At 41.2% G+C, this 144179-nt stretch overlaps 2 long non-coding RNA genes across 2 annotated transcripts; one reads left to right on the forward strand and one right to left on the reverse strand.

Moving 5' to 3' along the window:
* Positions 1–5095: 5095 nt before the first annotated feature.
* LOC310678228 lies at positions 5096–100909 on the forward strand. The gene is made up of 3 exons (XR_014511706.1): positions 5096–5195; positions 7392–7479; positions 100805–100909. It is a non-coding gene; the product is annotated as an uncharacterized lncRNA (long non-coding RNA).
* Positions 100559–104794, reverse strand: LOC310678226. Its single transcript, XR_014511704.1, has 2 exons — positions 104534–104794; positions 100559–100978 (listed from the first exon to the last, which is right to left on the reverse strand). It is a non-coding gene; the product is annotated as an uncharacterized lncRNA (long non-coding RNA).
* Between the last annotated feature and the right edge of the window lie 39385 nt (positions 104795–144179).

Below are 144179 nucleotides of genomic sequence, written 5' to 3' on the forward strand. Positions count from 1 at the left end.
TTACAAAATAAACTGCTATCCTATGTGGAATGTAGTTTTTATGATTTTCAGACTAGACTGTCCTTGGTATATTTATATGTCCGCACTTAGGAGAGTATTCAACTCCGTTTTTCCACTAGTGCTAGGATTGTTAGTGCATGTGCCCCGTGATATCCCCAAATCTGCTCTGGTTGGGGGAATCTGATAATGGATTTAGGAGGTATGCAGAAGAAGAAGAGGTAATTCTATTGTGCAAGGAGAAATCCTGGTGCTGAACAGACAATCTGCTTAGCACTACATTGAATTAACCCTTATTGTACAACTTCAGCTTTGATACCAAACAGTTGGCATCATGTACATAGAAATAGTCCTGATGACTCTGAAAGGTGCTTCACACAGTACAAGATCCTGGCATGTGGGTTTTTACATCATTTTTGTGGTGAAGTTCTTGAGCAGGCTTGGGGAACCATTTGGCTCCATGAGCTGGAGGCAGGAGGGGCACTGAAGGTCAAATCTGACAAGTGGGTGGGGCCAGCCACCAGACAATCTCCTGATTTCATAAGGACATAAGGTTCAAGTTGTTTTGAAGTCCCAGAAATGGGACTTCAAAGCACTTTCCAAGGTGCTGATCAAATGAAAATTATTTTCCTTTATTTTATCAGTTTTTGATGCAAACTCCTCCTTGCTAAAACAGAGGAAAACAACACTTTGAAGCATCGGCCGAAGCTGTGGAGAAGCAGCAGTCACACTACTCCAGAAATGGATGAATGAGCCTTCTGACTTTAGTGCACAAATTGGGTATTACTGTCTGGAGGGTGATTTTGTCCTCATGTCATGCTTGTGGACTTTCCATTGGCATCTGGTTAGCCATTGTGTAAACAGAGTGCTTGACTAGATGGGACTTTGGTAGGGATTGCTCTACATGTGTATGGAAATGAACACAATCACCCAAGTGGAGATATACGTTATAATGTCTCTGAGAAGTTCATAAAAATGAATTACCATAGCTGAGAATCGGGAAAATCCAGTGCACTAATATTCTTTGGAAAGACTTCCTCATACTTCAAGCAAAGCAGAATGAATTATCTTTTCTCGTAGATAGGCACTCGATGCAGTCATTCTTTCAGCAAAATGTTAAATAGGCTTGTTGTAGGAAACGCTACTTGCCTTGAACAGATTTGATTTATAATATTCTTACCCGGCATATAAATTTCATTAAGCAAGACAATGTTTACTGAAGGTGCATTCCAAACGAAAGAGGAGCAGTAACCATTCTGCTTGCCATTTTTATGAATGCAGGAGATTGAGCAATCACAATGCCTGAATAATTAAGTGTTGTTTATGCCTTTATTTTCTCCCATCTTGTTGCCTTAGAATAAATCTTGGTATCAAGATCCCCCTGCAGGCACTTGGCCTCAACATACTTGATGAGAGAATGCAAAACAAACAAATAAGCTTTTCTGATTATACCTATCCTGAATTAGCAGATAAATTTACGTGCTGCATTATTTTGTACTCTTGCATGTCACTGAGTTACCCATCCTCCATAATATCATGGTATCCGAGGCTGGATAAATCCATGAAAGTTAACCACCAAGCCCTGGTTCAAGCATTAGGTGACTGGCCTGCCTGCTCTCTAGATGTCTTCCAATGTAGGTGGCATACCATACTGAAATCTGAGTAGCTACTCACTTTACAAAATCCTTCAAAAAGAGTTGAGATAATGTAAACTGGGTACCTGAATGACTAGGCTGAAGGAAGGAGCACAAAATTATGTTCTCTACCACTGAGGAACAGTTCCTTCTGACTCCCAGTGCCATAGGTAAAAAGCAGTTCTTTTCACCAGCTTAGTCTGGTATTCCAGTTGAAGCTCTATCTTCTCTTGCAGGAAAGCCACTGTCGCTTTTGCTATGTGACACAATGGATCCCCTTAGGATCTCCTCCTCCCCTTCCAAAATGTTAAAGGTGTCCAGTACAGAAGCTCCTGGGCCAGTTTGTCACTTTATCCACTCTGGAGGGATTACCATGCCTATAAACTTCATCCAGTTTGTCAAAAGGGGGAGGGAGCTGTTTTTTATTTTGCCATAGTAAATGAGGTGTGTGCCTGCGTGCACACGTTGCTTTGTTTTCCCAAAAGTGATTCAGTCTCACACCCCAAACTGAATTGGCCAGCCTCTGAAGTGCTTTGTATCGAGGATGGCTGTTTTCCAAATCACTGGACCAGAGGCTGAACTGAACCTTGCGGTCAGTGCACATCCCTTGTGGTTATTTCCCATTGCATTGCAAGCCTCTGACTTAGAGTGAGTCTAGAGTGGGAAGTTACTGGTATGATATAGGAGGTAGCCATACCCCAATAGCTCCTGTGCTGTTCAGTTAACATACCAACTAGAACTTGATCTACTTCCTGCACGTGTGTTTTTCTTGCCTGGGTCATTCCTACCCAATTAAACGTTTCTTCTCAGCAGCAAAGATACTGTTTTTATTACATTGGTTGTGACTGGACTGTCTGCTTTTAAATGTAATTCATTGTGCACCATCCAAAGAGCTGGCAGTCCGGGAAGAGTTCTCTCTAAATGTCTCTTGATAATGTGGCCATGATGGATTTTCCAGACTGCAAAACGAATCACACAATTACAGTAACAAGCTCTTGAACATGCCACATCATTTGCTGTGATGGGAAGATAATGGGATGTGGTTTTGTTGTAATAATTCTTAATTCCATTTGCAGTTGTCCACAGAGTGGGAATAGGAAACTAATGCCAAGGGGGCTCAATCCAGACCCCACAGGTTTCCCATGCAGTCCTAAGTACAGCCCTTAATCCTCCCCCCAAATCACTCAGCAGTTCACTTCCATTTTCATACCTTTCATATACAGAAGAGAGCAGTTGAAGTGCATATGGGGAAAGCTCTTGTCAAAGTCACTGGAACAATTATTGTGTCTTCATGTAGTGATTTAAAAAGTACTATCTTTTAGTATATGTGCTGCCAAAGCGAGCACTTTAAAAGTACTGTCTCAGTGTTTCAGAGAGCCTGAGATGGCAAATGAAGAGAGTACCTATCCAAAGTCCCTTTCTGTTTGGTAGGGAAGGGGAGGAGGATAAAGAATCCTTTCACCATCTCAGCATGTGAGGGAATGAGTGCTTAGATATAATTAATGTTTTTATTTATTAGAGGATCCTGCTTTTCATTATCTGACCCCAAAGAAGTTTCAGAATTAAACAAACAGCAGCAACACAAAACATAACAAAGAATAAAATTACTTGCTGAGAATATATAATCATGACCAGAAAAATAAGGATTCTTATCCAACATGAAATTGAGTTTTGTGTACAGACACTTTGGCCTGGCAATGAGATTAAGTGCTTTCTACTTTTCAGAAGAACCCCTCCCTCCTGCTCAGAGAGGGGTGGGTGGTGGTGGTGGTGGAGGAGTGATTCTGATTCTTTATGCCTCATAGTCTTTAATTAGTGCTTTTTGTTATCCTTGAATGGGTCTGGTCAGGTTTTGGTATGTGTGAATTCAATATATATGGAGCATTTACAGATTACAATGTTGATTACCGTAACTCTGACGCCTCAGGAAGAAACAGTCTTTGTCCAATATCTATTGATCTTGCTGTGAATGAACACAACAATGTTCTCTAAATGCCTCTATGTTGGATCATCTGGACCCTATTTCCTGACATGAAAGCATTCAATCACACCTGCTTTCCTGCATATTTATGATATTACCAGGAAGTCTAACTCCTGTCAAACTGAGGTATATTTTAATTGCTAGGACTCTAAAGTCAAGCTGTGGCAACTTTCTCCCCATGCATATATCAGTGTCACTAATATTTCAGCTAGGATTGAAGGCCTATCACTTTTCTCCGTGTGGAACCCTCTGCATTAGTCTAGAATGTCACTGGCTGCATTAACATACCACCCAACTTTACCCAACCCAAAACCAGGACATGTTCCCCGGCAAGTCACATGACCTGCACCTCAGTCTTGTCCCAATAAAAAAAGTGTGGGATCTTTTTGCCACACGAGATCGCAGTCCTGAAAAAAGCACTTGGGGGGGGGGGGGAGAGCACAGTGTGAGAGCATGGCACCCAAAATGTTCAGAGGTCTCACATGAAAAAATGGAATGTCCTGTTTTTTCCAGGGCACTTGGAAGGTATGTGATCCAGACTACACTTCATTCTACCTTCATAACATTTCCTTACCTGTTCATTTTCTTATTTGATGTGATCTTTCACAACACAGTGGAATTTAGCAAAAGTTTAGTGCTCATATCTGTGTTAACTGCTTCCAGAATTCCCCCCATGCCCTTTACTTGGAAAATTGTGGGAATGTATTAATTTGCAATCATTGATGCTACTGGTTTAATAGGTTTGAGTTATCAACTGTTAACTGTAAATAACACAATTGTTCATGTGATCTGTAAATTCATCTTTAGGTACACACAGGAGTTGTTTTCTGATACGGCTTAGGAAGGTTTAAGGTGTCATTGTTAGATGATAAGAATTAACTTGTCTTAGTGCATTTCTGTCTAAATGTTATTTTCAATGTCTTTGTTGAATCATCTCTCTTTCTAATATTAGTTCCTGGAAGATGTTTCTCTGTTCCTGAAATTTATGCAACACCCCTATGCAAATGGATGGAGCTGTTGAATCCCTTTTATTTTTCCTCCTTAGTAATATCCAGGGTATCATGGATGGTTGTTGTTAGACATAACAATTAGAAAGCCTACCTTGGTAATAGATTACATGGAAGTTTACAGTAGAACATTTTGAAAGACATGCAACCTAACTAAAGTGAAGAAGACTGAAATTGCAGACACTGCGTCACATTGATATATATTGATACTGGCAAAGTAAAAAAACCAGACCGATTTCTAGAGGTGTGATTGTGCTAGTATCTTGCACCAAAATCAATGAAGTCTCATGTGAAACCTTGAAGACTGACCCACCAGTTATGACTATGAATCTATGATTCTATGCCACAACAATAGTAGTAGTAGTAATACTAGCATAGTAGTAATACTATGCTATTACTTCCATAATAATGTAATAGTAATAGTACTACTACTACTACAATAGTAGTAGTAGTAATACTAGCACTAACAGCTGAAACACCTGGGAGGCTGGGAGAACAGATGTACCATTATGTATAATGACATGTCATGGGGATGCTCAAATGGACTCCCTTGTCCAGCACCCATTCACAGAACAGGTGAGGCAGGTTATATGGACACTCCTCATGACATGGGACAAGTGAAACTACAACTTAGTGGTGAAGAAGTTGACAGTGCTTCCATTAGGGTGGGTCCCAGGTATGGTCTGAAAGCAGCAGACACCACCACCTTGGTGCAGCTAAGTAGGTTTGGAATTGGTTAATGCCTGCATGGGAGACTTTGTGGGAACCAGATGATGTCCCCTTGAGTTCCATGCTAGAAGAAAAGTGGTATATCATTATAGGAAAATAATAAGTTATAAATAATACATTTTTGGTGGCAACTCTGTGTCTCCCGTAACATCTAACACCAACCAAATTTGTTTAAAGATAAATATCTTTTGTTTAAAGATGGAAGCTCTGGGCGTGTGTGCAAAGTCCTAGCTATGCTATCATTTTAAACACTGCAGCTTTCTTTCGCTGCTTTAAACATAATTAAATGTTCTTAGGACCATAGCCACATTTGGAGACATCATTGAAAACAAGATGCTGCATCTCAAGAGCTTATCTCAGCACCCACATCCTAGCGAATTAATCTTTTCAATTGCTTTTTCTCGCCTGTCAACTTTTTATGCCCGTGTTCTCTCTAAATGAGGTGTTTATATGCATCACCCTTCAGTTAGCTTTAAGCAGATGTAAAAGCTGTGTGACATTCTTTCTTCTTTTTTAAGAGACTTTGCCGGTTTGGCATCTCCATAGGAGGAGAAAGGTTTAAAATAGTGCTCCCGACAGGAGAAATGATTAATGGCAGGATCTGGAAATTGTGTTGATGTGGTTCACATCAACTGTACCATTGTGTTTACAGTGGCTATGTTAATGAGGCATCAGAAAGGTGCAGCTTGTAAAAATGTTCTACACAGTAAAAAGAAAGGAGGAGGGGGCTTTTCAAACTTCTAGACTATGGAAGCTACAAGTTTCAATGCAAATGAGATAGCAAAATCCCATGTTTCATTTTCTTTCTATCAGTCCTGTAGTAAAGCATCTATGCACTGTGGCTCATCACCATCCAGCTCTATTAGTACACTGTGGGCATTCCATGGGTAGGAGCCAACTAAAGAGGCATTGCACAGATTTTCCCTGAAATTGACTCTGGGGAGGGGGGTTGCGAGAACCCCCAGAGGGGGAATTGTTCCACCTGGGAAGCTTAAAAGCTTATCCTGAATGAATCATCAGGATGGTGCAACACTGAATTTCACTCCTTATGTTTACAATGATTCCTGAAGATTTTTTTTGAAGAGTCTATCCAAAGGAACTGTGGGATCAAAGAAGCTCATTAAGTTGTAAAATGGATATGAATAAGTTTAAGATTGTCACTGTTGACATTTGCATCTCTTATATAGGCCCCACTATGCCCTTCTGTCCTATTATCTGTGATTTGGTTTATCTGTTTTAAGTGGATTTATTTTTGTATACTGCTTTAAAAGTGGTGCAGAAATATTATTGTTACCACCACCATTATTATATGCTATATTTGGGTTCTGGGCATAATCTTCCCTCTGGTGAGACCATGTGGGAAATCAGTATTTTTTGAATTTATTTTATTATAGGGCTGCCATATTTCAAGAAAATTGAAATATGGCAACCCTATTGGCATCAAAGTTCTTGAGATTTTTGAGGGAAATTACCCTTTTCAGAATTCACCCAGAAAAGGCAAAGTGTGATACTCAAACACACACTTCTTGGTTCTGTTGGCAAAAACCCAGACATTTTGCCAATTTTTCAAAATTCCCTCCAGGTGCTAATTTAGCCATTGGGATCCCAGACATGGAAACCCTATTTTATCAAATCTCTGCTATTTGCTTGTGGAGGATTATGTGCATTAGGTTGTAAAGTTGGGTAGGAGTAGGTGAGCAAAATAAATCAGGGATTTTTAGTGGTTTCAACCATTTGTTAGACTTAATAGAACATTATTATGAAATTACAACATTATGGCATTTGAAGCCCAAATTGCACAATCTTAACAATCCTAGATCTGGTCAGGCAGGTGGATCTTGATAGGGTCTTAAGTTAAGTTACTAAGCCTGTTGCATTTGACCTCACACCTTTTTTGTTAGGGAGAAAACAGCCTTTTGAATAATCTTATAAATGGCACTATGTTGTTTCAAATATGATGTTGGCACAAGTCTGGGGGACAAAACTCCAATAGCTGTGAAGGTCAGTGTCACTTGTAATTACATAGCTTGTTACCCATTTCAGGTCAACCTGACCCTATTGTTTATGCCACTATCTGAAAGGCTTGGTGAAGCTGCCAGACAGCTGTTTGGGAAGTGAAACTAACATGCAGGTATGTTCCAAAGTGCCACTAGAAAAGAATTTAAGCTTCTACTCTATGTGTGTGTGTGTGTGTGTGTGTGTGTGTATGCAGATGGCATGGGAACTGCCAGTTAGAAGGGACTGTATTATAATCTGAATGATTTTTGAAGGTAGAGGGTGAGTACCTGCACATTCAACATTTACACTGGTTTACACACACACAATCACACATGAAACAATCACACATTCTTTTTCCTATTTATCCCTGCCTCCCCTTCCTATGCTTTCCATGTCCAATTTTAGTCTGCAGCCTTCTTGGAGCAGGGATGTGTTCTTACACTCTGTAATGTCACACATCCTGATGGTGATATAGCAGTAGCAGTCATATTAAGAGAGGATATTTGTCACATTAAAGTCAGTATATCAATGGTCCCCCTCAACCGAGGTGATAAATAGCCCACCATTGCTGACAGTCATGTAGATAAAATCTGGGCCACTTCAGGATTAAATTGGTTCCCAGTTTCACTTGGCACGTTGTTTCCATTCTGTCCATAACTGTGTGTTTTATCTTTGCTGCATAAATACTGTAACTCAAACCAACAATTTGTTACAACGCCAGTTTGCTTTGTATTGGTTATTTTATGTACCTCAGATTTCCCCAGCAATTAGTTGAGGCCGGGGAAAATTTCCGTAACCTCTCATTAAAAGAGTGCAAACAAGTTAAATATTTAATTATGATGAGCACTGCTCCAAATGGCTGTGCAGTTCTTGAAATGGTTGAGTGGACACATTTTGGGATGCTGCCTAGTTGGCAAATAGTTTCTGCCTCCATGAACAAAGGGGACAGGATGCAGTGGACATCTGATATATTAAAATTGATTTACAGGAAAGTGTCCTATCTGGGACTGTAGGTAAGCTTTGATTTGGCAATATGCAACTCATTAAGCTACATGCTCCAGGTTGCATTACTGAGTATGTGTGAATCTAGCACAATGAATGATGCGATACCACCATTAAAATAAAGCACCTCATTCAAATACTTTTTGATATACTCATTTGGCTTCCTCTCTGCTAGTCTTCTCCATCTCCTGCCTCCTCCAGACTTACCAAAAAATGTGTTAATTTCCCTTGAATATTATCTTTGTACTCGCTATGTCTATTTGTGTAATGGACCACACATCTGAGTTTTCTGAGCTCTAGTATTTTGTCTCATTGTTAATCCCGCCTACTGAAAATATGGTTTCTGCCATGGTACAGCAAGACTCTAGGGTAGAGATTCCAACATTCAGGTGTACAGGTGTATTACTATAAATATGTTCACAAGGACATGTGATGCTAACAAAAGGCAATGAAATGGGTCCCCACTCTACTTCAGATGTCTAAATGCATGGGCCTTCTTTCTCCACAGAGAACCAATCAGTTATTGATATGCATTGTTTCTGAAGGTTGTATGGTTGAGAAGTACTAATACTAATGATAATAAACCATTAATAGAATCCAGCTGAACCCTAATAAATTCAAAGAGGAAGAGACCACTGATATTGAAATGGCAGAAGGCCAGTTTCACTTCATGCTGTTATATTGAGCAAACAGAAGACTATGTATGCTAAGCTATAAACCTCGAGTACATGGGCATCTTTCTAATACGTAATTTATATTGTAGGGCAAAAGAAAGTCAAACAAGTTTTGTGCCTTTTAACAAGCTATGTAACATCAAGCACAGCTAGTAAGTAGTTTGACATCTGCCATAACATTTTGTCCTATGAACTGCCCAAGGTTGTTTGCTCCATGCTTTATCAAGGCAACACGTTTGGGGATTTCTGTGCTGACTTTTAATGTTAAGTGCCTGAAGGAGTTATCCATACAAAGATTTTTAAATCACGTAAGTTGAAGAGATCCAATCTGGCAAACTTTTAAGAAGACCCTGACACAATAGAATTATGATTTTTCTACCTTATTTTCTTTTCTACCTTATTTTATGACCTTTATTTGAGGGTTTTTTTTGGGAAAATGGGAGGCTATGAACTTGAAACTCATAAGCATATTGACAAGACTGGTCATCATTCAGAGGTCCTCTAAAAAAGTTTCCTGTGATTTTATCAGTGTAACACATTTTCCAGTTTTTAAGGACTTTGCCCATTCTCTAAAGATTGTTCAGTCTGCTTCCCTTGCAAAGCTGTTTAGCACTGCTTACAAAAGGTTGTTGTTGTTGTTGTTGTTGTTATTGATTAAATTTGTATTCTGTCCTTCATACGAAGATGAAGCAGGGAGGTTCTCAATATAAAAATACAAAATGAGAACATGTTGTAGTGCAACATTACTTTAAAAACAGCCTGAGTGTGGACTATGAGACTGGAGAGGCAGCTGGGCAATAGAAATGGAGAAATCCTCTTTTTGCTTTTTGGCATTACTTTCTAAGTAACTGTGCCCACTTCTCATGCCTTTTTTTTTTTAACACAATTTTCTGCCGCAGAAAGTCATGTTAAGATCTTAAAAGGCCATTTGGGCTACACAGTTAAGAAGAAAGGATATCTGAAATGCAATTTACACCCAGAAGGCTATGGAGTTTGCAAGATGCCAACAAGTTACTATGTGGTTAAGTGTAATCTGCTGCTGCCTCCCGTTTCTGGACCTGGTCCTTTCACCTGTGCCCTGGAGCTTGAATTGCAGCCTAGGTATCATCTTGCCAAGGCTTATCTTCTAGTACTGATCTTGTAAAAGTTTCAAACACCCTGACAACCTCTCAAAGGCTGCCCCTACCAAAATTCCCTTTAGCAAGACAAAAACAAAAGCCCTTCCTTTTTTCCACAGACTGTGGGTGTCCTCCCCCGTTTGACATTCTACAAGACCATTCCTCCCAATTACATGACATTTTTTATGGCAACATCTCTAGTTATTGAGAAAGATTTCGTCTTATTTCTTTGTATGTGAAGGTTGGATTTTGATTGCCTGATTTATTCTTGCTTATGATTCCTAAATGGATTTTCAGAACACCATTTATGTTCATTTTTGAGCACATATATATAAAAAATATCTATGGTAAGAAACGTTAATGGTATGTTTATGTGGAATAGAGAAGAGAAATGGCTTTGTAATATAAGTCTGCTGTCAAAGTGCCACCTGATGACAAATAACTGGTCGATAGTGGGCTGTAACTTCTTTGATCTTGTCATAATTCTGGTGACATCCTGCCTATTCCATATCTTTGCTTTGAATTTTTAGATATTCGTAAGTCAGCTGTGTGTTGAAAATAGAAACTTCTGGTGGTGATAAAGAACACATATATTCAAAAGCACTTGCTGTACTTTTCCATTCTCTAGACCTAAAAAACCTTAAGAGGAAGCACAGAGTAGTGCTGAAATTAATATTCAGAAATATTCAAAATATGGTAAAGTTTCCAAATTCACTCTACAAACTTTGTGCAGCACATTCTGAATTTGCATTTTTCAAAAGTTATTTCATTTTGTTACACATAGCAATACAGGTGTTTTAGAGTCACAGAAAGAAGGCTTGCATGTTTGACATCATATGGTCCACAAGTTAATAAGGAAAATGATGCAGAGCAGAAAAATGGTTATTGCAGGAATCTAGAAATAATACTACAATGAATAAGATAATGATTCAATGGAAGCACAATGGAGCGGTTAATAAAAAGTCATGGGATACAAACAAATCCAGATAAAAACATACTTTTCAGGAACTTGCCAGACCTAAATTTGTCTTGTGACATAAAAAATGAATGACCAATATGTAGCTGCATAGTCTGTAGGTTTGTCTTTACCCCTGGAAACTCATAAAGAACGAGTATGTTTTTTCAGATATTGTGATAAACGAAGCCTCTTTAAACCAAGTAAAAAGGGAAAACGCCAAGTTAGTCCTCCATCCCTGAATAATGGTTAGTCAAGCGGTGACAGGCATTGCATTTTGCTTGACTTTATCCTCCCAAATTTTGAATAAGTAAGACTGACTTACTGTCATCCCTTGATCATTTTGATTTTGACAGGCTTGAAATACAGGGTCTCATAAGCTGTCAGTTCCTGAAATACTGTCAAATACTCTATGGGGTTGGAACAAACTACCCATGGATGGGGCTTTACCCATGGGATGCTCTGCTGGAGGAAGGGAGGAGCAACCATTTTTGTTGACCCTCTACCCCCCTGAAATCCCCCGTGCCCACCAAAAACATGTGGGGCAAACCCCGCCCTCTCAGTGATGCTGCATATGCAAGGCACAGTCCCTGACCAATACGTGATTAGCCTTGGTCTTAAAAAAGTCTGACTTGCTCAAAGACAGGGGCAGGAACTCTGACCAGGCGTCCTTTCCCCATTTTGGAAATGCTGTGTGTGAGTAAGGCCTATCATGTATGCCTTGTGTGCCTGGTTCATGTAGCATGATTGAAGGGTGGAGCTTATGCCACACATTCGCACTTGCCCTTTTGTGTGTTCAGACTGAAAACCAGTAGAGGACTAGAGTTACAAACTTGTAATACTAAAGGAACACAACTCACATGTCACAGAAGTGGTTAACTGACTGTCAGCTCATACTCCCTCACACAGTTGTTATGAGGATAAAACAGGATAAAAATGTACTTTTACTTGCCCCAAGCCCTTGGAATAGAGTGAAAAGCTTTGAAAAGAAATGTGTGCATTCACTCCTTTAGTAGTTACGACTTATTAATATTTTGTGCAATCTACTGTAAATTCACTTAAATTAAAAGTGAGCCAACTTGACCAATCCATTTCCAATTCAAGGTTGCTTGCTACAATTGAATGTATATTTTAAGAGAAATGCTACCAAACCATGATACAAAACTGGTATCATTTGTAAGATTATCACAGCAATTTCAGGAGGGGGGAAATCAGCGAAGTACCTTGAAGACATGATATTGGCACAAAAGATGTAAGATCTGAGGGAGATGATTGGTGGCCTCATGTACAAGGGATTCGTTCTTCAAAAGAAACATCTGTAAGTGGTACTCCCTGTTGCCTGGATGGCCGATCAATGAACATTTGCATTCCAATAGCCAGCTCTTGTGAAAATAAATTGAATAGCATTTTAAGAGGCTGGAACAATGTATTATGTAAAGGATCTTTTGTTCTCTAAGTTCAGCAAGATCAAATATGCGGTGATAATAAATCTTTTAAAAATGGAGGTGGAGGGAGAACAGGGAAACGTCAGTTTTGATTAACCACTATTTTATTCAAAGTGATTTTAAGTGAAGTCTCAAGTAGATGCATTTATTTTATTATGTACCCCAGAAAATCGGCATCTTGAGATAGGCATTTTATGGTTTGTAAAGCCTTCTGCCCAAATGTACAGTGGTACCTTGCATTACATATGCTTCAGGTTACACACTCCGCTAACCTAGAAATAGTGATTCAGGTTAAGAACTTTGCTTCAGGATAAGGAGAGAAATCGGGCCTTGGCGGCGCGGCGGTGGCAGGAGGCCCCATTAGCTAAAGTGGTGCTTCAGGTTAAGAACAGTTTCAGGTTAAGTACGGACCTCTGGAACAAATTAAGTACTTAACCCGAGGTACCACTGTTCAAGGATGCAATTCCTTGTAAATCAGCTTCTAGAGGAGGTGTGGGGAAAACAATGGCCACCCAGATGTTGCAGAGCTACAATACCCAGCATATCGGATCATTGGCCATGCATGTTAAAGCTGAATAGAGTTGTACAGTAGTTCAGCAACATTTGGAGTGCCAAAGGTTCCCCACCCTTGTTCTCTAGGAAGGTGCCTCCTCCCTTCCTCCCCTCCCTTGCATCCCTATCTTTCTGGTAGAAGAAATCCTGGCATTCATCTCTTGATCACACTGGATTGACAGTCTTTCCAATGCCTTTCTTTCCAATCATTTGCCCCTCCAGGTAACGGTCCATTCAATTTCCCCCACCCAGCTTTGGAGCACTCATTCTCCAAGTCTGCAGTAGGAAAGACTGTGAAGTTTGGGTCAAAACGCACCTGAGACATTTGTGATCCCACTGTTTAAGGGTATGGGTATGATCTTGGCTTCCATCTAAACAAGCTTCTCATCTGAAGCTCTTTTATTTTCCCTTTTAGTTCTTGTAATAAACTTTACTGCATATAGCCAAAGAGCTTTGAAAACCTCTCATCCTCATCCATTCACGGGACCGATGAATAGTTTGCAAAATGACATGTACATTGGCAAAGTACACAAAAACGAAAACCTATGCACTGTATTTACTGCACATAAAACACAGGTCAGTTAGTAAGTTAGAATCATTAGCAAAACTCAGCTGGTCAAATAAAGTAATATAAAGCTGGTTATCTAATAACTGGCACATCATCTTGAGCTGTTTTATCCAGGTACTATAAAATAATGCTAGGTAATGAATTTCCCTTGGGTCAGCATATAGTGGGCAGAGTAATAAAAAAAGTGAGTTATATCTTCAATATGATTACATCCAAAAGCACATTTTCTGTCCTGCTGTGGGATGCTTTTATTCTTCTCTTCAAGATAAGCAGATGGCATTACTTGGCATCTAAGTTTTATAAAGGCCCATGTAACTGGGGGAAAGTCAATGTTTGAAATGAATGTACCCCACTAAGATCTTTTTTGATCATAGCATCCCATTGGGAGAAGTGCAGATGATTAATGATAGCACAATCTTTCTGTGCATCATAACCAAAGAAACAATCCCTCAGGGCACAATGGCAGTCTAAGGCCAAGGAGCATTTTGGCAGCATTTAACTTGCCAAAATTTTTTTTAACACCCCTTTACCTTACCTCTGAGCCTTAATTGTTCCATCCAGCACAGTTTAGTAGGACTAGTAACTTACATGTCATTTAATCTGAACCAGTATCTCAAATAAATCAGGTCAGCTCTAGCTATTATAGATGGTAACCTGAGCCTAGCTGTAAGAAGATCCATTGCTGTACCTGTGGAAAATTCTGGGATGATGCTTAGGTTTTTATTCCCTGAAGAATTTCTCCTATAGAAGTCAATGAAACCTGTTTACTAGAACAGGAGAAAGTAATTACAGCTTGTACTACTAGCATAGGAAACATGGTAGAGTAGTATCAGTGGCAAGCTTTTCCTTTCAGTGATATGAAAACAACAATGCTGGAATTAATGGAGTCAAAGCTCCCCGGTGTTAAGAAAATAAACCGACTACAGTGTTACCTTGGGTTAAAAATTTAATTCATTCTGGAGGTCTGTTCGTAACCTGAAACTGTTCTTAATCTGAGGTACCACTTTAGCCAAAGGGGCCTCCTGCTGCTACCGCACCACTGCTGCACGATTTCTGTTGTCATCCTGAAGCAAAGTTCTTAACCTGAGGTACTATTTCTGGGTTAGTGGAGTCTGTAACCTGAAGTGCCTGTAACCTGAGGTACCACTGTAGTTCATTTTTCATAAAGTGAAGACGAAATATAAATATTGCTAATAGAAATGGCAATGCTGGTTGAGAAGCCCAATGCTATGGATTAACTTCAACATACACCACTTCTTGAGGGTCACCAAACCTCCCAGAAGGGCCTCAGAAACCTCTCTGTTCTCTTAGGAGTAAATAGGCTGGCACTCTCTTTCAAACCCAAAGTGGGAAATCAAGAGACTTTGGCCAAATGTAGGGGAAACATTATGAGAACAAGGAGACGATGCAACTGGATATGTAGATTACATCTATTTCTGTTAGGCCAGAATCTAATATATTACTTTATACTCAAAGTGAGCTCTGCAAAATTAGGACAGCCATGGCATTCTGTCACTCTGTGGCCCTTCTACAGCACTACAAAACCTCTCTACATCACTTCCAAATTGCCCCTTTCTGTTTGTCTAGCAGAAAATAAATTGTGCCTTAGAGTTATCTTCAGTTGCCAAATGTCTCCTTGGTGCCAGAGGCACCTCTATCTAATTTGGAATGCTCAAATCAAGCTGCTCCATTTTTCTCCAAGGGGATGGTCATGCTCTGGGTTAACTTCACATGACACACTATTTCAAAGGAGCAACTGTTTTATCATGCAGCTCTGGGCAAGCAAACTGCTTCAAGGGGGCAGAAGAAGGTGGCCAAACGGCATGCCTCAGCTATCTCTCAAGAAGTGCACATATATTAACTTCTAATTAGGCAGCTTGCTGCAACTCAGCTGTCACATCGTTATTCCCAAGTATCTTAAGGATTTCAGAGGGGAAAATTTTGGCACTCAGTTGTATAGGATCCGGGGGGGGGGGGAATGGTTACAATACAATAAAACAGTAAACCAATAGTCCAATAAAACCAGTTTAGCACAACTTCTAAAGCAGATAAAAATACAACATATCCTTAAAACTCCGATAAATCCACAACCTGGGCTTTCCACTTGCATCAATGCAAGCCATGTGAGCTGGAAACTTGTAGAATTTTTTGGCAGACAAACTTCCACAATCAGAGGAACTTCATAATGTGCACACTATAAGCAGTTTGTTGTTCACTATGTGAAATTTATTTTTCTGTATGTGTTTATTTTCTTTGTTATGGACTTGTGTTTGAAGTACTGAAAATGTCTACAGGTTTTTTTTTGTAGAGTATACCATTTTTGTGTGTGTAATACAACACCCCCATGCCATGCACTGTACTATGAACCTTTCAGAAGTGGGTGGAAAGTGTTTGTGTAATTTTGAAGAAAATATTTTCTAAATGCTTTACATGAGATTGAAGTAAGTAAATACTCAGAGAAGATGCACTGAAATCAATGGAGCTACTCTGTGTAGACTCCACTTGGAGTAGTGTGTCCAGTTCTGAGCACCACAGTTTTAAAAGAATATTGACAAGTTCGAACATGTTCAGAAGAGGGTGACCAAGAAGATAAAAAGTCTGGAAACCAAGGCTTCATGTGAGGGCAACCAAGTACATGTGAGGGAGTTGGGAATGTTTAGCCCGGAGAAGAGGTGATATGAAAGCAATCTTCAAGTATCTGAAGGGCTGTCACATGAAAGATGGAGCTACCTTGTTTTCTGCTGCTGCAGAGAGTAGGAGCTGAACCAATTGATTCAAATTGCAAGAAAGAAGATTCTGATTAGACATTAGGAAGAACTTTCTGATGGTAAGAACTGTTTGACAGTGGAATGGACCACCTCAGAACATGGTAGACTCTCCTTCTCTGGAAGCTGAATGACCATTTATCAGGATTCTTTACCTGTAATTTCTGAATTGTAGGGGGTTGGACAATATGTCCCTTCCAACTCTATGCTTCTATGAGTATGACTTACTTGGATCTCAATGTTTTTCTATCCAGAAGCTTTTCACAAAGGCTTCCATGGTGAATATCATAGATTTTCTTGCTATCATGCCCTCAGTATTAAACAAATGCAAACTGTATTGAGGTTGAACTGATGTCAGAAGGTCAGAGTTCTTTCATGGGAATGTACCTTATCACTTCTCTTTCCCAATGTCTGCACAACAAGGTTGATTGTTTGCAGCTTTATCTGAGAAAAAAGAAAAGTTCGATAATATCAACCGAGGAAGAAATAAAATTCTTTTTTCCCCAATAGAAAATCCTTGCTGTATTTGATTTCTGTGTCCTGGAACCAATTTAGTTGTGGAAAGCCAAGGTAATGGAAACTATCTTAAAAATGGCAAATGCATCCAAGTTTAACTTCCTGTCTGCATGAATATCATTCTTATGGCTGTTCAGTCGTCCCCCCGCCCCAAACCTCTCTTGTTATCTCTGAACATAACTGTGATCTATACAATTCTCCCAGCACAAAAGGTGATATGTTTGAGATATGCATTGTGTATGGTAGGCATTGTTCAGTAGAGTAACAAGAAATAACTGGTTTATTTGATAGCGGACACAAACAGTATCAAACTAATAGAAAGCATTCTGCTTTTTTGAATGTTTCCTGTTAGAAATCTAACAGGACAAAAATTTTAAAGCCTTTAAATCCCAGCAGCTTCTTCGGAAGTGGCCCAGCTTAATGGAGTGTGTTCCATTGCCCTACCTGCTGCTCATGCCAACCTGGGTGGAAGGCGAGGGAGCAGGCAAATCGTAGCACCAATCTGAAACTGGAGTTATTGGACCCAGATTAGGCCTGGTGTCATTAAATGACAGTGGGAGTCTGACTCAAGATCCGGGGAATCCCAGGCTGGATCAGACCTTCCTCCTCTTTCCCCCTGGAATGGCTGCCTGCGTGCATCTACCCCCTCTCCCCAATGAAAGCCTAGGCAAGGCTTCCAATTGGCTTTGGGGCCCAGATTCCGGTTGGTTTGGTTGCTGGTCCAATCAGGCCTGCTCCAAAGTGCTGAATCAGGAGCCACATCAGATCTGTAGGATAGAGTGCGAGGAGTACAATCCTTGTTTAAGACCCTTATTTTTGTTTTACATGTTGTGTATGGGCTCTGTGGGTTAAACCACAGAGCCTAGGACTTGCCGATCAGAAGCTTGGCGGTTTGAATCCCCGCGACGGGGTGAGCTCCCATTGCTTGGTGCCAGCTCCTGCCCACCTAGCAGTTCGAAAGCACATCAAAGTGCAAGTAGATAAATAGGTACTGCTCCGGTGGGAAGGTAAACGGCGTTTCTGTGCGCTGTTCTGGTTCGCCAGAAGTGGCTTAGTCATGCTGGCCACATGACCCAGAAGCTGTACACCAGCTCCCTTGCCCAATAAAGTGAGATCAGTGCCGCAACCCCAGAGTTGGCCACGATTGGACCTAATGGTCAGGGGTCCCTTTACCTTTAAGAACATGGAGTTGCAGATCTAAGGAAAAAAAACACTGTTGCAGGCAATCCAAACTTCCTTTTTGCCAAGCTGAAAAATGGTGGGGGGTGGAGGTGTTTCCCCATTCAGCCCTGCCAGCCTCTAGTGCCTGCAGAGTGATGCCAGGGCCATTTCATCAGCAAATATATCCCTATCCTCAGTGTGTGTGTGTTTTTCTGGGGACAGCAGATGGTAACAGAATAACATGGAAGAAAGGACTTCTTCATATAAGCCAGAGACCCGTGTCATGTAAGAGTCATCTGTTAAAACTAGCACTTTCAATTGATCCTGGAAACAAACTGGAAGCTAGTGAAGATGTTTCAACACAAGCAAGATGTGATCCATTATGATGTCTGAACCAGTGGCAATTTCTGAACTGCTTTCATAGACATTGCTAAGGCATGGCTAGCAGTAGGCAAGTTATTTATATTGACTTGAGTAGCGAAATAGTCTGGATTAGGTTTTGCTGAATTAGTTTTTCTGTGTTGTTTTCATTTGTTCCTATGGTTAATTGCTCAATCTGCTTTGAAATTAGCTTTCTTCTAATAATATATTTACAATAGCAGTTTCAATTGCTGCCTTTCCCAAAACTGCTAGTAAAAGCTAAAATTATTTTCTTTTGTCTTTGCTATTCACTCCATGCTCAAATTATTCACAACACTATTCACACTATGGAGGTTGAAAAACTGTTTATGGGAGTCAGCCTGGAAATAAAGATGCCTTCTGAGAACCAAAGGAGGAGAGGCTAGGTTTGCAGGTCTGCTCCTCATGGACCACATTGACCTACACTATTTCATCATCATCTTTTTTTTGCTTCTTGTACAAACAGATACTAACAGTAAGTCACCATTTGTCTATTGACAATTGAGACAAATGGTTCTACCCAACCCAACAGATACTACAAATGGAAAGAGCACATGCTGACACAGGAAGATGTATGCTTAAAATCATTGCCAGATAGTGAGCATCAGTCTTAGTCTATGGGAGCTCTTGCATAATGTATAAATAGGCTAAGTCTTGCAATCTAGAGCACAGCATGCTACAAAATCAGATAGAGGCAGAAGTGTGCTCGAGCAGCAAGTAGCTCTAGATCGCTCAGTTGAACCAGGCAGTACACCACAGGTAAATTGAAAACAGCTGTGATAGAAATATTCCAGCAATCACTGGGATACACCAGAAATAGTTGAAGGGAACCAGTGTGGTGTCCTGGTTACATTGTTAAACGAGGATCTTGTAGACCAGGGTTCAAATCTCCACTTAGCCCTGCAGCTCACTGGAGAACTGTGGGCCAGGCGCTGTCTCAAAGCCTAACCTACCTCACAGGCTTGTGAGGATAAATTATAGACCACAACTAACTCCTTGGAGAAAAGGTAGCATATACATGTAAACAATGTCGTAAAGCTGCACAAATATGCTTTGAAAGGAAAGAATTTGCAATTCGGCCTTGATGCTGAAAGCTCTGAGGACTGGGTTTTCAGGATTCTTAGCTCTGACTGAACATCTACTAAGCACTACAAACAAAAGAAATGAAAAGCAGATGAGTTTTGAAATACAAAATATCTCTGGGGTTTGGAGTTTAATTTTTTTCATCATGATCTTGTTTATAACTTGTAGAAACCGTGAAACCAATTCTAGGAGTTCTCAGTGTTCAGCTGATTCAAGAATGTCTGAAAGAACTCAGGAAGAGCAATCTAACCCGTCCCCCCTTACACTGGGTTGGGGGAGTTGGGTTAGGCAGAGGTGTCCCTCTGCCCAAATCTTCCAGCTGAGCTGAACTTACCGCTGTCTTGCGACTGTGTCAGATTCACTCACCCTGCCCCACCACTTTCCACTACAGCAACTGTAAGCAGAAGGATTACCATTGTAGTGGTGGACTTGCCACTCTGCAAAGTCCCACCAGTGGGAGCAGGGAGCTTATATATATATTGTGAAATCTTGCCACCATCCCTCCAACATAAGGATGTTGAAACATAGCAGTACCCATGAGGTGGGAGGCAGTAAAGATTGAGTCTTTACTGTGGGGTCTGGCTGTTGTTTAGAACTATCCCTTGCTCTGGGTAGATTGCATAGGTTCATTTTGTGGCCAAAGACAGAACCAGTGAATTTCACTTGGAGATGGAGGCATAATCAAGTGACAGTTGGACTTTGTACATTCAGGAAATGGATGATCGTGAGTCTGCTTCCAGTCCCAGCAGACTGGATGTGTCCTGAGGATTGTTGGCATCCCGTAGAGCAGGCTTCCTCAACCTCAGCCCTCCAGATGTTTTGGCCTATAACTCCCATGATCCCTAAGTAGCAGGACCAGTGGTCAGGGATGATGGGAATTGTAGTCTCAAAAGATCTGGAGGGCCGAGGTTGAGGAAGCCTGTGGTAGAGGCTAATTGCATGATATCTGCCACAGGCTAATTCCATTTTGCCTGTCTCTTCAAGGACCACATATGGCTATGTATGCTCTCACTCTCATCTCTTGTTATGCTTAACATTAATGGAGGATTCTGAAGAACTCAAAAGTTGTCTCACTGATTTGCAACATCTTGGTTGGTCCTAATAAAGAGATCACCCTACTGGGTGATTCTTCTTGGTAGCTCAAGGAGATCACAGCTCACCTCACACATCCTTCATGACTTTTCCTCCCCCTTTTATTTTTGTCAGAGCAATAATTTAAATCCTGCTGTTCTTTATGTGCATGCGCACAAACTCTCACACACACAGCACAAATATTTTGCTTTCCGTTAAGGTTTATCTTCCAGCTTGGAAATGTTTGTTATCTCAAAGATGTTCTAGACATTCTGTGCCATCTTGCATGGAATGCAGACAACTCAAGCACTAAAACATCCCCCAGGACATTTCTACAATGATATTTTGTGTAGAAAAAACATGTGTGAAGCTTTCACAGGGCTGCTGCTTCCATGAATCATTCTGATTACTCAAACTAATGGTGAATAACATGCAATTAATTCTAAATGACTGCCATTTGTGCATATTTTCTTCTCCTTTTTTCTTTTCTTTTTTTGGTGCTGCCATGCCAGAGTTCCATCAATCCTGACAAAACCTGTCCACTGTTTGGATCAAATGGATGACTAATAAAAATCTAAAATTACGAATAAAAATAGCAGGGCTGCTGGTAATGCACTGTATTTTTTTCCTCAGGTGGCATTATCATTTAAATAAAGCCATCCAGCCAAGCTGACAAAAACCTGGACAGAGGTTGAAATAAACTCCTGATATGATATTGGAACAACATGTAAAAGAAATTCCCAGGGAGTAACAGCTGTAGCATTCACATAAATGTTGCCACTGTGTGATGTTTCATAAATGATAATGGTCCAGTTATGGGCTATGTTCTGGCAATTTTGTTAGGCTTGCTCTCTGCCAAGACATGCCATTGAATAAGAATGCCTCCTTAGCAGTTCTGGCAAGCAGTAAATCTGTGCCATCATGTTTGGAATAGACACAGTCATAACAAAGGGCTTCAGAATAATTTATTTCCTAGCATGCTATCTCTCTGGGCTTCTCACACATCCTACAGGTTTTATTTGGAATAATAGCAACAATGAGGTTCAGCTGCCTGGGGAAAACTATCAATTGAATCACCTGAAAGTTGTTTTATTGATTGATTGATTGATTGATTGCAAGCAGCTACCAAACTTTCCTTTGTCCCCTCAAAAGGACTGACCAACCCAGAACAAAGCTATTTGGATACAAAGCAAAAATAATGAAATCAAAATGTTAGGCAGGTATCTCAGCAGGATATTACTAACCATTAATCTAGTCCAACTAATTGGCACTTGCAGAGGGCAGGATTTTTCAGCTACCCTACCTTTTGAGTTTAAAAAGAAAGGAAAGCGATGTTTTAACAGCTTGCCACTGTGGTCTGGCCACAGTGCAACGTATAGTGAGTTTGTCATGCTTCCAGCTTTAAAAAGAAAAAGAAAAAAGAAAATCTGGGAATGTGAGAGCATATTTCATATGAATTGCCTTGTAAAACCTTCCCATGCAAATTGTAATAATGTCACAAATCACAGTGGGGCTTGTTAGCAGCCTTTGGGACTTTTGTCTGAGAATTGGGTGGTAAAGGGGAAAAACACTATATACATATGGGGCTTTAAAGAAATGGGTATGTAGAGGTTTATTTAATATGAGTCAAGCATCAGTGTAGGACCCATTTTCCACGTTGAGGTATATGTATTATTAATAATATGAAGAAAGTACAACTGATTTGTGTGCAAAATGCTGCTTCTTTTTTTAAAGCTCTCTAACATCAAGTTGTGGTGCCAGGTCCAAACCCGGAAGTAGCATTGTAGATATAATAGTTTAGAGGTGCTGCCTTCTTTGCCAGGACTTGAATTATCCACATTGCCAGACTTTTATCCTACCTGCTTGAACACAGAGCAATGAAAAGCCCAGTGAAGAGTTACATTCATGTATATGGAAATAAAATGGTAGCAAAGGTGGGGAAATAAAGGGGAGTTCTGGGCAAACATCAGTTGAGGTATGGTGGGATGCTACAGCTTCACCCCTGCCTGAGAAAACTTGGATGCAACAATGTGTCTGAATACAATAAGCTGAAGAAAGATGGAGGTTATATTTATTTTGTCATGACTAAAGCATGGGTAGGCAAACTAAGGCCCAATCGCCTTCTAAATCCGGCTCGCGGACGGTCCGGCCAGCAGCATGTTTTTACATGAGTAGAATATGTCCTTTTATTTAAAATGCATCTCTGGGTTATTTGTGGGGCCTGCCTGGTGTTTTTACATGAGTAGAATGTATGCTTTTATTTAAAATACATCTCTGGGTTATTTGTGGGGACTAGGAATTTGTTCACCCCCCAAAAAAAATAGTCTGGCCCCCCCACAGGCTCTGAGGAACACTGGAACAGCCCCCTGCTGAAAAAGCTTGCTGACCCCTGCCTTAGAATAAATCTTGGTATCAAGATCCCCCTGCAGGCACTTTGCCTCAACATACTTGATGAGAGAATGCAAAACAAGCTTTTCTGATTATACCTATCCTGAATTAGCAGATAAATTTACGTGCTGCATTATTTTGTACTCTTGCATGTCACTGAGTTACCCATCCTCCATAATATCATGGTATCAGAGGCTGGATAAATCCATGAAAGTTAACCACCAAGCCCTGGTTGATACATTAGCTGACTGGTCTGCCTGCTCTCCAGACGTCTTCCAATGTAGGTGACATACCATACTAAAAGAAGCAGATTCAAGATACCTTGATTTTCCATGATGTCCCCTGCTCCCTTAGAGACCCAAGTGTGTGTTTTATGAAACAAAGAATCCTCTTCCATCTCTGCTTCTCAATAAACAAGTGACCACAGCCCTTTTAAATGTGGGTGTTTGTCCTGCAAATATTTGTTTGTTAGACAAGACTTTAACACATGCTTTTAACTTTCACTCCAGTCTCAGCCTCACCTAGCTGGATGATAAACTAACACAACACTATTTTTTTTTTTGCCATCTTCTCATATACAGTCAGTTTGGGGGCTGTTTCAGTTTAATATCTGCCGAGCCTTTATGCCACAGATGTTTCACAGCAGTAGTAGGAATGATTAAAACAGATCAATAAAAGCACAGGAAGGAAGCTGGCGAGTAGCACTCCAATTAAATACCACCCAACTGTCAAAGGTCCCATCCCAGCAACAGAGAGTAAACTCATCCATCTGCAAGTGAGTCAACTGTTTGCAGCCAACAAAAATGGCTGTTGCTTGTTACTGCATCTGCGGACAGGACTACAAAATGGCAAAAGTCAAAAGCTTGACTATGTTATTCTTGAATTAAGTTACTCACTTGCAGTTCCTCTGCCCCCCCCCCCCCCGAAATCAAGGTCAACTGCTTTTGTACATCTCCTACATAGAATGAATAAGAGCGAAGTGCTATAATCATGCTTTTTACTCCTGTCTCAGCAGATAAGGCCAATTCTATATTTGCTCTTCCTTTTATTAGCTTGTTGGAGTGACGTAAGATAAAAAGCATGTGGTGTCTAGATGCTTTATTCCAGTACCCTCAAGATTATCAGTTTCAAAAGAAGCAAGCAAGCAAGCAAACAAACAAACAAACTGGTGAAATTGCTGGGGGGGGGGATGATGTGGTTCATACATTTGACTTTGTTTCAGAAAACTAGACATGGTTTTTCAGGGTGTAATGTGGACTCCTATGGTTGTTTTGCTGTGAAGTCCCCAACATCCAACTAACTCTTGGAAGATACACTTCTTCAGCAAAAACTATAGTCTCAAGCTGGAATATGTCACAGCAAGAAAATACAGTCATACCTCAGAAGTAGAATGGAATCTGTTCCGGAAGTCCCTTTGACTTCCGAAACATTTGGAAACCAAAGTGTGGCTTTTGATAGACTGCAGGAAGCTCCTGAAGCCAATTGGAAGCCCCGTCAGACATTCGGCTTCCAAAAGAACAAATGAAAACTGGAACACTCACTTCCAGTTTTTGATTGTTCAGGAGCCGAAACGTTTGACTCCCAAGGCATTCGGGAGCTGAGGTACGACTGTAACAGATTTTGCAACATGTTTATTATACATACAAGGTAGCCATTATTATATATAATAATAGATACTTTGTAAGGTAAGCAAGTCTTATTTATCTCCATCTTAGACTGTGAAACATTGGTTTGCTGTGGCCAGCTAGTGAGTTCAGACAGGTCCTTGGGTTGTATGCCACTGGGAATTATTTTTTAATGTTTCCTCTTTTCATATACAGTACTCAGATATTAATATTTGCATGGTGTGTTTTTTTAAATTGTAATGTTTTATCCTATAATTGTTGCACTTTATACAGTATGTGTACTTGGTGGACTTTTCAACTTTTGGCTGAAATGTGGTTATAACTCTGCAAACAAATGAATAAAGCAATGTTACCCGAATCTCCCTACCACATTTTGCACTTAACTGTCAGCCTCCAGCATGTGGCTAAATAAACTATGTGCAGCAGACTTTAAATCAAATTTGAACACACCAGTGCCCAACCGTTCTTCTTTAAGTATTTAATTATAAAAGACATGCTTGTGCTTGGATCGGCTTTACCATTAAACAAGATTTGAGATGTAATCGTTTGATTTGCAAAGCCTAAAATAAATGACCACTTTTTCTTAATGTGAAAACAGTGTTGCAGTGCAAACAAATGTCAGCAGTAAATTTTGAATGAGTAGGAATTTATGGAGATGGCAATAATGATGAATATATAAATACGCATTTAGTTCCAACAGGCTACTAGGTGCTTTATTAGATATATGACAATCGGGCCCAGAGCCAGCAAGCTAACAGTTTCTACACACATTTCATATTGACTCATGTGCATGGAGGCATCTTTATGAAGACAGACCACTACAACCAGTGAACTGTATCAAGCTCCTTATAAGGTGATCCCATGGCCCTGCTTCCTTAGGCTAATGTCTGCATGTAACCACAGCTGGTTTGACATCCCTGTCACAGGAGAGATAAGCAGAGTTTCTCTCAGTTCACCATTCATTGTGTACACTAGTCAAAGGCCACGGTGAAAGAGAAAGAACAACGGATTCATAATGAATTAATCAAACCATCAAAAGAGCAATGGTTTTAGTTTGAAATTATTTATATTTTCATTGTAAAAATATGTTTGCAATATTAAGATTTTATAACGCAACACAGGGCATTTCCCCACAATGTACAGCACTCTACTCACCTCCAAACAAATGTACACAGAAGTCATCCACAGGCCTTCCCTATATGATATGGGGTGATCAGGGATCCACCAGCAGAAAGATGCACACAAAGATGTCAGGGCCCATGCCTCTTTGTCCCTGTTCACACCTTGACTGTTTGCATGTTTAGGAAAATGCCTGTGCAAGCTGGTAGCTGCAGTCCTGTTCTCAACTGGCAGCTGAAGCAATGAGCTGTAGAAACAGCCACCTCATAATAACCTTGCTGCCACCATAGAGTTGAAGGCATCTAGTCCATTCCCTTGCTCAGTGCAGGACCTACAGTGTAGGATGGGACAATAGCACTGCAGACAGAAGGTTGTTCAGCCTTTGCTTAAGTCCTTATAGGAAAGAACTGGCCACCACTATCTCCTGATAAGATTTGTTTAACTATTATTCAGCTCTTATGGTTAAGAAGCTTCATTCAATATTTAGCCCAAATCTGCTTCTCTGAGATTGCCACCCATTGGTTCTTGTCCTGCCATCCAGGCCAACACAAAGCTGCTCCATCTTCTGCATGGCAGTCCTTCAGATACTTGGAGTTTGCTATCATGCCTCTCCTTAATTTTCTCTTCTCCAGGCAGGAACTAAATGTGAGCAGGAACTAAAATGATTAAGAAATGGTTATATGTTGGGGAATCAGCTCTGGGTGTGACCAGCAGGGACAAGAAGCTAAGGAACCTACTAGTTTCATTTTTGTGCATGGTTTGGTAGCAGGCAGTGGTGGAGGAAGTCACACAGAGCCAGTGTGGTGTAGTGGTTAAGAGCAGTAGTCTCGTAATCTGCTGAACCGGGTTCGCGTCTCCACTCCTCTACATGCAGCTGCTGGGTGACCTTGGGCTAGTCACACTTCTTTGAAGTATCTCAGCCCCACTCACCTCACAGAGTGTTTGTTGTGGGGGAGGAAGGGAAAGGAGAATGTTAGCCACTTTGAGACTCCTTAGGGTAGTGATAAAGCAGGATATCAAACTCCTCTTCTTCTCTTCTAGGGCACCTGGGGCGGTGCGCCCAGGGGTGGGGTGAACTGCCCATAGGGGCGAGGCACACGGTGCCCTTAGGGAAAGATGAGACAGGGTGCGTGGCACCCTTAGAGAAGGATGGGGTGTGCAGTGCCCAGAGGGCAGGCCAGGGTGTGTGGCACCCATAGGGAAGGGGCACGCCATGGGGGCTGGGGCCTCATCCGCCCTACAGCTGGGGGGAGGCATTGGGCGGACATTGTGGAGCCTGCGGGTGCCCAAGACGTGTGGCTCGGGCACACTGCAGGCCCCGCGGTGAGTGCCGCCCGCCATTTTGTCACCCCATTCAGTGGGGGCACCTGGGGCAGATTGCACCTACCGCACGGTCCGCACCCTCTGGTAGCAGGATTCCTTCTAATTCAGTATCTTTGTAGCAGGATTCCTTCTAATTCAGTATCTGTGAATCATTTGTAATCTTGCAAATACTACAGAACTCATTTCTCTTTTTCAACTGTTGCTTGTCAACCCCCACAATTAGCCATGAAAAGACAGCAGAAATGCAGGTCCAATATGCAGGGCTTTCAGAAAGTTATAACGTTCTAAATAAAAATGGAATGACAAATAGATCTATCTTCCCACAAGCAAAACATCTAGTAGTAATTATGCACATTTCCTATGCATCTCCATATGTTGCTGTGTATCTGTGAAGAAAACATTTTTGTAATGAAAATATAAATAATTTCAAACTGAAACTTACTCTTTTTATGGTTTGAGTAATGCACTCAGCAAGGAATCAGCTGTTCTTTCCCTTTTCCCATGGCCTTTGACTGGTGTACACAATAAGCTTGTGAAGTACAAGAAGCTCTGCTCCTGTGTCCGGGAAGTCAAGCCAACTGTTGTGCCCTAAACACACACATATTGAGATCTTCTGTTTAACAATGATCTGGAATTTGGAGGACAGAAGAAAATGCATTTCCTGGGATCCACAAATATTGTCATGACATGCTGTCTGAGCACTGTAGCATCTGGAACAAGTGAATGCTGGAAACTTGAGGCTAAGGATAACTCTAGATTATTTCTATAAAGTTATGTCACTTAAATATTCCAGGAGTGACACAGCAGTATGATAGTTAGTGAAATCCAATAACTACATTTGAACTCAACATTTTGTTAAATCACAAATGAAATCACAATAGTATTTCTGGTGTCCCACCACAGCCTGCTTTGTAAAACTGAGACTAGGTTCCATTACTTCCAGAGTGCTTGTTTCCTTTAAAACTGTTACTACCCAGAACTACTTAGCAGACCAGTCAGTCTCCTAAGAATGGTATTCCAACTCCAATGCTCACTCCTAATTGAGTGATAATGATGGTGTGTGGGGGGTCATACACTTCAGCTTGTTCTTCTTCCATGTATTAATAAATCAAGGAGGAGATTAGGTGCCATTTTCTTCCACTTTTCTACCTATAAAATGCTATTAGCAAATTATAGCCTTAGCATATCAATTACCTCTTGACTGTAAAAAGTAGATTTATGGATGACCAGGGACTTTGGCCAATTTCATCATTAGCATATTCAAGATATAGAAAAAGATTTTGAGAAGTTAGAGTACAGACATTTCAAATCAATCATTGAATGCCAGTGCTTTGAATTTGCTAAAGATGAAAAAGACCAAAGTCATTTCTCAGCCATAAATCTGCTTTAAATTATTTATTTATTCTATCCTCTTCTCAAAATTTTTCCAACAACTGACATTAATTTAAAAAAATCAAATGAAGTGGGTTCCCAGGAAGGGCTGAATCAGCTATATGATTAGGGCTATAGCCCTTTTCAAGTATTCAGCTGAACATAGGAGGGTTAAACCTTTGTAGAATAGTGAGTGGCATGCATGGGCTCTTCTCTGCATTCAGATCTCAAGGGGGCTTCTGAGCATTGTTAAGTATTATTGTTTAATTGTACATTGAAATGTACGGTACAATTTCGAGAGCCAGTGTGGTGTAGTGGTTAAGAGAGGTAGTCTCGTAATCTGGGGAACCGGGTTCGCGTCTCCGCTCCTCCACATGCAGCTGCTGGGTGACCTTGGGCCAGTCACATTTCTTTGAAGTCTCTCAGCCCCACTCACCTCACAGAGTGTTTGTTGTGGGGGAGGAAGGGAAAGGAGAATGTTAGCCGCTTTGAGACTCCTGAAGGGGAGTGAAAGGCGGGATATCAAATCCAAACTCTTCTTCTTCCAAAATAACTCTATGAGTTTTGCTAAAGATTTAACATTGTAAAATTCCATTGAGCTAAACTAAAGCTCTCAGAGAGCCTAACAGTTAAAAAATAACCAAGAATGGATCTCTGCTGCCTCTTCAGGAGGTATTTAACTTAGATGATATGGGGCATTCCATTGCAGATCTCCATTTTGGATGTGTGAGTTAGTCTTTGTTTTCAAGCCACCAAAGAGGATGGTGTGCTAATGACTCTCTTTCCAGAAGCAAACAGCCTCCAGGCTAATGGAATCTGTGTGGAGAGAAAGAGCTTTGTTTTTAGTTCTGGATACAATAATTTCATATGTCTAAGATATTGTACCTATGCTAGGCTCAGCACATTATATTATGCAATTATCTCGATGTAACATTTTATGTCTGTTTTTGGAACAAGTTCTGTTAGTAAAGATTCTATGCACAACCTCAAAACTCACAAATAGAAAAGTATCCATAGAAATGGGACAAGAAGATGGTGAAGGTACCTTTAATGGAGCTATGCTCAGTGCATTCATGATCCAAATATATAAGAATTATTTAATCATCAATGTGTCTCATGAACTAATCAGAGAAGCCAGTCAAGGAATCCTCTACCGCGCTGCAGGATATAGCTGACCATGCACAAATCAACTCTGATGCTGCAGAGGTTGGAAGTCACACAAAGCCTAAACCCTTTTAGATAGTCCTACAACACCATCATTCTGACCAGCAAAACACATCAATCCTGTTTCAGACCTGCCAGGCGAGTAAAATGAAGCAGACCCACATAACCTGAATTTACATGCAGCCTGCCTGAAGTGCTCCAGGGAGACAAGAAAATCTGTTGAATCAGCATTTAATTCACTGTCCAAGATGTCTGTCAAAGGGGGTTGGAAGATGGGCTCAAGCTGCAGCAAAAAACAAAACAAAACAAAACAAAACAAAACAAAAACCCTCCACAGGAGGTTCTGATTTATACAGATGTCTGCATGTAGCCTAATACACCAGTGCTCACCTAGCCAAGGCTACCTGTGAAACTTCCTGCAGTCAGAGAATTAGACAACTGGAGCAATAGTAAGGAGGGAATTGTGTGGATATTTTTTTTAAATGGATGTTTTAACATCTGAGGTGTATTTGTATGAATGTTTGTGAATAAGAAAGGAAGCTCTGAAAGCTATTTAGATTATAGGGCTCTCCCCCCCCCCCCAGCACACACCTTAGATGGTGATATGTGGCATGTAAACTTTCTTTCAGAAGCTACCTCACAGTCTTGGAGGGTGATGAGACCAAAAGCAGTAAGAAACAGTTGTATTTCTGTCAGGCATCTCCAGACTGTCAGTGTTTAGCAGGAGAGATTCAGGCACATATTGGAAAATTTAGGTTTATGCAATCAAAGTGGACTCAAGCACTCTTGTCACTTTGATGCCACAAAATCACATTGAGCAACAGCAACAACACAACCCTGGCTTGCCGTGGAAAGGAAAGTGATGGGGAAATGCTTTGAAAAGTGTAGAAAGATTCACTGGAAGATAAACCAAGCAAGTCAGGATACATTCCGGACAAATGCTCTTTGTTGAATAACCTCCCTACAAACAAATCATAACAACCACTCCTAGATGAAAAACAGATTCTCTCCCTGCCCCCACCCCCAGTTCATGGACTGAGCCAAAGTGCAGTTACCTATGTGAAGCAGGCAAGGGCAGAAGCATCTTCCTAGCTCTTATCGTAACACGTTGCCTGTCAAGTTAATGAAGTTACCCAGGCTGCTAATTGTTTGCAGATCCTTGTTCTTAATAAAGAAGTGGTTATTAGTCTAATACCTGCCTATGTCCTTGTTCCAGGTTGTATGAACACCACATGGGAAAGGAAAGGAGGGAAAGGAGGAAAGTACTTCATTGCACAGTGCATAGCTAAACTATGGAATCATTGACGGGAGTCAATGATTGCTAGCAATGTGAATGACTTTAAAAGAGGATTAGATAAATTCATGGGCACTAAGACTATCAATGGTTACTAACCATAATGACTAGGCTCTACTTCCACTGTTGGAGGCAGCATGCTTCTGAATACCAGTTGCCAGAAACAGCAAGAGGAGTAAGTGCTGTTGCTCTTGAATCCTGCTTGCGGGTTCCTCCTGGGCATATCGTTGGCCACAGGATGTTGGACTAGGTTGACTCTTTTTAGGCAATCTGCACTTCTGAAGATACTGCACTTCAACAAATATTATTTGCATATTTGTTCCTAGGTCCGTTTCTAAAACAGCATGTGTCAATATGTCATTTAGCCTCTCCTGGAATATATTTTGTAAGCAGAAGAGCGGGGGATGAAACATTAAACAGCGTTTTGTAGGTTTTTACCCCTCGGGTAGATAAGTAGTGAAAATAATTGCTCATAGCTTGTGAGATGTTGATTGTTTCCAGGAACATTGCAAACAAAGGTGATCGGCTCCCTTATGCAAATATTTACTTGGTTTCTGTTACTTGCCATGCCCTCCTTCTTCCAAGGAAAATGCTTTCCTAGCCCAGAAGTCAAATAGTCTCTATGTTTACACTTTTACAGTTGGCACCATGTCAGCTATTGCTGCTTAAGTTAGCAACCATTGGATACGTAGAGTAGTGGTGTTAAAACAGACCATGAGCACTTGTAAGAACACAATGTAAGAATATATATTGATGGTACTAGGGGAAAATGAGCATGGGAGAACAGGTTTGCAACCTGGCATCTAAGCACAGCTTAAAATTAGTGCTGCTGTTTAGATATACTGTTTGAAAAGCCTATTTACAAAGGCATTATATGATCAGACCTCAGCTCAGGATTTCATACAAGTGAATTCATTGAATATTGATCCAGGTTATGTTTCTGTTGGTTTATTATTCATTCAGTTTTGTCATGAATGTTTAAACTTCAATGCTTCAAACCTACATAAGAGGACCCTTTTGGGTAAGATCAAATGCCAGCATCCAGCTTCCCCCAGTGGCCAACCAGATGCCTATGGCAAGCCCAGAAGGATAACATGTGCTCATCAGCTGTCCTATGACTTTCAGTCACCTGATATCAAATTTTGAGAGGCAACATGCTTCTGAATGGCAAATGCAGAAGGGAGTGGGCTGGTGACAATGCACCCTACTTGGGAGCTTCCTTAAGGAAACTGGCTATTTCAACATTGCTGAAAGCAGGATGCTTGAGTAAACGAACCTTTACATCAATCAGGCATTGATATTGGGCACATTGTGCTACTTCAACGTTATGCCTCATCTAAGGCTTGTGAGCCCATGATAGGATATGGGTGGGGAGGGAGGGAAGCAGCCACTAGCATTGTGAAGCAAGGAAAGTCTGCTCAACTGCTTGTGCAGCCAGCTGCTTAACTCAAAAGATGTGCAGGCTTTTGAACAAGGGCATTCTCATTTTTGAGTATGCCTTTTCAAAGGCTCGCAACTTTTCTAGACTGCCTCTTCCCAGTTCACCACCCAGTGCTGCCACTGTGCTTCAGGTAGAGATAACTTAGATCAGGGTTCAGGAACCTTGAGCCTGGGGGACAAATATAGCCCTCCAGGCCGAACACTGCATGAAATTGGGTTGATAGCCATCTGCGGCCACAGATTGACCACCCCTGCTGTAGAATATGAGATGTTTTGAAAACAGCTTGAAAGCAGCCTTTAATGGCATGAACATGTGGTTTGTGAAAGAAAATAAAGATGGTCTAGTTCGCAAGCAGCTTGAAATGCTATATTTAACTTTCACTTCAGAAGACAGATAATAATTAAATGAGCTGAACTGTACAGAGCAGGTTATGTGCTTCATAAAGCACTGAGTGGCAGGTTCAGAAACAAAATGCTTCATTGTAGCCTTGATAGAATCTAAATAAAACTTGCCCCTTTTATTTTGTTTTTATTTGCAACGTCTGCCTTTAGAAATATTCCTATTTACAGGAACAAAGAGAGAAATCCTTAGGAACTAGATCATCACATTTCTAGGAACTGTTATGAGGCCCTACAGAAGTTGAGTCCCTGTTCTACATGATTCTGCCTTACCAATGGCCTAAATAAGTTCAGAGACTGCAGTATGAGATACTGATTTCTGTGTATGAAAATTGGAAATTAAAATCCAAGAACTACCTACCACCAGCACCATTCAAAGGCCAGTTAGGTCACGTTAGGATTTATTTTATGACATTTTGCCAAAAGAGCAAGAAAAAATAATTTGTATATGCATGAAATGCAACACTACCTCTATCTCTTTCTGTGTGATGTTGAAACTGGATACATCAAAGATCTAATCCTATTTACATATTAAGGATCACTGGAAAGGAAATTTAATATTGCATATATTTAAACCATATTCAGAGCCAGGTGAAAAGCTCAGATAATAGATAAAATTTGCCTGAAGTCACTGGAAACATTCTCTGCTTCTGACCTTCTGATATCTGCATTTCTAAAAGACTGTACTTTTGTAAATTGTATGAATCTTTGTTATGAATTTTAGAGGACTTTTTTTAATGATAAAGGAGAGAATGCTTTTTCTCCCCAGTTCCAAACCATGCACCAGAAACGATGCTTTCCATGATGAATAAATAGAATAGAGACCCAGATGTGTCCATGAGGACTAGTACATTACCAGTATTTATTCTGGGACTTCCATTCTAATTACAGCCATATGTCGCACCACTGGCACAATGTACGATTAACAGTTTGCTGCATTTAATTAGCTTCTGTTTTGTGATATATATATTTTTGACCATTACGTTATGTATTTTTTTTATAAACAATATGTACCACCTCTATTCAGAACAAGTCTTTTTCAGGTGGGTACGGTTGTACAGATTCAACAGCAATGGCAGTAATAAACATCTTTTGTGTGTGTGTAATATATGCGTCCTCTTTAAACATGAAATAGACAATAGGTCCCTTAAGTCCGCTGTGTATTAGGACACCCAGCAAAGCAGAGCCTCAGTGGATGAGTGAGTCAGTGAGAGAATGAGGATGTAATTCAAACACTGACAGACATCATACTGGATAAAGAGGAAGTCAGTAAGCACACTCCAGAGAGGAATAAGCTGGCAACACTGAACATAAATTCCTTTGATCTCCAAATCACGTAGGCCCAGAAGATGCAGGAGAAAAACAAAGCAAAAATAAAAATAAAAATGAGTGCTTTGCTTTTCTCTCGCAGTTTCCTGGCTGTTGAAGTAATAAGAGTAGGAAGTGCAACATGTCAAATCTGAAGCTGCTTTACAGCTGCTCTTTGAATAAACTGCTGGTTTACCCTTTTCAGCAAGTGTGCCACAAGTTAAATGGAAAACATTTGATAGTGCCACTCTACTGTGCATTAAAGTATATGTGGAGCATCCTTCTGCCTTAGTGCGGTTTTTTCCTCTTGCCTACTGACCTCCAGCAGTGCCCTGTGGAAGAACCAAAAAGAGGTGCAGGCTTGACAATGTTCCCGTAGACAGGCCCAAGGATGAGGTTGGCCACTTGCACATCACTAAATGGCAGAACAAAAGAAGGTGCAAGTTTGTGTCAAATGGGCACATAGAAGTGTAGTGTTGGAAGGGGCCTCAAGGATCATCTAGTCCAGGGGTCAGCAAACTAAGGGCCGCGGGCCAGATCAGGCCCAATTACCTACAGGATCTCGCCCATGGACTGTCTGTGGATCAGCATGGGGATACTGTTCGTTCGGTCTGCTCCATTCCCCCCCCCTGCGCCATTCCACACACCCCCACACCGTGGCGGTGCTTCCTCCCGGCTTCTCCCTGCCCTGCCTAGAGGAGGAAGGGGGCTGGGCTTAGCTGGCTGAACACCATTTTAAGCAGCCCCACTCTGGAGCCAGCCCTTTCGTGCCGCTCATCTTCCCTCTGCTGCGTCTGCCACCGCCCTGGTGCTCCTGTGGGTCAGAGAGTGGAGCGGATGAGCTCGCTCTGCCTACTCACGAGAAGCAGCAGTGGTGGTGGCGGCATCCCCAGGGAAGGTAAGCGCAGCGGCTGGGGCTGGGGGGGTGAGGAGGAGGACTACTTTTTCCCCGCACCTCTTCTTCCAGCTCCCCCCCCCCCGTGCCGCTTTTCTGGCCTGCCACAAGGTCTGAGGGACAGTGGACCGGCCCGTAGCTAAAAAAAATTGCTGACCCCTGATCTAGTCCAACCCCATGACAGATGGCCACCAAACTCAGCTTAAAAACCTCCAATGAAGGAGAGTTTGCCACCTTCTAAAGGAGTCCATTCCACTGTCAAGCAGCTCTTACTGTCAGAAAGTTCTTCCTGATATTTAGTCAGAATTTTCTTTCTCGCAACTTGAAGTCAGTGGTTTCGATAATACTCCAAAACTCAAATAATATGTGGAGAGAGAGAACAAGACATTCTTAGCATTACTTGAGAAACAGAAATAGCAATATTAGTATAGCACTTTTAATTCTGCCCTTGCAATATTGTTTGTGGTTATCTTCATGGTAACTCTGGGGAGGATTTTTTTATATATATATAAATTAAGATAGGAACCAAAGCCGAAGTGCATGGTTTGCTCCAGACTATGCAATGCATAGATGACGGTGGAAAGTCTAGAGCTGCAGTCTCACAGATCATTAACCAACTTTGTTTTAAAATTCAGGTGGAGTGATAGAAGCACTTGTCTTGGGAGCAGGCATCAGGGGTCTTTTACACTAATGTATTAACAAATAAACAGGAGGCTTTATTATAGCTCAGTGTGTTTCAGAACACAGGCTCCTTCTTCTGGAGCAATATTAAACCGGCTGAACTCTGCTCTGATTGAAATTAATGAACCTAATTGAACAGTCTCATTGAAATTAATGGCCTTAAGTTAGCCATGCCCATTAATTTCAATGGGTCTATTCTAAGTATAACTAATGTTCGATACAGCCCTCAAAAACTGCGGAATAGCTGAAGCAGCTTTGCACAGGTTCTGCTGCTTGTCTGGTACCATGATTATTAGTTGACCCTTTTGAGAAGAAGTTTCTCCTTTTTGCATTTATGTATAGCATATAGCATTACTAAAATCACAATCAAGCTATATTATCCCTCCAGGGTGGAATTTTGAGTGGGAAACTGGTAGGCAGGAAAAAGGTAACCTCTTCAGCATCCTGGTTCTGTTTCAAGTAGCATTCTCCCATGCCTGGTCTTAAAAGAAATTAAATCATGAGAAATCCAATCATGGATGCCCAATGTCTCACCTTATTTGACTTCCTGCACAGTACCCGTAATGGACCATGACCCAGATTTGATCAATTACTCCATAAAGGTTATCTGTCCATTGGTAATTGTTATATGTTTTTAATGAATTCACGAATTACATATAAACAATGCCTTTAGCAATTATTTATAGATATTGGAAAGCCCTATATCTGGCATTGCTCCAGAATTCTAAGAACCCCTCCAAATCAGGGCACTTTTGAAAGTTTCTGCCCAACATATTGATCCATAATGGCTTCCTATTCCACCCATACTTTGATGAAAACCTGTTCCTTGAGCTCTGCAACCATTGCGCTAAATTTAGTTATGATATCTTATGAGGCATCCAATTACATAGTGAATATAAATATATTCCAGAGGAAAGGTGTGAAATTTGCCATTAATATCAGTGTCTGCTTATTACACTGAATGGGTAGGAAGTGATGAACACACTGGATCACATTCTAAAGGGGATGAGAGAAGCAAATACAATCCTTCTGGTGTGCCCTGGCATTCTGTTTCCCTTTTGTACTGAAAATCTCCTTTTAGTAAAAAAAAGGCAGCAGTAACCACAATGTGTAGTTGGGGTAATAGAATCATACAATTGTGTAGCTGGAAAGGGACTTGGAGGTCCCCATTCAATGCCCTGAGTGTCATCTTGTCCAATGTCCTGCTCAATGCAGGGTGCAAGCAGTGTTCCCATTCAGTTCTGCTGAAATACTTCCAAGTTAGGAAGAGCCTACTGCATCCCAAGGTGATCTGTTCTACTGTCAAACACCTCTTACCATTAGGATATTTCTCCAAAACCTTATCCCTTGAATTTCCCACCGTGAGTTCTAGGCATGTCTGCCCTCTGGAGCAGCAGGGATCAAGTATGTTGCATTGTGTTGGCAGCATTCTCTAGGCTAAATTGTTGTTGTTGTTGTTTAGGCGTTTAGGCGTGTCCGACTCTTTGTGACCCCATGGACCAGAGCACGCCAGGCACTTCTGTCTTCCACTGCCTCCCGCAGTTTGATCAAACGCATGCTGGTAGCTTCGAGAATACTATCCAACCATCTCGTCCTCTGTCGTCCCCTTCTCCTTGTGCCCTCCGTCTTTCCCAACATCAGGGTCTTTTCTAGGGAGTCTTCTCTTCTCATGAGGTGGCCAAAGTATTGGAGTCTCAGCTTCAGGATCTGTCCTTCTAGTGAGCACTCAGGGCTGATTTCTGTAAGAATGGATAGGTTTGATCTTCTTGCAGTCCATGAGACTCTCAAGAGTCTCCTCCAGCACCATAATTCAACTAGGATAAATAGACTAAGAATAATCTTTACTCAGATCAGTTGTTTACAGCAGTAGTTTCCAATTAGCTAATTACTGGGGATCCCCTATTTTTCAAAAGCCAAGCCACGGAGCCCCTCCTTTTGACAATTTTTATAACTCTGTGGTAGTTACCTCTACCATTTTTTTGAACAAAACGTGGGGTAGCCCCTAATAAGCAAAGGATTTTAGGAATACTGGAAATCAGACCATAAAATTTGGGTATATTCCACGGACTCCCAGGGGTCCCCGGACCCCTAATTGGGAACCACTGGTTTATAGCCTTCATGATAAAGGTTGATTTGAAAAATGATATACTTAAAAGGGTGCTACTGTCCATAATTACTTAACCTATGTATAACACATGAGTTATAGTCTAGGTTCAGAAACGAAACCACCTTTCACTATTCTGCTTAAAAAAGCTGTTTTGTTTCAATAGGAAAATGCAGTTCACCGAAAATGTAAATGTGAGTATACAAGTAAAATGTTCAAAGTTTAATTTTTTTCTTCTGATCTCCTTGAGAGGACAGGGCAGGTTAAACAAGAAACAAATAAATTTGAAGAATCCTATCTGCGTCCACTTTAAAATGACAGCTGTAATCATGTTTGTTTTATTCTGAATTCTTGTTTACAGACAAGGAATGTTTGGGTTTCATTTTGGAACTGGGACAGCAAGCACGCAAACGTACTGTCTGTACAAAGAATTATGATCCTTTCCATGATATTTTTTTAACAGTACATGGTTTATTTTTAAATAAAAGAGAGGCTCAGTATCTGCCCAGGACAAGCCCTTGTTTGTGGAACGGTTTGATAGACTCTTTTTCTAATAAAAGAATAAGAACAAGAATAAGACTATCCCTGACTGCAGTCACACTACACAAAATGTGTCTAATGGGGGAAAAATATAGTTCCTGCTTGATCATCAGAATTCTGACTTTCAGCGTGGGTGTGAGTGCACGCACAAAACAGCAAGTTATTTATTCCCATGGGTAGGGTAGTGGTGGAAAGGTGTGAGACAAACATATATTTTTTTAAGGAAATCTCTTTCCTGTCCCCAAATCTGGCCCTCAGTTCACCTCTTCCCAGACCAGAGCTACGTGGGGCTTTCCAGTGTCCAGGGCAAATGGTTTCCCAAATCTCACTTTTTATACATATCTTTCTCTCTACTGTTTATTCATCCCAGTGTCCCACCTCCTCAAATTCTGGAGTTTGTTTTCACGATTTTCAGAGGTTTACTAAAAGTTAAACTACTTGTAAAGTTAAATGTGCCAAATGTTCATGTGAGTAGAAGTGTCACCCATGGGATCGCCAACAGAAAGTCCTGAAATGAAGCGTTCCAAGGGCAGGTAGGAGCTGAGCTGGCCTGGAATCTACTGGATCCTGAGCCAACCCCACTGCCTCCAGGTGATGCCGTTGGGCCTGATCCGACCTGCCTGCTCATCCCGCATTTTGCCTGGGCGCTCACGTGTGGCAGGGCTGCAGCCAGTTTTTTATTTCTGAGCCACATCTGTTCCTCCAAAACATTGCTTCCAATGCCAATCCCTTCAGAGGAGGAATTTTCTTTAGAGCTGCAGCTGGGGAGGGAACAGTTCAGATATCCCCCATGCCTACTGAAGTCCTGTTAATGACTAGCCCCCACTCTAGCTGATGCTCTTTACATTTTAAAAAACTGCATTTACGTATGTCAATATGCATTTCACAACACATTGATTTTGACTCTCTAAGGCTGAGAAACTTTTGCCTATACTTCTTGTTCCTTCCCCTTCCTTCAGGCTTTATTTGGTCAAAAAACCACAGACCTAGGTTGGTCAACTCTGTCTAGGCCTCTAAATACATCTTGGCTATGTCTCACGGTATGATACAGTGGGCTATTACTGCAGCTGGAAGCAAGCCCAGTAGTCCAAGTACGGGCATCACTGTTGAGAAAAGCGAATCATTTCCTCCTTGGGTGCCATATTTTGTATTTGCTGTATTTGCAAGAGCACTCAATATTATTATTTTTCCTTGTGCACTAAACCTCAACATTTTGTGCGAATGCTTTTTTGTTTATTTTTTTGGCAGACATTCTTTCTGTTGCTTCACGTTTGCTATCATCTGCAAGTGATTTGTTTTTAAAAAGTAAGATTAAAGTTCACATACTTTCTCTTGGGTCCTGTATTAGCTCTGTAACCCCCCCCACCCCGACTCCCCCTCAACAGTTCCTTTATTAATTTGGGGGAGGAAAACATTGTCTCTTTGACTCTAGCTAATGCTTCCGTATCTGTTGAGCCAACTCTTCTCCCGTGTCCAATACAAGTGACCTTGGACTATGGTACTAGCCTCTGATAGGAAGTCGCATTTGTGGAAAGAATGTTTCGAAAACAGCATGTGGAAAGAAACAGAGCCTGATATGCACCGTTGAGGGTGGCTGCGCGCGTTAAGGAAATGCATACGTGTGAGAGATGGGAACTAAAGATGGGAACTTCCAGTCCTCAGCACATCAAGTCTGCACTGAATCTTCACCAATTAAAATAGCTCCCGAAGCTTTCCCATCTCCCAAAATTCACAGCCATATTACGTGCTACCACTGTGCTGTGATCTCATCAGCTCTTTCAAAACAGAACAAATTCTGATTTCCCCATCATGGGAATGGAGTGTTTCCCAAGGAAACCTGGATGTTGCAAGGTAAGAAAGATGATGATGTGGAGGAGGACTTTCAGTTGCGCATTTGAACTTGAGGACAGAGAATCAGTGGCTGCTCTTGCATCGTGCCATGTGAAATGCTAAAACTGTGACTACTAGCCTTTGTCTCTGTGGTCAGAGGCACTATCCTTCTGACTACCGGTTCCTGGAAACCACAAGTGGGGAGAGTGCTCCTGTGCTCAAGTCCTGCCTTCCTACAGGCTTCCTACAGGCATCTGATTGGCCACTGCGAGAACAGGATGTGCCACTGGCCTGTGCCAGCAGGCTCTTCCCTTCTTAAAACTGCCTATTCAAATGGCATGTGGTGTGTGTGCATGCACACACATACATGTGGGATGGAGGTTGTGTAATAACTGCTGTTTTATTTATTTATAAGCCTACAAAGACCACGTCAACAATAACATTCATAGAGCACTAACTTACAAAATCCTAAAACAACAAAATGAAGAGAGCAGCAATATGAAAAAAAATAAGTAAACCAGCCAATATCCTTAAATTGTCACAGCAGCTCATAATAAACCATTAGAACCATTAAAAGCTTTGATGAAAAGAGTATTTGTAGCCTGGAGACTAAATAGCGCTAATGTAGCTGTCTCCTTCTTGCTATTTGGGGAGGGAACACTGCTGGGTTGTTATGTGGGATCCAGAAATCTTTCTTCCCTTTAGGGCTTCAGCTTCAAAAAATGTATTTTTCCAGCACTCAGAATGCAAAATTCTATTGCTCGACCAACATGATTCTTTTTTCATGTCTGGTTCATCAGATTTGGTAATTGCTGTAGTGCTGATTCAGTATTATCATTTATTTAAAGTTTAAACAGTACCATCAAGAATGCACAGTGCTTTGCAGGGATTCAGTAAAAAGAAGAAGACAACAAGTCCTTGCGGCCAAGGAATTTTTACACTAAATGAAACAGAGGAGAAGATAACAGGAGGAGCCCAGAGCCTAGCAGCAATGGGGATATTGAGTCAGAGGCTACAGTGCTGTACCTAAGGAGCTAGACCAGGTTCCTGACTTAGTACCTGATGATGTTAACCAGGAAACCCCTGAACCTGGGGCTGACAAGTAGGAGTCCCCTTAACCAGATGCCATACATCAGGGCCCATAGAAATAGCACCAGGATCCTTATGGGTAGCTTACCCTGATGAACAATATGCCCACTGTACCTTGCTAGTCCAATGGTGGAAAGAGTGTATCAGGCAGGAGGCCATGGGGCACAGGAGGAGTGCCTGCCTTCAAACCAGTAGGTTGGGCACTCTTTAAGAGACTCTTAGTTTGCCATAAGGAGCACAGCCTAGGAAAGATGGACTGGAGGCTGAGGCTCAAAAGGCCTCTGCTCACTTTCAGTGGGGCTGTAGCATGTTGTTCAGTAGGAGCTCTCCATGGTGCTGCAACTACTGATATGCCTTCAGGGCCAGACTCCTGCAGGACCACCAGCACCAGCCCATGGCTCCCTCTTCCTGGCTGCCGCCTCATCAATCCTATACTGCAAACAGCAGTACTGCTACCATGAGGAATCCACTACCACCCTAACCCAGTCACATGATGCTGCTGGTTATTTCATTAATTTGTAAAATCCCATCTAAACATGTCAATCTTTATATATCCAACAACCATGTTTAAAATCTTCCCCATATTCCTAGAGCACACCTCCAGTAGACCTCCATTCATTTTCTGATCAATTTTGTAGCACCCTCTTGTATGTATCTGGATTCCTCGGCATTCCACTGATTTACTTTGGTTACAATTGGAAACACTTCCTGCCTGCCCCACCCAGCTTCAGATTTTATCATCATACTGCTGGATTTTATCAAATATTTTATACAGTTCAGAAAGAAGTTCTTTCTGTCAAAATAAATAAATAAAATAAAAAAATTGTCCAGTAGCACCTGAGAGACCTACTAAGGTGCTACTGGACAATTTAATTTTTATTTTGACTGCGTCAGACCAGCACGGCTACCTACCTAAGTTCTCTCTGTGTTTATTTAAGAGAAGTAATTCTTCCAATTTAGAAGAAGCTCAAAACTTGAACATTTCTGCATTTTATACAAATATCTCTTTTTTTTGGGGGGGGGAATTAAATCCTCTTTGTAGCAGTTCTGTAACTTACAATATTTATTTCCATTCTTGAAAAAAGATTAGACACATGGCCCAGTGAAATCACAAAATCGCCTAATCTACCTCCCACCTAAATTGTTACAATTAATATATGATGTTAAAGGAGAAATAGGCGGTGCTAACATCCCTTTAAGCCTATCTCATACAGAAATAATGGCAGATCATGTCTCACTTTCTTGAATGGTCCTCAAATTTACTTTTGAGAGCCACATCCATTTAGTTAATAGAAACTCTGCTCGGTGCTTGGTATTTTTTAAAAAAGGTAATGTCAACTAGATTTTTATATTCATTGCTTCAAAGAATTCAGAAGTGCCACTAGATGATATCTTATAATGTTGGGTGAAGATAATCACCCACTTTTAACATGCCTCTGAATATGAGTAACTCCAGCTTTCTTAAAGTTTAGTTAAAACCTATCCATACTAGCTTGCATCGTGCTTAACTTAAGTGTAGGAGTTTTCAATAGACTGACCGAGAAAAGAAAGATGATAACTGACCCAGACCCTACAATAATCATCTGAGGCCCTCTTCCACAAGAGGTCTAGAGGGCAGCAAAGTGAGAAAAGGCCTTTTCTGCAGTGGCTCCCCGTTTGTGAAACGCTTTCCTCAGGAAGGCTCACCTGGTGCCTTCATTACATATCTTTAAGCACCAAATGAAAACATTTCTCTTTAACCCAGCCTTTGCCTGATTAACATGCAACATCCTATTAAATGTGTTTGTGGGAGGGGGTTATTGGTTTGTTCTTGTTTTTATTATGTATTTTGTGTTTTCATTTTGTATTTTTATGTTGTGAACTACCTTGTGATCTTCAGATGAAGGACAATATGCAAATTTATTAATGAATAAACAAACACACAATATGAAGCACCCATCCCTAACCATGACTGAAAGCTTGGAGCCCATATTCTCACCTGATGCATGCTAACAATCAGAGAGTTGTTAAAAGAGTTCATTAACTTAGGCCATATTCTTCATTGCAATCATAACCATGTATACTCAGAAATAAATCCAATTGAATTCAGTGCAGTTTATTCCCAGGTAAGGGGGGGGGGGCTAAAATTGCAGCCTAACCAATGCTGGTTCCAGTCTTCTAGCACCTCTTCTTCCATTTTCTGTATGTTCAACAACTTTTAGTTCTGTATTTGGTGCCAATGATTTACTTTGTTGGCTGAAATCTTACTAAACATCTGCAAAACCACCATAGTTTTTTTTATAATGAAAGCTAAAGATCATCCGAACCATGTCACCCACATACAAACAGAACGTTTTGTCTCATTCCAGTTTGAACACCCTGAATATATTTTTAGCCATGTACAATGAAGTGTGAGGCTACAACTCTCATCCCTCTTTGAATCATTGCTCCTAACAAAGCTCTTTTCTGTTAACCTTTTTGCTTTGAAACCTGCATACTCCTCTTCATGAGAATTAAAATGTAAATCTCCTTTATTTTTAAGTAAAAGGATATGAGCAAGCTTATCCTCACACAATTTCCTCTATAATTTGTGTAATTATTATTTTCAGATCAGATCTTTTCAGAACTTTTGTAGTAATTTTGCTCTATAATTAAACACATTCAGTTTGGTGATACACTTATTTATATATCCAGCTAAGGCTGTTTTGTTTCATATATTTACATAAACAGGTATTTTTATGTTTGGTTCCCTTTCATGAGCACTCCACCACCCCCATTTTTCTATCCATACATACAGCCATGTCTACCTCTCACAGTCAATGTTCTGGTACAGATGATAATTCAGGGGAACTATAGGAAAGAACAAACTGTTATTCAATGGGCACATTCTTATTTAGAGTTTTCTACTTCTTGCATATGATTTATCTTCTTCAAGATTCCCAGAATTGAGCCTTGAGCACTGGCAACTGTCCCTTTCTTCATACCAGGGACTCATTAGTCAACAAGCACAATAGCGCAAGCAGGCTAATGAGTCACACTGTTGATCCCTAAACTTGCCGCAAATAGGAACCTCTTGATAACCTAGGTATAGTGTGTTTGCTTGAGTCATAGTCCCTGGACACCACAGTTTGTGAAGACTTCCTTTCCCAACAATCCAATGTCTGCACTGGGTTCCTTTTGACTTCTGGGGTGAAGTCAAGGTCTAAGTAGTGTCTAATAAAATCTTTAAAAGTTTAGGCCAACATAGCTGAGATCATTTGCATATTCCTTTATGACTTCTCAGGTTGACCAGAAATGCTATCTTATCTATATGATCTTTAGCATATCATCTATGCACCACATAGGACTGAACTAAACCATCAGTCCTGACTTCACACTAGAAATGCCACTTCTAGCAATGGAATAGGGCAGCAAAATTGAACTGACTTCTTCCTAACTGCTTTTCTGGTCATCCCCCTTTGTTCTACTGTGATCTAAATCCGCCACTAAAATGATTTTTTTTCTTTCTCCATTGGCAAAAACAGGAAAGTTCTTGTCTTAATGGGTCATATTACTGGACCCTCTTCAAGCAGGAAAATTCCATTCATGATTATTCAGAAGCCCATCTTTAATTGGGATTTTCTAGGAAGTGTTGAGCGCACGATTGCAGCCTATATTCTAGTACTTCTTGGTATTGTACAAAGATGGAATGCTTTGAGTGCACTATAAATAGAGCTGTCAGAAAATTTCTAATGTTGACAGAGTTATTTTACTCCCTGCTCTTGCTGAAATTCAGCCTTCTTTCAAAGCATATAAGCATTCAGTTAAGAATTCTGGAAAGAATTCGAGATCAGATGTAGCAGCAATGAATGAGTCCATGGTAAGATGTAGAGGTGGTATATTTCCCTTTTAGAGACCCGGGACACTCCCGCAGGGTGGGTGGCCCAAGCCACCAGGCTGTTTTGGCCAATCGGGGAGAGCGGAGCGATTCCTGGGGCCTATAAAAGTGGCAGCGCGATGCGATTGGGGGCACTTGCTTTGTGCTGCTGAACACTCACCCACCCTCCCTCCCTTACTTTAGGTCGTGCTGCTTTGGCCTTGCTTTGGATTGTGTCGCCTGCTTTGGAGCAGGGGCTGGGTAGGAATTTTTCCATTTGGCAGATTGGCTGTAGCAACATGGTTTTCGCCCACCCCCTTAGCAATCGTCACTACTTTGTAAGGTTTGGTGGTTAGGCATTGGCTTATTGAAGTGGGTGGGTGGGGAGGTGCGGCCATCACCTGCCCCTCCAGAAATAGGGTATTCCGGTAAAGGAATATGGGAGTCCTGGATCTTGTCCGAAGTCTGCTTGAGGGGCTAGGGCCATGCCAGGACCACAGGAACCCCGGGGTGAGCTTCAGTTGATCTTCATCGATGTTGCTCCCTCGTTTGGTGTTTACCCTTTCAGACTGCCAGCCAGAGAGGCAGGAGTCAGTTATAGTCTCTGACCAATGCCTAGGCTAATACCGCTCAATTTGTTTTGTAATCAATAAAGTTGTGGCCTAAATTTTGTCCAATAACTTAAACAAAAATTTATGTGTCAGTGTGAAGTTATTTACAGGGGAAGGCCTTGGGGGCCTCAAAGTGCAAATGTGTGTGCATGCAATAGGGTTGTATTTTGATTGCTTCAGACATGACATTGTGGCCAGGATGACTTTTTAGCTATTTCCTGATTTGTCTGCTCACTGAGAAACTTGCTATTATTTCAAACTGGAAACTGCTTGTTCCAAGTCAGGTCCATCTGCCCTCCATATTGTCCACACTGACTTATCAGGATTTCATCTCCATCTCCTGCTGTAGCTATAGTCCTTCCCTAGAGTTTCTGTCTTGTTTCAAGTAGTGTTTGGCAGTGCATTTGAAATGGTAGAGAAGAATGAGTCTCTCTCTCCCTCCCTCCCTCCCTCCCTCTCTTTCTCTTCATCCCCCCAACTTTCATCTTGAGTCTTTGCAATAATTATCTGTAAAAACAGTTACCTTGCATTGTTTCTAAGATGGCATTACCTATAGCATCAAGTACAAGTGAATGTCCCATGGAGATCAGGGCTGATTTACTGAGCTGCATTTTATACACAATCAACTGGGAGAAAGTTCCACTGAACTCAGAAGTCCTTACTTATTTGATTGATTGATTGAATTTATATACCGCCCTATACCGGGTGTGTGTGTGTGTCTTAGGGCAGTTCACAGAATAAAATCAAGATATAAAGCCACAAAATACCTAACAAAAACAAAAATGACAACACAATAGACATGCATAGGATTGTGTTCTTAGTATTAGCCGACAAGTCCCTTGAACTAATTCACGACAATATGAGCAATTCAGAAAATTTCACTTCTGCGAAAGCTGATCATGAGGGGGGCCTGCATGGGTGAGTACACAAGATCAGCCCCCTGTCACTGTCACATCTCTTTCCTTGAGTTGGAGGGCAGCTGTCTAAAGTGGGGAACAATTTAGTGCCCAGGGTACAAGAGGCTATATTACACTGCAACTCATAAAGAGTGTCAAGTATGAGGATGCACCTAGCATACTCATCCAACAGCCCCTTAGCACACCATCAGAATGCCTGAAGAAGGCTTTCGTTTTGGTGGATGTTAAATGCAGACATAAGAATTGTGCTCAGTCAGGTCTAGTCTAGTCCAGCATCCTGGCCAACCAGATACCTATTAGAAGTCCTGAGTGTAACAGCACTGTCCTCACTTGTGATATCCAGCAACTGGTATTCAGAAATATACTGTGGAGATAGACCTGAGAACTCATATTTCCAAGTGGAGGCACATTTCTCAAAATATTGTCTGGAACTTTCATTGCTGGGAAGGTTTCTTTATAGTTGGGAACAGTAAATATAGCAGAAAACATTAAGTTCTCCTGCTGGTACAGTAATGGGAAGTTAGTCTAATAAAGTTTTGAAGAAAGAATGTCTAGCTTCTGGGATCCATTTTATTAGTAGTAGGGAATCAGTCATGTGGAAAACTTTTGGTAGATTGTTCCAGAAAGCTAGAAAATTCACAGAAAAAGGCATGCCTTCTGATAGCTAAAAAGAATGCAGTTAACATAAAAATAGATTTGGCAACTAAATACGAATATCAGGAATAGATATAAGAAAGAGACTGGGAAAACAAAGTTATAAAATCACCTGTAGAAAATAAATAGTTGGCATTTTTAAACTAATGATACCGATTATGTTTTCGGGGAAAAACCTATTTGTGAATACATCAGTACAGAATGAATGCAAAACTGACTTGAGGTTATGTGGCCGAGAAGGTTTTAATGACTCATGAAGGTAATGCTGCAACAACATATTGCAGACAATCTAAAGAAAACTATGAGGTCCAGGAAGTAGTAGCACTAATTAAGCAACTGCTGGACTCACCATATGTTGTAGTGCTCCACATTCAGATTGCCATGGTGACATAAACTATGGTCCTAACTTTACTTACCTGGGAATACGCCCTATTGAATTCAGTGGGATTGACTTCAGAGTAGACATGTTTAGGATTATTCAGTTATAATTACTGATTCCATACGCCAGAAAATTGGCCATTCCACGTTGAATATGAATTTAATGATTGTAAGAAACTCTTGAAAATAATAAACTGGTAGTGTATCAGGCAGTCTATAAAAGTATATAGATTTGAAAGTTTATCCTGAAAATCATGGCTGGATTTATTTATTTATTATTCATTCGTTTATTGAATTTATGTACCGCCCTATACCCTGAGGTCTCAGAGCGGTTCACAGAAGAAGATCAACATCACACATCAAAAATGCACATCAAAGAAGTGTTTCAGTTAAACGCATTGCAAACTTTGTATGAGAAATTGCGTTGGCAAAAACGGAACTCCACAGCACCGTCTGGTGTCACAATGTTATAATGGATATAAACAAACCCTCATGAATCACTGTCCCCTTCCACTGGATCAGCTTATGGCCCCACTACCTCTTTCTCCCATTCCTCTGAGCCCTGCAAGTCCCGGACATCAGTTCTCTTCAGGTCTTAAATAAATGGAGGGGGGGCCTAAATTGTGAAGATGGCATAGAGGCTCATGTAGCAGCCAACATCCTTTCTGGCTTCTGCATTCTGCGAGGAGGCTGATCGGGGGGGGGGGGGGATGTTCTTCATCCATTCTGCCAAACACACTAAGAAGCTACCTTGTGATCAGAAATGTAGTGTAATCAGGGGTCCCAATTATGGGGATGATTCTAAGTGCTTTCAGAGAAACACATGAAGAATCACCTTTCAGACTTCCCCCAATCAATATGTGAAGGTCATGATAGAACTGGGGTGGGGTGGGGATGTGTGAGGCAGTTGTATACAGCCCCATTACCTTCCATGGTTTACTCATGTATGGGTAAATATAGAAACTAATTAGGACTGAACATGATAATCTTTGAAAATATCTAGATCTGTCACAAAAAGATGGAGCACAGCAGATCTCTCAGTGTCACTGAAGGCAGTGCAAGAGAAAATTCAGAATTGTACTTTCAATGTGGTGGTTTTTTGTGCACTGCCAAAAGAAGAGGTTTTGCATCATCCAAAAAGAGGACAATGCCCCCCCCCCCCCCGGCTGCATTATGCTGTGGCCTAGGAGCACCATTCGCATAGCTGTCAAGTGTCCCTTATTTGAAGGGACAGTCCCTTATTCCAGCGCCATGTCCAGCTGCTGTCCCTTATTGATGGATGTCCCTTAAATGTCCCTTAAACGATGTCCCTTAAATTTCAAAGGAAGCAGCTCCTCTCCCTCCCTCCCTGCTGGCCAGGGAGGAAGGAGGCTCCAACTGTGTTGCTTGGCTGTGTTGCTCACCCAATAAGAAGTCTAAGAACAACTGGGGGGTGGAGCTTGCATGCCTTGTGTGTGGCTAGTTAATGCAAGCTGAGGGGTTTTTTGAATGCTGGACGCCATTTTGTTGCACGTGCTGCTGCAAACTTTGCAGTGCAAAGCTAGGTGGGGGAGCCATTTTAAGTTGAGGCTGCATAGGCCTTGTGGTGCATGTGATTCAGATTCTATTCAGTCGAACCTCTGGTTACAAAGTTGGTTGGACAGTGTTCTCGAAGCTACCAGCATGAGTTTGACCAGACTGCAGGAGGACAGGAAGACTGGAGTGCCTGGAACAGGTGAGGCTGCAGGTCCCTTATTTTGGCTGCTGGTCCCTTATTTTCAAGGCTGCTGGTCCCTTATTTCCAAATCTGTAAGTTGACAGCTATGCATTTGTAGCTGGTCTGTTGGGGCTCCAAAGTGCCCCTCAGAGAATGGGTGAAAACTGGTCATCTGATGTCATTTTCCCACCTGCCAAACTAGGCTGCAGGGCAAATATTCATCCAGCCCACAGCTGGATCCAATTCCCCACCCATGGCTTAGATGAAGCATGGCATAGGCCCTTCGTCTGTAATGTCCTCATTATCCCTTGGAAGCAGTTTGGTAAAATCAGTTAAGGAATCATTATCAGAAAAGGACAAAAGGGCAATTAAAGGTCAGAGCAGCATAGTGGTTGTAGCATTGGTTTCGCTCGCTGATTTGATGTTTAGAATTCTTGGGAACATTTTGTCAGTCAGCCCAATTTCTTTGCTGGGATATTGCATGGAAAAAAGAAGGCCAGAATATTCTAAATAGTAAAGGATTGCACAATTATCTATGGGGCTCATAGATGCTTCTTCCATAGAGATTTGCAACCAGGAAATGGACAAACATCTGTTAGGGAATATTTAGGTGTAATAAATCTTGCCTTTGGAGAAGGAATTAAATTAGACAATCCTTAGCATTCCTTCTAGCCCTATGATTCTATATGGCTCCATAATTTAATACTCACAAGACCCACATAATTTGGTTTGCAAGAACAGTCTCCGTTGAATTCAGTCAGAACTGACAGCAGCTTTAAATAATAGATCAGTGGGGTACTAATGCATACAAATGATCATCTGTATGCATTTTTTGCAGGTTTCTTCTGTCAAAAATCCCATTAATTTCAGTAGCTTTCCCCTTTGTCCCCTCAGTGGCACGATATAACAAGGTTGATTTTGAGAACAAAATGCTCTCGACTGCACTTTATTAAATTATACATATGCAACCACTTAGATAAACTAACACACTGCCCTGTTTATGCTATGAGCTCCAAAAGCCACCAGTAACAAATAAGAATGTATATTTTAGCAGATAAATACATCTTGTACTTTTCATGCTCTACTGTGTCTGTGATGGTCATGGGAAACATGCCATTGTGCATGAGGTTTGTTCTACTGAATTTGCAGATATATGTTATGTTTTGAGGACTCTGGACTCAGATGGGATTTCTGGAATGTGATCTATCCAGTCACTACCTGGTCTGCATGGCTTCCTGAATGGAGACATACAGGAAGGCATCCCTATTTTCTCAGCTGAATGTTTAGGATGTTCTTCTGCAATATGCAGTCATAAAAGAATAAGTTCTAGGACACACTCAGTTTATAGTGGCTGAATGGATCAGTGAGGCTCAACATTGCCATATAATGTACTGAATGTGAATCTTAGAGCATGCCTTAGAATCCTTTATGCAGTGTGCAGGGATTCTGTGGCAGATAGGTAGAATTCCCTTCGTTGTTGTTTAGTCATTTAGTCATGTCCGACTCGTGACCCCATGGACCAGAGCACGCCAGACACTCCTGTCTTCCACTGCCTCCCGCAGTTTGGTCAAACTCATGTAGTAGCTTCGAGAACACTATCCAGCCATCTCTTCCTCTGTCATCCTCTTCTCCTTGTGCCATCCATCTTTCCCAAAATCAGGTTCTTTTCCAGGGAGTCTTCTCTTCTCATGAGGTGGCCAAAGCATTGGAGTCTCAGCTTCAGGATCTGTGCTTCCAGTGAGCACTCAGGGCTGATTTCCTTAAGAATGGATACATTTGACCTTCTTGCAGTCCATGGGACTCTCAAGAGTCTCCTCCAGCACCACAATTCAAAAGCATCAATTCTTCGGCGATCAGCCTTCTTTATGGTCCAGCTCTCACTTCCACATATCACTACTGGGAAAACCATAGCTTTAACTATACGGACCTTTGTTGGCAAGGTGATGCCTCTGCTTTTTAAGATGCTGTCTAGGTTTGTCATTGCAGAATTCCCTTAGCAAACATTAATATGGCCAAGGTTCTCTGAAGGAAATGGTTAGGCCATGTGTACCACTCTGCTGTCAAATAATAAACTGTGTATCATGCCAACCATCTAATGCTGCTAAATGTCACCTGTCCAGATATCAGACACTGTTTCAGACTATTGGTCCATCTAGCCCAGAACTGTCTACTCTGACTGGCAGCAGATCGTCAGGGTTTCAAGGAGGGCCTCTCTCCCAGTCCTGCCTGGAGAAGCTGGAGGTTGAACTTGGAATCGTCTTTATGCAAAGCTAGTTATCTACCACTGATGTATGATCCTTCCCCTTTTAATCATTTAATAGTGTACAGAGTATTTATTATCATCTTTTGATCCAAGTCTTATTTGGTGCTGTGGGCAGGAAGGAAGCAGAACTTCTTTTAACTGTGGTACAGTTTTGAATTGCAGCAAAATGCAGGGGCAGGACAGAGCAGTGGCAAGGATGGAGGAGAACTCGGGTGGAGGTGGCAAGTGCAGATAGCCTCACACCTGTGCTCCCCCCCCCAACAACCTAGTGCTTCCCTTTACACTGCTTAACCCCTTCCTATTCCTATTCCAGGAGGATGGCAGTGTGGCAGAATCCCATAGGAGAAAATGCAGAATGTTACCACTCTCCACTGTAAGGGAGTGTAGGTGTGCTTCAGTTTTTGACTGAGAAAAAGGAGGAAACTTAGGGGAAAGTGCAGTAGATCACGGGAGGTGAGCAGGTTTGTGAATGGGTGGATTTCACGGTCATAGCGAGGGCAAAAGCTGTTTGTTCTTTTGTAAGTCCCAGCTGGGAAACCATCCTTCTGCCTCCTCTGCCAGCATCCAGTTAGTTCTTCCATCTTAATTAAACTTAAGTGGCACCCTATTTAAAGCATTTCCTGGTAACATCTGCAAATTACTCTTTAAAGGTACAGAACAGCAGGAACACTTAAGTGCAAGCACGTCCCATAGAGGTAAACACCTGCTGGTCGGTTAACAGTCGGAAGCTTGGTTGTCTGGGATATCTGCTTTTTTGCTACACAAAGCTGATTCCTTATATATTTTTGTTTTGCAGACATTCCTGTTTTAACTATGGACCAATAAATTCAGTACTCCAGTTCTTAAAATGCATGCAAAAGCTTATTTGCTCCTCCAGTACCCTGCTGGCTGCAGTGTAAATCAGAAGCAACGGCTTTGAAATACAAAACTGATTACAGGAGTAGGGATGCCAAGTATAATTAACTTCCTCTTGTACTTAAATGATGAATCACTTTGTTCAAAGCTGTCAATAGATTGAAGCACTGTTTTTTCTTTCAAGTCCTTTTAAATACCGATGAATAAAATAATATTATTTGCTCTCAAGTTGTAAAAATTAAAGATGTTGGATTTGGAATGTAATCAGTGCTGCCAGTTAAGAAGGCAGGTCATTGTAGAACACTGTTAAGTGTACACCGTGAAATGTTACTTTCTGTATTCCAAGAGGAAGTAGCATGTACTGACAAAAGGTGATCCTTCGGTAATTTTTCTCATGTTTTTATCTTCTGAATTGCCCTGAGATCTTCTGATGAAGGGTGGAATATAAACCCAATACAGTGGTACCTCAGGTTAAGTACTTAATTCATTCCGGAGGTCCGTTCTTAACATGAAACTGTTCTTAACCTGAAGGACCACTTTAGCTAATGGGGCCTCCCACTGTCGCCGCGCCACCGGAACACGATTTCTGTTCTCATCCTGAAGCAAAGTTCTTAACCTGAAGCACTATTTCTGGGTTAGTGGAGTGTAACCTGAAGGTACCACTGTATTTAAAAAATGAGAGGTTGCGTATCTGAACATTCAGCTCTTTACTCCAGCAGAGGACTATTTGTATGTCTATTTTTTATGCAGGAGGGCCAGAAACAATCATCACCATGGGCTAGAATGTGAAAGCAAAGATCCTTGTAGTAAACATGTCTACACATTCAAAAGTCAGCTTTCAATGTGCCACAAAATTAATGGTATCCCAGTGTCTCCAAGGATGTGCTGTCATGGTTGCCAATAAACTTGGTTATGATTCCAGGATTTTGAACCTCCTGTTCTCATCACACTTCATACCTACCACTGATTTGGGCTGGTGGGATACTGCCATGGCCCTTCCAAGAGTGAGTAGGTGTGAATATTTCGCTGCTTTTGCTGGACAGCTCCTTGTGAGAGAAGGTTTTAAGATGCACAGTTGTGGTGGAATGGGGACAGGCAAAAATTCAAGATCAGGACTTCCCTCATAATCCGGCTAGGATGTCATGATAAATAGGGCAGCTGGCTTAAGGACATTAGAGTCATGTGGAAAGCCTATTTCTCACATCCTTCAGACTCCAACATGACTCTGACTTGATGTGTATGGACTAGGAATCAGGAAGGTGGTTTGTGCTGTTTTTACAATAACTTTGTTGGAGAGGAACAAGACTTGCATATCATTTGTGTTCCTTTTACATATTTGCTTTATATTATTGCAATTTATTTATTGGCTGGTTTATATATTAATAGTTGATAACTTCAGTGATTCTGTTTAATAACATGTTTCTGAATTGTTTAATTGCTGATATATCTATTCATTCAATCATTACTTTAATTGAATTATTGATATATATGTTTAGAAAATATTTTTTAATATATCTATTATAGCTACAGTTGCTAGAGAAGCAGAACACTGAAGCCATAACCATACCAGCTCATAACAGGGACATTTTCTTTTGTTTTAGTCTCTCCCTAGGATTGTGGTTAACTTGAAAGAACATTTTCAATGAAAACTCTAACAGCTAGAGTGATTACTCTCCCCCCCCCCCGAAGCTATTGGGTGAGCAGCTGTTGACAGAACACTGAATTCTGAAATTTAGGATAAACCTCCATTAATATATTACAGGCAGAAAAAAAGAGATGAGACTAATTGCAGGAGTTTCAGCCAATTATCTATTCCAAATTCTTCATTGGAGCTACCCCTGAGGTTGGTCCAGAGGCTGCAGCTGGAGGAAAACAGGGAAGCTAAGTTGCTTGCAGAGGCAAACTGCTACCTGCATATCACACCTAGCTTATGAGATTTGCACTGGCTGCCAATCTGCTACTGAGCCAAGTTCAAGATGCTGGTATTAACATATAGCATCTTATGAAGCTCTGGACCAGATTACTTGAGAGATGGCCTTACCTCTTATATACCTGGTAGGTTGCTGCAATCTGTGGGAAAGTTTCTCCTTCAGTTTCCAAAGATCACAGAAGCCCACTCCACAGTGATTCAGAGTAGGGTTTTCAGTGTGGCTGCCCATGGTCTGTGGAATAGTATTCCTGTCAAAATACAACAGGCACTCATTATCTGCACTTCCTGAAAACAAGGACTGCATTTTAGTTTTGACAGATTTTCCTACTTGGATAAATGCGGCTTTGCCATGAGAGTCTATTTTGTATTTGTTTGTTTTGCTTTGTTTTAAATTCATCTGCTGTTTTTGTGTTTATATTGTACATTGACATGAGATCATTTTATAGCAGGTGAATAAAAAAATGAAAAATAAATAAAAAGTAATATAAGGAAACCAGTAAAAATACAAGTCTATGGATGCTGTGAAGGCAAATGCAGTCTTAAAAAGGTGGGTGAAATCCTTATAATATTGCTAATGAGATTTAAGGAGGGAATGGGAGGAAAAAAATATGTGCCAAACGGGGTAAACCTACCAAGAAAAGCTGGATTCTTAAGGTTTTATTCTTTACTGGCATGGAATCACATTGCCATTTTCCCCCTGGTGCATTTCCTCCACTGCTTCAAGTAGATTTTCTCAATCATTTTGCGTTATCTAGACACAGGTTCTGCCCCCAAGGCAACCTACAATCTGAAGTCATTCTCTTCTTACCATGACTTGGAGACGGCTCGGACCAATCCTCATTTGATTTACCTTGAACTCACATTTGAACAATTGTATGAATTGTACATAAATAGTTAACTGCAATGTAATCAGCCAGCCGGTAAGCATCCAGTGAAATCTGAAAAATAAGAGCAGGGAATAGTGTGATGCTCTTGTAGCGTTTAGTACGACTAATTGCATGCATTTTTTGAAACTTCCTAGGGAGTTCGTGGGATGTATTATTGTGTTTTGTGTTAGCAGTATTGGATGAATCATCCCAGGAATAATTTATTTTGCACAGCGCTAGCACAAATAGCATTGGAGGGACTGAGAACAGTTGGGCCGCATTATTTTTCTGTATGATCTTTTCCTCCCCTCTCTCTCTCTCTTTCTTTTTTGGTGTGTTTGTAATACATCAATAAGTGGCTACATGTAGCTTCCTGTTGAGATATAAACAAAAGCCACAACAAAATTAAGGCAGCTCAGGGAGTCTTTCTTGTATGTTTCTGAGAAGCAGAGTGTTTATCAAACTTCTGCTTCCTCAAAACATAAAACCTTTATTTACTGATAAAATTAAATTCTGTGGTTGTTGTTTTTTTAATTCATTTTAAAGCAGGGCTGACTCTGTAGTGCAGTAAGCAGTGAGGGATATTTCTTGGGTACTCTTAATGTAATAAATGTTGGGAATGCTTTCTTGGGATTGTAACTGCAGCATCCCTTGGGAAAACCATATCTCCTGTGGTTCCCCCAGGCATTTGTTCACATTGCAAGCAAGCATGTTAGAATGGAACAGGATGGAGGAAAGGGAGAAAGGCTTGCTCTTCTGCTCTCCCCTCCCAGCACATTGCAGCTGTTGATGTTCCAGCTGCCATTGCTAGAAATGAATGTTTGTATTGCAGTATCGGTGGTGGGATGGCTTTTGGGGGTGATTGTGGAAATGGATGGGTTCAGAGTCCTTGAATTTGTTTAGAAAACTGATCCAAAGTTTAACAGATTTTTCTTTGTAAGGACTCAGAATCTGAGTTAGATGAAAGTGAGCTCCAGAAAGCTTGCCCTCTCTGGTAGATGAAGCTCTCCTGCAGACAGCAATGGCCTACTAGGTATATAAGGGATAAGGCAGTCTCTCAAGCCACCTCAATGGGGTCATAGACCACACCTACCTACCTCCTCACCTCCTCCCAAAATAATATTCTAGTAGAAATGCATACCTACTTTAAATAAGTCATAAAATTGTAGAAGGAGAGTGGCAATGGGGAAGGATAGGAAATATGTTTTCAGTTCACAAGAATCATTGCCTAGAACTTCTCCAGTTTGGTTTCTAAGCATTAACAAGATGTTGATTGCACATTTTAAAGCTTCCCCCTAAACCCATAAAAGCAACAACTTTTATACAAATGAAAGAGGAGATTTTCTGTATTCAGCACTTATGCTCCAGCCATTAAACTAGATTCAGCATGGCAAAGCATCATATAAGCCTTCCTATTTGCAGACTGCTCAACCAAATCATTTTCCACACGTCATTTTCTATCTATTATGTACATATTTTTCTAAATCACTTTATTGCATTTTTTTGGTGCAGCAAAAAGTGCACATTATTACTGTAAGCAAATTCTAGCAACATACAATAGGGTTATAGAGTATAAGAATTTCACAGTAACAAAGGAGATAGATTGCCTTAAAAGGAGCAGCATTATTGTGGTGAGGCTTTCATCTCATTACAACACATTAGTCCAGATTGAATTATGGAAATGTGAATATGGCTGGGGTAAAAAAGTCTTTCTCAAAATGCCCTCCCTTCTCCTTCTCCTTACAGGCCACAAGAAGTCTATTGTACCAACTTTTACAGGGAAATGTTATTTGGAAGAGCAGAGGAATCTAGCAATCTTGTGCTTTCTTTGATCTTATTAATTTCACTTCCAACACCATTAAACAAAAGTGTAATGACTTTTCCATCTGCAAGGCCATTATTATTTCATGCGTGGTGGGGGAGACACACAGATACACAATGTGCTGTAATGATGTATAATTGCCCAATGCTGTGGGTGGGTCTGGTTCAGCGCTTGCTGCCATGGGGAGTTTTTGCAGCTGCAACTATATTCTCGAGGAAAACAATATGAAAAAAAGATGAGGTGCTTGAAAATCTAGAGAGATAACACACATTTTGAATCGCAACCACAAAGCAATAGGGAAGAACTTACACATTATGTCCCTCTTTTTCTTTATGCCTTTTTTAAAAAATTACTTTTTTATTCAAAATTAAAACAAAACATATTATCCAGAAACATATCATCCTTATTTCCCCCCTTTTTTCCTCCCTCCCCCCACAGAACTGACCCCCTCATCCCCCGACTCCCCTCAGTTCCAGTCTTCAGTTTCTCTAAAAATGCTGCTTTCTGCATGTTACACAGTTGTCTAGATCCTCAACCTATTTAAGTAATAATTATCAATAAAAAGTTTGTGAATGTTTATTCAACTCTTTATGTCTTGATGTACTGTGAACCCCACACACAAGGAGTGTGTGGTTGCTGCAGATATGGGATAAAACTATTACATTACTGGCTGACATGATCTAACTCTATTGCAGAAGTTCTGGTTTAACCTTCTCATCAGAGATCTGTAGTGATATTTTTTTTTTTGTCAGAACCCCAATAATGGAGAACATCCCCTACTATGTTTGTAGGAGCATAGGAAGCTGACTTATTCCAGGTTAGTCAGTTTGTTCATCTAACCACCTATTGTCTGCTCTAGCAGCAGCACTCTAGAGTCTCAGGCAGATGGTCTTTGACATGACCGGCTACCAGATTCTTTTTAAATAGAGAGAGCAGGGATTGAACTCAGAACCTTCTGCTTGCTAAACGAATGCTCCCCCACTAGTCTATGACCCCTCTTCTCATGTACAGTTTGTTTTTTTCCTAAAGGCTATCTGATTCAGACGTTCTCTTTCTTTAAAGTTTTTGGGATAAAATGATTTTACTTTATCTTCAAAAGAGATTAATATTTTCATTTGAGTTGGATTGAGGGGGGAAAAAACTCATTCCCTGCAACTCATCATACTCATCATACTAAACGTCTATAACAGCTGGATGATAACTGCTTTTGAAAATAAGACCTGCAGTTACTTGTCAAAATGGGAGTTGTGAAATATATATATATATATATATATATATATATATATATTCATCAAAGAACGTACAATGCACAAAGATGACAGCTCTACCAACCAGTGACAGGAAGGTCTGAAGGATCTGTTTCAGAGTTTCAAATCAATGTGGGAAGGCAGGCCTGTAGAACAAGATCACTAAAGGGGTTAGGCTAAGGCAAATTCCATTAGATGTCAATCATCTTTTGTGTTTATTTGCATTTTGCTCTGGCCGCAACCATTCTTCCAGAATTGTAAAGCTTTGCCACAGTTGTGAACCTCTGACAATAGTAAAATATCTACTATGTCAGGAGTAAAATGCCTACCATGTTAGGAACTATAATTCATATTTATTAGATTTGAAGAACAATAAATAGATAGATGGATTAATTAATTAATTAATGGCTTGGTAGTCCTAAGCCTCAGCCTGGGAGTAGTGGGGTAGCCTTTTCATTTGCCCCAGCCAGGGCAAAAGGCAAAGGTGGTGGTTCTTTTCCTTTTTACTGTGCCAAGTTCAGACTGGTGTAGCTGGGAGATAACTCAGATCCGAAGCCAAAGCAAACTCCTCCCAATCCGCATTTCAGGGCTTTTCTGCAAGCCACCAACTGTGGGAGAACCCAGCAACAGCAACTTCTCAGCCTCCCAGTTGCCGTGGCAGAGCTCTTCACACCAGCAGAATCCAGTAGAAGGTTAGCCCCACCTTATCCTAACCTTCAGTGGCATGGCTCAAAAGTTAGGTTTGCAGCTTCAGTGCTCTACAGACTTTTAATGCTTTCTCATAGACTCCACAGCATTTACGATTTCAAATAAAAGTGTTCCACACATTTCAAACAGGTTCAGCTTAGGCTGTGGAAAATAATATCACTCAAACCTCCACCCCACCCCACTCGCTATCCCCACTCCACCCCAGTCCAGATGATCATGTTTCTGTATATTTATTCTTAACTTTTTAAAGAAAGTCAGAGGTCAGGGATAAGTCACCATGCAGTTTTTGATATCTCAGACTTCAACCAGATGTGCTTCCGAATTGCATGAAGAGGCCTTAATCTCTGCAATAGGGTTTAAATAAAATTTAATCTGCCTCTTTGAAATATCGCCTCCATTCAGAAAAGGGACTATTTTGATATATATTTTTCTTTGAGTAAATGCTACATTGGATGGTGCAAAGAGCCCCCCTGCCCCCCCCAAACCCACAGAAGAAAGGAACAACTTTTTATCAACAATAACACAGTGATTGGCTGTTTCAGGCTGCAATGCTCTACAGACCCAATATGCTCTCATAGTACATAGGTGGCTCTTGAGATATTTCTGGACTCCAGCTCCCATCAACCCCAGTCAGTATGGCCAATGGTCAGAGATGGTGGGAGTTATGTCCAATAACATCTGCAGAGCTAAATGTTTCTCACCATTGCCTTAGAGTTTTGTACACAAATGCAAGATGCAGGGGACATTAGGTAGCACACGTTAGTGCTTTTCAATTTATTAGAACTAGGTTTTAATTACATAATTTTGCACACTATAGAAACTTTTTGAGGGACAAGGTGTGATGGATGGTGATTTGTCAAATCTCTAATTAAGATTAAGTCTTGAGGCTTCTGGGCCCAAGTGTGTGCTAATATCACCAAGTACCAAGTAGGTGCTTTGGAACACATATCTGTTCCAAGGTTGAAACTTTATTCCATCAGCAGGAAATTCCAGGAATTGCTTGGAGTGTGTAGCCATGCAGCAGGGAATAGAAAGTCAAATATTAATTGGAATAGTCAGTTCTTGAAAGAGAGCTCTTGAGTGCCTGTGTTTTCTTTGGGGATTTACGCTATGTGCTAGTATCTAATTTGGTATTTAGTGTTCTGTTCTTTTGCCTATTCTTTTAGAATAAGTCTGAGTCATTTGCATATCATGATCCTGATAAGTAACATAAGGACACCACACAAGTCTGCATCACTGAACCTTCATCAGAAGAAGGTCATTTAGACAAGCACGTCCCATGAGAACAAACACTTATGTGCCGTGATTTTGCACATCAAGATATTCTAACAGGGAACAATCACAGAACTTCTTAGAAAAAAAACACATACTATAGAATTGGTTTGACTAAACTGCTATATTTTATGGCTTCTGAAAGTATTTGTTCCTTGATGGAGCTCAGAGCAGCTACAGGAAAGTGTGGAGATCTACTGTATTTAGATTAGTATTAAGTGACTGCGAAAAGTCAGTACATATGAACTATGTGTCCAGAAATGGGATCCTCCTAAATTGAGGGTCCTGGTTGCGCTCGGGCCCCTTAAGCCACCCACACGGGGTGAGTTGTTACTAGGTGTGGCCCAAGCCTTGTCAGTTGGGCCCTGGGATCGTGCCTGGCTGTTTGGGCCTATTGGGGCAAGTGGCGTGATCCCAGAATCCTATAAATGCAGCAGCATGACGTCGGTGGGGCACTTGCTTCGTGCTGCCGAACTGAGCTGAGACGGTTGTCTGGTGCATTGTTCAAGGCCATAGCTATACCCACCATTGCCCTCATTAATTTCTCTCTTCATTAGAAAATCCTGTGCTTGCTTCTAACTCTCTCCTTAGGTTCTCGATCTCTTCTTCAGCTCCCTAAAATCAACCCCCCCCCCCCGGGACCTTCCGCAAACCTTCCTCGCTGTGTGAGCCTTCCCCTCCCCTTCTCCCACCTCCCACTTGTGGCTTCCTAGTCCTAGGTTACCTTATTCCTTCCCATTTTCTCCGCGGGTGTCCCTCGCTTCCATTTAGAACTGTATTTTATATTCTCATCACCCTCCTTGCCTTTCTACTGAGGATATATAGTCCCATTCCCTGCGTCTTGATTGTTTCCTTTCATTGTGGGGGCTGTCCTGCCTCTAATTTGCTGGCTTCGGTCCAGTTTATTTTTCAATTTTGACGTTGATTGCTGTTAAAGTGTATTACTGTGTTGGTGTTCTTGTTGGGGGGGGGGTAGTGAGGTGGGGGTGGTTCTTACGAGGGGTGGGGGGAACCATGGGCGGGGCGGGGGTTCAGGCTGGGGGCTTTGTTGTTGTCGCTGTGGCTTAACTTGCGTTGGCTAGGAGTGCTTTAGGGATTTGTTATTTTCGCAGGCACTCATTAAGGCTTGTAGAGTCGGTAGTTGCAACCAATAATGCCCGGAAGTGGGTAGACTACATGGTAGTGTGGAAGGTGTTATCCCTGGTTGGCAGGGTGATCCCCCCACCCAGGCATTGCATTCTCTAATGCAGCCCTGTTTAGGGCAGATGGAGTGCATTTATCTGACGAAGGTAATGATGTGTGGTTGGCCGAAGTCCGTGATGGCTTAAAGGACTGGTTGCGAGGTGAGGGTACTGGCAGCAAGCGCTAGGCTCATGTGGTGGTTAGGCACAGGTTTATAGAAATGTGCGGGAGGGGAGGTGTGGCCATCACCTGCCCCTACAGAATTCCGGTAAAAGAATCTGGGGGTTCTGGATCTCGTCCAAAGTCTCTGCTTGAGGGGCTAGGGCCATGCCAGGACCACAGGAACCTGTTGCTCCCTCGTTTGTTGTTTACCCTTTCAGACTGCCAGTCAGAGAGGCAGGAGTCAGATTCAGTCCTCTGCCAGAAGCAGAACTTTTGTGCAATGCTTCCTTCTTAAAGGGCAGTGTATTCTCATCTCCAATGGTGGACAGCTTAGATAGATGGCTGAGAATAACCATAAAGGCTGATCTGTCAATCACGCTGCATCACCTAAATCAATCCAACCTTTCTTATTTCCTTTTGCTGCTGCTTCCTATAATAATTCTCCCGGTAGTAATTGTGACATATGAAGTGCAGGAATTTTCTTATTTCTTTCTCTCCAAGTTCTTGAGATATTTAGAATGGCAAGCCTGTCCTCTAAATATTCAAAGGGGAAGAACAAAACAAAATAAAAAGAACCCAAGTTTTATTCTACTCACCGTTTACTCATCATATTATCCTCAGATGTGAAGAAATTTGAGCCTGTCTGTCAGATATCAAGGGAGGGGTTTGCAGCTGTGAAAATGTGGGCGGAAGCAACTGGGCTTCTGTCCACTTGGTTTCCTCCTGCACCTGTAGCACACACCATTATTTCAATAATCACAAACACTAGAAAATTACTTTAAGCAATGACGGTAGAGATGGAGAGATTGCTAATTATGCAATGAAGTGGGAAGTGAAGCCAGACGTCTATACACTCTCAAGAGTCCCAAAGTCATGCTATCGAGTGCCACTGCTGGCATGTAGCCCGCAAGCCATACCTTGCTCACCTGAATCTACTGTTTCAGTGATCTAGCATGAGACTGACAACAGTTGTAATGAGAATGTAAGCAATCCTAGGGCTTTTTAAAAAGATGGGTTGATGTTTCCAGATAATGTGTCATATTGTTTTGACTGGAAATGAGAGAACTGGCAAATTAGAGAACTAGAACAGGCAATTCTATTCGGAAGTAATTATATTTAGTCAAAGTCTATTTCCATTGCAAGGCTATTCATAAAGCATGTCTCTCAAAATGTGAAGAGGGAGAAATCTAGGCTGTGGCAGTGTGATAAGTTTGGAAGAATATGCACTGGGTAACTATTGCCAGGAGCTGGCAGAAACCTAGGAATTAGGAGGACAATGAGATCAGTATGGCTATACAGTCCCAGTAAGCAAGGGAAGATATTTCCTGAGTACTCTTTGGCCTTCCAAACACATGTAGCTGCATGCATACAATTTTGGATTATTATTTTTTTTAAAAAAAGACTGGCTCTAATTGCCATATAAGAAAGCAACTGCATTGGGACGGACTGATAATGGAACTCTTTTTTTAAGCAACTGTGCTTGCTTTCTACAGGTTTTTAATTTGGTGCTTTAGGAAAGCAGAAACTCACTAAAGCAACCATACAGCTGTTTTACTGAATAGGGTGAAGATAAGGTGGTTACTACTAGCCCTTGTGAAGGTTCACCCAAAGGAGATATTTCAGTGTTGCTGGTCAGCATGCAAAATATTGACAGCTTATGTACAGTAGGGGAGTCCGTGCACCCCACAAACCCATAACAATATTTTCTGTTGCTCATTACGCACTCACATTTGATTAGTTCAACACTGACTTTTTGCTGCTTTCTGAAAGTTTTTACAGCTAGCTACCAATGGAAGGAGATAGCTTGCAATACATCTTGTGCCCTTTTATGGGCAAATTAATCTAATTAACACATGCTCTCCAGGACATTGCATATTTGTCCAACTTAGCTCCCTGCTTTTAGCATCTGCTTGCTTACCCCCATCTTGGCAAAGCCTCTGCACAAATGAGTAGTCACACCAACTACTCTTTTGGCTCGAACATGAACATTATACAATCAAAGCTTGGCTAAATAAAAGGGTGCATAAAGATGCACTGATCTCTTTTAGAGATCAGTGAATTTTTCCCCCACCCTTGCATGACTTCAGCTTTGCAGGCACCACTTCCTTGTCACAGATATGCTTTCCAACAGCTCCCAAACAAACAATAAATGTTTGGACTACTATCATGTGCTTGCCATGGGACTGCATGGATCTGGACTCACTGCTTACTCTAATGCAACAGCTTGAGAAAGTTTGAAAGTGGGCAAAGCAGGAGAGTTTATGTCGAGCCTCTAGAGACCTTCATCTTTTGCACTTTTATCTGAAGTTAGACACTCAACTCTCCCACCTCAGATTGCACCTGCAGCTCATGTTGTTGTTGTTGTTATTCGTTTATTGCATTTTCACCCTTTCTTTCTTTCCAAAGGAGCCCAGTGTGGTAAATACTAATAAAATGATAAAAACAACACACATATTTCTTTAATAATAAATCAGTAAGAATAAAAGAAACCAAATATCCTCCCAACTAATATTTTTCAATTTGCCAGGAACAGCGTTTTAGCCACCAAAGACCTGGGGAGAACAAGAATGTTTTTAAATTCCATGTGAACATGAATAATGTCGGGGAGAGATGCAACTCGTCAGGAAGGGCTTTTTTTTTTTACAGCTGGAGGGGGAGGCAGCAGGTGGACTGTTTGGGCAGCATGGAGCCTGTGCGCGCCCAAGCCACCGTGTCTCTCCCAGGACAGACGTGTGGCTTGGGTGCACTGCAGGCCCCACGGTGAGTACCGCCCGGCATTTTGTCACCCCCTCAGTGGTGACACCCAGGACGACCTGCACCCACCGCACCCCCCTTCCTCCGCCCCTGACAGGATGGTACCAGCAAGACCCTGCAGCCTACTCTTCCACCTCAGTTTGTGCTGAATTGAGGATTTGTGTGACTCTATCAATCTCATTGCAGTTAAAAAACACAACACAAATAATAATAATAATAATAATAATAATAATAATAATAATAATTTATTATTTATACCCCGCCCATCTGGCTGGGTTTCCCCAGCCACTCTGGTTGGCTTCCAAAAGAATATTAAAATACTGTGATACATCAAACATTAAAAGCTTCCCTAAAAAGGGCTGCCTTCAGATGTCTTCTAAAAGTCTGGTAGCTGTTCTTCTCTTTGACATCTGGTGGGAGGGCGTTCCACAGGGCGGGTGCCACTACCGAGAAGGCCCTCTGCCTGGTTCCCTGTAACTTGGCTTCTCGCAGTGAGGGAACTGCCAGAAGGCCCTCGGTGCTGGACCTCAGTGTCCGGGTAGAATGATGGGGGTGGAGACGCTCCTTCAGGTATGCAGAAGGTGTGGGTTGGCCTTGGGAACACAGCACATGGTGAGGGGAGGTTTAAGCCTTCCCTCCATGCCATGATATTGTGAAAATATGCCCCCCCACCAGTACTTTGCATTAGGAGTTGAACTCCCATTGGGAAGTTCATTTGGGAACAATTTTCTTGATATAAATTATTGTGGGTGGAGGAAATGATTTTCACCAATAGTACACATAAATCTCCCTTTACCATGCTGTGCTGGATTCCTGAGGACAATCACAGCGCATGCCACAATATGATTGCAAATTGCATCACACAATGCAGCTTGTAATCTACTGAGCTTGGAGCACTATTGAGTAACAAGTGTAGTCTGTGGTGCAGTTCTTATATCTGAGTGAGTCCTTTTGTAAAACAGAAACCATATTGACTTGCCTCACTGGTTTGTTGGGACGGTGAAGGAAAGGACATTCACAAACCCAACTGTAAAGTTTGCTCATCTCAAGAAACGCTATGAACATGATTAACATCAACAACAACAATGGTTTTTATCTATTGGGAGCTAACTAAGGAAGATCTTACGAATGTTAAGTTGAAGCTGGTTTTCTAGTTCCCAATTTCTGGGGGCTTTCATCTATGAAATAGTAAGACTGTAAAAAAAATGCATTTAGATGTTTCTGAAGTTTGTAAGATGTTGGGAAATGTAATAGCTTAGGGATAAAAACTCACTTGGGTGTTATTGTATTATGGCTAAGAGCTGTTTTTCAGTCCTCTGCAGACCATAGTGACTTCAAAGCTGCCCCTGATCATCTTGCCTGTTAGCTGGAAGTGGGTTGGAGGCAAAATACCAGAGAATTGTCTTTTCTCCACTTCACTAAGGTTTCTCCTGGCAAACTCTCAAGGTGCACAAGACATTGAGCATTCTAGCTGGAAACCTTATTGCAGTCTAAACAAGTGTACTTTAATTTGCATAAAAATAATTGGTTTCTGTGGCATCATAATTAATTTCTGTGTTACAAGATGCTGTTTACTGCCCCCTTAGGTTGTTTCACCAGGGCTGCTGCAACACGACAAGCATGGATTTATTTATGTTTAATCTCCATTTGAGAGGCCCAACTTTCTGGTAGACATGATTAGAGAAAATTTGTATCCAGCATACTTACTCAGGGAAACAGTGCTCATGAATCGACAGAGCGCTTCCTTTGAGTACCTGCATCTCAAGAGATGAAAAGAAGCAAGTATATATGGCCTGGGGAATGAAGGATGAAAGGATTCGTGATTCCGTATGTATTTGTACTGGGGTTGCCAATGTGGTGCCTATGGGTGCAGATTTGTGCAAGAGGTCTGCCCTGCTTCCCTGAAATTAGGCTTGAAATAAGCATTTCATTATACCCTTTCCAACAGGTTGTGGTGTAAGCTTGGATGTAGCATGGGTCACAATCATCTATCCAGCTTGCACATGTTTCCATAGGCTGCAAAAGGTTGATAATTCTGAATCTATACTATAGTTCAAGAGCAAACACCACAAAATTAGTACACAGAGAAAAATAAATTCAGTTCTCAAATTCATGTGAACCAGCCTATTATCATACTTTTCAAACCAATACATGAGATGAAATGCAGCTATTCTTTGAAATTTAGATTTCTCTGCATTTTGCACTGTAAAGGTAAAGGAAAGGGGACCCCTGACCATTAGGTCCAGTCACGGACAACTCTGGGGTTGCGGTGCTAATCTCGCTTTATTGGCTGAGGGAGCCAGCATACAGCTTCCGGGTCATGTGGCCAACATGACTAAGCCGCTTCTGGCGAACCAGAGCAGCGCATGGAAACGCCATTTACCTTCCCGCCGGAGTGGTACCTATTTATCTACTTGCACTTTTGTGCTTTCGTACTGCTAGCTTGGCAGGAGCAGGGACCGAGCAATGGGAGCTCACCCTGTCATGGGGATTCGAACCGCCGACCTTCTGATCAGCTAGGCTCTGTGGTTTAACCCACAGTGCCACCCGCATCCCTATTTTGCACTGTAGTTCTTGCCAAACAAAAAGATCCATACCAAAAAATGTATATTCGGGGAAAGTGTGCACTAAAGAACAGAAATGCATTATGATAAGGGGGAATGGCTTGTAAAAATATGCATAATAGGCAACGTTGTCTATAAAAAGTGTCTGACAGGAGGTATGTGCATGAAAATGCACACAAATTTCTCCTCCATCCCTAGTTCCTACAAGCGCTGGGAACCCATCTCTCAGGGTAAAAGCATCAAAACCAGTTAGATGGAAGGTTCATCACATCACATGGTGAACCAGAAGGGAAGTCTATTTTTGAAGAATGAAAACATTCCAAATGTCCTTCACAAGGCAAAACATACGAGAGACATAGTTCCTCTTGCTCTTTCTTGACATAAACTTCACTTTTCTTAAGATAATGTTGGGATGAGCGTCCCTCCCCCCCCTTGAGTGAGAAATGGTGTATGTGTTCACGTTGCCTATATCTTGTTCTCTCTTGGTTCATTAGGCATTCAGCCATTCAAAGGCTTCATAAGATGGATATTACAAGGCTATCAAAATACTCAGTTTTATTACAGTCATTAGTAGGAAGAAATGGACAGCAGTGGATATACAGATATTAGGTCTGGGCAATTAAACCTAATGTCTCACAATTTGAGCTGTATTCTGCTGGCTGTTCTCACAGTACCTCTGGGAATCTTTTCTTAAGTTTCAGGCCAGTCAAGAGAAGAAAAGGGGAATTTGCATTGAAATTCAATTTTTACGAAACTTCCAAACCTACACAGGGTTACTAGGGTGAGTCCCAATGAATTCAGGAAAGCTTAATTCTGGGGAAACAATACTACATCACAATCATTTACCTGTCTAGGAACCAAATAACAGTGGGTAGGATTGCTGCTTTAGGATTAATCATGTATGTGCGATATGAATAAATAAATAAAACCAGCAACCAAGTACTATAATGAGACATTTGCATTTCTAAGCATGTCTGTACATGAATTAAAATAGTAATATGAATTGCCATGGATTTCATTTATTCAAAATCTTTATAGGCTGTTTATTATAATGGTGTTAGTCCTACAGAATGAGTGATTCAAAACATTTTTAATGGACTGCAACCATCAGATGGACGACTAGTTAACCCAGAAAGTAAGAGGGATTGAGAGAGAGAAAGAGAAAGAGAGAAGGGGAAAAAGAAAGAAAATGGGAGATATTTCACCCACTGTTACAGATATGATCACTATTATGTAGGGCCTGCACAGTTTAGAATCAGCAAGTTAAATAAAGTCTATCAGCCTTGATTAGTTCATAGATTTTGTGCATGCAATCAGGCAAATGGCTTAACTAACTTTAAGTCCATGTTGCTTGGTCTTAATAAATTGATGTAAAAAATCAGTCATCCATTCTCTCTACCCACAGACTCAGAAATTTATTATTTATTTATTTACCGGAAAGAACTGAGCTCAGGGAGGCTAACACCAATAAAATTACAATTAAACATAATGGGGGGAGGACCCCAGTTAATTAAAATACGGGTTAAAATACAATTTAAAATGCAGCTTCATTTTAACAGTAGCCCATAAATCAAAACCATAAGGGGAGGGAAACATAAGGGTCAGACTGAGTCCAAACCAAATGCCAGGCGAAACAGCTCTGTCTTGCAGGCCCTGTGGAAAAATGTCAAGTCCCACAGGGCCCAAGTTTCTTGTGACAGAGTGTTCCACCAAGTCGGGGCCAGTACTGAAAAGGCCTGGCCCTAGTTGAGACCAATCAAACCACCTTGCACTTGGGACCTTCAAAGTGTTGTTATTTGTGGACCTTAAGGTCCTCCACGGGGCATACCAGGAGAGGTGGTCCCATAGGTACGAGGGTCCTAGGCAGTATGTATTATATTCAGTTAACTGGTAAATATATGTACAGTATTCAGTTAAAGGTAAATGTATATGCAACAATGATATATTATTGTTGTTATTGTTATTACATTTACATCCTCCTTTCATCCAAGGAGCTCAATACACGACTCTCCCCACCAGTGCTTTTTTTCAGGGGGTACTCAAGGATATGCAATACCAGCAGCTCTTTTTGGTTGTTGTTAAAAAGTATGGCGTTTTCTGTAACAACTTCATGGTGAGTACCGGCCCCTATTTTTCTAGAAAAAAAGCACTGCTCCCCACCTTCAGTTGATATTATAACAATCCTTTGAGGTAGGTTAGGCTGAGAGAATATGACTGGCTCAAGGTCACCCACTGAGCTCCATGGCTGAGTGGGGGACTCAAACCAGGCTCACCCCAACCCTTGTCTAATCACACTGACTGGGCCCCATTGCATCCAATTTCCTTTCATCCCTAAGCAATCAATCAAAGGGATAAACAAGCATGAAGGGGAGTCCTGTTGGCACAGAGTACCCCAAGTCAGTAATGGTCTCTAGCATTTGGGAAAGATTTGGTGGCCCCACAAAATATGGCACCCTCATGGGCAACCCACTGCCACTTCCAACCAAACTGATCCAGAATGACACTGTGCTGGGGTATTCTGAGCCACTGGTGTCTGCACTGCTGCCTCAACACATATTGTTTGGTCCTTGAGCCAAAACTTACCTTGGCTATCTTGCCAAGGAAAAGCTAAAAACAACAGGACACCCCGCCGCAAGAGCTCTTAATTTAATTTTGCTTTGGATTGGTGACTGTTGATAGATGAGATCCATACTCTCAGGGTTCAGTTTATAAACATTGTGATAAATAGCCACTTCAGCTGAAGGACAAAAGAATGGTGATTTTTCACTCTTGAGACAGGACTTTGAATGTTTCACTTGATTCTAATGAGAAACGTCAACTTCTTGTACAGTAACACTGTAGCCACAGAAATATTTCCAGGTGCTGGGTAGTCATGATAAAAGAGATTAATTCTGTGTCCTAAAGGTTGGAAAAATGTCTCTGTACTAATGCCATGAGGAGGGGGAAAATGGTTAAAGTTTTCTCTGTAGTCTGTGGTTCCAGCTGGGTTGGGAATTATATTGAAAATTACAGATCTCGGGATGTTGCTTTGTGAGTTGCACAGTTGATAGACATGGGAATGTAGACTGTGCTGACTGGTGTAAGGCTTGATTTTTGCTGAGATGCAAGATAACGTATGCAGCTGAAATTGGCAACATAGGGCCCTGGTGGAGATTATGCAAAACACATCAAAAACATGCAGAGGCTGCAGTCTTGTGCACACTTACCTGGGAGTAAGTGTGCACTGAACTAAAGGGTTGCAGGTGGCACTGTGGTGTAAACCACTGAGCCTCTTGGGCTTGCTGATCAGAAGGTCGACGGTTTGAATCCCCACACTGGAGTGAGCTCCCATTGCTCTGTCCCAAACCTAGCAGTTCGAAAGCACGCCAGTGCAAGTAGATAAATAGGTACTGCAGTGGCAGGAAGGTAAACAGCTTTTCCACGCGCTCTGGTTTCTGTCATGGTGTTTCTGTCAAGGCGCCAGAAGTGGTTTAGTCATGCTGGCCACTTGACCCAGGAAACTGTCTGTGGACAAACACTGGCTCCCTTGGCTTGAAAGCGAGATGAGCCCCGCAGTCGCCTTTGACTGGGCTTAACTGTCCAGGGGTCCAGAGAAGCAGACATGGAGCAATGGATCCAAACTACAAGAAAGAAGATTCCACCTAAACATTAGGAAGAACTTCCTGACAGTAAGAGCTGTTCGACAGTGGAATTTGCTGCCAAGGAGTGTGGTGGAGTCTCCTTCTTTGGAGGTCTTTAAGCAGAGGCTTGACAACCATATGTCAGGAGTGCTCTGATGATGTTTCCTGCTTGGCAGGGGGTTGGACTCGATGGCCCTTGTGGTCTCTTCCAACTCTAAGATTCTATGATTCTATGAAAGCGAGATGAGCCCCGCAGTCACCTTTGACTGGGCTTAACTGTCCAGGGGTCCTTTACTTTTACCTTTACTGAACTAAAGATCAGATTTAGGAGAGGAGTCTTAAACTTAACTTTACCACATTCAGAAATCGATGTGTATGTAGGCTGCTTTTTTATTTATGAATGAAATCTAATCACAAGCGTTTCAGTACAAAGTTGATCAGGATTGAATAGCCATGACAAATGAAAAAAGTCATTCAAATGGTAGGCAGGGTAAAGTTTCAAAGGAAAAAAAGGAATGGATAATTTGCCATGAGAAATAAAATGGAGACGCACACACCTGCTTGAGTGTATGTCCACCCAGAGCTCTATCAAACACCACATGTATCACTTACATAAAAATATTAGATATTCCCCAGGTTTAATTGGAAGAAAGGCACAGCAGAATGTGGGGCAACCCATGGAACAGAAATGGAATAGGATTCCCTCCCCCTTACTGCTGTCCATTTGAAATCATCTTGGCTCTCCTCTTTCTCCTGCTCTACTGAGAGAGCTTTTCATTAAACAACTAGTGAAAGCTGGTGTGAATGTCCCCTTGTGTTATTGCTTACAATTCTGATGTGATGCCAAAAAACAAGTTCTAAGGCGGGAGTCCTGTGGGATGAGAAACTGTCTTTCTGTGATCTTGCCAAGAAAATATTGAAGTTTTGTGGAGATAGTGTTGGTGGGTCTCATAAGACTCCTTAGTAATTTGTAGTGTGGCTGAGCTAGTCCCAGAGAATGAGAAAAGTAAAGTAAACAAGGCGATGCTTTCTTTTATTGAATATAATCTGTTGGCTAAAGGGCAGAAACCTTCACGATTCACAGATCTGTCCTTCAGGGAGGAATTTGTGGAGCATAAATGTTTTCACTAGAACACACACCATATATATATTACCTTTGCCTTTCTACAAGCGCATGGCTGGCCTCAGTTTAAATGTCAATGCTGCAGGTGCTATATCCCAGAGGGTTTTAGCAAGGAAAAAACTATCTCCTGTTTTCTTCCTATGGCTAGAAGGGTTTGTCAACTTTTGTTCTCTCAGTTTCTTATTTTTCCAATCCTATATTCAGCCTTCACCATTTCTGCAGCAATTTGCAACTTTTAAAAATTTCTCCTAATAAACACATTTTTATATGCTGTTTTGATTAAAGTACACATTTTTAGAAGCAATTTATCTTAATAGAAGTACATTTTGTATGCTATTTTCACTAATATATTCATTTTATTCAAACTTTCCCCTTATATATGAATTTTCCAAAGATTGGATGTAGAAGTTCATCATAAAATTGGGAGAATTGTGAATTTCGAAGAATGGCTGTGTTTCATTTCACGTATTGTTTCAGAAAAGTGCAAATTTTATAGATTCACATTTACATGCAAATTGAATTGAATTTCTTCCATCCCTTGGATTCTGCTTAGGGCTTCTCATGGGCAGGATGCTGGACTAGATTGGCTTCTTCTTATGTTTTTACAAGTGAAACTTCATGCTCTTTCATCTTCAGTAGGTTGAATGATCCGAACAGATAATTAACTCTATCAATGCTTCATTTTTACATATACACACATGCACATATATAACCCTAATGAGTTATTTTTAATTCCCATGATGAGCAAGACAGAAGTAAGGAGCAGAGCTGAACTGAGTAGCCCCACCACCAATGTCATATTCTCCTTCTCTAATGTCAATACTTGCATTTAAATGCCGTTGCACACACAAAGGCCTCTTGAGGATTAGGGTCACAGAATTTGGAGAAGCCTTCATTTATACAAGTAGACACAAAAGACCCCCTTGCCACAGACATTTGTGCTGTATGCACACCTGTCAAGAGAGGAGGGTCCAACATTTAAGGTGGAGCTACTCAGCGCAGCCAAACTCATTGCTCTCATGTTATTCAACAATGGAGTGAAGAATACCTAAATAGGGCTAATATCTATGGGTGCTATTCAACAGAGTGTTAAATAGTGTGGATCCATTAAAGTTAATGGACCTAATTTCATTAATGTAGTGGGTCTGCCCTATAATCTATACACACAAGACAAAATGGTCTTCCATCTAAGGAAAGTAAATTAATAAGGAAAAAAACAAATAAACATAAATTCTGTGGTATAAGTGCTTTTCAAAGCACAGTGGCCTGAACAGCAGGGGGATTTGTATTTTTATCATTCCCATTTCATTTCACCAAAATTGTCATCACACAGTAATATGGAAACACCATTAAGATCAACATTTGGATAAATGGGGAAAGAAACAGAAAGGCTCATATAAACACAACTTTTTCAATCAGCAATTTAAGGCAATTCTATTAATTTTTAATTTTTACTTAAAGTATTTTAATGCCCCCATTGTATATTACCAGGTACACAATTAAAATACAATACCATATAACAACGGTGGGGAACCTATTTAGCCTGGTGGGGCAGGTTTTATCTCCCCCTGTTGGCCAACTTTGATGGGTGGGAGGAACAACCTACCTGTCAGTCATTAGGTGTCATCATGACACCTGGTGATTGACACCTGTCAAAGTCCCTTTTACAGCACTTACCAAGCACCAGAACCAGCTGGTTGTCAGGCACTTAGGAAGCACTAAACAATGGCTTTGCAATTCCTATGCTCAGCACTTGGGGATTGCCAGAGCATAGCAGGGAAAGCATTCCATAGCCTCAGGGCCATTGCAGAAAAGGCCCCTTTTCAGGAGTATTTCTGAGAGAAGGCATCTGCCACCCTGTTCTCTTTCATGCTCCAGACCTCTCAATCCAAACCTTGCCTTCTGTCACAAACATCAGTCTGATTCTTTTCCTATACTTCAAGTGCTGATGAATTAAAAACCATAACAGAAACAGGAAACAGTTTGTTGTCTCTTAATTCTGATTTACTTTGCACGTAAACAGAGTGGAGTGAATCATATTTCATGCCAAGGAATTTATTTTCCTGTCAATAACAATCTTGTTAGCCGCATTGTGAGCAGAAATATTCACGTCTGGATCTGCAAAGTGTATGAGGCACGCTTACTTATGTACTAATCCTAAGAGGACAATGCTCGAGAGATAAGAGGCAGTGGCTGGAGTCAAGACATTGCTTGGCTCATTCAAAACATCTCAATTATGGCCAATCACGGTCAATGCCACCCACAGGGAAGAATTAGATAAGGAAACAATTCTCTCTCTCTCTCTAAGGGGACACTTGGGCTTACAGGATAATAATTTTGCTGACAACACGGAGGCCACTAATTCATAATGAATAATTTATTCCATGCTTTCTTCTACCTTTTGCTTCTTTCTTAGTTATTCTCATTTTGCCCAATCAGACTCCCCACCTGTCCCCTCAGATTTGAACTGTAATCAGATTTATCTGAAGAAGAAAAATATTTCACTGAATGTACTGATGTTCAGATACAATTCATTGACAATATACTAGCAAATAACATTTGATTGGATGTGCTTTAACAAGGCAGTCCATTTCTTACAGATACATATTGCGTGATGTGCTTACCTACGCTCTCAGAATGGTAAGTGCTAGGTGTGTGGAACTGTCAGGGCCGGCCCACCCATGAGGCGAAGTGAGGTGATGCCTTAGGCAGCAGGATCCACAGGGGCAGCAGATCCCCGTTGTAGCTCTTTATTCTGCCAACCCTCCCTTGTTCCTGATGCAGACCTTCACATACCCCTTCTTCTCTGATGGGGAGGGAGACACCATTTTGTGCCAAAATGTTTTGGTCTGTCGGTGAGAACTGTTCTGTGATGGGGCCAAATAACAAGGCAAATCAAGGTGCTTTGAGGAGATTTTATCCCATCCTGAGTTGAACCACATTGTCACCAACCCTTCTCTCCACCCCATGGTCAGAAGAGGATACACTGGGTGGTCTTGGGCAAGTTATTAAGCTTCAAATTATAACCACTTCAGGAACAACCACTTCACAAAGCTCTTGCAAAACTCCATCTCCATCCAAGTTATATTCTGTTTTAAAATTTCTATATAAGTGTTTAGCAGTAATCATGAAAATCCTTAAGACTGCTCTGTTTACAAAATCTGTCAGAATGCCATAGGTTTATTCACTAGAACCCTGCATTTCTAAGTAATCTAAAATCCCAATTGGAGCAAATTAGAACATATGTTATCTGCAGTGGGATGTTGTTGTTTTTGCAGGGTGCAGGGCAATAATTCTTTATGAAATTACTGAAGATAAAATACATGATATCTACTATTTGGTATTCTTGCTGATATTTTTACACACAGCAAGAAAATGTCTTTGCCTTGGGGATGCAGCAGTAATCATTTGATTCATATTCAATGTTGGGATGTATTGTTTTTGTAGAATTATACACCATTCCTTGGTACCAACCTCCAAAGATCCTTGGCTTATGAAAAGACATGAGCAACAGAAAGGAAATCATGGTCTGAGAACAGAACTTCATGTCAGATATAGAAGACACACAGAAAGAAATAATATATGTGAACAGTCTGGTTTTCATTATTTAAACGTTATTTTGGGTGCTTCTGAGAAACCAGTGGGGTGGGGCACAAACTCAGGCTATTTTTTCTTATGTGAATTCAGGCCAGATTTATTGGCAATCTTACCATGTGAAAATATATTTTATTAAAATAATATTCTCATTTGCTAATTCCTGCTTGCTTCCCATCCTACATGAGCTGAGGACCCATTGACAAATGGCAACTGTACTCATAAATCAGTTATGTGGTGAAAGGCAACAGGCACTTTATTTTATGTCTCAGTACAGTTTACATGATGAAAATAGTTGAGAAAGTGTTCAGATGGGGTAAAATTGTGTGCATTCCCTAGAAATTGTTACAGCAAAAGAGAAAAGTAAGTAACGGGAGAAAGATAACAGTCTATGTATATACACCTGTGGTTATGTGAGTAGAATGGATAATGTGCACCAGCCATTGTGAACATTTATAAGCTGCATAATCCAGTCAATATGCAGAATCCCCAGCAGGTTTGGAAAATGTACATATCTCAACGGAACTGTGTACATCTTCTGATCAATACACTAATCTCCAAGTTGAAGTAGTGTCTTTAATCATAGTATTTTTTTCACAACTGCCTGTTCAAAAAAGCAATGACAATTTGAATGTTAAACTGACATTGATCAAATGTGACTTCAAATGAAAAACATTTACCCAGAAAAGGAATACAGGAAGCATCCTAAAAACTAAACTTCTTGTTCCATTGAGTCCATTTCTCCCAGAATATCCTTCCAGATAAGCCGCTGGTGGGTGGAATCAATTCTATTTCCACATAATTAATAGAACTAACCCAGATGGTGTAAAAATTATGTTGTTTGGTTGTATCGATGCACTTGGATTTCAAAGGACAGTTTCTTCATTAGGGCTAAGTGCCGAAATTGCTGGGGCAAGTCCAACATTAAATCTGTTCTCAAAGACCTGCAATATTTAGCAATGGTAAGTTAGTAAGAACACACAGCTCTTTCTCCAGCAAGCCCCATGTCAAGTCATCAGAGATGGAGAAAAGGACCAAATTAGGTTCAAATGGGACATTTTGTACATCATATTTTCTACTTCCTTGAAAACCCATACTCATAATGTATTGACTAATGGGCATGTTCACCACATATGAAGGTTGGATCCAAAATTCCCACACTCAGTCCAACAATTTGAATTAACCAAGCTGGTCATTTTTGCTCAACAAATGGGGATATATTATACCAATGTTGGATTACAATTGCTGCTGCATCTCACCATTTGAGCCATTCTCCAAACACGTTTGATTTGAAAATGGGCCTCTTCCACATTTTATCTAATATTCCCTTATTAATGACATTCAGAAGTAATGCTTCCAAAACCACAAAGGCATCCTTAGCATCGTTCAGGAAAAGACAACCCACATGATATGGATTTAAGGGTATTGCTAGGAGAAAGGATATCATTATGATAAAAATAATACCAATAATATGTTCAAAGACAGGAGGCGCCTAGAATATATTTATCACTCTCTCAAGATATAATTGAATAAAGATATATGGGTGAGTTTCAGAGAAAATCCAATTATGTAAAAATTGATAGCAACATCAGATAAAGTGGAGGGAAAAGGGCCTTTGAGAACAGCATACTAAATTCTGTAGTGGTAGTTGCTTATGCAGAGAACACGGGATATTGAAATGCTTATCTTGAATAATGGCTAATGTTCCCCAATTCCCCAAAGAGTAGGGAGCTTTTGGGCAGCCAGGTCACTTTTGAGAAGATAGTCCTTGAAACTTATGGGATTGCTTGAATTCACTGGAGAATTCTGCATATCAAAGCATTTTTGTCAGTTTCTTCCTCCCTCTGTAGACCCCTCCATGCCATCTTCCATGTCTCTCAACCTTCTGGAACAGGAGGCTTCAGGGGGATAAGAGAACTTCTCACCTTCTGCAGGATTCATGAGCCGAAGGGTGATGTCTGATCCAACTCATGGTGCTTTTCTAATATAGGTTGAACAGAGGAAACAACTTTTGGGGCATTCTTGTCTTGATGGCAACACCAGTTTTCCCCAAAAGCAACAGCAACCATGTAAAAACACAAGAAGAAGAGGCTGGATCAGGCCAATGGTCCATTTAGTCCAGCAGCCCGTTCTCACAGTAGTCACCCTGTGGAGAAACTCCAGGCATATTCTTACCAAGAGCTGCTAAACTCAAGACTGTTTCATCTAGTCACATTACAAAACTACAAAACTCTTCCCGCAGGATCAGAATCGTGATTTGCATTTCCCATAATAAGAACAGCAGCTGGTAATGAAGCAGCAACAGTGCCCCAAACCAAAAGAAACTCTTCATACCAGTGTTTTGGCCGCCAATTGCAAAAACTCAAACCTCTCCTCTGAAGCTGCTATTTGCATTGGGAGGAAAACTCTAGTGACAATGCTGGATTCAGGAATATGCCTTCAAGTCATGGTGGGGGCGGTCTATGTCAGCCCTGGATCTGGTGCAGTTTATTTCCTTTTGACTGTTCCCAATGTGAGGGAAATCGAGTTTTTTAAAAATGAAAAGAAATCTGGGAATGGATGGAGAAGAGCAAAAACACTCTGCTACCCTCCCTTCTGCCCTGCTGTACAAAACCAGCAGTGAGTTGGATGAAACTACCTTTCCACACCCAGTTCTTCCCCACTGCTTTAGGGCTGCAGCTTAGTGTGTAGAATCAGTGAATTTGCTGGATGTATTCAATGCATGGCCAAAACAAAACTCCCCTTTCTCTAAGTGGTACCTAGCCTCACCTCAGATGAAGGATGGTATATAAATTCAACAAATGGAATGGAATGGAATGAAATGGACAGCTTCCAAGGTGGGGTGCCATTTTCTTTCCTCCAACATCCATCTCTCTGTACTATATAAAAAGGAGCAGTATTTCTTTTCAAAATAAAGATTCTCTAGGTTCAAAAATGTCAGAGCTCACATTGAGAAAAAGCAATCTGAAGAACAGAGACAGCATGGAAATCTGTGTACAAAGACAAAGAGCCATTCTGAACTTTTCTCTGATCTTGTAATACTATATTGCTCGGATGTTATTTTTAATATCAAATTTCATTATCTCCAGCAAGGATTCCTATTGCTTGTAGAGAGAATGGTTTCCTCTTCTTAGCCCATGGTGCTTCCATTAAAATGAACTTAATCTGTAATTTGTATCCCATGGTTCATTAAAATCACCTTGTCCCAGGGTTTAGAGGTCATTAGGAGGTTCCATTCCAAGAATCAAATTTATTCTATTTGCCAGCTCATTCTAGAACTCTGTGTCTGAAGGGCAAAATCAGAGCAAGTGTATCAAATTAGAGCTGGTCTGTCCACAGTTCTAACCTCTTCAGCATTCCATTGTAAAACAATAGTGCAGAGCTAGAAACAAACAAACGTCTGATCAAATCTATCCTTTCAGAAAATGGGTACAGCAACAATAGCAACAAGTGGAAATAAAGATCTGATGAAAGTTGCTGTACATTTAATCCTTGGGCTAGTCTGATCTAGAAGAAATGTTCCTAAACCATGTTAGGATGAAGGCAGCCCTGTACTGGGAGGTTTGGTGTTTTATTGTGTTTTTATATATGTTGTAAGCCATCTAGAGTGGTTGGGGAAACACAGCCAGATGGATGGGGTATAAACAATAACAGTATTATTATTATTATTATTATTATTATTATTATTATTATTATTATCCTCAAATGATGACTATCAAGAGTTAGTCATGAAGACCAATGAGTTTATTTGGATGGCAGTATTTAGGGTTAGGGTTCCAATAAAATGAAACTCTGATGTAATGCACTTTTTTTGCTTGCTTAGAACAGGGATGGGAAACCCATAGCCTTCCAGATGCTGTAGGACTCCTGCTCCAATCAGCCCCTGCCAGCATGGCCAATGGTCAGGGATACTGGTGTTTACTTCTGAAGAACATCGGAAGTAAGCACCACTGACCCTGACCACAAGCCAGGTTGGCAGAAGCTGCTGGAGTTCAACAATACTTGGAGGAGCCATTTGCAATTGTTTTAACTGTTTTAATTTATATTGTAATTCAGCATGGTATGTGATTCATAAGTGAAATGAAAGAATGATAATAACAACACTGGGCTGGATTCAAGTGAGTCCCTCTAATGTAAGTCCACACAAAGACTTCTGTTAGCACAGTGGAACTTTTCCCACTCTTTTTCCTTCCTTCCCCCAGATTGGCTTGGGGGTGGGTGGAAAACCCCCCAGAGCAGCTCATGGGGAAGGAAAGGGGGGATTGTTCCATCTGGCAAGCTGACTACAACTCTCATTATGTTTTATCATTGGCCATGCAGGTTGGGCTGATGGGAGTTGTAGTCCACAACATTTGAGGACACTATGTTGACCATCCCTGAGCTAGGGTAAACAATGCATACAATTCAACCTATGATCATCCTGGACCATTTAGCCAAAACTGCAAAGAGTTGAAGTACCAGGACATAGAATCATAGAATTGTAGACTTGGAAGGGACCCCAAGGGACATCTAGTTTAACCCCCTGCAATGTAGGAATCTCAGCTACACCATCCATGACAGATGGCCATCCAACGTCTGCTTAAAAACCTCAAATGAAAACCTCCACTAGCTCCCAAGGGAGACTCTTCTACTGTCAAACAACTTTTATTGTCAGAAAGTTCTTCCTGATGCTTAGTTAGAATCTCCTTTCTTGTAGCTTGAATCCATTGGTTTGAGTCCTACCCTCCAGAACAGGAAAAAAACAGGCTTGCTCCATCTTCCATGTGACAGCCCTTCAGTTATTTGAAGATGGCTATCATATCTCCTCTCAGTCTCGTCTTTTCCAGGCTAAACATACCCAGCTTTTTCAACCATTCATCATAAGGCTTGGCTTCCAGATCCTTGATCATCTTGGTTTCCCTCCTTTGCACATGTTCCAGCTTGTCAACATCCTTCCTAAATTGTGGTGACCAGAATTGGACTCAGTATTCCAGGTGTGGTCTGACCAAGGCAGAATAGAGTGGTACTATTACTTCCCTTGATCTGGACACTACACTTCTGTTGATGCAGTCTAGAATAGAATTAGCTCCTTTTTTTTTTGCTGCTGCTGCATCACACTGTTGATTCATGTTAAACTTGTGATCCACTAAGACCCCCCAAGATCCTTTTCACATGTACTACTGGTAATCCAGGTTTCCCCCATCTTATATTTATGCAGCTGGTTTTTCCTGCCTAAGTGTAGAACATTACATTTCTCCCTGTTGAAATTCATTTTGTTAAAGTTGGGTGGAATCTGATATAGCAGCATTATGAATGTTAAGTAAGCCTGGCTGGGTCTAGTAAGTGGCTGGATGCCAGACACAATTCACTGGAGTGAGGCTCTTTGTTGTCTCTGTCAGTGATTCAATTTCAGTTGTAAGCTCCTTGGGGCAGAATTTTATTTTATTTTTTCTTGGCTCACTTTACTTCATAAAGCACCATAAACATCAATGGCTCTATAACATAAATCCTCCCATATATACATCATCTGCAGCATATCTATCTGGAGAGGAAAATTTTCTGATAGGCACAATTCCTCCCCGCCCCCATTTGTTTATGGAAATGCTGAGTAGTTACTCTTTACATATGCTTTTCATTAAGCATCCTCTTCTGGTTGTTTAAGTAGGAATGTAAAAACAACTTTCTTGTTTATGAAAGCACAGACTCACTCTCCTTTCATTTTATTACTAGGGCATCCAAAGGGCAGGGTGCTTTAAAGACCCACATCAGCTCCTAAGCCCTTTCAAAAGTTAATGTGGAATTAAGCAACGAGTTTATGTTTGTTGCCTTGGCTACAATGCAAAGCACATCTACCTGTGTGTCTACTCCATTGTATTCAATGGGGTTACCCTTGAGTAAACGTGCAGAACATTGGGTTGCAAAGTGTAATCTAACCTCCATAAAAGGCCATGGTGAATTAACCAGCAACCTTGTTCACTTCTGCCTTGCTCATATTTTAAAAAGAAATTTGAATGGCATCTTTGATTGTACTTGCAATTCTTTTTCTCCGGTGCTGCCTCTTCATTATTATTATTATTATTATTATTATTATTATTATTATTATTAATTTTTAATACAGAGACAGGGGGAAAACACCACATCCCACATTCCCTTCTCTCCACCCTCCAGTTGTACAACTTTCATATCAATCTTGACATACAACTAAATACCTGGTGACTTCCCATCCACCCTTTTCCTGGTTTCTCTCTTTTTTCTTTTAAATGTCTCTTCATTTTAATGTAGGGCATTGACATTTGAAATCATCCTTAAACTCCAGGTGTTAAGAAACAGAAGCAGACATAAGTTTATAAACCCTAATGGGGAAAATGGATGGCTTTATAAGAAAGACCTTCCCAGTGCTCTGCAAGAGATCTGCAAGAGATCTGAGGAGTGGAAAATGTTACAAAAATGATGGTTTGGAATGGAAGCAGAGTTTTCTCAAAAACTTTGCGTGAAGGTGTATCATATTTCACCACTTTTTTTACTGGTTTCCCTAAGGTCCAACAATTCTAATAACAGATGTTAAATTATGCAGAAGTGGTTTCTCTGCTGAACAGAGTGTTCTCAATAATGAATGTAACTCTTACGCAAGAAATTGTGAAATTTCCCTTAAAAGTAAAATGATCTCCTTGAGGATAGCCCACGGGCTTGGTCACATTCACTAGGACTTCTCTCTCTCACACACATCCATTACAGGGTAGTTCCCAAAATTTATTGGCACTTCCAGGTTCTTTGAAGGAGATTCTGGACACTTCCTTGAGATTCCAACTGTGCTTCCAACACAGATTGGGTATTGCCACTTTCTCACTCCCACCAAATTAAAGCACCTCTTTATCTTATCTTATTTGCATTACAAGATGAGTGAAAGTCACCAACATTGTGAGATTTAGAGCAGGGAGAGAAAATCTGTGGGCCTCAAGGTGTCGTGGAGCTGCAGTTCCCACCATTGCCCATATGGGAGATGGAGTACAACAACAACAACAACTGGACTTTCAGATTTAGAGGAAAAGGTAAGAGGTGACATGATGGAAGTCTATAAAATTATTCATGGCATCTGGAAAGTGGATAGAGAAATGTTTTTCTCCCTCTCCCATAAATCAGGCTCTCCTCAAAGAGAGAACACATTGCGGTGAGATCACCACAACCACTTGCTGATTGGTGGGGTGGGTATGCTTGGATAGCCACAACTACCCGTTTGGTTCCTCGGAGGCATGGGACTGCTTCTGACCAATGAGTGCTTAAATTAGCATTTGAGGGACTTTTATATACCGATGCATGATCACGTTGAGCTTCCTCTTTTTCGCTTTGTGCACTGGATCACCTGCCCACCCTTCCCTATATTTCGGGTTTGATTGACCTTGCTTATACCTTCGTGGGTTGTCTGCTCTTGGGGCAGGGGCCCAGTAGGAATTTTTCCACTTGGCCGATTGGCTGTGCCATTTGGGTTTTGCCTACCTTGTAACAAATCATCACAACTTTGTAAGGTTTGTGGTTAAAGGTAAAGGTACCCCTGCCCGTACGGGCCAGTCTTGACAGACTCTAGGGTTGTGCGCCCATCTCACTCAAGAGGCCAGGGGCCAGCGCTGTCCGGAGACACTTCCAGGTCACGTGGCCAGCGTGACATCGCTGCTCTGGCGAGCCAGAGCCGCACTTGGAAACGCCGTTTACCTTCCCGCTAGTAAGCGGTCCCTATTTATCTACTTGCACCTGGGAGTGCTTTCGAACTGCTAGGTTGGCAGGCGCTGGGACCGAACAACGGGAGCGCACCCTGCCGCAGGGATTCGAACCGCCGACCTTTCGATCGGCAAGCCCTAGGCACTGAGGCTTTTACCCACAGCGCCACCCGCGTCCCCCAAGGTTTGCGGTTAGGCATTGGTTAATGTGTGATGGAGGGGACTAGGTGTGGCTGTGGCCTGTCTCTCCAATGGTTGCTGTGTGGGTATTCCATTAAAGGAATCCAGGGGCTCACCATGCTTTTGTCCGACCCCTGAAAGGGGGATAGGGCCACGCAAGAGCCCCTGGGAGCATTCTGGGTGTGATCTTGGGATCTGCTCCCATCCCAATCGATCTCCCAGGGAGCTTACCTTCGCTGACCTCTGCACTGCCAGTTGTCATTTCTGTTCCTGTCCTGGACAGTCTGGGACAGGTTCAGATAGTCTGAACCAATGCCTAAGCAAACCAATCACAGTCTGCAATCAATAAAGTTCTGGCCAAAATTATGCCAAAACCTCAAACTAAAATTTGAGTCCTGTGTGAATTTATTGGGATCTTTACACGCAATACTGGAAATCATGGACATGCAATGAATGTTAGAAGATTCAGGACAGAGAAAAGGAAGTACTTGTTCAAGCATAGTTAAACAATGGACTTGGTCCCACAGGAGGCAGTGATGACTACCAACTTAGATGGCTTTAAAAAAGGATTAGATAAATTTGTGGAGAAGAGGGCTATCAATGGCTACTAGGCCACTCAAGATCCAACTAGTTATTTTACCAGATCATTTATATTTAAGAAGCCTTTCCTTTTTCCTGACATACTGAATATTAAAGATTATCAAAATGGAGAAAAATGAATGCTCTAAGCTTCTGTCTCCTGCAAGGAAAAATATATCACTGCTAGACTTTCTCCATCTACCCAATCTCAAAGTAGTTCACCAGACATCAGGCATTAATCCACTGTCCCCCATTTTTAACTGGTTGTATTTGTGTGTTTCAGCTGAAGTTGTATTTGTTGTATGGCAAGCCTAACCATGAATGTCTTGTAAGTGTTTCCCTAATTCAAAGGATGATCAGAATACCATCAAACAGTTTGTTTTAAAAAGTTCTGAGGGAATGGGTAAGTCAGGCCCCAATTGCCAGTACTAGTATATGTCATCAAAACCTTGTAGTCCCTCCATCAGCCCCAGTCAGCTGTAATATAAATCAACATCTCATTTTGACTACTGTCAATGACAGAATGATAGTCTTGACTGTCTGCTGGTCAGATTTAATATGACATTTCTTATATTTTTACTTTCTCTGCTCTGTGGCTATAATTGTTCAACTCAAGAACACTCTGCAAATACCTAGAACTGGAACTGTGTTTGTTACAGTCTCATGGAACATTTTTATTGATTTGTACACCAAGGAGCTGAACATATATCCCCCTGTACCAAAGAACTGCCTTTTTCTGTCAGAAAGAAAGGGAATTGTTCTGAGTTTCACAAGCCTATTCAATGGTAACATAATGTTAATGATTCTGAAGGGCTGGGGATTCTTCCTGAATGGGAAGCAGCACAGACCAAGTTCAATATATTAAGTATGTGAGAATGAGTCACCATTCAGCAAAGAAGGGAGAAAATGACACTTGTGTTTTCTTTAAAGAAAATGTGAGCTGGTGTGGCTGAGCCTAGCCAGGGCAACTACAGTAGTACCTCAGGTTAAGTACTTAATTCGTTCCGGAGGTCCGTACTTAACCTGAAACTGTTCTTAACCTGAAGCACCACTTTAGCTAATGGGGCCTCCCACTGCTGCCGCACCGCGGGAGCCCGATTTCTCTTCTCATCCTGAAGCAAAGTTCTTAACCTGAAGCACTATTTCTGGGTTACTGGAGACTGTAACCTGAAGCGTATGTAACCTGAAGCGTATGTAACCTGAGGTACCACTGTAGAAACATTTCTTAAATCAAAATCTGGAGCAGCCCAACTGTCAAAGGAGAAACATAACCAAGCAGGCCTGGAGCAGAAACTTAGAGCAACCAAAAAGCAGGATCGGGAGGGTGTGTAAGACTGGAAGAGGTGAAAGCACCATTTGATCCACAGCTAACAAGAAGATCCAGGGCCCCAGCTGCAGAGCCACCAGTTGGCGGTGGCTGAGGAGGGCCTTGAGTTGACACACTTGTGCTGTGGAGTACTGCAGTCAGTAGTTGAGAAGGGCTTTATCTAAGCTGGAGCCTATCAGCAGCAATGATTAGAGTGGAAAGCTAGAGAAAAAACTTCTGGAACTGGAGAACATCTGGGAAGAGAAAAAGCAGCCGAGGTTGGAAATGTGTGAAATGGATGAGGACAGGCTGCAGACTGAACTCCCTTATGGTTAAGGACTTCGCCTCTTATGAATCTCATAAAGGCCCAGCACCCACCCCACCTCAGAAAGAGGCTGCTACAGTGGGAGTTTTTCAGAGTTCTGCGAGCAATGCAGGGCAAAGTAAACTGGAACACTCATCTGCCTGAGTTTAAGATTGTGCTTTCTACACTGGAATAACTGGAATGTTATACACAAGAAGGGACTTGCTAGCTGGTGAATGGCTTGAGTGTATTAATATGACAGAAGAATATAGACCTGGATAAGGACTTGTAGGTGGCAGGCCTTGAGCTGCAGTTTTTGCTGAAGCATTAGATTGAGTCAGTAGCCATTTAAGGAAGACCAAGGAGAAGAAAGAAAAATAATTTGTTTTGAACTTAACAAAAAAAACCAAAAAAACCTTCTGGGAAATATGCTGAAAGATCCTTTGCCATGCATCCAAAATCACTACATAAATGGAACTCTACTCAATTCCAGGACAAAGAGACTCCTAAATGATTAAAGGAAATGCTGTTGGTTTTAGAACTGTGTTGATAATTTCCTAGTTGCCTAGTGTTGAATGTGTTTCAAGTTTAAATGTCGAGCTTGGAGGGGGGGGGGGGAGCAGAGGGAGAAAATGCATACCTGCCTGTTATCTTCATGTAAACATAAATGTACCTGGGAGAGGGCCAATAGCTTCAGTTAATGCTTTTTTTTTTGCAAGGTAAATATTGCCATGTTGTACTGATAGTAGTGATTATCTGAATGGAAATTACCAAGGGAATTGTTTTATAGTCTAGAGAGGAAACATGCTTTACAGAGAACATTCCTTTATTTGAAGGAGACCTCTATGTGAAGGGCTGTCCAGTCTCAACCCCACTGAAAGATTTTTAAAAAACCAAAACCTTAAGAAAGGAGAGCAGGAGGGACATTGAAGTTTAGCATCTGGAATGCAGACTGACCTCTCATTATGGCCACATTCACACCATAAATGTGAAGCACTGCGATACCACTTTAAACAGTCATGTCTTCCCCCAAATAATTCTGTGAGCTCTAGTTTGTTAAGGGTGCTGAGAGTTGTTAGGAGGCTCCTGGTCCCCAGACACAGGTGACCAGGTCACAGTGTCCCCGCCTCCCCCAGTGGTGGGATGTATTATATTTCTATTTAGATTATAGTAATTGTTTCTAAATTTGCATGTGTGCATTATTTCAGAGGCAATATAACACTGTATACTATTTGATGGGCAATGGCACGAAAGGGCTATTGCCTTCCTGTTGGCTTTCCATAGACATATGGACTAGAAAAACCAGTGATCTGATCCAGCAGGGTTCTTTTTGTACTTATGACTGCTAAAGTGGGATCACTTCTGCTGGTACAAGAAGTGCCAGTTTTGCCTCCACTTACACTTCTTTTGCATATTTGTAAATGTGGCAAACTTCACAGAGGAATCACCCATCTTTCATCTAGAGGAAATTAAGTTGAGTAGGGCTGCCTCTGGAACATGGAATTGTGGACTGCTGAATATTGCTGAAATGTACGATTGGAGAATTGCTGGAACTGAGTGGAAGCATTTGTATGACAAATGTTCATTACTCCTTTGTAAAGAAAATAAGCAGAAATTTTCATTGGCAACACAGCTAAGAACTTATTGGGAGCCTGTTGTCTTGGGAAATGACAGGTGCTTAATGTTTGGGCTTGACATTATTTTGTGCATTTTACGCACCATTGGTTATAATTTATATACAAAAACATAATAAATGCCAGACATTTGCCTGTATTCCCCCCCCCCCCCACTTTCATCTATAGCTGATCCTGGCCATGTAAAGTATCCTCAATATCTGCCAAAAAGATCTGCCAATTGTATTCTATGGATGTGTGGCTGTTGCCCATGGTACTTTGAAAGCTTTAAATATTTTTATGAACTAGAACTTAAGTCAAGGGATTTTCTGTAACAACTCCATCTTTGCCTTTGTCGATTCTAAGAGTGAATGTTGCTACAAATGCCATTGTGGAGGGGAATTCTAATCACTTTTATTAAACATGCTTTGCATAATAATAGAACATCCAAGAAGCAATAATACAACATTGCAGTGAGCTTAATGACTCCGTCTTGCTCATCTCTGTAGTGATTAATGAAATAGCATTAATATAAGGCAAACATCACACTCAAGGTTCTGCTTGGCCTGGGACTTGAGAAGAATTAGGCTATGTACCATGAATAATTCAGAGACATTCTTAAGGCAATGTCACTTTCCCCTCTTTTGACATGCACAAAAGCTTCTTTCCTGACTTGACACTTTTCACCGAGGAAGGCAACACAAATTGAACAAGATAGAAAGATGAGTCCTTTCTAACGTGTTGAGAATGGATTGTGCCACAAGATCTTCAGTAATTTTAAAAAGAGATTAAAAATGAATTCAGCAGCTTGAGAAGGAGGAAAAGCAGAGCATTGCTTCTTAATCCCTGTTCCTGAGCATTGCAATGATTCAATGATCTACCACCTCCTCCTACTTATTATTTTGGCAGGAAATCTGTCTCAGGGTTACCCTCTTGGGCTGCTTTCCTTGCTGCCTTTATCACATAAGCTTCATGTGGACATCCCCTGATCCTCTAATGATGAGGGATAGGCCTTGCTCCTCTGTACCTGTTCATTTGTGATTGTGGATATAATAATTTCAAGGTTGGGTCAAACCGGTTCACAGCCCAGTAAATCAAGCTGCAAAAATATGTCCCCAACCTGTCTACTCAGAAGTAAGCTCCACTGGATTCAATGCAACTGGTGTTTTTTTAAAAAAACCAAAACCATACAAACAGGCATATCTGTTTAACAACAAACCTATTCTGAATCTTTTCTAAGCAGCCAGATTAAAGTGGGGTGGCGAGAAGGTACCTGGGTTAAGGAATGATGAATATTTCTTACAAGTCTTACATCATAATCAAAAAAACCCTGCTTGCTCAGAATCCAGTGCAACTTACTCCCGGGCAAGTGGCATATTTGTTAAACAACAGTGCTAGCAAGAGCCTTTACCAAGCATCCAGAATAAGGGGGAGAAGAAAGGTGATATTTAAAAATTCCTTTCTTTTTTGTGGGTGGAACAACAAAACATGCTCTAGGTTCAAGGACAGTTGTTTCCATATGAAAGAAGTTTTATTTTTTGTAAAAAAAATAGTATTGATGACTAATTCAGGGCTCTTGCAGGGGAGACAGCAGGTGTGCAAACTAAAGTCAGGTTCACTCTTTTATTCACTTTTTGGAGCTTCATTCCCATACCTACTCATGACAGTTAAAAGAAATTTCATTACAGTCAAGTTATTACTGGTAGTTGTGTGCTGCATCTTCAGCCAGATGTTGCATGCATCAGATGCATCCATCCAAAAAGGGCTACGCTTTCCAGGCTGCTACCCTTCAATCGGAAACTTTGATCAGAACAGCAACTCAGTACAGACATGAAAGAACGTTGCTCCCTAGTCATCCACCATTTCATCCCTTAATTTGATCCCACACTTTTTGAATATAATCTACATTTTTCTAGGGCTGTCGCTCAATTAAATGAAGCTGATCAACAGTGCATGGTTTAGTTGATTGATCTGCCAGTTCAATCTGCATGAGTGTGTATATAGTTTCTAAAGAAAAATACCATGCTTCCGTTTGCTTGTAAAGGATGCATGTGTATGTTAAAGAAGGCATTCCCCTTTCTTTGTCACAAAGGATAGAATATAAGGGATGACTCTTTTAAGATGGTGCTTACCACCTTAGGTTTTAATAAATACTTCAATTGAAATTGTTTTCTTTTTTAAAAAAATCTGCTGACTAACTAATCACAGCTCAGACTTCACCAGGTGTAGAGTAGGCCCATTGAAATAATGACTTACACTGTAATCCAAACCCCTTCTGCACCAGCTGAGGTGTGTGTGGATCGGCTAGAGTCATTTTTCTTCATAGATGGTAGTTCAAGACTGGGAGGTGGAAGGGAGACAGTGAGAAGAAACCCGACTTTTCCAGTGTTTTATAACAAAGGTAAAATTACCTAGCACAAGAGCTTCTCTAGAATAATATATGTGATTTTTTCAGGTATCTTACACAGGCACACGTTCAGCATGGCCCAGTTTTCAAAGCATTTGGTCAAAGAAAGTAGGGAACACAGCACAAAACCCCCTGAACAGATCTATCTGCAATTCAGCACATATAACCTACTTCAGGGGTACTTTCTTGCCTGCAAATTTTATCCATTTGTGTGAAAAAAGAGTTATAGCCATTTCTAGATTCCTTATGATAGACAACGGGGACAAAATAGATCTTCAGATTTAACAGATTTGAGCTAGATTAACAAATCTAATTGGAATGAAGCAGAGTGGATTCAAAACAGATTGGGCTGCTTCCAAATGTTACAGATACAGATTCAATGCAAGTCATGTGGTCAACGTAAATTTATTTACTTTCCACTAGCAACTGACAATAGAATAGAATATGAACGATTTACAAAGCAAGCTAAATGCCCCTTGTACTGAGCTGGAAGAGTTGAATTGGATGGAGGTGTTCCTCTGCTCAGCTTTGCCTGCTAAGCCAGTCTCTGACTAACCACCACTGATGGAGTGATGCAACTGCCACTCCACTGGCACCAACCTCTCCCTTCAGCCTATGGAACATGCAGGTAGGCCACTGGCATGTCCTCACTGGCAGCAGTCAGCAAGAAAGCCATTGGATCCCAAACTGGTTTCACTGCCATCGCTTGATGGCATCAGACCCAATCTTGGCCCAGTAACTGCAGTTACTGCACCAGCTCACACTACACTTTAAACTTCCTGGATGACCTTATACCCACCTGAATAATTCTGACAGATATCCCGTTTTATCATGGCTGTATATGTTTGAAAACTTAAGTTGCATTAATACTGTATGACATGGGAAAATGAAAGGTGGGTGCTAATGTACAATATTGGCAGGGTAGTTGAGGAGCCCAGAGCATTTTCTACATTTCTAACTCAATATTTTTTGCATGCCAACAGAGGAAATGTATTTACTTACCTCTTATCTATGCCTTGTTTCTGTGATATGTGTTGTGGGAACAAACTATATATTTTGGGCTGCAGCTTCAAAATGTTACAAGTTATTTTCCAACCTCAGGAAACTTGACAAATCAATCACAAGACAATCTCCTTCTCGGAAGAGAGGCTTCGCTTGAAATATTTCTTACAGTCAAGGCAAGAGAGCAACATGAAACAGCTTCCTTTAGCTTCCTTGGAGGTAAACAGGAAAACAAAAATCCAGATGCTCTCCATCAACAGCTTTTCTGTTTGCCTGTTGAACAATTCAAACGATTTGGCTTCTGACAACAGACCCTTTACCATTCAGTGTTGATTTGGGAAATCCAACATTAATATTTTATTTGCTACCTTTTGGCTGACAAATTAAGCAAAAAGGCAGGTCGTGACATTGTTTTCATAAAAGAGATGCAACCTGTTGCTAACAAACTTAGAGGTTTTAAGCGGTGCATATATAATAGGAGCTATGGAGTCTTATGGCATCAGAAATCACAGATGTGCAGGATGGCTGGAGGCAAAGTCAATGAAACAGGATAAAAGCTCAAGCAAAGGAGAGTGGGCCATCTGATCCCAACAACTTGACAGGCCTCTGTGTTGTACATCCCTGAGCTCATGTGGTGTATAAAGAAGAGGGCTGCACATATATTAAATCCAAATCTCTCTTTTTTGCTTCCATGTGTTGGACTGAATAAATGAACAGTCTAGCACATTGAGACTTTGCCTTTGTTTCCCTAATCCAGCCAAGGACTAGGGATGTCGAAGGAATCAACGGAAAACAAATAGTGTGTCAAGGTTCCATAACCCCTTTGCTCCCTAATGATGAAATAACCAGACTAGACAGAAGATATATAGATTGGGTTCAATTAGGCCACAACTTTGTTGATTACAGATGTGAACGGTTTTGGCTTAGGCATTGGGAAAAGCCATATTCTGCCCAGTCCATTTGCTGGAAGTGCAGCTAAGAGCAAACCACCACTAGGGTGAGCCCTAATGACCCACATCAAATAGGGGTACCCCCAAGGGGTCCTTGTTGGAGGAATGCTATGGCCCTTGCTCTCCCCTGGGCATTCGGACAGAAGCATATCCTCCCGGATCATTTTACTGGAATCCTCCTTTAACCAAGGAGGAGCAAGCAGAGGCTACAACCTTCCCTCAAACCAAGATAAGGCTTCTGCCTGCCCATTCAACCCTCATTGTCACACCGACTTTTTCTGTGAAAGGTATCCATCTTAGTTCAATAACAATTACTTTTCATTTAAAACGTCAAATAAAACAGTAAAACAGATGGTTCATAGCAATAATGACAAGTGGGGCCTGCTGAACAAACATCATGATGGATACTGCATGTATCTTCTTAGGAGGATGGCTTTAAAAGAGGGTTGGACAAATTCATGGAAGAAATGGCCATCAGTGGCTACTAGCCACAATGATCAGCCACAATGGCTATGCTCTTCCTTCGCGTTAAGAGGCAGGAATGTTTCTGAATACTAGTTGCTGGAAACCACAGGAGGGGAGAGTGCTCTTGTATCCGGGTCCTACTGGAGGGTTTCCCACAGCCATCTGGGTAGTCACGAGGAGAACAGGATGCTGGACTAGATAGGTCATTGCCTTATCCAGAGGGGTCGTTCTTATGAGGATTTGATCCCTTCATAAGATGCATGCAATGCACAAGCACAGCAAAACTCCAGCAGAAGGATGGCTATTTATGAAAATTGATACAAAACTCTCTCCTGGCCACACCGTCACAGCAGTTGGTGAGCAATGGAAGTCAATTCTTCCCTCAGTCAATTCTTCCACAGCAATAGCATCAGGAATCCCTGTAAAACGCACATTGCAGTATTATTATTATTATTATTATTATTATTATTATTATTATTATCTGATCCAGATATTCCCCAGTCTTGCCAATTCGCTGCTGTTTGTCACTCTTTCTGTAGTAAACAATATAAAAAAAATGACATGTTTATTAGCATGTGCATTCCTTTGTTTTGATGGATTGCTAAACAACAATGTAATAGCTCCATGAATGGTGTATATTTTCACAAAGGATTCAGATTTAATTGCGACAGTTAATCATTTTCAAAATCTTCCCATATTGATTAAGAGCACCCTGTCATACACTGACTTAATGCTGAAGGTTTTGTAAATAATGCGTCATCATTCTGTGTGCAGAGTCTCTGGTGCACAGCTAAAGTCTATGTTCTGGAAGAAAACAAAAACAAAAATGTTCGTAGCTCACCGTAAGTCAGAAAAGCCCCCCACCAAAGGGGGAAGGGCAGCCTAAATGTGTGCTGTTTCACCTCATTGGGGACTTTGCACAATTCCTTCCATGGGTTGAAATAAGGTGTCAAGAGAGGGGGTTGCATGACCAAGACTCACCCCCTGCCGCTTCTAGGACCCCCCCCCCAATTGCTGCATGATCAAGCTAAGGCAGAAGGTGTGGGGTGGTGGCCACCAATTTGGATGCCTTTAAAAGCAGATTAGGCATATTCATGGAGGATAAGAGGTAAGATTTTCAGCAGGGGTTGAATTTAGTCTTTCAGATTTCAGTGGTGCCCTGCAGAAACCCAAAAGTTGGCACTCCTCATTCACCTCTCATGGTGTGTTCTGCTCACTATGTCATAGTTACGATGCCTTATGGCGCCCCCTAGGCTCAGTGCAACAGAATCAGAAGCTCTGCCCTAAATCTGATTTTCAGTGGTTACCACCCCTGATGACTGTGTTCTGCTTCCAGAAGAAGGACAGAAGAATTCTCTTTGCTCAGGTCCTACTTGTGGGCCTCCCATAATGATAATAATAACAGCAATAACTCAGAAATTACTGAGTGGTGGGACTTGTTTACAGGTAACTGGGTATTCAACTGCACTCTTCTTATCTCCATCACCTCATAAAGGTAAAGGTAAAGGTAAAGGTAAAGGGACCCCTGACCATTAGGTCCAGTCGTGACCGACTCTGGGGTTGCGGCGCTCATCTCGCTTTATTGGCCGAGGGAGCCGGTGTACAGCTTCCGGGTCATGTGGCCAGCATGACTAAGCCACTTCTGGTGAACCAGAGCAGCGCACAGAAATGCCGTTTACCTTCCTGCCAGAGGAGTACCTATTTATCTGCTTGCACTTTGATGTTCTTTCAAACTAACTGCTAGGTTGGCAGGAGCAGGGACCGAGCAATGGGTGCTCACCTGGTCGCCGGGATTTGAACCGCCAACCTTCTGATCAGCAAGTCCTAGGCTCTGTGGTTTAACCCACAGCACCACCCATGTCCCTCCATCACCTCATAGGTAAAGGTAAAGGTACCCCTGCCTGTACGGGCCAGTCGTGTCCGACTCTAGGGTTGTGCGCCCATCTCACTTAAGAGGCTGGGGGCCAGCGCTGTCCGGAGACACTTCTGGGTCACGTGGCCAGTGTGATGAAGCTGCTCTGGTGAGCCAGCACCAGCGCAGCACACGGAAACGCCGTTTACCTTCCCGCTATAAAGCAGTACCTATTTATCTACTTGCACTTAGGGGTGCTTTCGAACTGCTAGGTGGGCAGGAGCTGGGACCGAAAGATGGGAGCTCACCCCACCGCGGGGATTCGAACCGCCGACCATGCGATCAGCAAGCCCTAGGCACTGAGGTTTTACCCACAGTGCCACCCGCGTCCCGTCACCTCATACCAGCTATCAAAATCCAGCTATCAAAATGATGACATTTCAAAAGTTGTTGGGCTGCTAGAAAACTGTTGGAGCCAATGCTGTGATTTCAGTTGAATTAGATTGTTTTTTTATTTATGTTCTGCAACAATGACTTAATTGGGCACAATTCAGACAGACATTTTCAAGGTACAGTTGGTTGTGACCTCCCCACCCCCAGTCTTCCCTCATTTGCATATCTGCTAAAAAAAAAAATCTTATGGGGGTTGGACAGAAAACTGATGTCTGAAGGATGAAAGAAATAAATGACTGAAGAAGACTGAGCTTCAGTTGCTTTAAATGTCTTAGTGGCTGCAAAGTTCAAACACAAAATCTTATTAATTATGACATTTCAAATACTCTTTTGGAGCTAAAATGCTTTAATAGAAAGGCACCATAATCCATATGGAGTAAAGTAGAAAGAAAGAAAGAAAGAAAGAAAGAAAGAAAGAAAGAAAGAAAGATCACTTCCCAGAGAGATTATTTTTATTCATTAGGATCAGCTAAATTAGATTAAGCTCACTGTTTTTAACAGTGCTAGAGGCAAGGACTGTGTTTAGATTTGCCAGATGTCAAGAGTTTGGCATGGGGCACTCAGACTTATGCTAGTTTTCCAACTCTGAAAACCTACCACCAGGATTGGATCTATAATTAAGAACAAAACGGTGAATTCAGTGAAGTCTATCAGATGATATATTGAATTAAATAATAAATAAATAACCCTGGAGCTGTATCCAACTATGTTATTTTCAGAGTAGACCCATTAGAATTTAGTGGTGGTATTAAGCTAGGTTTTGCTCCGAGTACAACCACTGAAATTAATGGACATGGCTAAGTTAGGTCCATTAATTCCAATGAGTCTAATTTGAGCAATATTCATTGAATTCTACCTAAGTTTGTCACGTCCATTAATTTCAATAGGTCTGCTGTGAATAGTACTGACATTGGATACAACCCCTGGGATTTAGGTGTCATACTTTTATTCACATATTCAAACACTGGTTATTTCAACAACCCTACTAAGATCATGTGTGAGGACTAAAAGAGAAACTTGATTGTTGCTTCACTACAAAAGATAAAGGCTTGTTAATATATTTGTAGAGGATTCAAAATTATAGATAGCATTGCTAAAAAATCTTAAAGTCCTTTACCACACCCAGGTGAATGCCTCCTGTCTAAATGGATAAGGTGCTTGGATTGGTCAGGGTGACTGCTCTCTGCACCCTTGTGCCTCTGGCTGATAAAAACTACCAGGGAGAGGACAGCTGGCTGGGCCAAGGAGGTGGTTAATGTCTGTTTATGAGAGGGGGTGGTCCCTGCCTGCTTGAAGGAGGCAGCAGTAAAACTGCTGCTTAATAAACTCTCCCCGGAAAATCTAACTAACTGCTGGCCAGTTGCTAATCTCCCTTTCCTGGACAAGGTTCTAGAGTGGGTGGTTGTGGACCACACCCAAGTGCTCTTGGATGAAACTGATTTTCTAGATCCATTTCCGTCGTGGTTTGGGCCCAGTTTTGGCACAGAAACCGCTTTGGTTGCTCTTTAGTATGACTTCTGTCATAATAAAGAGAGGAAGGGGAAGCGTTTCCCTGTTAATTCTCCTTGACCTCTCAACAGGTTTCAGTACCACCAACCATTGTATCCTTCTGGAGTGGCTGTCTGAGTTAGGGGTGGGTGGCACTGCTTTGCTGTGGTTCTGGTCCTACTTGGATGGTCGTTCCCAGAGGGTGTTGCTTGTGGGAGTGTTTTCCAGCCCCATGGAGTAATCAATGTGGAGTTCAACAGGGTTTGATTTTATCTCCCTTGAGGTCTACGTGTATACTAAATAAATAAATAAAGTTTGAGACTGGTTCAGAAGTGGAAGCCAGTGCAGAACACTATAGCCAAGTTGTTGAGTTGAGCATCTGAATGTGTGGATATTGCACCTGTCTTAAGCAGACTGTACTGGCTGCTCTCAACCACTGGGCCATGTTTAGTGTCTTGTAACTAACATATAAAGCTCATAAGAGAACTAGGCAATGTTCAAGGGAAAGTTGTTTCTGTCTGTCTCTGAAAACCCTTCCTTACCAGATAAAATGTGAAGGAGATGTTTATAAAGAGTGCACCAAAATTAGACATCACCTTTTCAAATAATATAGCCTTTAGGTGTTGTGATCTTCCTGGCTTCCAGTCTGTTTATCTACGTGCTTAGATTTCCTGCTGTAAGAAAACCAGTATTTAAAAGTGGTTTGCACAGATCGTGCTTTGCTGCCTGTGGTTTTTGGTTTATTGGTTTAACAATCAACTTCTCTGTCCCAGCAGCAAAGGTTGTTAACCTTTCTCTTTCTCATGACAAATGTTCCTATTGTGCATGTTTTCTTGCCTTCGGCTTAGTAAACAAAACTCCTATAGACAGAAAGAGACTTCATTAATTTCACTTAAAAGCAGTTGGATTTCATTATTGTTTGTCTTGATTATGCTCTGAAAGCTAAATACCAAGAAAGGTGGCATGGTATGATTTAGGATTAAAATCAAATCTCCTAGTTGAGCATAGCAGAGGAATTTAGTGTTATGAAACACTATTTAGTGTTGTAAAAGTTAATGCTGTCATGTCCCCAAAACAGAAGACATAAACATGGAAGAAGAGTCCTGCTGGATTCGACCACAGCAACCTGTTGGCTGCAGTGGCCAACCAGGTGCCAGCAGAATCAAGAAGGAGGACATGAGTGCAATAGATCCCTCCCGGTTGTGCTCCACGACAAATGGATTTCAGAGGCATACTGCTGATATTGGAGACAATATATAGCCATTGTTACTAGTAGCTATTGATAGCTTTATTCACCAGGAATTTGTCTAAGTTGGTGGGTAGAGAATTTCATAATGTGAAAAAGTACTTCTTTTTCTCTGTCCTGAGTTTCTCTCTAGTTACCTTTAAAAAGTTATTGCCATAACAACTGAACAGATAAAAATAAAATAAACTCAAAATCTAAAATGATAGATTATTGAGCTGCATCTGCCCATTCACAAGATCCCTATAACTCACTAAGGGGGGAGGAAGTGTCCCAGCTTATTATTTTGAAATCACTAACTAAGCTAATGGCATCCAATCTAGTCTTAATTCATAATAATCAATTCTTTTATTCAAGACTTTGTTGTTGTTGTTGTTTAGTTGTTTAGTCGTGACCGACTCTTCATGACCCCATGGACTAGAGCACGCCAGGCACTCCTGTCTTCCACTGCCTCCCGCAGTTTGGTCAGACTTATGTTTGTAGCTTCGAAAACACTGTCCAACCATCTCATCCTCTGTCATCCCCTTCTTCTTGTGCCCTCAATCTTTCCAAACATCAGGGTCTTTTCCAGGGAGTCTTCTCTTCTCATGAGGTGGCCAAAGTATTGGAGCCTCAGCTTCACGATCTTTCCTTCCAGTGAGTACTCAGGGCTGATTTCCTTAAGAATGGATATGTTTGATCTTCTTGCAGTCCATGGGACTCTCAAGAGTCTCCTCCAGCACCATAATTCAAAAGCATCAATTCTTCGGCGATCAGCCTTCTTGATGGTCCAGCTTTCACTTCCATACATCACTACTGGGGAAACCATGGCTTTAATATACGGACCTTTGTTGGTAAGGTGATGTCTCTGCTTTTTAAGACTACAAACCCTGAAATGCTAGAGCATGCTTTTCTTTTCTTTTCTTTTCTTTTCTTTTCTTTTCTTTTCTCTTCTCTTCTCTTCTCTTCTCTTCTCTTCTCTTCTCTTTTCTTTTCACAATGAACGTAGCCATTTCTGGTATGGTCAGCCTTTGGGGAGTATGCCATCATCTGTTATATTGATAAAAACCAATGTGATTCTTTCATGCCAATTTATGCTTCCTTTTAATGATTGTTTACCATTCAAACAGCAAAACACTGTCTTGAATGCCGTCACGGCATCTGAATGGATAGAACTGAATGGATAGTGTGACTATTTATTAGATGTTCCTGCACAGATAAATGTTTCCCAGGGCTGGAGCTCACATTACAACAGGAACATGTGACCAGCCTTAGAATTTTTACAGCCTTTTTTAATAGGCCCAGAGAGTTCTCTTTATGTGAGTTCTGTGCTGACAATTTGGAATATCTTAGGTAACTGATGATGGCATTAAAGATAAAGGAAATAAGACTTAAAAAGTAGTTAGCAACTACTTGGCTCTGATTCTTTATGCATGAGAAACTATATTGTGGAACATTAATCAGTGGGTCGTTCCTGCACAAGCGGCTGGGATGGTTGATTTCTGCTTGCAACTGCTGGGCCAAATGAATATCGAAATGAAAGCAAGATTTTCAGATGGCAACTTTAACTAAGGTGGTAGTGGTTAGTGGGGTGAGGTGGCACCACACACTTGACCACCAGTCAGTTGTGCTGCTGCTTCTTACTAAGAGATAAAAGTTTGGGGTGGCAGCAATGTGCAAATGCATTGGTGGAGCCAATCTGGCACTCCTGCTGGTGTGTTTGCACCATGCTGACCTCACCACTGCCTCTGCCTTCTTGTAAGCAGCAGCTAGGCAATGGTCCAGAGGTCTTCCAGAGAAAAATGTCAAGAGGGAAGGAACCCAAAAAGAGCCCAATGAGGACTAAGTTTGATCAATGGCCACGGAACACTGGCAGGCTGGTGGGGGGGGGCATGTAACACTGGAAGGAAGGAGGAATGGAATGGAATTTCCTGCAAAAGGGTGTTGCTGACTGACTGGAACACTCAGCACGAGTACTTCATGCTGCAACATTTTGTTGGCGGTCCAACTTCTAACTTTTAAAATTACTTTTGAAAATGTACCTGTCTTTTGTGCTGAATAGGCATAACAAGCTTAATATTTAGTATGCACTTAAAAGCAAAATCTGCTGCCTTGTGAGCCAGGTCTTTCTTTATGCATCACCTTTTCATTGAAATTCAAATGAAGTTTCACATTATACAGCTGGCAAATTTTCAGCTTGGTTGCCTACCTCGTGCCTGTCAGGGATAGGGAAACGAGATGGGTTTTCATCCAGATTCCAGGTGCAATACACTTCAGTCTTGGTGCGCTGCCACATGGGGATACATTTTAGACTATACTTTTCATTCATCTGTCAAGAAAATAAAGAGCTGCTTTTTTGCCATGTCCACTTTAAATTCATACCTGAGTGGAAGCAGACTTAGAGCACAGTCAGTACGTACCCAGCAGCTTGGCACTTCTTTCAAATAGCTGCCTTGGTCCCATAATTCTAGCTGTTTGGTTTTTAAATGCTTCTTACAAAGTGTTGTATGCATCCGAGGCCCCCAGCGATAAGAGACTCCAGAAGTGCTAGCACTCATTCAATGGAGTCTGCGGTGTTTTTAGGATACATGGTTTTATCTACATGTATATACAACCTGAGTATAAGGATGGAAGGGCTCTCACAGCATTAACACTCCAACAGATCTTTCCTTCTCATTAGTTTTCAGAGGAATGGTGCCCCCAAAGCCATAGATGGGATCCTCCTAATAGAGGGTCCTGGTTGTGTGCGAGGCCCCAGGGCTCTCCCCTTACAGGGTTAAATTGCGGGGGAGTAGCTAGATGTCCTGGCCATAGCCCTGGGATCATGCCAGGCTGTTTTAGCCAATTGCCGGAGGGTGGTGTGATCCCAGGGACTTTAAAACTGGCAGCGTGATGCAAGTAGGGGCACTTGCTTCGCGCTGCCGAACACCCGCCCACCCTCCCTAGATTTAGGCAGAGTCGCTTGGCCTTGCTTTGGTTTGGGTCACCTGTTTTGGAACAGGGGCTGGGTAGGAATTTTTTCCATTTGGCAGATTGGCTTTAGCAACTTGGTTTTTGCCTACCCCTTAGCAATCGTCACAACTTGTAAGGTGGCAGTTAGGCACTGACTCAGTTGGATTGTGGGGAGGGGGGGGGTGCGACCATCACCTGCCCTTCCAGGAACTGGGTATTCCGTTAAAGGAATCTGGGGGTTCTGGATCTCGTCCAAAGTCCACTTGAGGGGCTAGGGCCATGCCAGGACCACAGGAACCCCGGGGTGAGCTTTGGTTGGTCCTCATCGACCTTGCTCCCTCGTTTGGTTTACCCCATTGGACTATCACCCAGAGAGGTGGAGGCAGTTATAGTCGGGAGTCAATGCCTAAGCCAATACCGCTCATGTGGTTGTATTTCAATAAAGTTGTGGCCAAAATTTGCCCCAAAACTTAAACTAAAATAAGTGTCCGTGTGTATTTATTTTGGGGGTGGGTCTTGGGGATCCTGGGGCGCAACTTTGGATTCAGTACAGAACAACTGCAACCATTAACCTAGCAAAGAAACTAGTTTGACCTGTTCAGCAGGTTCCTCTGCTAGAATCTGACCTCACAGATACAGAATCACAGTCGCAGAAAAACATCCCAAAGTCACAGTTTGGGAATAATAATTATTCATGTGGAAATCTCATTCAAAGTAAAACACACAGTTACAAGTATTGTACAAGCACATCATTTTGTTCAGTGGTCTTATACTAATTTCTGCAAGGTAATATCAAAATATACCCAGAAGTCAGACTAATTAGCAACAGATACCTTTAATTGATCACACTTGTGACAAATATCCTGTTTGGTCACTGTCCAAACTGTCAGCTGTTCATATAAGGTGATGAAATATTCTTTCCAATTAGTGACCCTATTCTAATTAGAGTTCACAGTTGTACAGCACTTCCAAGTGTTCAAAGCATTTCACATGCATTATCTAGCAGTAGTCCTTACAAACAACTTGTAAGATAAGTCAGTATTATTATCTTCCATATTGCAGATGGATGGTAATGGATAACTCTGGCCTGACAGGGAGTGGTTTGCCTGCAGTGACCTACGAATTCATGCCAGAAGCAAGATTTGAAGAAGGAACTTCTTGATTCACAGGTCGGTTTTCTACTTGCTGCTTCTCATGTGTGTCCCTGAATGGATATCCATGCCTTGGTGCAGATGTCTGCGAGGAGTAAGCCTTATGAGCAGCCTTCATAGAATCATAGAATTTTAGAGTTCGGGTCCCAGCCTCCAGAGCAGGAGAAAACAAGTTTGCTCCATATTCTATGTGACAGCCCTTCAGATATTTGAAGATGGCTATCCTCTCAGTCTCCTCTTTTCCAGGCTAAACATACCCCTCCTCAACCATTCCTCAAAAAGATTGGTTTCCAGACCATTGATCATCTTGGTTGCCCTCCTATGCACACATTCCAGCTTGTCAATATGCTTCTTAAGCTGTGGTGCCCAGAACCGGACACAGTACTCCAGGTGTAGTCTGACCAAAGCAGAATAGAGTGGTACTATTACTTCCCTTGACCAGGATGCTATCCTTCTGTTGAATAGCATTAGCTATTTTATTTTATCACAGACTGACTTCATAAGCCATGTAAGCAGCTTATGAAGCCCAACTATTCTTCCTGCCCCAATTCTCTACAAGTGCGTTATTTGCAGGAATCACTTTATGACTTTGTATTTCACGTTTTGCAGCAATAGCATTAAACACCTCTGCTATGTCATACTTGCAAATGTTTTATACGGAAAACTGATATTGGTAATGACAAGTTTGTCAACCCTTCACAGTAAAGGCTAAAATCAGTAATCAGCCATCTTGTCCATTCTGATTTTCCTTTTGACACACCTCCCATTTTCCTCAAGACAGTACATGAGAAATAATTCACACATCTTTCTCTTTGTTTTAAAAACAACAAAATTATAACAGATCATATTGTGTTCCTGCATTTTTACACTATTTGTTTTATAGTGCATGGGAACCATTAAGAAACCTATTGGTTTATAATGTACTCTCTAAATACATATTTATAGCTAGTTTTATGGTAATGAATATTGCTGACTATAATCATAAAACTAATAAAGGGATAGGTACTGCACATCTGGTAAACCATGATAGCTGTTTACAATGGTTGCATTCAAATAGTCATCCATTGTACACTCTGTGCTCATCCTGTCTTTAGCAACTGAAATGTACTTAGCATTCAGAACTTTCTTTAGGGGGCAGCTAAGTGGCTGTAATCACATATAATACTCCTGTCTTCATAGTATTATAAGTGGCTTAACAACCGTCTGGTATATGAAAATAGACTTCTGTACATTAGTACATGCAACTGCCATGATAAAAGAGGAGAAAGAAATATACCTCTTTAGTCATAGCAGTCATATGTGTTTTGGTTCCCATAGCACATCCACATGCTTCTAGGATAATGCATACATGGCTGAGTTAAAGGTGCATAAAAACAATAGGCAATCCCACAGAGACCGCAAATGACTTCCATGAAGAACTCACCATTAGAGAAAACCAAGTGCATGAAATCAGATCAGTTTATGCTTTATGGTCACCTTGCGGAAACTCCTTTCAATGGCCTCACGTTGGAACATGCAGAGACATTTGTGTGCTGTCCTTCACGATGCAGATTAGGAGTGTTCACCACTGCAAAATTCCCCCCCCCCCAAAGTGTATAGCTGATGTGGCAATGTTGTTTGGAAGCCTAGTTTAAGCAGAACTGCTCTTGTTCAGAATGATGGACATGCAAAGTGTGAAGCCTTGAAATCTCTGAATTAGTACCTGGACTGTAGTTTCATACTTCATGGAGAATACCCCATATTATATGAGTAGAGAGGAGAGCTTTGTAAGTGGATGCTGAATATTTTGTGGCTATTTCAAATGCCTTCATCTATCCTCAAATCCTCTGTCAATCAAGAAATTATGTTTGGCAGATAGCAGGGACCTCAGGCCATTTGGCTGTTGCGAAATGTTTTCCCTGTTCTACATTTAAACAAAGCAGGTTTAATTATATTTAAAAAATGCAAATGTATTTTAAGTGTCTTCAGCTCCAGATAACGAAAGCTGCTTCCCCTGTTCACAGCTCTATACTGTGAACCCGTATGAAAGTCATTTTTTAAGCTCCGTGAGACAAAGATTGCAAAGTCTTTGTAGTCATTAGTAGAAAGAATCAGAGTGGTGGACAGGCAGAAACTTAGTAATGCACAGCACAAATTTCAAGTGCGTGATCTTCTAGAATGTCTAGTTCAGCTTTTGTCAACCTAGTGCCTCCAGATGTTTTTAACTCATAACTCAACCAGTCCTATCCAGTATGGCCAATTGACAGGAGGGCACCAGTTTGGGGATTGTTGTCCCAGTAAGAAAAATTTTCAGAGGAACTAGAAAAAAGATTGCTGAGATTCCGAAGAGCTGTTAACATTAATTGATAGAGTTTACTTATATTCCACTTTTCTACAATGAGCTGTGCCCAAAGCAGCTTACAGCAAACATTCCAAGCATCAAAATACAGAGCGTTAGCAATTCAAACATACAAATTACAGGCCAATAAATTTAAAAAATGTCAAGAATCAACCATTTGGCAAACAGAAGCAAAGTAAGAGTTAATCAACAAGAAAGTTTCTAGAACTTGTATTGCTGCACTCCAAATACAGTTCAGAGATGAGGGGTAGATGACATATGGCTGACATACAGGCTGGATAACATACAGCTGGCTCCCCCGTATCTCATCCAGAGGAGACTGACAGCAGCAAAAGGCAAATGTTGAGGGGGACAAGTTGCCACAATGATGATAAGTCTCTTCTCCAGAGATCTGGTAGTACTAACTGCTGGTGCAGGTCTTATTGCTCTTAATGGGCTAGGTGGACCATTGGTACGACTCATTATATAAAAAAAGTCCCTTCTGCCCCGCCTCCCCTTTTTCTGTCTTTTCCAGAATGGCTGGTGGAAAAATATCATGCTCAACTGTTTGTTATCATGCTGCATACACACTATACTTTTGAAGGACATTTGAAACACATTCCCCCCCCTCAAAGAATTCTGGGCACTATAGTTGTCAGATGCTGGGAATTGTAACTCTGTGAGGGGTAAGCTACTGTGCCCAGAAATCTTTGAGGGAAAGAAGATGCTTCAAATGTGCTTTAAAGGTATAGCATGTACACAGCCTATGTTTTTCTTACTTTCCCCCCTTTTTTCTACAAACACATTTGCTGCAGGGGCTTCAACCTGTCCCTGCAACTCTTCAGTTTCAGGATACTATCATTTAATTTGATTATATGTCATTATAGGAGCAGCTTAATCCGTTTAAAGATGTTGGGTGGTTCCTGGCCATTACATGAGATTAAAATGGATGACTTTTGAAGGTCCTTCCGATTCTAGACTTCCAAATTTCTTTAAGAAATAAAGTACTAGGGAAAGAAGATGTGAGCGCTACAATTAATTGCACAAATTCCAAGTGCTAGAGCTACTTACAAAAGAGTTTTTGCTCTTTGTGCGCCATAATTAGGGCTTCAATTACTTCAAGATTGTGCATTTTTTAAATAAAAAGCTCTTTTGCTTCAACACAAAAGGGTTCCATTAATTAATATAATGTATAGACTGCCAACATGTTTGTAAATGAACTATGAGCATGCAGCATAAAATTGACCCAAGTAAAATGAAATTCTTGCAAGTTGAGCATGTAAGTTTGTCAGGAATCCTTTCTCTTTTTTGAAGCGTACTCACATCTGTTGGTGATGGGTCATGAAAGAGAAGGCAAACCAGCAGGAAGTCACAGGCCATAAAACAGTGTCATGACATCCTGACCACCTTTCCATACAATGTTCTGGAATCCTGAACAATCACTTACACATTTCAGTTTCTGTGTTCCAAAGACTGCAATTAAAAAGGGCAACTGTTATGTATTCTGTGGTCTGAGCCCCTGTGTTCTGATTCGATACATGCTATCCAATCACAGAACATTTCAGGATTTGGGCCTCTGCCATTGGCCCTTAAACTCTGAGTCATGATTTGCAGCTTGGAAGTTTAGACGGCCAATCATGTTGGGAGTGGTAGTGGCCCAGGCCTTCAGAAATGTATATAAGCAGTTGCTTTGCCCCTGTTCTCCAGTCCTGTTCGTTCAAAAAAGGTTCCTGCTGTTACCACTGTGTCTTGCCTCATGGGCACCCACCTACACTTCAGCAACACTGTGCTTTTGAAGCTGTCAGGAATGCATGAGACTAGAGAACAAAAGGAAGTCCCCTTGAGTGAGCAGAGATCCATTCTGATCATGTGCACATGTGATATACACATGTGTGAATTAGCCTCCAGTTGTGGAATTCTGCACTCTGGTGCAGGCAGAGGCAAACTTGGCCCTCCAGATGTTTTGGGACTACATCTCCCATGATTCCTAGCTAACAGGACCAGTGGTCAGGGATGATGGGAATTGTAGTCCCAAAACATATGGAGGGCCGAGTTTGCCTATGCCTGCTGTGGTGCTACTCTCAAGGAACTTAATTTGGCAGAGGGAAAGAGAGGAGTGGCTATGTGCTGTGAGTGTCAATGCAGGAGAACGGCAAAGTCAAAAAACCCAATTAAATGGGGAGGTGCCATTAGGAATAGTCAGCTGCTGCATTTCTGACGGCAAGTTCCTAGTGATTTTGGATGTGACTAGCTGAAAAGCAGATAGGGTGTGCTGTTAGACTGGGTCCAAATGCTATCTTTAAAAAGTATTACCCTGAAATAGGTATCTACTCCAGGCAGTGCATGTAGTCCTCTGATATATTATCCATAGGGAATTCTCTTGACTTACACTGGAAGCTGACAAAGAAATGTTGATTTTACACCATCTGTTTAAAAGCAAGTGAAGACAGCTGTGAGGAAAACAAAAGGTTCAAAGGGAGGAAAGACAGATGGATACAAAAGATATACTTTGGCTGGTACTACATGGTACCTGATGGCATCAATAACTGTTTTCCCCTTGCTTTAAAATTTTCCAAAAGTGGTGGGAAACACGGTCTAAATGCTCTTACAAAGGATTAGCACTTTGGAGAACTTAGCAGGATCAGAACTATCAAAGTGGAGTCTTGTAACCCCCTGTGGGCTGTTGTCCGAAGCATATATGAGAGTGAAATTAATACCCATATCAGAGCATATTCAGGCATACACTTTTGAGTAGTGCAGTCAGAAAGGATGTCCAATAACCTGACTTTGATAACTAGTTGGTAGCTCTCCAGCTAATGTTCAGAGAGATCCCCTACCAACCTGCATAAGCTTCTGAAGCACCACAGATGGAAAGCTCAGGCGTTATCTCATTATCCCTCAAAATCTTAACTTCAATGTCATATTTAAATTTCCATTCTCTATAATCATAAGCCAAAGTCTTCTGAAATACATGGCAACTCTTGCCATGCTCACCACTGGAGGTTTAGCTCAGTCTGCAGTTGGACAGTATCTGAGTAGAGCAGAATTCAACTAAACTAATTGGGTAAATATTAGGATTACTAAAATATGTCTGGCCTGCTAAACATATGTGGTGTATAGAGGAGGTTATTCTGCTGATGGCTAGAGAGGTACTCATAGCTTATAGCAGTGGCACCTTTTCTCGCTCTCTTGATTTTTTTAGTCTCTCTCATTTGCTCTGATTTTCAGGGCTTTCCTAAATTGTTTCTTGGTGACCGTGCATCTAATCCCCAAATGACGGTGCCAACTTACAATCAAGCCCTCCATCGGCAATCTCAGTTCAGTTGGTCCACCAGAGGTTCCACATACAGTCATACCCTGGGTCCTGAATGCCTTGTGACTCAAACGTTTTGGATCCTGAACGCCACAAACCCAGAAGTGAGTGTTCTGGTTTGTGAATGTTATTGGAACCCAAACGTCAGATGCGGGTTCCGCGGGTTCCGATTGCATGCAGGAAGCTCCTGCAGCCAATCAGAAACCGGGCCTTGGCTGTCGAACATTTTCAGAAGTCGAATGGACTTCTAAAATGGATTCTGTTTGGCAACGAAGGTACAACTGTACTGCAAAAATGGATTGTGTAAGAAATTAAATCATCTATAATTATGAACCAAAGACTTTTCCAAAGCTACTTAATGATGTCAGGGACTTATAGCTCATAGCTCATACACTTAACCAAGTACTTCTTACAACCTTCTTACAGCCTCTGTTGTCCACACTCCCTGTTCTCTTTCAATGTTGGGTAAAAGCAGCGGCAGAGAGGTGATCAGCATTAGACAATGTTGTTACTGCATGTTCATCATGGAAGACTGACACACACTGCACAGTTCCTCCCCTTCAAAGCCACCATCTGGGCACACCTAAGGGCTGTCTCTTCTTCAATGATTGCATCTGCTTGATGTGACACTTCAGGCCTCAGTTGGTGGTTTCTCTCTCTCTCTCTGTTCTTCCTATCCCCAAAGCTGGAGAATACAGATGCCAGTGGCAATTTGAGCAGAAAATAATCTGCCTGCAATAGCATCTCATAAGGATGGAGGAGGATTTGGTGACTTTGTTTTCTTTTAGTAAATAAAATATTTGCAGCCCGTAGAGAAGTAGGGGACTCAGTGATTCCCTACCAGACAGACATTGACAGCTTAGAACAGCTGCTGAAGAAACTGCTCTTTCCCTTCTGTGTTTCAGAAAGGTAGCAGTAGGAAAATCAACATTTTCAAGATATCATGTGCTCACTGCTGAAATGAGACAGATTTTTCTGTGTGCTTGTAAATACACACAATTTAATAGTGCAAGCTGGCCATTCCGAACCTGGCGCACATCAGATGTTGATGGATTCTAGCTCCCATCAGCCCCAACCGGCATGATGAGTGTTGTAGTCTAAAACATCTGGAGGACACCAGAGTGAGGAAGCCTAGTGTAAGCAATCTTTATTGCACATGTTTATTTGTACATTGTATTTAGTGTAAATCTCTAGTAAACCCAGTGAAAGTACAGTGGTGCCTCGCAAGACGAAAAGAATCCGTTCCGCGAGTCTCTTCGTCTTGCGGTTTTTTTCGTCTTGCGAAGCACGCCCATTAGCGGATTAGCGCTATTAGTGCTATTAGCGGTTTAGCGGCTATTAGCGGCTATTAAAGGTTTAAGGGATTAGCGGATTAGCTGCTAAAAGGCTATTAGCGGCTATTAAAGGTTTAAGGGATTAGCGGATTAGCTGCTAAAAGGCTATTAGCGGCTTAGATCAGCTGATAAGCGGCTTAGATCAGCTGTTAAGCGGCTTAGCGATCAGCTGTTAAGCGGCTTAGCGAACAGCTGTTAAGCGGCTTAGGGGCTTGGGGAAAAGGAGGGGAGGGGAAAAAAACCCCAGGAATCGCAAGGCATTTTCGTCTTGCGAAGCAAGCCCATAGCAAATTCGTCCTGCGAAGCACCTTCAAAACGGAAAACCCTTTCGTCTAGCGGGTTTTCCGTCTTGCGAGGCATTCGTCTTGCGGGGCACTACTGTACCTCACTATTTGCTTAGTTCAAAAAGTGTATGTATAAGACAAGGGGATAGCAATGATTATCAGTAGCATGTTTTGTATGAGAAACTGCCTCAGTTTCAAGCTATGCATACTCAGTTTCAAACTACGCACACATTCCTTGACATTTCAAAGATGTTCAGATTATGTTCTTTATGACTTAAGAAGGATGGAACATTCTGCACTTGGAATGTATGCCCAAAATTGTTCTGTGAATCCACATAGGAGAAAGCAGAAAAACAATAGATTAGTGCAGGCACCTGCCTAGGGAAGACAATTTGCCCATTGGCAATAAGGGATGCATCCTCCTTATTCCCAGGGGGAGTATTAAGACTGCACTGAAACTCACTAGGTTGAATCCAACAAAACAATTGTGGAAGTGGAATGACTTCTATTCACACAATGGAACATCTTCCCACTCTCTTCCCTCTGTGTATTATTTTGTGTGTGAGGTGGAGAGAGGGCAGGGAAGTTCCTGGATTTCTTTGTGAATGATTCTAAAATTCCTTTTGGTTTAACTGATCACAACCTTGTGCATAACACAACTATATCTGCTATCTTTCAAAATATGTCACGGAATAATTTGACCAGTACCCCTTTACTAGAGATCAAGGTTTCAGACTGAAATAACTCTGTTACGGGGCGTGCAGTTTGGGAACAGAGGCATGTTAAGTCTGTGCCACACCTGTTCAATAAAGAATGGATTACATATATTGACAGAGAATTAAGGCAGGAAAGGCTCTCTTTTTCTGGGTCACCAGTTCAAAACCAAACCAGGTCGGTAAATACTGGGTGTTATTACAATCATAAGTCGTTTTCAAACCTATAATTTCCTTCATGAAAAGTTGATGGGTTGGATCTATCTTACAGTTTAGTCTTGTTTCCTTCTCAGAACAGACAGACCTTCCACCCTGCCCACCTGTGATCTAATGTAGAAAAGAATGACTCAATGTAATTGAGCTATAATTTGAAACTTCCCAAAAATGGCTGGGGCAAAATGCCTAAAAGCTTTAAGTAATGCTTGGGGTGGGTGTGTCTGTCCCTGTGTGTGAATGGAATTTTATCACAATATGTGATGTGCCCAATGTGTTCTGACATACACAGTTTCTCTCACGGACAACAAAAACAAATGTACTTTTTTGGGGAGTGTACAGTCTTGATCCTATTGGAACAAGTCACTGCAAGATTTTATTTCTGTTTGCTCTTTGAAAGACTGTATGCTGCCATATGTTGCCTACCTCACTCGTTTGAATTTTTGTACATCTCTCATTTTGACTTGTCAGCCTTTTTAGTTCTAATGCTTCCAACATCTTGATGTTTGTTGTTCTAATTCATAAAATCTGTCTTACGAAATGGTTGGAGGCGGCAAGTCAGGTGATGACAGGTCTTAGGTCAAAGGTCAGCAATTATGGGCAAAAAGGCCAACAGCAGAAAGAGGTACAAAGACTCAAGTCACCTCCACAGTTTTTTTAACCTTTCAAATTATTTACGCATCCTAAATGAGAGCTCTTTCCTGGTCTTATTTGGGATGTGTAAATGCATATAATTTGAAAGGTTAAAATACTGTAGATGCAGGCTCATCACATTTTGTTCAGATGCAAAATCTTCTTTTGACAAAAAATACATTTAAATATGAATATTTAGATAAGTATGTAACTGATGTGTGTTTTAAAAAATTTGTTACGTTGATTAATGTAGAAATAGGACAAAACAGGATTTCTACGTGAACACAAACAAAAATAAGAGACTGGAAATAAATTTATTTGGATGATGGTGGGCCAACTGGGAAGCATGTTTTCATCGGCCTGACTTGCTTCTTAGGTTGCCAGTTGTATAACATTACTGGGTTGGGGTATATCTTGCCTTCTGTTCCCTGCCTGGGGTTAGGGTTTTCAGGGGAAGATTTCCTAGAAGCCTGCCACCCTTCCTTTGCCAACCTCATACAATTAAAAGACAACGCATCAAGCAATAACCAAAAGATACAAAGAAGCATTTCACGATCAGAGCACTTCTTGAGAGCAGCAAGCTCAACAGAAAGAAATAGCTCATTGGTATCTATTCCGTACTGCAGAACCATAGGCGGCATTTGCTCAGTGCGTCAGTGTGACATCCACAAAGTAAAGTATTATCTTCATAAAGCTGACTTGATTGCGTAACTCGTCAGTGTAATGTGAGCCCGGAGTGGGTAATGTACAGAAATTATGACATAAAAAAAGAGAGAGAAATGAGGACAATAGCCCCAGAGAAATGAGTGAGTCATTGGCAAATACCATTGATTGGCTTGCAATCTTGAAACCACTTACTCAGAAGCACTCCCACTGGACTCAATCAGCACCCTGATCCAGAACCCCACAGACACTCTAATACACACACAGAGAGAAAGATGATCTTGCTCTCAGGGGCTAACTCACATTTTGCAATTTTTACATGCAAAGGGATGTTTATGCTGATCTGATTCCTCCCTTGAAATAAGTGGAACAGTACTTGTGGGAGATGGAACACCATGATCACTCTGGAGCTCCTGTGCCAGTAAGAAATTGCTTGTTTGTGAATGACTTTGATTACTCACAGATATTTCAGACCATTTCATTTCTGACTTTTGTTTGATTTCTAACATATACCCCACCTTTCTTCTAAGATGGAACTCAAGGCAGTGTATATGTGGTTCTCAGGTGACCTCCCAAACCAGGAACTGATCAGACCCAGACCTGCTTAGCTTCAGTAAGGTGGTAGCCTCATGTATCTTCAAACCATACCCTGGAGAAGAGACAGGTTGAATTGGAGAAACAAGAACTTGAAATGAGAACTAGGGAAGGGTTTTCCTGCTTAACAGTGTTTTGTAAATAACCAGGTTGGGATAATCATCACACACAATATCACACAACATCAGCTCTGCATCATTTTAGTCGATCTAGAAAGCCCACCTAATAATCTATGTAGGACTAGTTTTTTGATGCATAAAACCCATCTCAAATTTCAACAGCCCTGTGGTCTTTAGAGGTTGCTAAAGAATTCTCTAAGCATGACATTTCAGCCTCACATCTTCACTATATGAAAAGTTTCAGTTTAGCCTGAAGGACAAACACTTCCAACTAAGAACCAAAAGGCCTCACCAGAAGAATACAACAGCAGAAAACAAAACAGAACACTGTCCTAGGCCACAATTCTATACACATTTACCTTGGAGTAAGGATCAATGAACTGAATGGATCATACTTCTGAACAAATATATAGGGTGGCATTGTTAAATAGATTTCTAGTAAGCTATTTCTGTGCTTGCATTTCTCTAAATGTAATTTGAAAGTAAAATTATAAAGGTGCTTTGTGATGGGAATGTAGCATGCAGATACCATACCCTCCGACATTTCTCCAATGAAAATAGGGACGTCCTATTCCATAGTAATAATTATAATGATGATTTTATTATTTACACCCCACCCATCTGACTGGGTTGCTCCAGCCACTCTGAGCGGCTTCCAATATATATAAAAACATAATAAAACATTAAACATTAAAAAAACTTCCCTATACAGAGCTACCTTCAGATGTCTTCTAAAGGCTGTATAGTTACTTATCTCCTTGGCTTGGTAGTCATATAACTCCATACCCTTCACCATTTGTCCGATGAAAATAGGGATGTCCTAAGGAAAAGCGGGACATTCTGGGATCAAATCAGAGGCCGGAACAGCTTCTGTAAATCTGGGACTGTCCCTGAAAAATAGAGACACTTGGAGGATCTGACCTTTTCTGCTCTAATGTTATTTAACATAGTGGCTGTATAGTAGTTTGAAGACCTGAAGACATGTGGATTAACTCTTAAAAATTAAAAAAAAAACCCAATAACTTAAATATTGGACATTAAATAAATGGAAAATATCAAAGTATCCGTGGGAGTTGTAACCATGAAAATTTTCTTTCATCCTCTTCTGAGAAATGCCCATTGACAGCTGCATCATAGACAGGAAAATAATGGCCTCCTATAGAATACTTCAAAGCAATGTTGATAATTCAAAACCCCCGCAGCAATTCTTTTGGTTTGGCTACCACTGAGACTTTGTTTAAAGAAAAAAACCTCTATTTCTAAATGCTTTGATTGACTTCCTGCAGAGCTGTGATGAGACATCAAAACCCAACAGGTAGTACTGCCATCAGGCTGTCCCCCCCCCCCTCAATCTTTTCTTCTTTGTCAATACAGAAATGAACCTGACAAACTTTTCACCTTCTGGGAGTCGTGGCAATCTTCAAGACAATCATGTCTGTTCTCTGGAGAATATTGAATAATCAGGTTTCTATTCAGATATGGCTATGTATATGTCCTTGATATAGTAATATGTAGGCTGTATATTATTGTTTTTCTGGAGAGAAAAAACAGTCTCAAATTTAAGTAACTGCAGCACTTGTGGTTGTACATTATGGCCACAACAACATCTTAGTGGTTGTGCAATCACTAGGTGCAACCACTTTTCAGTTATACCCATCTCAATGGGAATGAGTTAAGAACATGCTTATGAGATAGAGCTTATTTGGCCCTTCAACTGTATCCAATATGGTGCCTTCCAGAGGTTGTTGGACTCCAACTCTTATCAGCCCGAGGCAGTAATGCCAATGGTCAGGGATAATGAGTGTTGTATTCCAAAAACATCTTGAAGGCACCATGTTGGCTACTGCCTATATCTAAAAATACAGTCATTATTCACAGATCTCAGCGCGTCCTGGAGAGAGAGGTCACAACTGTCAGAATTTCATGCTAATTGGTAACAGTTTTTGTCCTTTCACAAAGGCCTGCACTGCCTCAAGATCATCAAGGGAATAGAAATCCCAGGAGCAATATTATCCACAAAGCCCAAAAATCTTTCTTAAGGAATGCTGTGAAAAACAAGAGAAATAGCCTCTCTCCATTGGCCAATAACATTTTTTTGGTATGCTGTTATAAACAGAAGTATATGACTTATATCTTATGACCAAGACTGTTCACTTGGGAGCTGGAACACAGATATACTACTGAATCCACAGTTTAATATATTTTGTAGCTGTTTACCTTGTCTTTCAACATAGATGCCCTTGCAAGACAGCTTACATATACAGTAATACAACAAAACTACAAATATTAATAGAACAATAAATAACAAAAAAATCCTCACCCACACAAATTCATCAGTGTCAATGTAATTCATTCTTAACATACCCAGGTAAAGGTGGGGAAGATCAAGTGATAGCCAACTGTGGTTGCCTTCTTGTGCCACAGACAAACATGAGTTCCCCTTCCTCTTCTTCCTTGCAGACATCTTGCACACCAAAAATCTGCTCTGGAGAGTTGAGTGATTGCTGGCATTGGCTGGGGCAATTTTGGATGTTGTCCATGGGGTATAAAATGAATAAGGGCATCAGGGTCCACCCTTTGTCAATTGTATTTCAACTCCATGGTTTTACCAGTCTGCTTCACACATCACAGGAAACATACCCTCCAAGTGCCCTGAAAATACCTCAGCCATTCCAAAAGCCCTCTAGCCATCATGGCTTCACACTGTGTCATGGAGAGTCCCAAATTCACAAGGGGCCTTCCCTTCAGTACAGCATGTCAACATGTTGCTGGAAGTTCATCCCTCTCACCCCTTTTGGTCTTCCCTAGTCCTTTTAGCTCAGCATGGCATGGCAGCTAAGCCAGGGTTTGACTTAATATCAAGTGCAAAATCAGCTCTGCTGCTTATTCATAGCAGTGGTCTGGAGGAACCTTGCTTTTAATGATGGCAGAAACAAACACATGGATCAGAAGTACAGTAGACTATGGAAGCAAGGAATAAATTCTCCATGGGATATACCTATCATGTTCCCCATGATGGACCTTTAATAGGAGCATATTTTTTTGTTATGGTCAAAGTGACATACACCATAACTGGAAGTTTTGCTTGATTCTTTATATTCCACAAGTTATAACTTCCTAGTTAGCCAGCCATGACGGATAACAGCAAGGTGTTTGTGCTGAGCGTGAATCATCTTCGGGGGGGGGGGGGGCAGGAAGTTCACGTAGCTGAGATGTTGCAGATGAATGAATGGCTCTTAACTAGCTCTGCCACAAGGAGAAAATTGCAATTTCTTGGAAAGCAACGGTGCAGTGCAATTATTTAATGGAGCTGAATCTTGATTTCTAGCAGACATTTATCAGGCAAGGCACTTGCATTTCCAGGCAGGAGTCTGTCAAAATCTAGTTCATATTAAAACCAGAGGCCAAAGATTAAAACTAGAGGCCAAAACTACTAGCCAAAGATTAAGTTGGGGTTAAGGGAAGTATATAAAATTACATGTCTCACTGAATCAGAGAACTTCATATGTGAAAGAGATCTAGTACTGTCCAATGGTAATTCTAGACCCCATGTATCTGAGAGTCTCTAACCAAGTTAAGGGAAGAGTTCTATCACCTTTCCCTAACTGAATCAGAGGCTGTTTCAACATCCAATAATGGAAGCTCTCCAATTTGACAAGGGAAAGAGTTAAAAAAATATTTCCTGTCTGAATCAAAGATTTTGGAATCATGAGAGTCTACAATAAGCCCTGTTCCGTGCCCAATAAGCATAGGACGCCTTTGTCTGACGGTCCTGTGGCCCATAGATTGCAGCAAAATGCTGGGCAAGGTTTTTGCCCAGTGTCTTGTCTGTGTGATGGGCTCATGGGACAAAGCTGTCCTATGAGTCCTTGCTGCAGAGCGGAGGAGAAGCCTACATAAGGCTGCTTTCCCTGGAGCTCACAGACATTTTGCTTTGAAAGCTTCTTGCCTGCCCACCCTTGGGTTAGAGCAGGCCTGGCCAAACTTGGCCCTCCAGCTGTTTTGGGACTACAACTCCCACCATCCCTAGCTAACAGGACCAGTGGTCAGGGATGATGGGAATTGTAGTTCCAAAACAGCTGGAGGGCCAAGTTTGGCGATGCCTGGGTTAGAGGCTTTTCTGAGCAATTTTGGGTCGTGGGTTGACAGTTCCGGAAAGGAATTTTCTCTCTTTCAACCAGATTGGCACTTGGTTGGGATTTTTTCCGCCTTTCCCTCAGTGCAATTATGGCTTTCTATACTGGACGGCCTCGGTCCAGTATATCTGAAGATGCCTCTCCACCCCCATCGTTCTGCCTGGACACTGAAGTCCATCACTGAGGGCCTTCTGACAGTTCCCTCACTGTGAGAAGCCAAGTTACTAGGGAATCAGGCAGAGGGCCTTCTCGGTAGTGGCATCCTCCCCGTGGAACACCCTTCCACCAGATGTCAAAGAGTACAACCACTACCAGACTTTTAGAAGACATCTGAAGGCAGCCCTATTTAGGGAAGCTTTTAATGTTTGATGTATTACGGTATTTTAATATTTTGTTGGAAGCCGCCCAGAGTGGCTGGCGAAGCCCAGCCAGATAGATGGGGTATAAATAATAAATTATTATTATTATTCCATTGTTTGTATGAGGGTGGAAATGGCATTGGTCTGGATCAACATAGTATAGCCCCTCCACCCATAAGGGGCCTGAAGGGAGGATTGACCACAGCAAACCCAAGCATGGATTCAGTATCTGCCTGGTTGGAATCCGCACCCCCAGTGAGATCTTGCTTGTTTTGCTTGCACCACGGCAAGGTTCAATACTGGCCAACTCCCATGGTACAGGTTTGGAGTGATCCAAAACCAGCGGATCTGTTCCATCAATGTGGGGCTTGTGGAATAATGAACTGTTCCTGGGACCCAATGCCATGTCAACCTTTGCCCTGCCTGTTGCTGTCAAAGATTTGGCCTGATTTTACCCCATCACCATTGTACATTCTGGCTATTTTGCTGCTCTCATGGGTCACATAATGCATCTGCTTGGGCAACCCAAGAGCCCTTGAGCTCCAAATAGAATGCCCAAAGTTTTCTGGTGTTTTCTCCTGTTGTTTCCAGCAATTAATTCTTCTTCTTCTTCTTCTTCTTCTTCTTCTTCTTCTTCTTCTTCTATAGCCTTATCCTCCATTATTTTGTTCAATCCTCTTTTAAAGTCATCCAAGTTGGTGGCCCTCACCGTCTCCTGTGGGTGAGTTCCACAGTTTAACTATGAACCATGTGGAGAAGTACTTTCTTGTAGCTGTCCTGAATCTTTCAACAAGAAGGCTGGAACATAAGTAGCACTACAAAGTAATAATTTAGATTGTCCACCTTCACTTAGATCAACAGCTTCTCCACACAATCTCTCCCAATATGAGATTGATGTTTTTTACCCAATTCTCTAGCAAACAAAAGCCTCAATATAGACTTTTCAATTTTTGTAACTTCCTTGTAACTCAGCTGGGTACACTTTTCTTTGGGCTGACAATTATCTGAGAAATTACCCATCAAGAAAAGCAAGAAGGCATAATCCGGCTTAAATCATTCTTGGTTTCTGCACAAGATTTCCCAACCCGCTGTGTATTTTTGAGCAGGGAAAAGGAGCAATCAGCTTCCTAATAAGAGCTCTTTCAATTGCTTCTGTGTAGAGAATAGTTAACATACAAGAACAAAAAAAGATTTGCAAAATATAGGTAGACAAGGACAATAGGACCCAGAACGAAACCATGAAAATACCAAAAAGGGGGAAGATTGTTCATGTACACATAACTGAATTAGAATTATACCGTGTCAAATATAAACAAGATTTCCCAGAGATTTCTTGGAAATATGAGTTCACTGTGTTCAAAGGGGCTGGATAACATCACACATCCTTTGTCCTGGCTTCCTGGAAAATCTGTTTGATGATCCAAACCCATAATTTTCCTGCCATCCAAAAGTCTCTGCAGTCAGTGGGGTGAACATCCTTTGCACTAGATTTCCCAAACATGAGGTTTGATTTCAATTATTCCGGTCTTACAGTAAAAGTTTGCTGTTGTTTCTGAGCTGCAAAAGGTTACATGTCAAGGACTCCTATCAAGATTTGAATCTAGGAACATCTGGTGGTAAAAACCAATTCATACAACTCTGTTAGATCAGCAGGATGTGATGGAACTAAATTTATTTTGAATTGCCTAATTGCTTCAACGGGTGCCTAGTGTCACCAGACTACCACTCATGCAACTTACAGAAGTTTTGCGATGACGCAATGAATGTGTCTGGGGCAGTATACATGATGACAAAGCAATCAAATGTCTAGTTCAGTGCTGATTCAGTGGTTCTGCATGAACTCAGCAGCACGTACCTGTAATAGTGGCTTTATACTCACGTCAATCCCTTTTGCTACTTCCTTGTCAGTGTAAACTGCATGTAAGTTAGAAACAGTGGCAGATTTCGGTGTCTCAAAACTCTGCAGACAGCAACAGATGCACATCATGAGTTGGATGGCTGAAGTTGGCTATATCCTGCCTATCCTCAGAAATACCTTACAAGGGACCTTTAGAAAATGCCTTGCTGGTGCCCAAGCCCTTTTCATAATTTCCCGACTTTTATCACACCATTTATTCATATAATCATCATCATCATCATCATCATTTATTATTTATACCCTGCCCATCTGGCTGTTTTCCCCAGACACTCTCGGCAGCTCCCAACAGAATATTAAAAACACAACAAAACATCAAACATTAAAAACTTCCCAAAACAGGGCTGCCTTCAGATGTCTTTGAAAAGTCAGTTGTTTATTTCTTTGACATTTGGTGGGAGGGCATTCCACAGGGCAGGCGCCACTACCAAGAAGGCCCTCTGCCTGGTTCCCTGTAACCTCACTTCTAACAGTAAGGGAACTGCCAGAAGGAGGTTTATTTGAATAGATGAGGCGAGATAGATTTATACTAGGGAAGGTACACTCCAATAGTTTTTGACCATTAGCCAAGCTAGCTGGGGCAGATGAGAGTTCAGAGTCCAACATCATCTGGAGGGCCACAGGTTCTCTGAACCTGCTTTAGGGTGCACTCATTCATATTCCTGTGATTTTCCAGGTTAAGAGGTCTGCAAGCAGATTATTTCTGGAATCAAATAACATGGACATGAGCACTAAATATACTCTAAATTTCTGAATGTGATTTTTATGTCATATGGAACCTCTTGTATAATGCAGAAATTATCAGTTAGGGAAACATCAGGGAAATGGAACAAACTGCTGTGTGAATGCATCAGTAGGCACTCACAGTTGTATTACTACCTACCTAGGTACATCCTGAAGCCGAATGCAGGCAAGGTGCTATGGAACGTTGTTAGTTTATCATTCTTGATCATAGAAATGTGGAGTTGGATGTTCCGCCCACACATCCAATTGGAATTCTTCTGATTATATACAGTTTCTCTCCAGGGATACTCCCCAAACTAACTGCCACTGAGCAGTCAAAGTGCGGCAAGTAGAGCTATGAATGACTGACACATTTTTGCAGTATCTTCTTCTGGAAGTTGACAGTCCATGAAAGCAATTCACTTCACTTTTCCATGTGATAACTCATCTGTTTTCCTTTCTATTTCTTTTCCAAGAGCTGTCTGTATTTTGCTTCAAGACTGGTCCCTCTGCAAAGAAAGTAAATGACATTAGCAATCTGTAGAGGAAGGAAGTTGTGGCTGGGAGTTTACCAGCAATCAGAGCTCACTGTCAAAATGGTGGAAGAAACACTTGGCTGTACCCAATAGTCAAAATCACCATCAAGCCCTGAGGCACTCAATCGATCCTCATCGGTTCTAACTCACTTCCATTTTGACTAGGAAATGATTAAGGAGAGAATCCAGTACAGTTGTTTATTCTTATTCTTATTCTTATAAAAAACTATACCCAAAAGAAAACAACAACAATAATGGGTTAGAAATCAACAAAATGCATTTCAATAGAGATAAATGTAAGGTTCTCCACTTAAGCAGGAAGAACCAGCTTCATAAGTATGAGGTGTGGGGCACTTGGCTTGCCCATAGTACATTTGAAAAGAATCTATGGGCCTAAGCAGATCACTTAACATGAGTCAACAGTGTGATTCTGCAGCAAAAAAGCTATTCTAGGTTGCAGATAAGGTTGCATACACCCCCCCACCCACACACATACACCCCCCCCCACCAGTGTATAAAGCTGTGTTCTGCTGAGTCCACATGAGGTGGGCAACCTGTTGCCCTACAGATGCTCTTAGCCTCCAACTCTTATTTGCCCCAGCCAGCATGCCCAACAGTCATCCTCAGGAATGATCAGAGTTGTAGTCCAGGAATCACTTGAGGACCATTCATCCAGGAACAACATGGAATACACTATTCATCCATCTAGCCAAGTATTATGTACTCTGTAGGTCTCACAGGCAAGGGACTCTGCCACCCCTGCTAACATGAGATCATTTTAATAGCAGTTGAAGCACAGGACCTTCTGCTCTACCGCTGATTTATGGCACCTACTGCTCTCTCATAAGATGTCAGCTCAGCTCAAGAACTAGATCTCATTTCTTCACTGCACCTGCAGCTCCATCATGATTCTTGGTGAACTGAAGTCACAGCACTGTCTCTTTCATGTCTGTCATTCTCCTAGCATTTGCTGGGATTTCATTGCAGGATTAATAAAGTGATCCTTCTTCCAGTTTATTGTGTTGAGTCTGTGTTTGCCTGTGATAAAGACTTGGACACATTAACAGCCTCATTTTTTAATTGAAAAACTAGGGCAATGTGTTAACAGCTGCAAAATCTTGGTAGGAAAGGGAACCAATTGATCCCTTGATCAATGCACAACTGTTTCTTAGAAGTTGATTCACATATCCATATGGACGGTTACTTCAATTTAGCGAATCCTTCATACTGAGAAGGATTAGAACTGCAGACTCTTTTATCCTCCTTTAATCTCAGGGTTGTGGGTTCGGGTCCCTGTTGGGCAGAAGATTCCTGCATTGCAAGGGGTTGGACTAGATTAATTTTGGGGGTCTTTTCCAACTCTACAATTCTATGATTCTATGAAAACATGTCCTCCTAGAAATTTTCTGTAGGAAGACCTGATGCTATTTGCATTTGTTAAGGTGAATATTTTATTTCAAAATTAGCATTAATTACAATTACTATTTCAGATGAATTTGGCAACTAATAGCTAAAAAGCATTAACAGTTTTGGCATGAATTATTTTGTAAACTAAGATATGCTTTGGGAATAGTTCAAAATATGCAGTGTATTCTATGAATAAATCAATGAACTGAAATAATGGAAATAAAAAAGATAGAACTATCACAGCAACTCCAAATCCATATACTGGGTCTTGAATTCCTAATAAGTAGAATAAGAGCTTTTAAGATTAACCCAGGTCTGGTTTTCACTAAATTTAGTACAATGATCATTAGTTCCTTCCTTTCCCAAGATTTGATTTATCATGTAACAGTAGGACAGAAGCCAAACAACCCTGTTGTTTCCTCATATGGCTATGGCTGTAGTAATTAAGAACACATGGAAGGCAGTAGCATAGAAATAAATATTAGAAGAACGAGTTTCACAATAATCAGCTGTCACATTGCCAAAGCTTATAAACAGTGTTACTTTTTTCTATTAGACTTTGAATAAAATCACGTTAATGTCAGCGTTCTGATCCTTACCACAACATGCTAAAATCCTCACTCACAGAGATCGCCTTGTACATAATTCCAAGTAAACTAAATGTATGGAACTGAAAGCTGCTTTAAATTTGGATCCCCCTGCCTTCACTTTGCTGCTTTAATTTCATGAGAACTCATCCAGAAGTAATGTGTGCTCCCAGGGTGTTTCTGCTTCAGTGATAATGCCAACCTCATCTAAATGACATGCTCATAAGAAAGGAGCCACCACATAACCCAAGTCTGCTAATCAGCCTGTCACATCTGCCCTCCTTTGTAGACCTGCCACATTTCTGTCCTGCCTGCTTAGGAGAGTATCATACCTCTAGAATTTAGATAACACTAAGTTATCAGCTAACTAGGCAGCATAAGATCTCCTAAAACGGAAGTGTACCTGACGAAGCTTCATTGTGGGTTCTGACAGGATCCACACAGATAAAATATGTTTAAATCAGAAAGACTTGAGAGAAGCTTTTGATTTTTAAAAAAAGCCCACCTAGTTTACTTCAAGATATAAAATAATATTTACACATGAACAAGATATGGTATGAGAGCACAGGGTATAAACAAAAACACAATATAATGATTATAGTAAGCAAAAAAGGAAAACAATCAAAGAGTTTTCTTAAGTGTCATAAAGCAGTGTTGCTAGAATCCTACCCAAAATTATCTTTCCAAGCTGCCCCAATAGATAAGAGAAAAAGCAGTACAGTCAAATATTGGTTTCTGAGCATCTTGGCTGCCGAACGTTTTGGAAGCCAAATGCCAAAAACCCGGAAGTGAATGCTTCTGCTTTCAAACGCGCCTTGGAAGTCAAAGGCTTCTGAGGCGCGTTTCTCAATTTTCCGCATTGAACTTGCTGACAGCCTCAGTTTTTGAATGTTTCAGAAGTTGAACAGACTTCCGGAACAGATTACGTTTGAAAAACGAGGTTCCACTGTACTGTGATAGTAAGACATTTTCATGAACCCAAAACCAGAGAGGTTCTAGTAGAAAGAACTTAATTTACTTTATGAATGTCTCTCTAAGTACAGAGATGTTTTTGACGGACTAATGCATGAAAGCATTCTTTAAGAATTAACTATTAATTTTACGAGCATACCCAGCTATCACCTGGGAGTAATATTTAAATCCCAGAATTTCCTTAACTTTTGGATCATGTTTGAGTTCCTTTCTTTTCACCTCACAGTATATGGGCCATCCTCTCTATGAACTGCTTTGAATTCCATGCAATTACCTAAAATATCCCACCTCATCTTCATTCATCATGAGTATAAAATATTAACAATATTTTGTAACACTCACAGCACTTTTATCAAGATAAAAGCACCTCTCCTCCTCCACCGCGGAAAAAACCCCAAAGAACCATCCATAAGTGTATGTGACTAAAAAAATCTGACATGGACCCAAAGACTGCTTAGCTAAAAAACCAAACTGTTATTTTACAAAAAAAACACGCAAAAACAACAGGAGATTGAATCAAGCCTAAGGGAGAATAAATCTATTCCATCTTTTGAATGCATACTATTACAAGAGACAGGCAAACAGTAATAAATACAGGCTGTTTAAACATCAACAGTCTTTCAAGGTTCAGGAAAGCACAAAGTGGCCACAATCAGAATGCTTAAGCAAGAATGCAAAGACTTCTGGGACTAAAATGAACCTATTTATTTATATCTATATCCATTTATAAAAGTATTTATACACTATCCTCTTGCAAAAGTTCAGAGCAGTGTACAATAAAATAAAAAACATTTAACAGCAATATGAATCCATGACATACCAGCATCTGGACTTTCATTATAGTTTGGGAATTCATAGAATCATAGAATTGTAATACAGCAGAACCTCTCCTTACAACCAGCTCCACTCGTGGACATTCAAAGTTGTGACCACGGCAAACACAGAAGTAACTGGCGGGTTTGCCGCCATCCGCGCATGCGCAGAAGCTTGCAATCACCGCCCGTGCCTGCGCACAACGGCGCCTCTCCCATCAACCTGTTTTGCCATAAGGACGGGCCTCCGGAATGGATTGTGGTCGTGAATAGAGGTTCCACTGTAGTTGGAAGGGACCCTCAAGGGTCATCTAGTTCAAACCATTGCAATGCAGGAATCTCAACTAGATCATACAAGACAGCCATCCAACCTCTGTTTAAAAACCTCCCAGGAAGCAGAGTCCGCCACCTTCCAAGGGAGTCTGTGAACAACTCTTAATGTCAGAAAGTTCTTCTGTCTGGTCGGAATCTCATTTCTTGTAACTTGAATCCATGGGCTTGGTCCTACCTTCTAGAGCAGGAGCAAACAAACTTTGTCCATCTTCCATGTCCTTTAGATATTTGAAGATGGCTCCTCTCAATCTTTTTTCAAGGCTAAACATACTCAACTCCTTAAACTGTTCCTCATAAGGCTTGGTTTCCAGATGCTTGATCATCTTGGTTGCCCACCTCTGCACACATTCCAGTTTGTCAATATCCTTCTTAAATTGTGGTGCCCAGAACTGGACACGGTAGTCTATCTGTAATCTGACCAAGGCAGAATAGAGTGGTACTATTACTTCCCTCCATTGGGACACTATATTTCTTTGGTGCAGCCTAGAATAGCATTCGGCTTTTTTTGTTGCTGCATCACACTGTTGACTCATATTAAGCTTATGTTCTATGACACGTAGATCCTGGCAATGCAGAAGTCCCCCATCTTGTATTTGTGCACTTGGTTCCTCTTGCCTAAGTGTAGAACCTTACATTTGCCCCTATTGTAATTAATTTTGTTAGTTTTGCCCCAGTTCTCCAATCTGACTCGGAGAGGGCTTTCCCCCCCCCCAGCCAAAACTCACCAGAATTCAGTTCTGGCACCTCTCAGGTACGCTCCATTTCCATTTTACGAGAATGAGGGAGATGTTCATAGTGAGTTCCAGTACCACTTTTTTTTCTAGAAAACCAGCTGAAGACAAATATAATATAGATAAGGAACTTGCATCACTGTAAACATGCTGCTATCTCTTGTTTTATATTCATATCTGTATCGATCATATCAGCAAATTGAACTGAGAAAGGAACAGTCTAACCGTTGCACATCTGAAGCAGCCAGCTGTGGGGAGTTTTGTTTCCTAGGGAGAAGATGAGGAGGAAAAGAAAGCAGCAGTTGCGATTGGGCAGGCAAGACTGATATAGTGTTCAATTAGCCAGCATCCTAGAGACAGGCATTAATATAAAGAGAGAGCTGACAGTACATTCACAGCTCTGTTCTTGCCCAAGTGAAAGTGATTGTGCGCTCATATTGCTATAAAGAACGAACTGACAGTAAGCCCACAGCACTGCAAGTCTCCTCTTTTTTATATTACACCTGTCTCCAGCTTTAGTAAGCAGGCATTTCACAGTTTAAGGATGAATTAGTCTTCTAAACAGCCCATTTTCTCATGCAATTTTACGGCTGCGCAAGGCACTTGTTAGAAAGTTCTGTGGGTGAAAACAAATTACCCAAGTTGTACATATTAGCTATTATCTACATAATTATCCCTTAGAAATGTAACTGCTGTAATCATATTCCCACCACATTAGCAACGGGTAATCAAATATAATGTAATTACACACATTCTGCTAGTTATATGTATTACATCATCTAACAGTGCAAACTACACTTGTGGGTAAGTTAGCCCTTCACATAACATATAAACATTCAAATGCAATAACAGCTAAGCACTTCAGATATGTGTGCTGAGTAATCACAGGCTTGAAATGACTGCATGTTCGCTATGCCCAGTGTACCATAGAGTTTTCTGACATGAGCCTATTGCACTATGGAATGTGGCAATATCACTTTTAGTTATTTAACCCAAAATCTGCATTCCTGATGAGCTAACTTCTTTTATTTATTTCTTTTAAATACAAGGAGCCTTTCTACCCTTCATGATCAGTGACAAAGCGTTGGTGGAAATAAAACCAATAAAGAACTTTCGGTTGTTAGCAGACCATGCAGCTTGGGTGAATTAGACTGAAGACATCACAGTTTCTGGAGTTCAAAGACTTTATTCATGCAGGAACTATTTACATGATGAGTGAAGACAGAAGGAGAGGAATAACAGATATTTTGTCAGGAGATAACAGCAAACAAGATGGCTCAGCTTTTAAGGGCAGTGTTAACTTAGACAAAGATGCTTACAAGCAAGTGCTCACTAGTTTGCTACAAAAACAGCGCAATGGTGTGGTTTAACTACACATGCAAGAAAAGGAAATGCATTTGCTTTTCTTCAGCATCAGTGACCTGGACATCAGTGACAGTGTCCTGTTCCTTGGAGACTCCCTCTGAATCTATGATTCTGTGGTCTCCTATCCTAAGCCTCTATTTCTCTCTGCACATTTCTCTTTGTACCTTACCTCCTAGCTTCACCTTTCATAATTCCACTATATTTTTTCTGAGCATGTGATTCATGGGATACAAATTTCATATCACCATCATTTTCATCGCCATCAACCTGCCCTTCACCCTAATGGCTCAGGGCAGATAACAACATTTAAACACAATATTAAAACAGTTTTAAACAATTTACAATCACAGGCCTAAGGGGGTCCTAAAAATACAGTGGTTCATTCAAATTACAAATTGTGATAGCCCATTCTGATTTCAGACTTCAGGTTAGATCAAGTACTGTTGTTAGACAACCCTTCTCTCCACACAGAGCTACAACTTCACAGTTATGGAACAATAATTCCATCTTCCCATTGAACTCTTGGAATTGTATTTCTGTGAGCAGAATAGGGGTCACCCAACAGCTCTCAGGACCTTAACAAACTATAGTTACCATAATTCTTTCAGGGAAGCCATGGCTGCTTTGAAGTGGCATGATAGTGCATGGGCCTTAGAATGATTAATCCAACTGTAGTCTGCAGAAGACTCAGTGCCTTCTTATCTGATGGGATCCCAGGCCAGTTAGTACAATGACTAATTCTGATTAAGCTCAGCTTTGGGTTTTCTATGAAATCTATTGGGTGAGACATTGTTGTAATGTTTGGGGACCTAGCCCCTCACAAGAGCCTAAAGCAGTTCCACTCCAGGTCTTACACAAAACTGTGGAGAACAGGCTCTGAGAAAGTTGGAGACATAGATTTCTGATGAGGTTTTCAGGTGCCTAATGCTTGTTTTTGTTCCAATTTGTTTTGGTCACCATTATTTATGCAATCGTGTCCATGGCCTAACTGGGAAGCCTTTCTTCTGGAACCATTGTGATAACCAAAAAAGAAAAAAGGAAACAAGGAAACTACTTTCCATAGATAGCAGCCTGTTTTGCATTCTGCACATGTTTAAGGCCAGTATGCATAACTGAACTTCATTAAACCCAGAGTAGATTCTATTGGGCTTTGTGCACAGAAAACAGACCACTTTGGAGCTGGGAGATGCTCCAATCCAGTATAAATTATGAATTGTCTGTTTATCAAGTGAAAGGAAACTCTAATGGCTTAGAGGTTTGTTTTCTTCAGCAGGAGCTCGTTTGCTTGCATATTCCTACTGCCTTTTGGCCTTCTCTCTCTTTTTACTCTCTGCCTCTTCTCAAATTGAGTAATTGAGCTTGAAGGATCATACAAATCATGTAATTAAGAAACAATGCACACAAAGAGAGAGTCCTGGCAGTATCAATTTGTTAGTTAATATCCTGAGGCAAAGCGCCCAGGCCAGATAAGAGTCCTTCGCCACACTGACAAACTGATCATTATGCTTCAAGCATGGCTTGGGAGAAGATTATTCCATCACAGGCAATACACAAGGAACAAATGCAGTGGGGTGGGGTGGATGAGGAGCCAAAGAGGTGGGTACTGGGGCTGAGGCAGAAAATGGCTATCAAAATTTTACCAAGCCCAGAATGGATCCATTCATCCACACCAGGATAGAAACAAACAAAGAGCCATTCACAAATATTAGTAGATGTATATATATATACTGCTGTGTATACAGTGCTATTTTTCTAGAAAAAAAGGGTGTTGGAGCTCGCCATGAACATCTCTCTTGTTCTCTTAGAATGGCAATGGTGCCTATCTGACCTGAGAGGTGCTAGAGCCAAGCTCCTGTGAACTCCAGCTGAAAAAAAGCCCGGGGTGTATCTATCAAAATAATTTGTCTTTTGGTTAAGACAGTACTAGGTGCATGTTTCAATAGAGTCAGGGCTATGTATTATGCTGCTCAAATTTGCTTTCCTATAGTTTCAGTATGCCATATCCACTTATATTACAAATCCTGAATGGAAGGTTTTCAAACATGTAAGTTAAAAATTGAAAATGCTGTCTATGCATTGCAAAACTGAATAAATAGCCATGAGATTTAAGGGATTATTGCTTCTGACAATCAAACAGCCAAAGTGTCCTACTTTGGGGAAAACTTACTAGATCTCATCCCCAGCTCTAATCTCAAGCTGGTTATGGTTTGGGAATCCTTGTTATTTCCATGCTTTGAGTCAGTTCCATGGGGACCACAATAAAGCTATTATCTCACAGCTCTACAGAGGGGTAGGAAGCCTGAGCGGTTCTGCTCCACTTAAAGAGTACTGAGCTATCACTAGTAAGGTTCTTCTTTTTTAGGCCTAACAATAGCAGAAAAGAGGTGAAAAATGCTGTCTTGTTACCGGACAATGATGGTGATGGGTCACTATGGTAACATGTCTTCGTGTACTCAGCAGATAAAAATGCTACTCATTAAAACAGAACATAATAGGTGTAGCTGGTGATAAGAGTGTATGGTTTTAGAAAAGATGAAGAGTCTGAAATCGAGTTCAGCCAAGGAGCAGAATTTCCTCCATTTTGTACTGACTATCCTGGACAGCAATACCAGTGCCTTACAAGAGGCATATATGAAAAGAGATTGAAGTCACCAGTCAGGTGGGGGAAAGGAAGAGGAACACGAAGGCAACAGTGAGTGTTTTGTTTGATGACAGAGAATAAACTAGAGCACAAATGTCCAAGTATCTTCATTTTGGCTCGATTCTATTTTCCATTCCGGCTCGATTCTATTTTCCATGGCTTTTCATTCTCTAGAGCAGGCATGTCCAAATGAAACCCCCAGGCTGGTTTCAAATGCCCCCCCCCCCAGGCAATTTTGAAAAAACAATCTCTTGCAGCCCCCGAGCACCTGCCCACCAAAGCCATTTCCTTTTTGTGGGCTTGTCACGAGCTCTCCCCTCTGCGCAGGGGGCGTAGCAAGCCCCCGCACCATTAGGGAGTCCCCAGTAGCATCACTCCTCAGGTCGACCAATCTGGTCGGCTGGGGGGGCATGGCTAAATGAATAAATACTACAGTACACGTTCAGGACGTTGATGCTGCAGCGATGGCGGTGGCAGAGGGGTGGCCACCGCCTTGACCCAGTGCTGGATTTATGTGTAGGCTAAGTAGGCTCAAGCCTAGGGCCTCTAAATCTAGGGGGCCTCACCAGCCTGCCCTCTCCCAGTGTTATGTGCAAAATGGCCCAGAGCGTTTAAATTGTCACTGTGATTGTCACAGTGGAGGTCTGGTTGTGAAGGCTGGTCTTGGACTAGGTGAGTTTGGGTCTCTTGCAATTCTGCAATTTGATACAAAACCACACTAGATCTGTGGATGTTATTGGCTAATGAGCACTTACACTTTACATTGTGGGTGCCCTTTGCGGGATCGTGTGTGGTGCTACAGTTCCTAGGGAGGTTACTGGCAAACAGGGGCTGGATTGCCTCTCAGTGTCAATTTCTGGAGGTTCACGCCCAGCCTCAGTAATCAAGTTTCTTGCTGGGAGGTGGGGCCAGCCCCATTTATAAATAGGGGGTGGAGCCGACAGTAGCCAGGCAGTTGGCTCAGGAGATTCACCCTCCCAAACCTCCCCTCCCTTAGTTTAATGTTTTCTTGTTTGCAGGTTAACTTTTTTTCTGTTTAGTGGGCTCTGCTACGGTCTTTGACTGGTTGCTGTTGAAGGACTGGGAAGAAATTTTCCTGTATTGGCAGGTTTTGTCTTCCCCGTAGCAATTTGTCACAACTTTGGCAGTTATGGCCTTGGGGGGAATCCTTTAGTCTTTTCTTCCCTATATTGGGGGGTGGGCTTGAAGTGGTGACTCACCCCCCTGCGGTGGCGATTCCAGGGTCCCCCTCTTAAAGGGGTTATATATATGGGTATCACTGCCCATACACTGAAAGCTCATCAGTGAACTACCCTGCATGTGGAGATATGGGCTTGGCTGCCTGCTACACTTACGTCTCACAGAGCACCCCATATCCTATTTACCCTGATAAGCCCCAGTTCCCCCCGGCTGGAGGGCTGGGAGGATACACGCCCAAGGCCCAAGCCAAGGTCTTCCTACTTTTGGAAGTTTAATAAAGTTGTGGCCTAATTTTAATTCCATATAACGTTGTCAGAGTCTTTATTCCTTCCTTATGATTCCTAGGGCCTGGTCACGCAAAGGGACACAACTGCTTACGGTGCAACATTGCCAGGAAGGAGAAACACTGGGTCAGTGGTGAGGTCATCACCTAGTGACAATGGTTATGCCTTTGCTGCCCTTTGAGATTATGGGTGGACTTCAATGCAGTGCTAGGTGCGATATGCACATGGGGAATAAACTCCACACACGCTGTGGGGCTTTCCCTTGCATGCACTCACTTGCTCTGGGTTTCCCCCCAACCATTTGGAGCAGATTTAGCGGCTGTGGGGTAGGAGTATGTAGGAATTCCTGTTGCGCAAGGGGACCTGGTTCTGTTCATGAAACAACTTAGTTGAATCCTGCCCTATGTGTAGTTGGATGTGGGAGCTAATCTGGCATACATTCAGAATTAGAAGTAGCACCCAGAAAGCACTGAGAAATGTATGTTGCAATTACATCTACATTGTTCCCTCTTTAAAAGATACTCACTCTCTAGGAAATATGACCGATTCTCTATACAGCGAACCATTAAGAACAAATAATTAAGAAAATGGTGGCTTCTGCAATCACTTTTAATCAGCACTTAATTGCCCCCGTTGCAAGGAGGTAGCTACACTTAAACTTCAATTACAGGTAAATTTAAAAATCAATTGCAAATAAAATGTTCAGCAGATGATGCTAAAGAGATTAGAAAGATAACATAAGAGGCAAGGCTTGTCAGCACAGTTGTAGCAAAAAGCTACCATAATGTAGGTAATTCCGCAGTAATGCAATAGAAAGGACATTATCAAATCTAAGTCTGGTTGGTTAAGAGATGCCAACATTGTTGGAGTCTCAAAAGGCAGGTGTTCCTTAGCAGATTGTCTTTTGAAAATAATTGAACTAGGGTTGCCTCAGAGGGTGATTTTTGCTCTTGAAACAGAAGCTTCATTCAATACCACACCATCCTCACAGTATAGTTTAAATATATATGTATGTGGGTTCTGTGCTTTTTACATTTCAGTGGACCTGCAGATGATAATGATGACGATGATAATTTTATTTATACCCCACCCATCTGGCTGGGTTTCCCCAGCCACTCTGAGCGGCTCCAAACAGAATATTAAAAACACAATAAAACATTGAACATTAAAACTTCCCTAAATAGGGCTGCCTTCAGATGTTATAGGAGTACAACTCCCATCTACTCCAGCCAACATGGCCATTGGTCAGGGATGATGGGCTCTGTAGTCCACACCATCTGGAAGTCACCAGGTGGAGCAAGGCTTCCTTTGATAAATGCTAAATATTATTAATTCTGCATATTCATACACGACTTAACAATAGCAGGCAACATGGAAACATTCTTCTTATTAATTTCAGTCACAGACTGTTAAGAGACCCACTCTTTTTTTCATTGTCTTATCTTAGGCATCCATTTCAGCCTCTACTTTTGCCACCTCCTGAAGACTTAGATAAATCCATCAAGAACCCCAAACCAGAGATAATAACATTATACATTGCAATAAGTACAAATTATAGTGGTGGCAAATAAAAGAATAGCAAAGAAAAAATAAAAAAGCTTATGGCAAAGGTAAAGGTACCCCTGCCTGTACGGGCCAGTCGTGTCCGACTCTAGGGTTGTGCGCCCATCTCACTTAAGAGGCCGGGGGCCAGCGCTGTCCGGAGACACTTCCGGGTCACGTGGCCAGCGTGACGAAGCTGTTCTGGCGAGCCAGCACCAGCGCAGCACACGGAAACGCCAAAGATGGCAAAGGTATTATGGCAAATATATTATGATTCAATTCCAGGTTGCTAACTGAACTGCAAAAATGAAGAATGATTTTGAAAAGGAGACAGAATAAAATTAATTAGATCAGATAAATGACTAATAACTATAATTTCCAGACAGTTAATTTTAGTCTAGAATGCAAAGGAGAGAGTGAAGGAGCTAACAGCTGCTGATGAATGTACTAATTTTTATGAAAAGGTAAGAGGTGAGCTTTCCCTACTTTGCACTCTGACAATGCAAGTATATTTGCCAGGAAGCATTCACAATGATAATGTAATTAACCTCGATGCACGCAACCTCTCCTGCCTATTAACTACACTTTACCTAGTCACCCAGGCTTTCTTCACGGGGCATGCTAGAAATAAGTGCATTTAACATTTTAGCATGTTCACAATGTCATCATTTTTTTATTTAGGTTTTGATTTTAGCACAAGTAGTAATGTGTTGAATTTCCCCCCTGCATTTCCCAAACAATGGCCCATCAATTCATACAAAAAGAAATTGCATTTGAATATTATCAAAGGGGTGAGAAAAATTCAGTGGATTTGGGATGCAGAGCTTACACTGTGGTTAGCATACTATGGAGCTGTCCAAGAGATTTTCATAGAGTCCTTACTTTCAATCTGCCATTTATCTCTCCAGTAGCATGTATTCTGCCACCTTCATGGGTGTCCATGCTAGGGATATGGGAGATGTAGAATTCAGTTCACATTTGAAGATGAATATGCTTACTTTGCACTTTCTGAAACCACAAGGAGCGAAATGCAGCCATCCTTTAAAAAAAATTTCATATCTCTGAATTTTGCAAGCAGTCAATTTTGCCAGTGAAGCAGTGTATACAAAATGCATATATTAGTGAAAATAACATTTAAAACCATTATATTGGAGAACATGTGTATACAAGCAGGATGGTATATATACAGGTAGGTCCCACTTATCAAACAAAATGCATTCCCTGGAAATCATTCATTAAGCAAGAGTTCACATAATGAGTCCATGATTTCCATTGATTCCTATGTGAACTTTTCTAATCCATTATTTGTCTGATCTTTCTCCCTCCTCCCTCCATGGTTTCTTCCTCTCCTGCCCTGCAGTTTTTGTCCGAAAATGGCTGCCACCTACCAGCAAAGCACGAACAAGTAGGGATGTAAGGAAGTGAGCAAACTCTGGTTATTTGGATATAGGAATCTGCAGTGTATATAGCAAGGTTTGAGTACAATTCTTTATATCTGGATAGCTTACATTTTCACATTATGAGTGGGTGGAATGTGGGACCTGCATGTATTAGGCAAAATTGCATACCAACATGCAAATATTGGGGAAAATTCATACTAAAATGCTGATGAATTTTTCAGGAATATATATATATATATATATATATATATATATATATATATATATAATGTGATCACAAACTGATGTGGAAATGTGAAGAACTGAATTTAAGTTTGGAAAAATGAGAAGCTGAGAAAAACTATTGATAATTTTACCCAACCCTAGTCTATGCTTCTAGAAAACCTCATGGTGTCGTTGGTTGTGCTTTCCTTTAAGTGCAGGAAGCCTGGAAGCCCTGTCCCCCTGGTATACCATACATTCAGTACAAACTTCTGCAGGAAGGGAGACCTCATGTTTAGAACTACCAGTAACATTTACACTGTATGTGTGAATGCTGAAACCTACATTTTCCTAAATTGAACTCTCCTGCGAAGAACCAATAGTCAATGGAATAGCACATGCTTTGCATACAGAAGATACCAGGCCTGAAAACTTGATTGAGCTGCTGGCAGTCAGTGTGCAAAGGACATTGCTAGAAGACCTGATAGTCTGACTTGCTATAAGGCAGCTTCCAATGTGCTTTGAGCAACAGGTTCCACGCAACAAACTAAAACCAACCGTGCGTACATTCTACCATTTAATTACATCTACAAATATAATAAGAACATGGCAACTGTAAGAAGGAAATTGTTTTCTGAAACAAGATCTCTACATGACTTAATGGCCATTCATTATAGTTTGTCCATTACATTAGTCCCTTCTAATGAAGCTAAAACACAGTGAGTTCTTTTAATATTTCAGCAACTGAACAACATGGGAAATGTACTGAGCAAACCTACCCAAGACCAGGTCCTGATTCCAGTTCCATATAAATCAACATAACACCACCTGAAATTAATTGCTCCTTTCTGTTAATTTTTATTGGCTGAGAATTAATGAAGCTAATGATGGAGCCAAAGACTGTAATTAAATGGTTTGAAATATAAATTTGACCAGCTCACAATGCTTGCTAATATCTGCATTGAGCGATGTTCCCTCTATGCTAAATCCCTCTCCATCAGCTCGGAATGGTTGATAAGTTTCTTTGTGCCATCCCCAATTACACAACTACATACGAACAAGTGATCAACCAATCTTGCTGTGTGCTCTACTGCAATTAGAGACATAAGAAAACTTTGATTTCTATTCCACCCTGTGTTCGTTGCAAGCAGTACTGTTTCCATTCTGCTGCAGTTCAGTTTTCAACAAAAACTGTTATTCATCTCACTGCCTACTTGGGAGGGGGGGACGGGAGTGCTGGGACACAGAGCTTTAAAGCACAGACCTGTGCCTGGAAAGTGCAGGGCAAATGGTAGGTGTGGATAAGCACTAAGTAAAGAAGTACCAGTGTGTGTGCACTCAACTAAGAATCCATTTTTGGACCTTGTTCTATCATCCGGATTATCATTCATAAGCAAGCAACTTCCTGGCACATTAACCATTTTTGCTGAGAATCATCTCTTGTAAATTTGTTGCTTGCTGCTAGTTCTGGAATCTATTTCCATTCAGGTATCAGATGTCAGGGGATGGGGAGGCTTATCCTATGGTGCTGTGATTGTGATGATTCTCTTGGACTGCGTTGCAAGAGTGAATAGAAATTATGGACCATGCAGATAGGTTCGCTCTGCAGCCAAAGCACTGCTTAGCTCAACACTAGTAGGTAGAACTGAGTTGAATTATGGCAATTGCCTTTGGGAGCCAGTGATGGGAACAACTGAATTCTAGGCTACCAAAACAGGCTCCTGTCTCATGGTAAGAGATGGTAACAGAAAAGACATCAACATATTTTGAAATTAAATGTAGAAAACAATCACCACAGTCTGTCTAATGGTAGAGCTGGTGCTACTAGGCTGCTGCTTTAACTTCATATAGTTCCAGTCCTTTAGCATCAGTTGAGTGACACCTTTTGTGTGTTGAGAAAGAAAAGGAGATGCTGTTGGAGGGCAGCCAAAGACAGCACAGCTAAACAGTAGTAGAGTTGGATGTCCATTACCCTTCCATTCTACAAGGTGGTCTGTGTGAGGAAGAAAGGGGGATTGGTGGGTGTTGGTGCATTATGACAAGCTTGTTAAAGGTCTGTTAAATAAAGCAATTCGCCTTACTGGTTAGGGAAGCCTACCAGTTGAATGAGAAGGCATGTGTGCCTCAAAGTACCTAATCTGCAGAGGAAGAACCCTAAAGAACACAAACTAGATAGATGATATAGATAGATGATAGACAGATAGACAGATAGACAGATAGGCAGATATAGATAGATGATAGACAGGCAGGCAGGCAGGCAGATACAGATGATAGACAGACAGACAGACAGACAGATTATTCTCCTAGACTGCTTTGCACACATGCTGTTCCATGGTGAAGTTGGAGTGGGGGAATAACTAACCCATTGTCCCCTGACTTCATCCAAGTTGTGGCAAAAAGCAGGAAAGTACAAGATTGTGGGAAACTCATTATGTAAATGCTTCTTGCTTGGAGTGTCAGGTGCCATATTGTGTTGGATCAGCTTCCTTTGGGGTGAGTCCAAAGCCAGTTAGGGTTTTCATCCCACTTCTGCTATTTCCCCTTCAGTGCAAATCCTTCCCCACCTCCCTCAACCCTCTGCCCCACAAAATTACCTCGGAATGGGGAAGGTGTACAGTTGGCAGATGAATCCCTTACAGACAGGAGAAGCCTTTTTCTAATCACAAGTTAATTGTATTTTTTATTAGGTACATAAATGAAATTGAAGACAGCCCTGCTGTAAAGAATCCAAAAGGAGAACTGTTACTATGGAGGCAAATAAAGAACACTATTAAGACAGGAGGATGGAAAATGTGTATTGCAATAAATGATTTAGGCTGCATCCTACACAGATTTATATGGGATCCAGCCATATTCAATTCAGTGGGGTTCATTTCTGATTAATTAAATATAGGGTTGTGCTGTTACTCAGCAAAAAGCCCATTTGTGCAGGCAAAAATAGTAAAATATTCCAAGGGAAGCATGAGCAATGTGTCTGAGACTAATGGGACAATTAATGACATCCTATCATTAGGTAGCTAAAGGTAGGTAAAGGACCTCTGGATGGTTAAGTCCAGTCAAAGGTGACTATGGGCTGCAGCACTTATCTCACTTCAGGCCGAGGGAGCCGGTGTTTGTCCACAGACAGCTTTCCGGGTCATGTAGCCAACATGAATAAACTTCTTCTGGTGCAACAGAACACTGTGACGGAAGCCAGAGTACAAGGAAACGCCATTTACCTTCCCATTGCAGCGGTACCTATTTATCTACTTGCACTGGTGTGCTTTCGAACTACTAGGTTGACAGAAGCTGAGATAGAGCAACAGGAGCTCATCCCATCACGCGGATTCGAACTGCTGACCTTCTGATCAGCAAACCCAAGGGGCTTAGTGGTTCAGACCACAGTGCCACCTGCATCCCTCCCATTATAATAAAGTGTTCCATATACATTCCAGGAACAAGCTGAATATGCAAAGTTTAGCCTGAGCAAGTTTCACAGCAGACCCACCCTCTTCCCCAATATAGCAAACTGGTCTGTGCAAGGGGGAAACCCAAGAATTTATTGAGAAAGGCTTGTCAGCTTGGAAAGCACTGGTGGGGAATCATCCATGCTAAGTACCAGTGGTGGCAAATAAAGCAGTGGAAAACACGAGGCTGAAATAACATGTCAGTGTGTGTATCTGCATAGAAGGAAATCTCTGCAGAATGTACTTCATTGCCCGTGTGGAACACATGTGAAATAAGCGCTTGGAGAAATTGCAGAGAATGTTTCACCTAGAAGACCAACAGAGTCATTACAGTTCCATTTCCCTCTGAGGTGCAAATGTGCTGGACACAAGCAGCCCATTTTTTTTGTATCGGATCTACCATTAAGATAATCAGGGAGAAGGCAAAATGACTACACATAAGTAGTGTGATTCAAAAAAGAGAAGTGTCAGAATTATTTCAAGGAGAGCAACTTTATATCTTTGACCAAGCTCCTGGGGTCTCTGTACTTCATTGCTTAGATATAAAAGAAAAGGGGGGGGGGTAATTTTAAAGTGTCTGCCAAATGTTGAATGAAATCTATTATTCAAATGGATATCTAGGAATATAATGAGTGTGGTTTTTGCAATGCTGGCTGGGCCCTTTTGCAAATGCATTTTTACCGGGGATGCCTTATTCCTCCACAAAGCGATGACGATCTGATTTATAGCCTTCTTTTCAGCTGCTTTGTTACTGAGGCTACAGCCTGCCAGCTTCAATTTCAAGAGGTGCTTGGAGAAACTATATGGTGACATGACAAGTCCAATTCAAGAATGTATCGGAAAGGAACATGGCGAATCTATTTCTTAAGAATGGACCTGACAATCACCTTCTACTAGGTAATAAAACCAGCAGGTGCTGATTACTTACATTGCACAGGTAAGAAAATTTGTGTCTAGGGGAATATTACTCTGCTAGCTTGGCACTAAAACTGTGCTCAGAGCCAGGCAAGGGGAGAGGCAAGGATGCCTGACAGTTTCTGATGTCGGGCGAGGGCTATGTGGCTATTTAAGTCTGTGCTAGACACCAACCAACCTCTTTGAATTTATTGAAACCACCCAACCCACCTTCAGCTGCAGTATTGATAACAGTCACTTGAGGACTTAGTAGGCATTTTTTTTCTGCCTGTCTGCCTCATTACATGTGTCCTTTGGAACACAGCTTAACCCTTAAACCACAATTATCTGAGATCTTCTGCATGGATACAACCGTACACTGCTCCAAAAAGGTTTCTAAGCAATTTATAACCTAGAAATCTGTTGATTCTGTTATGCCAATTAAATACCACCAGGGCATGTGCATAGATAATCGTGCACCCAAGAAGCATGCAAAAATACCTAAGCAATTGTAAATTTCCTTGTGCAAATAAGAGGCTGAATTCCTTAAAAGCCCATACTAGTATGCTGGAAAAGAAATGAAAGCAATTGTAAATTCTTATGCTTAATGTATCTGGTGTAGAAATTTTCCATGTGGTTGGAAAAGGGGGGGGGGGAGTATTCCCCTGTTCTGGAGTGCACCAGAAATAGTTACAAGTAACCAGAAAAAAATTGAAAGCATTGAGGAACTTGTAGGCATGGAAAGGGGAATGGCAGAAAATGACAGTTGAGCCACCCACACCGAAATACTGAAACAAATATTCTCTGACCCCAAATGGAGAGGTTTGGAGCCTGATTTTCCACAACATACTGGATTATTCCTGTATCAGGTAAATCTAAATGGGGGGGGGGGCATTGGGATTGGTATTGTTTGTGGACTATCATGTGGACTATGCAAGCCAATAGCAGCCATGGGATGGATATAGATCACATTTGAGACTAACCTGTCTGACCTATGTGGAGTTCTGTGTCCCTGGGATGGGTGTAAGGTTCCTAGCTTCCACAATATCTTGGGGGGAAGGGAGTCCATACTCTTTAAAGTGATATCATAATGCTTTAAATGTATAGAGTGAAAGTTGCCTATGACTACATGAACTCTACTTCTGTCTATTATTTGGGGCCAGTTTGCTTTACCCTCTGTGTGTTTCCAGATGTATGTTGAGTTTGAGCCATATTGCAGAGGTCACATGATGAACTGGTTTTCTGATTACTTCACTATGTTTGCCCAGATCACCCATCAGCATGCAATGATCTGTATTCATCCATGTTATTACAAGCTGATGCTGCCTAGGGAGGTTGGTATGCAGTGAAGAAGTCAACTGGAGCAGGTAACAAGGAATATGAACCATTAGGCCAGAGCTTTCCAAACTATGTGTCATGGCATGTTAGTGTGTCGGCTGCAGTGTGTAGGTGTGACCTGTGAATGCTCCCCACGCTACTCCCAGGGCTGGAAAGGGGTTAGTTTAACCTCCAGTTTGCTAGTACAAATGAATTACTGCATCGTGAAATGATGCCTGTCTAAAAAGCGTGTCACCAATGTGAAAAGTTTGGAAAGCTCTGCATTAGGCTATTTAAAAGGAGAGAGAGATCACTGAAATCAGACACTGGGCTGTTATTTGCAAACAACACCTCACTCTTCCCCTCTTGTAAACGTCTCCTCATTTGCATCAAGCATGCATCCAATATTAAATCTTCAGAGCATGGTAGCTTTATGGTCAGTTTGTTAAAACTGGTCATTTGCACAATGTCAATTAAAATGAGATTTAAAAATAATTGGCAAACAAACCCAGTTGCCAACTGAGTAGCTAGCAAATATGCCATTTCATGTTGAGTTTCAATTTGTGCAGAAGTTGATATTAATGAATTAATTCATTCACTTTGAAGTTAGTATGATTCATCAGGTGCTGAAAAATAAGGGGACATCGGCCTATGTGAGGAGAAGGCTAATCATCTCCAATTGCCACTGAATACTGGCTGCATTCCTAATAGGCCCATTGATCTTGGAGACCTTTGGGCTTGCAGCCACACTTGTTTGCTGGGTAATTTGCACTGTTGTGAGTTGTTCATTATTATTAATACCTATGATGAAAGTAAAGTTCTTGACTCTAACAGCTTGTTTGTGACTTGCAATGGTTGAGAGTTAATTTGCAATGCATCAACAATGTCAAATAGCCAACTTAGTATTATTTTCAATTGCCAAGCCCTCCTCCTTCCTGCTCCTCCTTATTCTTCACAGTGCAAAATTATCCTTTCTGCTGCAAAGAATCTACTCAACCCCAGTTCATGGACATGTATATTTAAAGCAAATGCAATATCCAAATGCATCAGAGAAAAATAGATAGGCTTTAAGACATCTGAAATATCAAGGGATGTTTTCCCTGCACATGGAAAGAAATCTTGTATAATCTATAATTATTCTATAATTGATAATTGTTAGCCACTCTCTACAACTCACTATGCCCTGGAGTGAGTATTGGCAACACAGATCCAGAATTTCTTAGGTGACACTGATTATCCTTTGCAATCTGGGTTCAAGTCTTGTTTATGACCTTGTTGAGGGACTGAAACAGCCTGTTGGATGGCTTACCCTAGGAACTAGAAATGAGAAGTGAATCCTTATTGGTTGCCAGGATCTCTTTGCAGTTCTCAATACCACTGACTATGGCATCCTTCTGGGGTATGGAGCCTTGGAGTTCTGGTCTACCTGGTTGGATGCTGGAGCATTATTCAATCCCTTGGACATGGATCTTTGGGATTCTTCAATGTTCCATATTGTTATTTAATATTTATATAAAACTGCTGCTCTGGGGGGCTCCTTCTGTGGGAAACCTAAACTGTGTTCCTGCCATTACAGCCTGAACAGAACACAGCTCAGGCAAGCAGCAGAGAACAGGCAGGACAAGTTCCAGCAGCCATCCTAATCTGCTGCCACTTCCCTCCTATTCAACTTCTTACATTGTGGAGGCCAAAATGGGGGCATAACAATATCTTCATAACAATATCTAGAAGCATGTTCTTTGTAGAAGGTAACTTATAGGCCCCAGACAACCAACTGCAAACTAAAACACTGGTGTATTACTGGTGTTATGTGACCATTCGGTTATACTGTCTTTTTCTACAAGGGTTCATGGAGAAAATAATAATCCTTTCACTCAAATGAATTTGCCAGCTTTAATTTTATCATGACTTTAGTCAAGAAAATAAATATTTGACCTTCAGGTATCCCTTAATATAGGAGAATGACTTTTTCTTCTTCCAGAATATCTCTGACCATAAATAAGATTGCTTAAAATAAATATTAAAATGCAAAATGGGATATATTTTAACTATTCAGAGAGAGAAATGGGGCTTTGAAAGGTTCTAACAAATTATATGTGTAACAGATGCAGTATTAGCATATGTTGACTGAAATCCTCTTTTTGAGTAATACCTTGGCATAATTCTTCATGCCATGTTGGTTGTTTGTAGATGTGGTACTGATTTATAAGCCAATGAGATAAGAGCATCAAATAGAAAATTCTCACCAGAGCTATTACGTTTCACTCAGCTTATGTCCTTTATATCTTAGCTTCCTCTTTACTGAAAAATTCTCTCATTTCTCTTTTCAACCGAATAAGAGCATGAATGAACCTCAGAGATTAAGTATCTTGGGTGTTGAAATTGCCCCCTGAAATTGCCGTCCTTTATTCACTCATATTTTACAGAGCATCCACATGATATTGTTGGTAGCCAATTGTAAAGCAATTGTGTTTTGAGTAATTCTGCTGTGTGTTTTCCCGCTGTGTGAGTAATCCTGCTGTATGTTGTCAGACTTTGGTGTGTATATGTATGTAATGCAAGTCCATTTGCAACACCAGTCATTTCAGTGTGGACAGACAGCACACTCTTAAGGTGTTTCAGGGCTCCTATGTCTTTGAATTGGAACACCTTCTCCTCCTTTTCCTCCCAAGTTCACAGCTCCTTGTTGACTTAGGCTAGGATATTTGTGATGAATAACATCTAATATGACCCATGAAACAGTTTGTCTAAATGGTCCCAAAATCAGTTTCTCTTTGGGTACAAGGGGAAGGATAGAATTACTGATCTTTTCTGTTTCTCTTTTCTTACGTTAAAATAGAACTATACAAATAATTTAGGGATGCCCTTGTAATTTGGTACAAGCAGTTATTTCGTGATATCATACTCAAAGTAGACTCATGGAAATAAACGGACCTTATCTAAGTCCATGGGTTGCTCTGTGTATAACTAACACTGGATATAATCCAAAATTGGAATTATGCTAGTGAATGGAATTATTCAAATTCAACTTCTTCCTTTAGGGGTGGGGATATACACAGATGACAGGATAAGGAAACCCCTTGTGCGGGCTGCAATGTATTGTATACCTCTGTGACTGCATTTGGAATGCTGGGCAGACTTCTAGATGCCCAATCTCAGAAAACTACTTTAGAATGGGAAAAGACAAGCAAAATGATTCCGATTCAAAGCATCTTTCCCACACCTGATGTGGGAGAAGTGCATACCAAGTATTTACCCCCTCTTTCCCCATGATATTATAACTCAGGATTGTGAAATGAAATTGCTTGGCTGCAGATTAAGGCAGAGAAAAGAAAGCACTTACTCACACATTGCATGATTAGCCGGCAGCAATCACTGCTACACTGTAGTGATGACCATTGGTTCAGAAAGATGGCTTTTCAAAAGTTTTAGACAAACTCATGGTAGATAGATTTTCTCAATAGTTATAAACCATCATAGCTGAGCATCATCTCAAGGTCAATGGCAGAATGCTTTTAAAGACCTGCTGTGACAGGGGAGGAATACTTTCATGTCCTGTTTTGGGGCTTCTTGCAAGCATTTAGCTGGTTTTTGTTAGGAACAGGGTTCTGAACTAGACATGTCTTAGATAAGACACAGTTCAGGTCTTCTGTTCCCTTTTGGGAGAGTCTTTACAACCCCCTCCATTGTGGGTGAAGAATTGTTAACAGATGTTCTTAATGGCCCATGGAATATGAACTGCAATTCACATTCCTTGCAAGACAAAACTATTCAAAGAACCCATTATAAACAAAACATGAATACTAAGTGGCTAGATTTTATTTACACATACGCAATTCATAAGATTTCAGATGGTGCTTTTCAACCAAGCAGATAAATTAGCCTACTTGCAGATGTTCCATTTCAATCTTTCATACAGAATTACAGAACTTGTTTTGATAGTGATTTAAGACACTTGATGTTTGTGCTAGATTGCTTCTAAGTGACCAATAAATGTGAATGTTGGCAGGACTTAGGTGTTTGTTGATCCACGTGTATGGCATGTGAGCGATTTATATGCCATTTACAACTTTTGTCAGCATAAGAATTGGAGTTAATTTCACAACTGCAGTCAGTCTAGAATTGATACTGTAAAGCACTTTTGGTAAAAATCTAGCATGTGATAATAACTGGCTGAAGCAAATTTTGCAAAACAATGCCATAAGAAGCTGAAAAGATGAACAAATAAACTTTACTGGATGCTCTGCAAATCTACCTTCAACTGCTGGTCTAAAAAGGACCATTGCCCTAGGTTTCAATTCTTTGCATGATATGAATTTCATACACCTATCAGCATTCATCAAGAATCAGAAAGAAATATTTGTTTAAGTGAAATATGGGGGCATTGTTTAATTACTATTCCTCTAATAAAACTACAGTTAGCCAAACAGACATTGGGTGTGTGTGTGGAGTTATGGATAGAGAGGTAGAGCTCTACATATAGGAATCAACTACTTATACTGAAAAGACAGCTTGGTTCCATTTTATAAGAACTAGTATTCAAATAGAATGTGGCTGCAACACACCCACCCACCTAATGTTCACGGCTGTGGTGGTAGGGTTAGGGTGTGGTCTGGCCCCTCTCAGACACCCTCCCCCTCCCAGGAGGAGCCTCACTGATGGGCAGCTGTGTTCAGTGGAGATCCATCATTGCCCATGTGGATAGTAAGCTACCATTGGTGGTCATCCTGTGGGCTTTAACCGATGGAATTGTGGAGTTTTTGAGTGGAGTTAGGCTCCGATTCAGAGGCTTCAAGTGCCAGTAGGCTTACCAAAAATGGGTGAAAAATCACCCTCTTACCTTCCACCCTGATTAGTATGAGCTGGCAATGTTTTGGATGCAGATACCTGTATGACTCATCCCTTGGCCCTGGCTAGGATTGTTGAGTGTATCTTCTTAAATAATGGAAACATGTTATGTTAATATTCTGCAGGTAGATGTAGAATCAGAAAGCACTTATTATTATACAGTACTATTAAGTGGGAAAGTGATATTGGCTTCATCCCTCAGCATATGTTTCAGGAATAAAGTGCTGCTGAACTCTCTAGGAATTACTTCTGAGGAATTAAGCTTTGGAGCAGACCGAAACAAGTTAGGATGCTCCTTTCAAAACATAGATTGTGACTTATTTCAGTCTTTGTTTTCTCTTGGTTGGACTCTTGGGTTTCAATTATTTTCACAGCCATACTGGAAATGAATTGCAGAAGTAGTGTGCCGTATACATCACTGTTAATGTCAATGTGGGTATTTTAATTGCCAGGATTCTTGAAAGCGCTTTTAAATTACAATATGGGATTGGATCACAGAAAGCCTTTTCATAATTGGCAAACTGCATGCACGCTGGAAACTCATGTTCATTTCATCTCTAGAATAATTCATGAGTCGTGTTTAAAAGTTTTAATGTACTGAAATTGGTTTTAAAACCTGCAAGTTCCCTTGCCTAGAGAAATCGAGTTTTGTTTAATGTCTATTGGTTAGTAAATTGCTTTAATATGCCTGTTGAACATATAGGAGAGCTAAATTATACTGTTTCAAGCATCCACATTTCCTCTGCTGCCCTATTCCTTCTGTTATTATTACCTTTTACGAGACATAATCCTATCTTTCTTTAACTATTTTGGTCTACTTGGAGGTAAGACTCAGTGAGACATCCAGATTAGTACATATAGGATTGCAGCCTTGTTTCCTAACCCTGTGATTTATTTCCTCATTCTTTATGCAATGCTCTCAATAGCATGCCCCTTAATTTCCACCCACTCACCTGCACCTCACCATACTATATGAACCAGCATAACACTTTTCCTTTTTGAAACAACTGTGGTTACCTCCTCTAAAAACAAATTGTTCTGAATGTAGCCTTTTGCAATCTTGTGAAGGTTTGCAAGGTTCATATTTCAGTATGATTTCATAAAAATTATGAGCTCTGCTGTCAGGACTGTCAATAAATAATGATCTAGGTTTTGGAAAGAACATAAGAAGGGCCTGCTGGATCAGGTCAATGGCCTGTCATATCCAGTATCTTGTTATTGCAATGTCCACCCTGTGAAAAACCTGAAAGCTCAAAAGCACTCTGCCCTCCAGTGGTTTCCAGCAGTTTGAATTCAGACTACTTCTCCAACTGTGGAGGCAGAACATAGCCATTGCTGGCCTTATCCTCCATGAAAGGCAAATGGAAAGGAGAGTTGCAAAATTTCACCAGAGTAGGCAGCTCTTCTTTGGGAATAATTGCCAGATTGTATTGATTTATTTTATTATTTGGAAA

Source organism: Podarcis tiliguerta, assembly GCF_965153285.1.
Source record: "Podarcis tiliguerta genome assembly, chromosome: 5".
In the NCBI taxonomy this organism is placed as follows: domain Eukaryota; kingdom Metazoa; phylum Chordata; class Lepidosauria; order Squamata; family Lacertidae; genus Podarcis; species Podarcis tiliguerta.